Consider the following 144,179-nt stretch of genomic DNA (forward strand, 5'->3'; position numbering starts at 1 on the left):
CATAGTCTCAACCTCGCCTGAATAAAGGCATATTATTGTTATTGTAAAGGCTTTTCACTTCCTCAAAACTTGTGAGTAGGGCAGAACAGAGTCGCTAGAAGCCTCACAACTTATTTCGTTTCCTAAAGATATTTAGCATAAAACTTAAACTTTGCTCGACTGTTGATTCCATTTTTTTCCTTGACAAGGTCGGCCAAGGGGGGGTTTATAATAACTTACGTCCTTCCATAGCTTAGAAAGCGATCAGATTGGTCTTGCAACAATGATTAGAGTCCATTCCTCCTATCACAAGTAGTTTGATCCCACTCCAACCAATTGGGGTGGCACGGGTTATTCAATTGCATCACTTTCAGAATTCACCCTGTATGTTATGTAACTGCTTGCATAACATAACCCTATATAAGCATGCGTAAGGTGAACTGATCAATCATATCCTCACCATACGTTGGCATCTGGGAGACCGGACCCTAGGCGACGAGAGAGTGACTCTTTGTTGTGTTTTGTTAAAATGACCATTGGAAGTGTTGACTCACTCTGTAAAGAAGACTAGCAGTGGCCATCATGAGATCTTATTCTATCTCCATCTGGCGTGCAATTGCACGGATATTTCAATGAAATTAGAATAGGGGCTATTTCACCATCTTGCATGTATTCGTTCTAGCACTTTATCGCTTTGCACGATGTTATTTTGACAGCGCCTTAGTAAATTCATCAGTTTGTGCAATTATGTGCACGGTGTAAAATGGCCGTTAACGGGAGAAATGCCTTTTAATGTACCTATATGTTTTTTTCCAACTGCCGCCGCCTTCGATCATAGCATTTAATCAGAAAATTCCTAGAGTTAGGTAAAACCCTAATGCAGATAAATTTATTGTTACTTTGGCTTCACTAGGTCCTATTTATCCGCCGAAACTAAGTACTAGTGATTTACAGCCCATAGCGCATTTTCTTGGTGAAATTATTCAATTAATCTAATCGTTCCTCCTACAATTCGTCCACATCCGACTCTTATCACTCCATCTCGTCCCGATTTGCTTTCGAACCGCCGCCGAGACCGCAGTTAGTTCCATATTTCCCCTAGTGGTAGCGCCACCGCGCGCCAGAGTTTCTCTGGAGGGGTTTGAAGGGTGGGAGCGTCAGTCAAGGCAACAACATTGAGCCGAAGATTAGTAACCAGTACATAAGGGCCTTTGCCTTGTCTACACTACACACTTAACTTAAGTGACTTCACTTAAATATAATCTTAAATGTGGTGCGGTAGCTACACTTGAGCTTTAAGTCGACTTCAGCACCGTGATTGTCTATATCGGGAAACAGTTATGTTGACAGATGAAGGTCTAGGAGAGCAATAGGGTAGTTTCCTTCATCAAAGAAAACAAAAGGCATTGATGGCGATTCGTTACCCACCATTAGTGTATTCATAATACACAAATTATTTGGTTTTTGAAATACCGGTTTAGACGAATGGCAAGGGTCAAATTTTATCCTCATTTGAAAAAGGCCAGATTGGCGCCCATGCGATTCCACTCCACGTGACGTCACAGGGACCTAGTTTCTACACGAGAGGATAGGAGTTATGCATCGTCAGAGGCTACCAATGCATGTATGAGTCACAGAGCTCAGGGAAACATGTCTTAATAATCACCTATTAAAACTGGCTAAGGTCGGAAAGTTTTCTTCGCTTGATAAGGTATTAATAAACCTTTTTTAAGCCATGCGCTACCAGACAGGAAGGTACTCAGCTACCCGTTAGCATCCTGCGTCCTATCAGCGCTCAGAGCCTCGATCAAGGTCACCTACCAGGCGGGAGGGGGAACCAGAAATGCGTCGTACGGACTTTTTCCCTTCATTCCTACTTACGCGTCGCGTTTTCGCGCGCTTGAAATTTTTCACTTTTCATTTGATCGCGAAAAATAGATATCGTCATTTAAAAATCTAAAAGCGTGAAATACGTACTCCAGGAGTAATAATCTTTCGATTAAGGCAATAAAAAAATAATAGGAAACCACCCTATTAGTGATTCTTCGATCCAAAGCGACTGTTATTTGAAATAAACTTCCAAACTCCGTGAATTAACCATTTTGGATTCAGAAGGTTAAAAGGAAAGACCGATTTCAGTTCCTGAGGGAACGCTATATGGCGAGAGTTGATGGAGCCAGAGGAATTAAGAATAGGGAACTTGCATATATTTCAGATATAATCAATAGCCCCAAAATTATATAAAAATATATGTTTGCATACCTCGGTGAAAGTTTTTTTTTATTATTTTATGATGTGGTTTGCGATATTTAATGCATCAAAGTTCACGAGAATTTTCAAATGCAAGTGAGAAGCGAAAACGCCCGATGATTGGCTGGTAGAAAAGTGACGTCATAGTTCAGTACGAGGAGGCACGGCGGACGGCGGCACGGCCACAGCAGAGGTTGCATACTTGAATACATGCGACGGCGTGGTTATGATTCATTTATTGGAGTGCAGACGTATCGGAGTTGTTCATTGTGACTTCAGGGCTATTATTTGATCTATTTCTCCTCCATTGAAAGCGTTAGATTGCGTAAAGATGAAGGAATACGGTTATTCTTAGGCTGATCCTAGCAAGCTTCCTGTTACTGATTCCATCATGATAACAGGGTATTTTAATGAAACTGTGGACTTCGTCGGCGCGGAAAGTCGATGCCGAGAAATGGAAAGGTAGCTGATGTGCATCTGAAATGTTTTATAGTTCATAACAAAGTGAGACTTGCGTATAATATTGGCGAAAGCGTATACTCATGTGAAATGTGTATTCTTTTGGCAGTCCGGTAGTGCCTTACGGTGAACTTATTTCCACCTCGAAGCTGTCGATGATACTTTCAACTTAAAAATACCTTGCTTGGAGGGCAACAGGAAGCTCTTAGGAAGCCAGACTATTAATGTTTCAATTTAGTAGCGATAATATAGACGAACTTCCAACACAATTGTGTAACACAAGATTAATCTACCATCTTGTGACTAAAAACCCCGAAGCCACTTCCTATTCTGCAGAAAGAATCGGTCAATCGCACTTCGATAAATATAATAAACACAACGTCTTCAGGTGTTAATAAGTTACTTTTGTTATGAAATCCTTCCTAAATTAGCATTAAAATGTGAATATTTTCCAAACAGAGTCTTTAATACATTTTGGGAGCTTTTCTCACGATATATCTGAAACCTACTCTAAAGGCGAGCTCATCGTCATTGCGATCGGTTGTCACTTAAAAATTCCGTATCGGAAATCCTAGAGGGATGACCCTCGACGATGACCATGATCACCTGCACTCTCATTATCACTGGAACCCGTGGTGAAAATATCATCCCAATCCAATTTCTATTTGGTTTTAACTGGGGAAAGAGCAGCATAGAACTGCACATTCTTTGGGCAACTTTGGGTTTGACTTTCCCTCAAACACCCCATTTCCCCTGTGGTGCACATCAGGATCCTATCTTTATACGATGTCCTAACAACCTTTAAATGGATCCTTGGTTTATCCTGACAACCAACTAAATGGAAATTGCTGATCCACACGTCTTCCTCTATCTCCACAGTTTCCAAATCAAGGACCGCGGAACATTCCTCTTGTGACTCAACTTTTTCTGAAAAGCAAGCAACGGCATAGAATAAAATCAAATAATGCTGCATTTCATTTTTTGTGACCACCTCTGGATTCCATTCTTTTTCCATCTACAACTTCCTTTATCTTTCGGGGTAAACAATGGGACAAGATAATGTTTAAATATTTTCATTAATTTATTATAACAAAATATAAGTTCTAAAAATACCCAAAAGTCATTTTATTAATCCGCACTGATGAGTGTAAATTAATGTGGAAGACGAATGCTGTAGACGTAGTAGTTTTCCCTGGGTTTAGTTGCAAAGTTCATGAAGTTCACAAAACGGCTAATTTTTCGGTGCGCGGAGTCATTTATTGCACTGGCCGTGTCTACATTTTTGAAATTTTTTGTAATAAAATAAATCAGATTTTAGGATAAAATTTCATTTAAAATGACGAATAGTTCATTATTATACCATGCAGTGAAGCCAGGATATAAATTTGCAAAGTACAGCGGCACATCATTTTGACGCCGAGAGTAGAAGAAAACGCTGTCTTCTTGGCTGGCACTCGAATGCATGAGGATCAACGTTGCTCTATATTTTCATATTTCCTCCCTTGATTTTAAACATCATGGAATTTTCTATGTCCTTCCGTAACTGAAATTAAACAAGTGCCTTAATAATTTGAGTCCATCGTAACCATCGAGAAACACCTATCTCGATTTTTGTTCGGAAGTTGAGTTTTTATTCTACGGCGGCCGAATTATCGAAAAATCTCAGTTTCAAGTTATTCAGTCAATGAAATATGGAAATATTATTTATATTAAATTTATCTTCGCTCACATAGCACAAGGGTTTATCATTCCGTTTATTATACTCTTATTTTTCCGTAACGCTCATCCCGACAGACGGCATGCATCGAGGCTTTTCTTCTAATTTCCTCCGTGGGAATGCACACGAAAATTTTTTCTGGGGTGTTATTGCACAGAGGAACAATGCACCACTTGTAATTTTTCCTTATTCCACCCATGTTCTCCTTTAAACGCAACGTGGCTCTTCCAAACCTGCAGTTACTGGGCTTGGATCTTGGACTCGTACTGAACTATGACGTCACAGCCAAAGATTAGTGGGGGCGGTATTTTTTAGCCCGCGAAATTCGGGCGACTTTTGGGAGTCATTTTCTAGGGTATAAACTGAATTTTAAGCGGAAAAAAGTATATTGCGGCACTAAGTGTTTACTGTAGTATATCAGCATACTGTTTATAAAAAGTATGCAATTTCCCTATTACTGAGCGTGACTTCGTGGAATGACATATTCATAACGTAAACAAAAACACTTATTGCTAGTCAAATTCCACTGCTTTATTAAAACCATTGATGTTAAATTTCAACCATTAATTAAACCATTAATTCCTCCCACGTCCAATGAAATCGCCACATCTCGGCATCCCTAGGACTAACATTAAAGTCCTATGCAATAGTTTCAATAACAGTGTGTGGGAAGTTACTGAGTGCATTCGTTTACGTTATTTTCGATTATGACACCATGGAAAATAAACTGTTTTACCGGATCCTCTGCCGTCGTCTCATTGCCAGTCTTAAAATTCCTTAAAACGTTTCTTCGAGTTTCACCGTGAGCAACAGGCATATAGCAACATAGCAATTAGTTTTCACGGAAATAAAACCAACAATAAGATGAGAAACACCACAAAGTAAATTCGTCGAATTAATAACCCCAACACTAGAAATTAACTAACGAAATAGAACGCTCAATAACCACATCATAGAATACAGCACAACTTAGAACATAATCAACGGGATGATTCAGGAGTGAGATGGGTATTATGTGCCATTTACAACACTTGAAGAGCTTCAACGGTGCGGAAACAGTTGCCAACGCAATTTAAGTTGGGTTCTAAGATGACTTAAGTGGAGGTGTACTTAAATGAAGCTGGTGACACCTACACTACCAACTTAAGTACAGAGCCAACTTAAGTAGTCACTTAAGTTACTAGTGTAGACCCGGCACTTGGGAGTAACATTTGAAAATCCGCCGCGTACCGTGCTGCCAACTTGTGCCTAAAGTTTAGCAACACGTGCCGCGTATACCCATGCGTTTATCCGTGGAGTGTCTAGTTACTTCCGATCCTTCCGATACATTCCCTGGTTCAGTGGGGAAGGGATGCGCGCGCATCACTGTCCTCACCCCGAGATCCCGCCATCACTAGTGATGGGCAAAGTCGATCATTTTAGTGATTCAATCATTTTGACTCGAGTCACATAAGTGATTCAATCAATTGATTCAATCACTATGATCGAAAAGACTCAAATCAAGATTCAATCACTATGATCGAAAAGACTCAAATCAAGATTCAATCACTATGATCGAAAAGACTCAAAGGAGTCATGATTGAAAAGACTCAAAAGGAATCATGATCGAAAAGACTCAAAAGGAATCAAGATCGAAAAGACTCAATCAATGGATGTAATAAATCACTTTGAATAATCGAATAAATACTGCCTCATCTGCTAAGAGCATTGGTAACGCTGATTGCTATCCATTTTATCATTTCATATACTATTTTAATTGTGAATTCCTAGATGAGTAAATTAGATTGCAAAAATGAAGGAAGCAGTGTCATGAAAATATTTGGGAAGGCGAAACTGCCACAGTTTCTTAACACTAATAAAATAATTTCTAACTATAGTTGATCAAAATATAACACAAAATACACCACACACTATGCATGAATCTGATCTGCAGGATAATTTTATGAACGGCACAATAAAATATAACCAGCTTTAACTTCTACTTCTTAACGTTCTCCTACAGGAGTCATCTTAATATTTTCCTTTTACGTGTATTGGTGTTATTAATTCTGATAACTGCTGGAAAACATTTAAGAAAAAGATTACACAAGTATTCAGTTCTTCATAACATAGTATTTAATTTTATCACAACTATTTCTGCCCTGACGAAAAGAGATTAAGCATCGGTCGTTCCAAATTTTGAATCAAACCGGAAACCGAGATGATTGATATGAAACCGGAAGTCGGAGTGATTGATGATTGATGATCGACTTGTTTAACGAAATGAATCATGAGTCATTTGATTCACCTAGTGATTCAATCTTTTTGATCGAATCGTTCATGATCGACCCATCACTAGCCATCACTCAAGTGACGACGGAAATGTGCAAGACAGTGCAAGTGTTCTGAATTGCGTTTGGGCCGTGTATGTATTAAATTTTACATATTGTATTAGCAATTGTCAATGTAGTTGGTTTTTGGCACTTCGTCGCCAGTTTCACTTCTTAGCTGGATAGTCCTGGATGTTTTCATCATCATTTGAATGATTTGGCATCCCTTCATGTGGTATCTTGGCATACTTGAAGCTTTGTATTTATGTGACAACAGTGCGAACATAAGGCGTCTTTGAAAGGATTAATTAGAGAAAAGTCACCTTTTCACTACTTTAAGTGGACGTGTATCTACTGATTTTTTTTCGAATTTTTACCTGTCAATGCAGTTATATTGACGCAATCTTCCGCGACCACATGTGTGCAATGCGTAGTAGTGTATTTATTGTGTCTAAGCGCGGTGTCATGGTCTGTTCATTGGGCCACAATGTTCAGTACGTTTTTCTCTCCAATTTTAGGATTGTTGCAGATGTTACAGACGTGGTTATATAATCCTCCCCAGACATTCTGAGGGTCGTCGGAATGTGACACGCCAATTTTGTCAGTGGTGATAAAGGCGACGGGTGGGATGTACACCTGTCTCCAATGAAGTTATAATTTGGTAAGTATTTATTGGGTGCGGATTTTATTGTTGGATTGGTTAATGAAGTTGATTTGTATGTTTCGAGTAACCTGTAGATAAATTTCGTACTATATCGTATGATTGCCCGCCTTAATTGTATTGTCTTCGTACGTATGTGTGTCCGCACCTCTATTTTGTTTCTTGTCTTCCTTAGTGTGTTTTAATGTTTGCGATCGTTGCTTGGTGTGAATTTGACATTTCTAAGAATGCTAGTTAGTTTATGTTACATAGTTTATTTTGTGACCCAAGGTGACTAATATATCGCTGTGTATTTAGCTACTGTGCAATGTCGGTGTGTCATTGATCCTTAATTTTGAAATTCCTTTCTTCCCTCATTTTAGGAGTTATGTGGATTTTTGTGGTATGGTTTAACTGGGTTTGCTGACAAGCGAAAGTTACATTCCGCCAATTGAGCAAGTTGTTTCTCGTGGCACCAAGCATCGCGATTTGCCTAGGGCAGAGTTGCCAGCTAGGTACTAATCTTTTATACATGACTTTGATGACGGTTTATTCTTGGATTTGACAATTAGCTTCTGGGTCGTATTTAATCAGTAGTTTTAGCATCTCACATTCCTTCTCGTTTTTCATGAGTTGGCTCCTCTGCAATGGTATTGAAGAATCAACTTGAAATTATGAAAGTAAACTTGTTTATTTTAGTTGCTGTATAATATCAAGGATATAAATTTGTTGATTTAATCTTGCTATTAACTGTAAAAAATAGAATACTGAAACAATTGGTCAAAACTTTAAATCCCTCTGGGTCATTCCATGTCAAATCAACCAATATTTTGACCAAATGACACCCACCGACTCGGATTTTCATGAAACTTACCATGGTCATACATTTTGGTATGATTAGAAATTGTGTTCAATTTTATCCTCCAATTGTCATTTGGTAATGCAATATGAGCAATTGAAATTTGGGCGTGACCCCTAAAGTGCCGCAACGTGCAACACATGGTGATTTTTATTTTCATCCATAACTCCATTCCTGTGAGATGAAAAGCCATGATTTTTTTTCCTAATGCTAAGTGGTCCACAATGATCCCACTATAATCATTAAATATTCACTGCATGAAGTAATTCAGCTGCAAAAAAATAAAGTTTACAAAAAAATCTCCCTTGCACTATTTTTCATTATCAGCATCCACAGGGAAAGGCCATGCGAATACAGACTCATGGTTTAGTTTAAAGTAATCACTAATGTATGAGCAAAGATCCTGATGAAAAAAAATCCTGAGTCCGGCGTTCCTTTTAGTAAAAAAAATACTCGTTCATGTTCACGTGAAAAAATGGCTCTTTTTCAAGGCACCTAGAATTTACACAATTTAGAGGACATATAAGCTAGTACTCATGATTAAACAATATTAGATCATGCATTATCTCACTATAGTGTATGCTACTGGTTCTTAGAGTAGGAGACACAAAGGCGATCATGTGAATGTACTCCCCCACTTACTGCTAATTTCGTGCTATCAGGACTATTCGAGCAGAGGGAGTTAAAAAAAAACTGCATGATTCATTGTACACTATTACATTCTACATATCTTTTAATCTGAGTCCAAAGACCAAATACATTTCATATCCAGATGTATTGACATCACAGGAATGTACATTATCAAATGTCAAAGTGACCCATCGGGTCATTCCACGTCAAATCACCCAGAAATTTTCAAAATGACACCCACCGCCTCGGATTTTTATGAAATTTTTGTCACTAGCTACTATCACCTATCTAATGACCCATGTAAAATATTTCCTCTCTCACTCTCATAGTTTGCAAGATATGAGGAGTCAAAGTTTGAGATGTTTGCTCAGAAGTGGCGCTAGTGGGAGTCAAATTCCAGAGTGCAGGGCACAGGGTAAAAAGTCATAACTCAGAAACCACATAATATATTTGAATGAAATTTTGACCCCTTGTCTATCCAAGTGCATAGCTTCCTTAGTAATGTCTTTTATTCCCCTTGCATTGTTATGTTAGCCAAAATGATGTCAACAGTTGTTAATTAACCGATTTTTTTAGCTCAAAAACATTACTTCATATTTTCAGAATTATCACCAAAAGGCAGAGCAGTTAACTCATCCAATTTTTTTTTTAATTGAAGGTTAATATGTGCTCCAATATACTGTGAAATAAAAATGGTGGTGTTTTGACTGCCACTATGAGTATTTCAGGTTTTACTTTTTTTTCTGCCCCCGTGAGAGGGATTTTGGACACGTACTGTAAGACAATATGTATAAGAGTATCCATACCTTCATGAGGATATATTTGAAATATTGGTCAGTAAATCTAAGACCAAACATGTAGCCTAGTGAATGTGGCTCTTGTTCATACAATTTTTTTAATAACAATACTTGGCTTGTGGCAGCTGAGGGGAAAAGAGTCAAAATGGCTCAGAAATGTGAAATGATGCTTTTTCCTGGATTTTACCCATTTTTCAAGTGTTTAGCATACGGACAAATTGGTATCAACATACATTAGACTCTTACTGTGCATTAAGAGGATAAATTTAAATACTAATTTAAATAAAATTATTTAAATAATACACTTCAATGTGTTTAAGGCATCTCCTGAACATCTCTGGAGAATTTTTTTTTTTATTTGTTATAAAAAAAATTATTTTTTAAAATGTATATTTTCTAAATATTTTGTATAAAGTAACAAATAAAAATTTACTTTTTATTTGTTATTTTATATAAAATTTTGAGAATTTTTTTCAACAACAAAGCAAGCAAAAAGCCATGAATTTTATTTTTGCAGGTGGTGGGTCATACCTTAAGGAATATTAGAAAAAATAATTTAAATAATTTAGCTTGATTCAGATATTGCCTCAGGTCAAAATTTGATGTTTCATAGAACCATGTTTTTGACGCAAAATTTTCTAAAATCTTATGAAACAGACGAGTTTAGAGAATTTCCAATTTTCCTTAGGATATTTTTCAATAAGTTTTTGGAATTCTCATGACTTCTTTAGTACACCTGCAAATTTTCATAAGAATCGGATGAAAACTATGGCTGAGACAAATTATTTCCCTCTGGAGGTACAAGTGCCTCTGGAGACCGCATTCATTGAAAAACTGCAGTTTCACCCAAACTTCAAATGGTCGTGAAAAAAAAACTATTAGAGATAGCCAAGAAATATTTTACACTGTTTCATTCCTGCATGGAAGGACGAAAATTGGCAAGTGTCATCAAAATCCGAGTCGGTGGGTGTCATGCCTGGATGAAATGACATGGAATGACCCAGCTAGCGGAGTTTATGAATGATAAATCATTTTAATTTGAAGTCCTCCGAGTCATTAGCAGCTACGTGAAACTGTCTTTAAATGCCTTGAAACCTGACCCAGGTTTTCCTTCCCTGAAAATGAATGAACGAGAATGCATTATTTTCCAAAAGAACACCGTCTCGTCAACTCTAAAAACTAGTCGAGGGGGAAAGGAGCCACTTTCAATCACAGCTTGGAGTTCATCAGAAAATGTTGCGGTGACTGTGCTATCAACACTTGCAGATTCACCTGATATCGCCGCACTGAAAATACCTGCTTGCCGTTTAAATTCTGGAACCAACCGGAGCTTTCACTAAATGTCTCGGAGTGATCAACACCCTCGTCTCGTTTCCTCGTCTTTTTGTACAGATTCACAATGCACTTTCCGTATGTGTTGACCGCTTGGTTGAAGTTGGTGCGGCTGAGGTCACTGATGTTTTAACTTCGTCTTTTTTCAGAATAAGGCATCGTGCATTTAAACTTCCGCGCAATATCGCTTTTCAAGAGTTGGCTCCTATGCAAAAGCATCTTTGGGATAAGTGTGTTTTACTTTTCATGGTAACTTTGTAGCCCATGTTGGCATGTGTGAGATGAATGACTTTGATGAATGATTACAACTGCTTACATTGTTATTTTTTATGCTTCAATTTTCCGTGGCTCTTGCATGTTTGTATTGAGTGAGAACGGATAGTGATTGTCTGTAGCAATAACGTGTCGGTGATATTATTGAGTAACTGGAGCCAACATTTTTCCTCTTATTTAAGGATCGTTGCAAATTCATTGGATGGTGGCTCAAGGCGGAGTGGAGGAGGTACTTCACCCTTCTGTGGGCCTGCCTGTACATCGAGTGTTCGGTTTCATCATGGTCATCATACTTTCTGGAGACAAAGTTGCAGAGTGACCCAAAGTTTCCACATTACTTTTGACGCTGGTGAGTGTAACGTTTAATCGCTGGCTTAATTTCTCTCTGGCCGCAATTGCATGCAGTGATATGAATTGAGCCGATCACAGTACGACTGCTTATACATGTAGGCAGTTGATGCCTTCCTTGATCAGCTTTATGTACCCAACGGCATGGCATTTACTCATGAATTAGGCATTTTCTCCAAACAAATTGCAGAATAAAATTGAGGTATACACCTTTAACGTCACAGGGTGTCCAGTGGCTGGGAAAATTTGGATTATCTGGAATTATGGGTGAAATTTCCTGGAATTATTTATTATTTTTGTATTTCAAATTCCTTTAACATAAAATTTTCCCAATTTTACCTGTACCCTTTTTCTGTTTTATCTACGTGTATGTTTTATGATATATTGATTACATTTGAAATTGCACGTCGTGAAAGCACACTATTACCTATACAGCTTATAAGTATGAAGAATGTGTTGAGGTGCCAAGGGACATTCATGAATTAAGTTTTAAAATTTCTATTTCCAATTGGGTCTTTAAATGAGAAACTTTAAATAATTCAGAAATATTATACTTCACAGTATTGAGTAATTTTGAGTATTTTTAAACTCGTATCGATTGCAGTAATCACGTGAGATAAACCTGGAATTTGGTGAAATTTCCCTGGAGAACCATAAATAGGGTAGTTCCCTTCATAAAAAAAATTAAAGGCATTGATTGCAATTAGTTACCCACCATTAGTGTGTTAATGATATAAAAATTAGAAATCCCAGATTAGACGAATGTTAGTGGTCAATTTTAACCCTTTCACTGCTGTTCAATCTCTGAAAACCTTCTCCTCACATGCGGTGAAAAGGTTAAAATGCATTTCGTTCGGCCATGGAGCAGGTAGTCACAAGATGGGCGTGGCACACCCTCTGAATGGTCGTTAATCCGATATCCTATCCTCGACGAGCTTACCCTCGCTGGCCCATGTCTTGGACCCTCTGAGCCTCCTAACATTTCATTCTATTCCTATTTTGTTAACTTTTCTAAAAACCTGGCTGCAGACCAGCGGAAAATGGCCATTTTACCAAAATTAAGGTATTGCCTTTGAGAATCGGAGTTACAGTTGAATATCTGGGAGCTCTGCTCTTATTGGGTAATATTTTAACACATATACATATAAAGAAGACAAAATATTTACACATAGTCCGTGCATTTAGCTGAAATCGTAGTCAAATATCACGCTTTTGGGCTAATTAGCTGTAGAATTATTTGACAACTGTAGAGGACTTTGTGTTTGCGACACTGTTTCGCAATCTATGGGTACAGCAACGGTGACATTTCTATCAACGTTGTTCATGATTGGCTGCGTCGAACAGGGCTGCTGTTGACTACTGCTGTTGTGAGAGTGGGAAGTAGTCTGATGTCCACTGTATTGAGAGTAGGGATTAGCTGGCCAGAACGTTTGATTAAGCTGTCCATACGTGTTGTTATAAGGATGTGTTTGATGGTGGAAGGTGTTTGAATGTTGTGGACGGAGCTCTCGCAGTGTTGCATTTGAAATAATGGACATAAATATTAATAACAAAATCTTTATTTTTCATCGCAGAAACACGGTTCAAAGGCACACTTGATTGACTGGGGTGCGATGTAAACAATCATTTTTTGATGATCGGATTGATTGATAGATTTTCAAAATGCAGTTTGTGCTGTCACTTTTGGGGAGGAAGGCCCCCCCCACTCGGAGGGTCGTCGAAGATAGGGCCCAGCAAGGGTGAGCTAATCGAGGATAGGGTCCTGGATTAGGGACCCTTCGAAGTTCTTTTGCAAAAGTGCATGGCAGGGGGAAGAAAAAGTACATTCACAGCAGTGAAAGGGTTAACCTCATTTAAAAAAGGCCAGATTGGCACCCATGCGATGCCACTCTACGTGACGTCACAGGAGCCCAGATGTTATATGAGTAGGCAGGAGTTATACATTGTCTGAGTTTACCAATGCATGCATGTTGCACAAAGCTCAGGGAAACATCTCTTAATAATCAATGATAAAAATTACCTAAGGTCGGAAAGTTTCCTTTGTTTGATAGGGTATTAATAATTGTGGCGGGCGTTCGAATCGCAGCGCGCCACTGCCGGAAGGCAGCACCGCCTGGAGGGAGACAGGCGGAAGGCCCTTGGCGCCGTCAGGGTAACGGGACCCTGGGGGATTTGGCGCCCTGGCAGGAGAGTAGCGTCCCGACAGCTTGAGGAGAGAGACCTGCTGATCCCGCGACCGTGATTTTCAATCAGCGAGCATCCGTGCACAACAATCGCACTTGCGCATGTAATTTTATCCCGAAAATAAACAGGTTAGTTCCTAAATTATAGAGGTCTTAGTTATTTCGCCGCCTGCCGAGATAACCCTTAAAGACATCTAAAGTGGTGACCACGCCGACGTGATCGTATTAGGACCACGTGAGTGATAATTCTAGCGATTGTGTAGGGTATTTATGCGATTGTGTTTTATAATATTTGTGTGTTGTGTTCGCGATGGCTGACGGTGATAACCGCGTCGAGCGCATTTCAATACGCGTGCCTCCGTTTGGGCCCGAAGACCCCGCAGTGTGGTTACCTGCTAGATTGGTACTCTCTTATCTGCTAGCAGCCTGCATTGTAGCGGCGCTCATAGCGTAGCACCTATTCTGTGCTAACCATTTTTTAGAGAAAATTCCCTGCGGCTAGACTTTTTGGCAAAAAATTGTATATTTTTATTATTATTTAAACTGTGTGATCTTATGATTTGTGATGCTGGGTACATGTTTTCACACTTTTTTTTCCTACGGGAACCCTTTATTTGTAAAAAATTTTATATTAAAACTTTATTAGTATCCTGCCAGGCTTGTGATACCTTCCCGCAGCGCACGTACATGTTACCGATATTTCTTTGCTCTTTGTCATTACTGGAGCGAAAGCCTGTTCAGACTTTATCACCCTCTGGAAAAAACCAATGAAAATAATAATGCAGCTAATAATAATTTTTTAATCTGGAAATGATACATTTAAATACATATTTAAATGTTTTATTGCACTAAAGTAAATATTGCGAGTACTACCAATATTTCCTGCAAAAGTGTGTTCCCCATGATGGAAAATGTGACTGAACGATGTGATATCCTCTGGAAAAGTTTTTATCACAGAGACCAATAGGGTCTCAAGACAGCCGGCATTTACCGCATTCCATGCGAATGTGGTAAAGTGTATATTGGAGAGACGGAGAGGACCATTGAGACGAGGGTGAAGGAGCATCGACGCCACCTTCGACTCGGACAGTTTGAAAAATCGGCCATTGCTGAACACTATGTCCAGGAAAATCACAATATCCACTGGGAAGAAACTGCCTAACTTGGAAGAACACGGGGCTATTGGGACCGTATAACTAAAGAAGCCGTGGAGATCCATCTTCACCCCAACAATATCAATAGAGATCGAGGACTGCAGCTAAGTAGCGCTTGGAACCTGGCATTAAATAGGACGAGGAAGGAGGAAAAATCCCAGACCAATCAGAGACCACCTAGGTGATGGAGGAGGGTATATATATCGAAACACCGTGACAACGGCATCATCAGCCCTGAGGATGTTGGGAAAGTCTCCCAACGAAACGTCGGCCTACACCATGCAGACCCTGACCCGGTTGGAAACCCGAGAAGCTTTCATCCACGCTATTCACCGGGAAAAGCTCAGATTCTTCATTACTTCCACTTGTTCGCGTATCATTTTACCTTCCTCATCTTCAACCTTTCATATTCTTGCTTTTCCTCTCCTTCCCTCCCATGTAATATCCTTTACCTTCTTATACATTAAATCATATTGGCTTTTTTCTCTCTAATTCTTCCACAACTTCACATTCACTTGATAACCATTTCTATTTCGCCTTCTGTGTTTCCCTTTTCAGCTCATTGTTTAATTTCTATGATTCGATCAATGGATTTTTCTTCCTCATAGGAAAATCCACTAGGATTGGTAGAATATTAATAGCTCACGCTTGGTTTCGCTAATTTGTAGGGCCCCTTTCGCTTCAATAGCATTGGGGTGTTTTTCCCTCATCCCGTCCCTTCCGCTCCTATCCTACCCCAGAGGCGTCGACGGGCTCCCATCGCGGCGGCGCCTCTATCCTTTTTCCCTCCTCTCCAGCCCCTCCCCGGACGATCGGGCGTATAAGCCACTGGCTTGGTTCCCGTCCCCGGTGTGTTGTATCCTTCGAAGGGTCCGCCTTGGACCCTCAAACTCTTTGTTTAATTTCCTGTACGTAGCACAAGCATACTCTCTGGTCTTATTCTTATATGTCCTCCTCTCTTTCAATTTAGCTAACATTCCTTCTGTCACCCATGCTTTCTTTGGTCTTCTTCCTTCATAATATCTTACTTCTTCTATAGTTGTCTTCAACATACCGTTCTTTATTCTTTCCCATGTCATAGCGCTGTTTTCATCCTGGACTTTTCCTTCTGTTATTGCTTGTGAAAACTTACAACCTATACACCCATGTCTCGTATAGTGCAAGGGATGCGTTCCTTGGGGTCTTTGCGCTATACGAATTTGCGTTATACGAGAGCGTTTTAACATTGAGAAGATAGGGATGCGTTCCTGGTAGCATAGGTCTTTGGTATTGAATTTCCTCTAAAACTTATATATTCCCGTAAATAGCCTTAGAAAACATTAATTATATAAATGATTAGTTTAAAACATCTTTAAAGATAGTATGCACGCATTTGAAGACTTTTATTCACGTTAAAAAAAATTCTTACGTGCTTTTGAAATTCCCTCCTGTCGTGCGGGTGGGCTAACATCTGCTATCTCAGGGGTTCGTAATGCATTGCCGGCAGTTGACAATTTTTCAAACCAGTCTAAAAACATCTATTGTGTCACCCAGGCCCTTTTGTCGCTCATCGAAATGACAGGCAAATGCTACTTTGAATGCCATTTCATAGCTAGCGGAGTTTAAGAATGATAAATCATTTTAATTTGAAGTCCTCCGAGTCATTAGCAGCTACGTGAAACAGTCTTTAAATGCCTTGAAACCTGACCCAGGTTTTCCTTCCCTGAAAATGAATGAACGAGAATGCATTCTTTTCCCAAAGAATATCGTCTCGTCAACACTAAAAACTAGTTGAGGGGGAAAGGAGCCACTTTCAATCACAGCTTGGAGTTCATCAGAAAATGTTGTGGTGACTGCGCTATCAACACTTGCAGATTCACCTGATATCGCCGCACTGAAAATACCTGCTTGCCGTTTAAATTCTGGAACCAACCGGAGCTTTCACTAAATGTCTCGGAGCGATTACCACTCTCGTCTTTTTGTACTGATTCACTATGAACTTTCCGTATGTGTAGACCGCTTGGTTGAAGTTGATGCGGCTGAGGTCACAGATGTTTTAACTTCGTCTTTATTCAGAATAAGGCATCGTGCGTTTAAACTTCCGCGCAATATCGCTTTGATGTTCTCCATTTTCAAAGCAATTGACCTATATCAATTTCTCTTCTGGGTTTATTGTTTTTCTTGATAAATTCTTGATTTTTCTACCCGAATTCCTATTTTTTGCCATTTTATCTTGGTTTTTACTCTGCATGGCTCTATCGACATCACCTTCTACTGCTGAACTGTATTCTTGAGACGCAGAGGGCCTACGACTGCGGGGAGGGAACGAAGCTATTGTGTTTGAGACTCTACAGCGGACCCTCTTATATGTTGATGCTATTCATGCGCAACTCGGCCACCGCTCCATTTCTCCCCCGTGAATACCGATGACCTTGAAGGCTTTAGCGTAGACTCTCTACCTGGAAGTCAATCGCCCGATAACCTATGACGGCAAAAATTACGTCTCAACCAGTGTTGCTTAAAAAAACTCATTTCCACTAGCCCCACGCTTAATTAATGATCTAAATTAACTCATTCTGTTAAGGAGACGAGATAAATTACTTTGGTAGGCCGGCTATCTGGACCCAATGACGAGTAATACTTTTGGCCATTGCACAGCAATGGATTTCGATTAATATATAAACAAAAAAGAAGATTTGAGGCAAGCAATAATATTATTATGCGTAAAATGAAAGAAATTTCGTGTGCACTTAGCGCAAGTTCACGTTTTATCACGAGAGCGTTTAAGATTTTTGATTAGGCTACACTGCGTTGCAATGTTTCCCCGAGGAACGACTTTGCGCTATATCGAAATTGCGCTAATCGAAATTGCGCTATACGAGACATGGGTGTAGTTTCCCGTTTTTCTTTCACCCTTTCCATATTCCACTTCTTAACCCTTATTGCGTCTATCATGTACAGTTTTTTTTCGACAATTCCTAAACATTATTAGGAACCTCTGGTTTTTCGGCCCCGTGAACTTCGTAATAATGAGTCTTCTGTAATGTCCACAATTAAACTCATTTCCTTTTATCCTGTTGCCTAGACTTCTTTAGAAGTCCATCTTTGATACACATTTCAATTATGCAACAATCATGGGAGTAAATCCTTCGTAAGTAAGTGAAAAGAAAATGTCTGCTGTATATTACGTAAATATTTTGAGGGCATTAGGTGGCTTACTGGAAATATATTTTTTTGCTAAGACAATTGGCGAATTCAACCACACACTATCATTCACGGAATATTGGAAATTCGGCCAGAAAATGAAGATGTCGCAATAAATGGTAGTTCACGTAATTACAAGGATAAAATTTCTTCATTGATAGGTAAAGGTAATGAGCAACTCATTATTTATTTGTCACATTTTGGTTAGTAAGTCTTCTGACCATATAGCGACAATAATTTATATCGTATAAGGGAATTTAAAAAAAATAGTATGCAAATTAACATAATTGTCTTACAACCGCATTTCTGATGCGAAATTACCTCGAATAATTGATCGTGAGGTCTATACTATTCATAAACTAATGTTGAGTGCTAAAAGTATTGAAAAGTTCAAAGTAGGAACTAAATAAACAGCGGAAAACGCAAACAGACCAATATTTCTATGAATTCGAAATGACATTAGTTCCATGATAATGATGAAATATTTTTAAAATGTATGCGTAATGCTCATTTTGTTGGAGAATTTAAGTGTAAGTCTAACCTCTGTTAACCTAACCATTTGCTCAATGTTTCTGATGAAATACATACTCACAACCTTTCTCTGTTCAGCAAAGGGCCTGCATATATGGGATGCAAATTGTTTAACAATTTACCAGATGGAATAAAAAATGTGCAAAGACTAGAATGTTTTAAACATAAATTAAAAGAATATTTACTTGACAATTGTTTTTACAATGTAAAAGAATACTTGTATAAAGACATGTAATATTGCTGTATTTTGTTTAAATTTCTTTATATATGTACTGTCACTTTATTGACGGGGCCTATATATGTCACCACATATCAACGGGACCAATAAAATATTTATTTATTTATTATTATTTATTTACATATGCAGATGCCCAAAATTTCCCGATTGAGAACTACTGAGTTGGGGCGGATCGATGTTCTGCCTTCGCTCAGCTCTGCAGAATTTCCTTTGGAATTTTTCCTTGAAATGTGGGAGGCGTGGTAGGCCGTGACACATTGCACATATAGCTAATGGTTAGGGGCCTTGAAGCTAGGTTGGACGACGCAGAAATGGTAGTCAAAATTCGCTCCACAGTCAAATGCCCAAATGGTTATACAATATATTAGTTGAATTTCAACAAATAAATAAGTGCGTAAGAATTCAATAGTCATGCAACATTCCATGGGCCTTGTGATAGGCATTGCGAAGTTTTAAGATCAGAAAAATGTTTAAAGTGTGTGTGTGTGCAGAATCAAGTCATCCGTTACTGGGACTTGATCTGTGGAACCTCAGATTCGTAGCATGACACTTTACCCACTACACCACCGGAAAGCTTGAGTTCTTAGGCAATATCAATGCCCAATATGTCGGCTGTGCCCACTTATGTCCCGACGAGAGAAGATTCCATTGTAGGTGAGTCGAGGGTGAAGCATACTTCGGAGAATATGGCGAAGAATTCGTAGCTGGATCTTTTGCGCCTTGTCATAATGCGACGGGCATGATTATTTCCCTGGTATTAGGGAAATATTGTTTTTAAAAATCCCCTTGTTGTATGAACTAAAAACTTGTTGTATGAGAGCATTATGAAGGCAAAATTTTGGAGGCCAAGTAGTTCCTGAACTGGCCGCTCTAAGGCGCCAACGAGCTTTGCATTAATTTTTTCTGCCACTCTACATCCCTGTTTTTTTTGCTGGGCTGGATGATGATTGGCAAAGAAGGATTTGGGGTGGGAGATCAGCTTGCCTCTTCTGGGGTTTTAATTTTCTTAATCGCGGTGGATTGACACAGTGACATTTCTTAACTGCTTGGAAGAGTAAGTGACATCCATTAACCCTTAGGCTGCTGGAGTCACAGTTTAAGCTCGGTTTAGCAATCTTTATGGTTAGTGAAAGTGCCCCAGTGCAAGACATCTAAGGTCTGTTCACTTTATCTTTGCGGGTGAGCTGGTGTGGCTTAACCGAGTTGGGGTGAGAGGAGGGAAAGTTCATCTACACGTGACTTTCCCTCTCCCAATCAGCAGACAGTAGGCTGGCCTAGCACTTCGGAATTTCAGTCGCTCTCAGACCTCCGTCGTGTCAACTTCGTGAATGTGCTAGCTGTGTTGCCAAATCTCGCGCGTTCTCTTGGTGCTCTTCGATCCTTCCATTTAAATCCAACTTATAACTTACTGTTCCTTATTCTTCCACTTCAATCCTTTTCCATCACCTTTCCAGAAAATTTTTATTCACCTTTTGCATTCCCATCAGCACCGACTCCCTCCCTCCACCTATTCCCTCTCAGTGCTTTTCCGATCCCTTTATTACCAAACCCTAACCCTTTTCCTTAACTCCGTATTTACTTTTGGGTATTACAACCTATATAGTTTTGTATACCTCTGATTTAAAAGAGTAACATCCGAGCGTGGTTATTGAAGGCTCCAAAAGTGACTCCGAAAATATGGACACTGATGGGAGGGAAGACGAGGAGGTTGATTTATTAACCACACCACTCCAGCAATAAGTTACAAAATAAATTATTTAATAAAATACCTGTCGTGCTACTTTTCTCCATTCTTTTTGCGTCCTCATCCTCATGAATTCCCTTGCAATCCCCGTTTATCAGAATGTTACACTTACGTATGCCTTTCACCAGCGGTCTCGCATTTAGCGGACAATATCCTGGCTTCTGAGATGGGATTATCCTCAATCCCCTCTAATTAAGTAGAATTAAGTAGCTATACATTGCATGCATTGTTTCGCCGCCGGGCCCAAAATATCTGTGGCCACGTATGAGTCACACCTTTTCAGTGGGACACCTGGGCGCCTGTGTACATTTGGCAACGTTAAGGTCGCTCCTGCTCTCTCTCTCTCGGTACTACCCCTTCCCCTTCAGCGAGGCCCCTCCCCCTTCAGCGAGGCCCTCCGATAGTGTCCGGGATCTGACGAAAGCTGACCCGCAGAGATAAAATGAACAGATAATAGGTAGCAATGAAAAGTTTGCAGCCAGCTTGCAAAACATGTGAGAATGTACCAGCACTCCTAAGGGTTAATTACATGAGGAATTTAGGAGGGAGAAGGGGTCAAGTCGAACGTAATAGAATATACATTTTAAAATCAATAAAATGATTTTACAAAAATAAAAACTGGAGATATGGTTCAAAAACTAAAACTGGTGATTTAATTTTTTGTTAAATGTCAATTTCCATTGTAAAGACCTGAAACTTTGGGGAAACACATAATTTTTTATGCACTTAGAGTGTAAATTTTATATTTTTAAAAATATCTGGGGCACTTTTCTCCGTCTTAACCTGCTAGACCATTTGCATTTTCTTTAAACACTGGTCTGGCAGCAGGCACTCTAGAGCTTCCAAACTAGTGAAGAGCGAAATCACAAGCAAGAAAAAGCAGAAGAAATGTGTGCGGAACAGTTATTGCTATGTTCGTCAATTCTACATGTGATGAATAGAGTGGGGACCCCTTGCAGTTCGAACACCCTTCCTCTCCTTCTAACGGTGTCTCTATTGTCTCATGTTTGCAATCAATTGCCCCCAAAAACCTTAGGAATCCGTCCAATGCACAATATCGAAAGATGAAATTGAAACATTTAAAGCTCTATTTATCAGTTTCATTCTCAAGGGCTTAAGGTTAGGTAGCTGTTAAAAATTTAACATCAACATAAAATGATCATCATTTCCTTGATTTGTGGATGGCAATTGTCCTTAAAGCGTAGACTTACTGAAGATTACACTACTGCCAAAAAAAATGTCTAGCCCTACGTTTCTTTCATGTCATCTCCTTTCCCAGCGGGGAAAAGTTTGTTCAAAAGATATTTAAAGAATATTCTCTAGTACAGCATCTTTAGTGCAAAGAATGTTCTTTATGAAAGTCCAAAGAATCAATTAATGGCCCTCTATCTGAGTTTAAAGAACATTTTCCTTAAGTAGTGCAAAGGATGTTGATAGGATATTCATCTTGTACTACCGTTGGCCGCATCATGCTGTAAAGGTTCAAAGTTTATTCATAGTATGTGCATGTTGGTGGACCTTCATCAGACATTTATTTTGCATGTTCTTTGGATATTCATCGTGCACTACCTCCAGTTAGATCATGCAGAAAGACAGTTCAAAGTTTATTCATTGGATATGCATGGTGGTGGACCTTTACCTGACGTGGTAGTTTGGGCTTAAATTGAATAGGCATCATGCACTACCTGACAATCTTATTTGAGTACCAACTTGGAGCGTTCATAATAACTATTCTACATTTCTAGAATGATATTAACAAAAATTTTGAAAGAACTACCACACTAATAATCATCGTCTGACATTTCATTCTCTTATATTTCACCAGGTTATTTTTTATTTTTTTATATTATTCCCAAACCTCCGAATACAGCTCTCATAGGCCATTTTAAATTGGGGTATTCAACAAATTCAACAGTGAAACGTACACGAACAGCCATGCCCCGGATAAGGGAAACTTACCCAGGCGGGACTCGAACTCGCGACCTCATGTTTGGCAGGCGAGGATTTTACCCCGCCACCGCCGAGGCCGGCAAGTTAGACCAAGTAGTGCGAATAGGGTAGTTTCCTTCATCAAAGAAAACGAAAGGCATTGATTTCGATTCGTTACCCCCCATTAGTGTATTCATTATACACAAATTATTTGGTATTTGAAATACCGGTTTAGACGAATGGCAAGGGTCAAATTTTATCCTCATTTGAAAAAGGCCAGATTGGCGCCCATGCAATTCCACTCCACTTGACATCACAGGGACCTAGTTTCTACACGAGAGGATATGAGTTATACATCGTCTGAGGTTACCAATGCATGCATGAGGCACAGAGCTAAGGGAAACATGTCTTAATAATCACCTATTAAAACTGGCTAAGTTCAGAAAGTTTTCTTCGTTTGATAAGGTATTAATAAACCTTTTTTAAGCCAAGCGCCACCATCCAGCAAGGTACACAGCTATCCGCTAGCATCCTGCGACGTATCAGCGCTAAGCCTTGCCTCGAGGTCACCTCACCGGGCGGGAGGGGGAACCAGAAATACGACGTACGGAGATATTTCCCGGCATTCATACTTAAGCGTCGCGTTTTCGCACGCTTGAAAATTTTCACTTTTCATTTAATCGCGAAAAATAGATGTTGGCATTTAAAAATCTAAAAGCGTGAAATACGTACTCCAGGAGTAATAATCTTTCGATTAAAGCAATAAAAAAATATTAGGAAACCACCCTATTGAAATCGAAAAGCTACATTGTGAAAGACTGTACTTTGAGTAGGAGTAGCGGGTGTTCTTAACACTTTGAGTGCCGGCTTCTAAATTTAAAACCATACTGAAAAATCCAGCCATTTTTTACTATATTCGTACATTTTTTAAAACATTAGCATAAAAAATATATTTATATCGATGTGCATTTCAATAAAAATGGACTTTGCTCTTCTTTATGAATGAGTTGCATAACATTTATTGCTAATTTTTAAGCATATAATTTAACAATGAAAACCTACTGCTTTTGAAAAATAAAAAAGTTGCAACATATGATGTATCGCCATAACATGCATAATAATTTTTTTAATACGCTCAATTTGAACTATTTAAAGCATGGAAATCATAAAAAAGCATTGTTCCAAGCAAAGCATTATAAATCCTGGATGACGAAAAGGGTCAATGCACCCTCAACGAACGGTCCATTGGCCCAAAGAATTTTCACACCAAGTGGCCTAAGATGAGGATGCCAGTAGCTACAGAGGAATTACATCCTCAAGACATAAAGTGAACTCTTTTTCCATCGAGCTGTTGATTTTTGAAATAAAACAGGACCTCTAACAAGGAGACTTTGCCTAACTGATGTGAAGAAAGAAGATGAAACCTTTTTTATTTCAAAGTAGACACTTAGATAGGAATACTGTTGAAGGATTTTGTCCAAATACGCCCGGGTTTGAGAGAAAAAAGAATTTGAAAATTTAAAAATATGGTTACCTAGAATATAATATTAAATTTTTCGCTAATTGTTCAAGACCGATTTGGCCGAGTGGTAGCGAGTCGAGCTTCTATTATGAAAGACCAGGGTTTGATACTCGGAGAGAGTGAATTTTTTCACCACTGCCACCTCCTCCATTTTTTGTATATGTTTTATATAATGTTTTCTTGTTTTTAAATTACGTGAATAGGATTTTCATTGGCTATGTGTTAATTTACCTATCTCGAGCAAGGAAGAAATGGAAGAGACTCTCTTTTATGTGGTGTATCATATATCATGAGTGATAGGAGGAGACCCTATTTTTTTAAGTATGTTGGTTAATATTGATGTATTCATGTTTAATTTCTGCTGTTATGCCATATATACTCATGTATAGAATTTATTCAGAGGAAGGCTAATGTTTGAAGGTGTTGGGGCCGCGACAGTACTCATTTTGAAGGCTTTAAAATAATTCCTTTCATGTAATTCCAAGTCATTATTTAATGGGACAAATGTAACACCTAATTTTGAGTGGTTTGTTTTGGTTTTTTGTGTGACGTAATACTATCAATAATAAGTAGCAGAGGTGGAGTGAGGTAATTGTTGTGATTGTTGACGGCGCGGGAGGAAGTGAAAAGAGGGGAGTCGGATTGTGATAGTTATGGCGGACGGGTGTTCCCTTGCTCCCGAGTTTGTTTTATCAATAAAATATTTGTAAGTGAAGTGAAACTAAGAGAAATTAATTAAAATGTTACACTTCATTTTACGATTGTAGAACAACGGTTGAAAGATTAAAAGAAAAATGGATATTTCGATCATATTTCAAGGTCAGTCACGCGCAGACATGGCCACGGATTTATCTGCACACGTATATTCAAAGCACTATTATTGGTCCGTGTGCCATGAGGACACATTGGCCTTTAGCCCGTTACAAAGCCGGAAGACTGGTAACCAAAGTGTTCATTAACACTTGCAAAAATTCAGACACTTCTTAACTTCCCTGGCACCCTGGTCCCTCCATTTTCCCACTCACAACCTTTCGCCGGAGCTGAATTTGGCAAACGATATGTGACGTTAGGAGAGATAGCACTTTCATTTAACTTATCCAAAAAGGTTTTTTCCCTCTCAAAATCAGGCCATTAGGACAATGCTTCTCCTCCTCCTCCGTGCCCCTGGCAGGCCTTTATTTGAGAACCATTCCATCCTCACACTCCTGTCCTTGTACATAATTGGCTATACCTTATTTGTCGGACAAAAACACCTAATATTCTCCTCTCACCATGATCAGGGTTCCCACTCAACTGTAAAAACCTTAAAACCGTGAATAAGCCGTGAATTTAGTCTACCATGAAAAAACCTGGAAATAGCCGTGAATTTCGTCTCAAAACCTTAGAAATCTCTCAAACTTGATTGTAGATCTACGATAGACAGATTAAAAGAAAAATTCATGCTTCAATCATGTTTGAAGGCCGAGTCACGTGCAGTTACTGCTCACTCATTTTTCTGCAGACGTGTATTCGAAGCGCATTTATTAATAGGGTGGTTTCCTATTATTTTTTTATTGCCTAAATCGAAAGATTATTACTCCTGGAGTACGTATTTCGCGCTTTTAGATTTTTAAATGACGATATCTATTTTTCGCGATTAAATGAAAAGTGAAAAATTTCAAGCGCGCGAAAACGCGACGCGTAAGTAGGAAAGTCCGTGCGCCGCATTTCTGGTTCCCCCTCTCTCCTTGTGAAGTGACCTTGATCGAGGCTCTGAGCGCTGATAGGACGGAGGATGCTAGCGGATAGCTGAGTACCTTCCTGTCTGGTAGCGCATGGCTTAAAAAAGGTTTATTAATACTTTATCAAGCGAAGAAAACTTTCCGACCTTAGCCAGTTTTAATAGGTGATTATTAAGACATGTTTCCCTGAGCTCTGTGCCTCATGCATGCATTGGTAACCTCAGACGATGTATAACTCCTATCCTCTCGTGTAGAAACTAGGTCCCTGTGACGTCACGTGGAGTGGCATCTCAAGGGCGCCAATCTGTCCTTTTTCAAATGAGGATAAATATTGACCATTGCCATTCGTCTAAACCGGTATTTCAAAAACCAAATAATTTGTGTATTATGAATACACTAATGGTGGGCAACGAATCGCAATCAATGCCTATCGTTTTCTTTGATGAAGGAAACTACCCTATTGGTCCGTGCGCCATGACAGCACATTGACCTTAAGCCTGCGATTGACATTAGACATTAACCCTGGCAAAAAATCAGGCACTTCTTCACTTCCCTGACACCCTGCTCTGTTCATTTTCCCACTCACAACCTTTCGCTGGAGCTGAATTTTGCGAACGATATGTGACGTCAGAAGAGATAACACTTTGATTGCTGCGTTGGCATTCACGGGGTCTGTCGCGTTTTTTAAATTTTTAGTTAACCTGCGGCCGATGATCGTTACGCGATCATTATTTCTGCCTAAAATGGTTTACCTTTAAATCATGAATTTGACGACATTTTGACCGTGAAAACCTGGAATTAACCGTGAATTTTATAATTTAGACTGAGTGGGAACCCTGATCACGTAGTCACGGGGTATCTCGTTGGTATGATAAGTGGAGGTTTTACGATATAAAGAGGTTCACTACAAAGAGGTTTGCCTATAGGGTCATTCCACGTCAAATCACCCAGAAATTTTCAAAATGACACCCACCGACTCGGATTTTGATGAAATTTTTGTCACTAGCTACTATCACCTATCTAATGACCCATGTAAAATATTTCTTCTCTCACTCTCATAGTTTGCAAGATATGAGGAGTCAAAGTTTGAGATGTTTGCTCAGAAGTGGCGCTAGTGGGAGTCAAATTCCAGAGTGCAGGGCACAGGGTAAAAATTCATAACTCAGAAACCACATAATATATTTGAATGAAATTTTGACCCCTTGTCTATCCAAGTTCATAGCTTCCATAGTAATGTCTTTTATTCCCCTTGCATTGTTATGTTGGCCAAAATGATGTCAACAGTTGTTAATTAACCGATTTTTTTTAGCTCAAAAACATTACTTCATATTTTCAGAATTATCACCAAAAGGCAGAGCAGTTAACTCATCCAATTTTTTTTTAAATTGAAGGTTAATATGTGCTCCAATATACTGTGAAATAAAAATGGTGGTGTTTTGACTGCCACTATGAGTATTTCAGGTTTTACTTTTTTTTCTGCCCCCGTGAGAGGGATTTTGGACACGTACTGTAAGATAATAAGTATAAGTGTATCCATACCTTCATGAGGATATATTTGAAATATTGGTCAGTAAATCTAAGACCAAACATGTAGTCTAGTGAATGTGGCTCTTGTTCATACAATTTTTTTTAATAGCAATACTTTGCTTGTGGCAGCTGAGGGTAAAAAGATCCAAATGGCTCAGAAATGTGAAATGATGCTTTTTTCCTGGAATTTACCCATTTTTCAAGTGTTTAGTTTATGGAAAAATTAGTATCAAAATACATTAGGCTCTTACTGTGCATTAGAGGATAAATGGAAATACTAATTTAAATAAAATTATTTAAATAATACACTTCAATGTGTTTAAGGCATCTACTGAACATCTCTGGAGGCTTTCTCGGGCAACTAAATGCTTTACAATACCACCAATTCCATCACATGGGAATATTCCATGGCTTGTAGCAAAGAATGTCCATGATGCCATTAAGGAGAAATCCTGGTAATGCTCTCAAAGATTGAGAAATATTTTGCAGTTCTTGTACCGTCCTGCACAACCATCACTAAAGTAACTCAATTTTTTGACTAAAGTAAAATTTTCCTTAACAAAGCAAAATATTATTCTTTGGGTTTCATAAACAAAAGCTACATCATGCTCCAAATCATCTGACAAGATGCATAAACTGGAAATAATAAGCTGTTTAGTCAGGTGATCTAGAGTATAAATCACAACAGGGTGTACCGTACAACTATCACTTGTCCTGTGATTCCCTTGTGCCTCATCCTGGATAACATATGAGTAGTTCTCACTGAAGTCAAAGAGAACAGCTGCTTCATGGGGTCCAGGATTTTCTTTCATTTTCTTAAGGTAGTTTGCCTGTACCTTCGTAATAAATCAATGGGGCACCAGTTTTTCCACTCTTTCAATTTAAGTTGATAGGTACTCATCAAATGTCACCGTGAAGTTCACCAGTTGATATCTGTCACTGGAAACCCACTGACTGTATGAAACTTCATCTCCGGGGTCACATTCTTCAAACTTTTTCAGCAGTAAGCTTTTCAATTTTTCACGTGAAGGACACTGAGAGCAATGTCGCAGTATACAGTCCCTATTATTTCTAGAGCACATGAAATAACCAATTAGATCCTGGCTTGTTTCCTCTATATTACAGGCACTAAGCAGTAGGTTGACATTTTAATGAATTGTGCAAAAACACTGAATGTGTTCCCGGACATCCTGCTACCACAAACCATTTTGGACCTAGGTTGCAGAATTTAGAAAAGCCAATTTTAATTCTGGGGAAGTCAAATTTAGAAGTGGAATACAATTCCTTCAAGTTAGCAAGTAATAATCTCTTCTGAACATGTACATTTTTGGAGATACTTATGGAATCTTTCTTTCCAGGCATCATTCTTGAGTACTCATCACTTTCATAGAAAGTCCTAACTAATTGTAATACAGTGGAACCTCGTTAAAGCGAGTACGGGCTATAGCGACACCCCCGCTATAACGAGATATAGCCGATGCACCGTCAATTGACCCTATAATAAGCGTGTTAAAAAATTCGTTTCTACGAGACCCTTTCGGTGTTGGCTTTCGCCAAAGCGAGGGTTTCATCGCCGGAAGACTTTCATCAAGACTCCTTAACCTCTGTAATTGCTAGCGATCTGTTAGAAATGAAGTTAATGGAGTGCTCAGTCTCAAATTTATGTGGTAAACTGTCGTTCGATAAATATAATGAATTACGAAACAATGCTTTGCATTATTTTTATTCAGTGCGGCGCTTATAAATTGTTTGAATAGTTAGTCGTTATTTGAGTAAGGAAATTTAGTGATGCAAAAAAACATAGCCTTTCGTCTGGATTTATGCTTACGTTTATCGGAGAGATGTTTATCTGTCGCCGCACCACTCCTGTTCCTGTATATCTGTTCGCAACAGGTATATTGGCTATTATTTGCTCCACCTCCGGTAAAGCGACAATTCGCTATAGCGAGTGTTTATTAGTGTACCGTGGGATGTCGTTATATCGAGGTTGCACTGTATTTTATTTTTGCCTTCCCTTTTCTCTATTCAGGTGCAGCTAATTTTCCATTGTCTCTGAAAAGTTCTCTTGCTTGGCGGGCAGTGTACTCACTCACATGAAACTCTTCCATTACTTTCTTCCTGCTCCATAAAGTTGGTACCAATGATAACAGATGTACCTTTCCTTGATGGGTGCTTGATGTGTCAACTTTTTGTTTGATTAACCCGTCAGCGTCCAAAGTTTTTTTTAAATTCACACATATTTCACTTTTAAAAAATATGATACATATGAACTTCACACAAAGAACACAATTCAAACTGACTGAATAATGGAGGAAACCTTCTACTAAGTATGTGCACCGACGTGTATGCTAAAATTCACATATTAAATACATTGCCGGAGCATTGGCTCAGCACTGCACTGGGTGCCCTATGGCACCCGTGGGCGTTGACGGGTTAAGTCTACGAGCACATCTATATCATGAACTTTCTGAAGTAGTTCTTTTGGCAGTTTTGGGTCATCCTTTTCTGGAGATAGTTCTTTATCAAGAACTCTTTTAACTTTCCTTTTAAAATTGCTGCATGCTGACTCTACTTTCCTTTTAGCGTAGGTTGACCTTCTGTGAGATGATATGCCATGAAATTTTAAAGGTGACTCCTCTATATCTTGCAGCGTTCTGTTAAGTAGCTCAGTTGATTTTTCTTGGGATACTGTTGTTTTAAAATTCAAAATACTATCATTGCTGTCACTATCTACTGCTTCAACATCAGAAAGCTCATTTCCAAACCTGGAGTGTTGCTGTACTTCCTCCCTACATGGCTGGCATACTTTCATTCCTGGCACTAAATTCCGAAGAGTTGGGATTTTACAGGCCTTTTCTGCAAATTCAAGACTTACATTTCTCAGTGATTTTGATATTTTCTTCTTGTGGCTCTTAAAAGGATCAAGACAATATATTTGGTAGGTTTCATACTTTTTCAAATAGTATATTCTGTGATGTTCGCAGACATTGGATAGGACTTCCCCAGGTGCACCACTTCTGAGAGATAACAGCTGTTTTTCAAGCATACTCATGATCTCAATTTTGTTCAGTTGCACCACTGGTGTGTAGCTTTATTGAGGCAATCAGATGCAGTTACTTTTCCAATGCTGCACAGTTCAACAATTTGCTCATTTTGAAGCATAGTGGAGACACTAACCTTTTTTAATGTCGACGTTCACAATGAGCAGCTTTGCCTAACTCATAGCACACACAATTAATGTACAGGTAAAAATACACTGATCGTACACACAGAATAAACTTGGACACCCATGGAGCATCTTTACACAAGAAGACTTGGCAGAAGACTAAAAGTAGTACCCTAGAATCTATTTTGATTTATCATGCCCTCACTGTGATACATTGTAACACTTTATTCTTCCTAGAGGTTGCACTTAATTCTCTTATTCCTTGGGGAGATGAAATAACAATGAAAAGTGAGGCTGAATAGGTGGGATTGTATTACCTTCTCAAGTTTGTCATGTAATACAATCATATGTGAGGCAGGGGAGAAAACAATGTGGCACATAATGTCAGCATTATCTCTCCCAGTGAAATAGAAATTTAATACTCCAGTTGCCATCAAGGAATGTGGATATTGGTGACAACCTGCTGCATATCTATAAGTAATACCATTTGCTCTGCCAGCTCTTCAATCACTAAGGGTTTGGAAGACCGTACTTCTTCTGTGAATGTGAGGCTAACTTGGCACAACTCAAGTTCAGCGGGACTCATTTAATCACTTTTTCACAGATCTTAACAAACTTGTACATTGCATGTGCTTATGATGACCACTGGTTTTTTGGATTAGTGATTTCTAAACACGAGGAAGAACATGATGTGAAAGTGAAATTTATGCACCCATATCGAAAATCCCCATGTGATGAAATTGGTGGTATTGTAAAGCATTTAGTTGCCCGAGAGAGCCTCCAGAGATGTTCGGGAGATGCCTTAAACACATTGAAGTGTATTATTTAAATAATTTTATTTAAATTAGTATTTCCATTTATCCTCTAATGCACAGTAAGAGCCTAATGTATTTTGATACTAATTTTTCCATGAACTAAACACTTGAAAAATGGGTAAATTCCAGGAAAAAAGCATCATTTCACATTTCTGAGCCATTTGGATTTTTTTACCCTCAGCTGCCACAAGCAAAGTATTGCTATTAAAAAAAATTGTATGAACAAGAGCCACATTCACTAGGCTACATGTTTGGTCTTAGATTTACTGACCAATATTTCAAAAATATCCTCATGAAGGTATGGATACACTTATACTTATTGTCTTACAGTACGTGTCCAAAATCCCTCTCACGGGGGCAGAAAAAAAAGTAAAACCTGAAATACTCATAGTGGCAGTCAAAACACCACCATTTTTATTTCACAGTATATTGGAGCACATATTAACCTTCAATTTAAAAAAAATTGGATGAGTTAACTGCTCTGCCTTTTGGTGATAATTCTGAAAATATGAAGTAATGTTTTTGAGCTAAAAAAATCGGTTAATTAACAACTGTTGACATCATTTTGGCTAACATAACAATGCAAGGGGAATAAAAGACATTACTAAGGAAGCTATGCACTTGGATAGACAAGGGGTCAAAATTTCATTCAAATATATTATGTGGTTTCTGAGTTATGACTTTTTACCCTGTGCCCTGCACTCTGGAATTTGACTCCCACTAGCGCCACTTCTGAGCAAACATCTCAAACTTTGACTCCTCATATCTTGCAAACTATGAGAGTGAGAGAGGAAATATTTTACATGGGTCATTAGATAGGTGATAGTAGCTAGTGATAAAAATTTCATTAAAATCCGAGTCGGTGGGTGCCATGCCTGGGTGAACTGACATGGAATGACCCTATCATCAAATCATTTGAATTGAGAAATTTCTCAGGTACTTCATCCTAATGCACCTAGAAATTCTATTGCTCTTATCTTGGTCACACAGTTGTATCTAGTGACCACGTCATGCTTTTTAAGGAAGGTGACCACGTCATGCATTTTTTCAAGGAAGCTGTACGTCACCATCCCTTTCATTGCTAGAACATCAGAAAGGATCGCCAGAATATTAAAAAAGCATGACGTGGTCACTAGATACAACTGTGTGACCAAGATAAGAGACTTCCTCCCCGGGCCCAAGGACATCATTCCTCAGGAACTGTACGAAGGGGTATACAAGGTGCCTTGCTCCTGCGGGAAATCCTACATAGGGGAAACTTGCCGCTCCATGCATGTGAGGATCAAAGAACATCAAAGGGCGACCAAAAACAAACAATTTCAGCTCTCAGCCATCGCCGAACATGCATGGTCGGAACCTGGCCACGACATCAAATTTGAAGAAAAGAAACTTTTAGCTAAGGAGTGCCGATACTTCCCAAGGCAAATCAGGGAAGCAATAGAAATTCAAAAAAACACCATTGAATTTCAATAGAGAAGATGGATACTTCCTTCACAGCGCGTGGAAAAGAGTAATCCAAGAGACAGCCAATCAGATAGAAGCGCCCAGTCAAACAGCCAATCACAATGCAGCTCCCATCCAGCCTACGGTATATAAGCGAGGCAGAAACCAACAGCCGACACCTTCGACCTGAAGACGCTGGCAGGATAGCCAGCGAAACTGTTGTCTACGAACAATCTGACGTGGAAGGAAACCCGGAAGAAATGCAGAGATCAAACCATCGCCGCGGAAACCTACGTTCTAACAAGAAGGAGCGATTTCCACAATTTTAAATTTATTGGTACAACGGGTTTAGCTTTACAGCATCATCAGGTAGCAGATGATGCTGTAAAGCAAAACCGGTAGTACCAATAAATTTAAAATTGTGGAAATTGCTCCTGCTTCTTCATTATTATCACACAAGTCAACAGTGATGAAATAGGAATATTGCACAGCAGGGCAATTGATTTTCTGTCCACTTCTGGTAGTTCCTTGAAATAAAAAGTTTGGGTTCTTTTTGTGACATTCAGAACTGTGTTCTTTGCCAACACTGCACAATGCTATCTCTGACATGGCATGACAGACCTCAATGTGAAAAAGAGATGTTACAATGTAAGCCTAGCTATCAGTCACACTAACATGAGTTACTTAGTCTGAAATTCAACCAGGATATCACTAAGACAGCACCACATGAATGAGAAGCTAATTAACTTCACGTAGACTGAAATTGGAAAACTTTCTGATGGCTCTCTTCTGGCTTTACATTTTATACCATACTATTCAGTTACCCATTACTCATAGAAGATACAGCTTAATAGGAATAGTCCTGAAAGAACGAAATTAGCAGTACGTTGGGGAGTACATTCACATGATTGCCTTTGTGTTTCCTACTCTAAGAACCAGTAGCATACACTATAGTGAGATAATGCATGATCTAATATTGTTTAATCATGAGTACTAGCTTATATGTCCTCTAAATTGTGTAATTTCTAGGTGCCTTGAAAAAGAGCCTTTTTTTTCCCGTGAACATGAACGAGTATTTTTTTTACTAAAAGGAACGCCGGACTCACGATTTTTTTTCATCAGGATCTTTGCTCATACATTAGTGATTACTTTAAACTAAACCATGAGTCTGTATTCGCATGGCCTTTCCCTGTGGATGCTGATAATGAAAAATAGTGCAAGGGAGATTTTTTTGTAAACTTTATTTTTTTGCAGCTGAATTACTTCATGCAGTGAATATTTAATGATTATAGTGGGATCATTGTGGACCACTTAGCATTAGGAAAAAAAATCATGGCTTTTCATCTCACAGGAATGGAGTTATGGATGAAAATAAAAATCACCATGTGTTGCACGTTGCGGCACTTTAGGGGTCACGCCCAAATTTCAATTGCTCATATTGCATTAACAAATGACAATTGGAGGATAAAATTGAACACAATTTCTAATCATACCAAAATGTATGACCATGGTAAGTTTCATGAAAATCCGAGTCGGTGGGCGTCATGGCCTGGTTGATTTGAAATGGAATGACCCCTCTGTCTTGTAGGCGAGTGGATAATCCAGGCATCATTGGATTAAGTGTGTTTTCCTTTCCATGGCAACTTTGTCGCCCATGTTGGCGTGTGTGAGATGAATGATTACAACTGCTTACATTGTTATTATTAATGCTTCAATTTTCCGTTGCTCTTGCGTGTTTGTATTGAGTGAGAACGGATAGTGATTGGCTGTATAGTAATGACGTGTTGGTGTTGTTATTGAGTAACTGAAGCCAACATTTCATTTCAATTTCCCAATTTTTCCTTCCCTGAAAATAAATAAACGAGAATGCATTCTTTTCCAAAAAAACATCATCTCGTCAACACTAAGAACTAGTCGATGGGGAAAGGAGCCACTTTCAATCACAGCTTGGAGTTCATCAGAAAATGTTGCGGTGACTGTTATATCAACACTTGCAGATTCACCTGATATCGCCGCACTGAAAATACCTGCTCGCCGTTTAAAATCTGGAACCAACCGGAGCTTTCACTAAATGTCTCGGAGTGATCAACACCCTCGTCTTTTTGTACAGATTCACAATGCACTTTCCATATGTGTCGACCGCTTGGTTGAAGTTGGTGCGGCTGAGGTCACTGATGTTTTAACTTAGTATTTTTTCAGAATAAGGCATCGTGCGTTTAAACTTCCGCGCAATATCGCTTTTAAAGAGTTGGCTCCTATGAAATGGTATCTTTGGGATAAGTGTGTTTTCCTTTCCATGGCAACTATGTCCCCCATGTTGGCGTGTTTGAGATGAATGACTTTGATGAATGATTACAACTGCTTACATTGTTATTTTTTATGCTTCAATTTTCCGTGGCTCTTGCATGTTTGTATTGAGTGAGAACGGATAGTGATTGTCTGTAGCAATAACGTGGTGGTGATATTGTTGAGTAACTGGAGCCAACATTTTTCCTCTTTATTTAAGGATCGTTGCAAATTCATTGGATGGTGGCTCAAGGCGGAGTGGAGGAGGTACTTCACCCTTCTGTGGGCCTACCTGTACATCGAGTGTTCGGTTTCATCATGGTCATCATACTTTCTGGAGACTAAGTTGCAGAGTGACCCGAAGTTTCCACATTACTCTTGACGCTGGTGAGTGTAACGTTTAATCGCTGGCTTATTTTCTCTCTGGCCGCAATTGCATGTAGTGATATGAATTGAGCCGATCACAGTACGACTGCTTATACATGTAGGCAGTTGATGACTTCCTTGATCAGCTTTATGTACCCAACGGCATGGCATTTACTCATGAATTGGGCATTTTCTCCAGACAAATTGCAGAATAAAATTGAGGTATACACCTTTAACGTCACAGGGTGTCCAGTGGCTGGGAAAATTTGGATTATCTGGAATTATGGGTGAAATTTCCTGGAATTATTTATTATTTTTGTATTTCAAGTGCTAAAAGTATTGAAAAGTTCAAAGAAGGAACTAAATAAACAGCGGAAAACGTAAACAGACCAATATTTCTATGAATTCGAAATGACATTAGTTCCATGATAATGATGAAATATTTTTAAAATGTATGCGTAATGCTCATTTTGTTGGAGAATTTAAGCGGGAGTCTAACCTCTGTTAACCTAATCATTTGCTCAATGTTTCTGATGAAATACTTTGGGGCGGATCGATGTTCTGCCTTCGCTCAGCTCTGCAGAATTTCCTTTGGAATTTTCCCTTGAAATGTGGGAGGCGTGGTAGGCCGTGACACATTGCACATATAGCTAATGGTTAGGGGCCTTGAAGCTGGGTTGGACAACGTAGAAATGGTACTCAAAATTCACTCCACAGTCAAATGCCCAAATGGTTATGCAATATAGTACAGTGGAACCTCGTTAAAGCGAGTACGGGCTATAGCGACACCCCCGCTATTACGAGAGATAGCCGATGCACCGTCAATTGACCCTATGATAAGCGTGTTAAAAAAAATTCGTTTTTACGAGACCCTTTCGGTGTTGGCTCTCGCCATAGCGAGGGTTTCATCGCCGGAAGACTTTCATCAAGACTCCTTAACCTCTGTAATTGCTAGCGATCTGTTAGAAATGAAGTTAATGGAGTGCTCAGTCTCAAATTTATGTGGTAAACTGTCGTTCGATAAATATAATGATTGACAAACCAATGCTTTGCATGATTTTTATTCAGTGCGGCGCTTATAAATTGTTTGAATAGTTGGTCGTTATTTGAGTAAGGAAATTTAGTGATGCAAAAAAACATCGCCTTTCGCCTGGATTTATGCTTACGTTTATCGGAAAGATGTTTATCTGTCGCCGCACCAATCCTGCTCCTGTATTTCTGTTCACAACAGGTATATTGGCTATTATTTGCTCCACCTACGGTAAAGCGACAATTCGCTATAGCGAGTGTTTATTAGTGCACCGTGGGGTGTCGTTATATCGAGGTTGCACTGTAGTTGAATTTCAACAAATAAATAAGTGCGTAAGAATTCAATAGTCATGCAACATTCCATGGGCCTTGTGATAGGCATTGCGAAGTTTTAAGATCAGAAAAATGTTTAAAGTGTGTGTGTGCAGAATCAAGTCATCCGTTACTGGGATTTGATCTGTGGAACCTCAGATTCGTAGCATGACACTTTACCCACTACACCACCGGAAAGCTTGAGTTCTAAGGCAATATCAATGCCCAATATGTCGACTGTGCCCACTTATGTCCCGACGAGAGTAGATTCCATTGTAGGTGAGTCGAGGGTGAAGCATACTTCGGAGAATATGGCGAAGAATTCGTAGCTGGATCTTTTGTGCCTTGTCATAATGCGACGGGCATGATTATTTCCCTGGTATTAGGGAAATATTGTTTTTAAAAATCCCCTTGTTGTATGAACTAAAAACTTGTTGTATGAGAGCATTACGAAGGCAAAATTTTGGAGGACAAGTAGTTCCTGAACTGGCCGCTCTCAGATGCGAAAGAGCTTTGCGTTAATTTTTTCCGCCACTGTACTTAAATCATTATAAAAACTTTTCCAGAGGATATCATATGGTTCAGTCACATTTTCCATCATAGGGAACACACTTTTGCAGGAAATATTGGTAGTACTCGCAATATTTACTTAAGTGCAATAATACATTTAAATGTGTATTAAAATGTATCATTTCCAGATTAAAAAATTAATATTAGCTGCATTATTATGTTCATTAGTTTTTTTCCAGAAGGTGATAAAGTCTGAACAGGTTTTCGCTCCAGTACTGACAAAGACCAAAGTAATATCACAAACATTTAGGTGCGTTGCGGGAAGGTATCACAAGCCTGACAGGATTCCAATAAAGTTTTAATTTTAAAATTATTTACAAATAAAGGGTTCCCTTCAGAAAATAAGTGTGAAAACATGTACCCAGCATCACAAATCATAAGATCACACAGTTTAAATAATAATAAAAATATACAATTTTTTGCCAAAAAGTCTAGCCACAGGGAATTATCTCTAAAAAACTGTTAGCACAGAATAGGTGCTAGGCTATGAGCGCCGCCACGAAGCACGCTGCTTGCAGATAAGAGAGTACCAATCTAGCAGGTAGAGCTTGACTTAAATAAGGATTATTAATACCCTATCAAACAAAGGAAACTTTCTGACCTTAGGTAATTTTAATCGATGATTATTAAGAGATGTTTCCCTGAGCTCTGTGTTACATGCATGCATTGGTAATCTCAGACGATGTTTAACTCCTGACTACTCTTATAGAAACTAGGTCCCTGTGACGTCATGTGGAGTGGCATCGCATGGGCGCCAATCTGGCCTTTTTCAAATGAGGATAAAATTGACCATTCCCATTCGTCTAAACCTAATGTTAATAATTCGTCTAATGGGAGCATTATGAAGGCAAAATTTTGGAGGCCAAGTAGTTCCTGAACTGGCCGCTCTCAGGTGCCAACGAGCTTTGCATTAATTTTTTCCGCCACTGTACATCCCTGTTTTTTTTTTGCTCGGCTGGATGACGATTGGCAAAGAAGGATTTGGGGTGGGAGATCAGCTTGGCTCATGTTGGGTTTTAATTTTCTTAATCACAGTGGATTGACACAGTGACATTTCTTGACTGCTTGGAAGATTAAGTGGCATCCATTAACCCTTAGGCTGCTGGAGTCACAGTTTAAGCTCCATTTAGCAATCTTTATGGTTAGTGAAAGTGCCCCAGTGCAAGACATCTAAGGTCTGTTCACTTTATCTTTGCGGGTGAGCTGGTGTGACTTAACCGAGTTGGGGTGAGAGGAGGGAAAGTTCATCTACACGTGACTTTCCCTCTCCCAATCAGCAGACAGTAGGCTGGCCTAGCACTTCGGAATTTCAGTCGCTCTCAGACCTCCGTCGTGTCAACTTCGTGAATCTGCTAGCTGTGTTGCCAAATCTCGCGCGTTCTCTTGGTGCTCTTCGATCCTTCCATTTAAATCCAACTTATAACTTACTGTTCCTTATTCTTCCACTTCAATCCTTTTCCATCACCTTTCCAGAAAATTTTTATTCACCTTTTGCATTCCCATCAGCACTGACTCCCTCCCTCCACCTATTCCTTCTAAGTACTTTTCCGATCCCTTTATTACCAAACCCTAACCCTTTTCCTCAACTCCGTATTTACTTTTGGGTATTACAATCTATATAGTTTTGTATACCTCTGATTTAAAAGAGTAACATCCGAGCGTGGTTATTGAAGGCTCCAAAAGTAACTCCGAAAATATGGACACTGACGGGAGGGAAGACGAGGAGGTTGATTTATTAACCACACCACTCCAGCAATAAGTTACAAAATAAATTATTTAATAAAATACCTGTCGTGCTACTTTTCTCCATTCTTTTTGCGTCCTCATCCTCATGAATTCCCTTGCAATCCCCGTTTATCAGAATGTTACACTTACGTATGCCTTTCACCAGCGGTCTCGCATTTAGCGGACAATATCCTGGCTTCTGAGATGGGATTATCCTCAATCCCCTCTAATTAAGTAGAATTAAGTAGCTATACATTGCATGCATTGTTTCGCCGCCGGGCCCAAAATATCTGTGGCCACGTATGAGTCACACCTTTTCAGTGGGACACTTGGGCACCTGTGTACATTTGGCAACGTTAAGGTCGCTCCTGCTCTCTCTCTCTCGGTACTACCCCTTCCCCTTCAGCGAGGCCCCTCCCCCTTCAGCGAGGCCCTCCGATAGTGTCCGGGATCTCACGAAAGCTGACCCGCAGAGATAAAATGAACAGATAATAGCCGGCCAATTTCACTGTCTTAAGCCTTCTTCAGAGGCCATTCACCTTTTATAAACCACTGTTTTGACTATTCCTCAGTCTCTGGAGTGTGAAGTAGTGTGACTATATTTTGCCAAGAATAATGTATCACTTTTTAGGAGTCCAAAAGGAACCTCAAAATCTTGCAGCTAGCCATGATATATTTTTGTATGTCCCACAGTGGTCACATTGGTGGATGTCACTTATGTCCTTGTGACTTCACAGTCAACATTCAGATAATCTCTTTTTGGTATTCATGGGATGTCCTAAAAAGGTCCTGTGGGTATGTCTCCACGACGTCATATTTATAGAACATTTCGTTATCCGTGGGATATCCCATTCTGGTCAGTGGGAAATTGAGTCCATCCCAGGGACGTCACAATATCCTGGTGGGATATACCAGAGATGTCCGTAGGATGTCATTTTACTGTGTGGATTGACACTTGGCTATCCCTATGACGTACATGCCAAGTCATGGGATGTCCTAAAAAGGTCCTGTGGGTATGTCTCCACGACGTCATATTTATAGAACATTTCGTTATCCCTGGAATATCCCATTCCGGTCAGTGGGAAATTGAGTCCATCCCAGGGACGTCACAATATCCCGGTGGGATATACCAGGGATGTCCACAGGATGTCATTGTGCTGTGTGGGATATGATATATCACGTTTTTAAAACACATTTTAAATTAAGTTGTCCGTTAAATTAAAAAGAAATATATTTTATTTTTCCTGAAATTCATAGCCAACCTTTAAGTAAGCCGATAAGTTCCACTGATAGTGTCCGGGATCTCACGAAAGCTGACCCACAGAGATAAAATGTACAGATAATAGGTAGCAATGAAAAGTTTGGGCAAATGCTGCAGCCAGCTTGCAAAACATGTGAGAATGTACCAGCACTCCTAAGGGTTAATTACATGAGGAATTTAGGAGGGAGAAGGGGTCAAGTCGAACGTAATAGAATATACATTTTAAAATCAAGAAAATGATTTTACAAAAATAAAAACTGGAGATATGGTTCAAAAACTAAAACTGGTGATTTAATTTTTTGTTAAATGTCAATTTCCATTGTAAAGACCTGAAACTTTGGGGAAACACATAATTTTTTATGCACTTAGAGTGTAAATTTTATATTTTTCAAAATATCTGGGGCACTTTTCTCCGTCTTAACCTGCTAGACCATTTGCATTTTCTTTAAACGCTGGTCTGGCAGCAGGAACTCTAGAGCTTCCAAACTAGTGAAGAGCGAAATCACAAGCAAGAAAAAGCAGAAGAAATGTGTGCGGAACAGTTATTGCTATGTTCGTCAATTCTACATGTGATGAATAGAGTGGGGACCCCTTGCAGTTCGAACACCCTTCCTCTCCTTCCAACGGTGTCTCTATTGTCTCATGTGTGCAATCAATTGCCCCCAAAAACCTTAGGGATCCATCCAATGCACAATATTGAAAGATGAAATTGAAACATAAGCTCTATTTATCAGTTTCATTCTCAGAGGCTTAAGTTTAGGAAGCTGTTAAAAATTTAACATCAATATAAAATGATCATCATTTCCTTGATTTGTGGATGGCAATTGTCCTTAAAGCGTAGACTTAAGCCGTGTCCCAACTCGTTAGCCATTAGGCATCATGTATTTAGCCAGCCAGATTCTGGGCAGCCAACCACAAGGGAGCATGAATTGGGACATCCTTACGCAGGTGCTGCCATCTACTGGGCACTAGGCCAATGCAAAACAAGAGATAATCGGAATGATTTGAACAAATGATGAACAAAACCCACCCTAAATTGTTAAAATGTGATGTGTCAAGTGATTTTGAGTATTAGATGTCGGAGAAGAGTATTTAATCATAATTTTAGTATCTTAGACAAACTTTTTGTAATAGTAAAGTAGGGGTATACTTTCAAATTCGTATTTTTAGTTCCGTATTGTTTTGTTAAAGAGGTTTTAGCTAAGTTTGTGGCGAAATGTTGGCGTATATTCCTTTTAATTGGTTTGTAATATTTCAATCGTCTCTCAACCAAGTACTTTTTCGAATACCTTATATTTTAGCAATTTAATTTCTAGTTTTGTATTATTAAGAACAGGTCTATTTAGTCTATTCAAACGGTTACCGTCTTACTTGGGAATTATTTTCAAAATTTATTTAAAGTATGGTTTACGTACATAAATCAGGTTTCGGTATCATATCTAATAATCACTAAAGATTTTAAATGTTGTTACTTATTCCGATTCCAATTTCGGGACTTTGTCCAATAACATATAATAATAATTGTTTATTCTTACGGGTGTTAACCTAATGTACAAAAAGTGTTAAATAAGAATTTAGACATAGTGTTACATAATGAAGCATTATTTAACACGTTAAAAAAGTAAACGGTAGCAAAAGATAACATGTGATCGGTATAAAAAGTTATAAAATAACACATACATTCATAAGAAGCATACTAACATTAATTAGCATTAAAATTAACGCCGCCTTCTCATTAACTAATTTCTCCGTAATTCTTACACTTCCATTAACGCAATTTCATTATTATAAACAAAATAAAAATTAATAATTATTCGAACAAGTCTCAAAATATCAACACTACTTGCAAACAAGTACTATCCCTTGTTGACAGCCATGATGCCCTTTCTCCTGAAGACGCTTTGCACGCTTTGAATCATGGGAAAAGTCGGGCGAAGGATGCACTCCTCGATGCCTAAATCTGGCGGCCGCGTTAGCTGCCTAAATTCCCTCCCTTATGCTGGCTAACGAGTTGGGACATCCTTCCAAGATGGCATCATGGCTAAATCCTGGAATTGGCATAGCCAAATGGCCAATTGGGACACGGCTTTACTGAAGATTACACTACTGCCAAAAAAAATGTCTAGCCCTACGTTTCTTTCATGTCATCTCCTTTCCCAGCGGGGAAAAGTTTGTTCAAAAGATATTTAAAGAATATTCTCTAGTACAGCATCTTTAGTGCAAAGAATGTTCTTCATGAAAGTCCAAAGAATCAATTAATGGCCCTCTATCTGAGTTTAAAGAACATTTTCCTTAAGTAGTGCAAAGGATGTTGATAGGATATTCATCTTGTACTACCGTTGGCCGCATCATGCTGTAAAGGTTCAAAGTTTATTCATAGTATGTGCATGTTGGTGGACCTTCATCAGACATTTATTTTGCATGTTCTTTGGATATTCATCGTGCACTACCTCCAGTTAGATCATGCAGAAAGACAGTTCAAAGTTTATTCATTGGATATGCATGGTGGTGGACCTTTACCTGACGTGGTAGTTTGGGCTTAAATTGAATAGGCATCATGCACTACCTGACAATCTTATTTGAGTACCAACTTGGAGCGTTCATAATAACTATTCTACATTTCTAGCATGATATTAACAAAAATTTTGAAAGAACTACCACACTAATAATCATCGTCTGACATTTCATTCTCTTATATTTCACCAGGTTATTTTTTATTTTTTTAATATTATTCCCAAACCTCCGAATACAGCTCTCATAGGCCATTTTAAATTGGGGTATTCAACAAATTCAACAGTGAAACGTACACGAACAGCCATGCCCCGGATAAGGGAAACTTACCCAGGCGGGACTCGAACTCGCGACCTCATGTTTGGCAGGCGAGGATTTTACCCCGCCACCACCGAGGCCGGCAAGTTAGACCAAGTAGTGCGAATAGGGTAGTTTCCTTCATCAAAGAAAACGAAAGGCATTGATTTCGATTCGTTACCCACCATTAGTGTATTCATAATACACAAATTATTTGGTTTTTGAAATACCGGTTTAGACGAATGGCAAGGGTCAAATTTTATCCTCATTTGAAAAAGGCCAGATTGGCGCCCATGCAATTCCACTCCACTTGACATCACAGGGACCTAGTTTCTACACGAGAGGATATGAGTTATACATCGTCTGAGGTTACCAATGCATGCATGAGGCACAGAGCTAAGGGAAACATGTCTTAATAATCACCTATTAAAACTGGCTAAGTTCAGAAATTTTCTTCGTTTGATAAGGTATTAATAAACCTTTTTTAAGCCAAGCGCCACCATCCAGCAAGGTACACAGCTATCCGCTAGCATCCTGCGACGTATCAGCGCTAAGCCTCGCCTCGAGGTCACCTCACCGGGCGGGAGGGGGAACCAGAAATACGACGTAAGGAGATATTTCCCGGCATTCATACTTAAGCGTCGCGTTTTCGCGCGCTTGAAAATTTTCACTTTTCATTTAATCGCGAAAAATAGATGTTGGCATTTAAAAATCTAAAAGCGTGAAATACGTACTCCAGGAGTAATAATCTTTCGATTAAAGCAATAAAAAAATATTAGGAAACCACCCTATTGAAATCGAAAAGCTACATTGTGAAAGACTGTACGACTGTACTTTGAGTAGGAGTAGCGGGTGTTCTTAACACTTTGAGTGCCGGCTTCTAAATTTAAAACCATACTGAAAAATCCAGCCATTTTTTACTATATTCGTACATTTTTTAAAACATTAGCATAAAAAATATATTTATATCGATGTGCATTTCAATAAAAATGGACTTTGCTCTTCTTTATGAATGAGTTGCATAACATTTATTGCTAATTTTTAAGCATATAATTTAACAATGAAAACCTACTGCTTTTGAAAAATAAAAAAGTTGCAACATATGATGTATCGCCATAACATGCATAATAATTTTTTTAATACGCTCAATTTGAACTATTTAAAGCATGGAAATCATAAAAAAGCATTGTTCCAAGCAAAGCATTATAAATCCTGGATGACGAAAAGGGTCAATGCACCCTCAACGAACGGTCCATTGGCCCAAAGAATTTTCACACTAAGTGGCCTAAGATGAGGATGCCAGTAGCTACAGAGGAATTACATCCTCAAGACATAAAGTGAACTCTTTTTCCATCGAGCTGTTGATTTTTGAAATAAAACAGGACCTCTAACAAGGAGACTTTGCCTAACTGATGTGAAGAAAGAAGATGAAACCTTTTTTATTTCAAAGTAGACACTTAGATAGGAATACTGTTGAAGGATTTTGTCCAAATACGCCCGGGTTTGAGAGAAAAAAGAATTTGAAAATTTAAAAATATGGTTACCTAGAATATAATATTAAATTTTTCGCTAATTGTTCAAGGCCGATTTGGCCGAGTGGTAGCGAGTCGAGCTTCTATTATGAAAGACCAGGGTTCGATACTCGGAGAGAGTGAATTTTTTCACCACTGCCACCTCCTCCATTTTTTGTATATGTTTTATATAATGTTTTCTTGTTTTTAAATTACGTGAATAGGATTTTCATTGGTTATGCATTAATTTACCTATCTCGAGCAAGGAAGAAACGGAAGAGACTCTCTTTTATGTGGTGTATCATATATCATGAGTGATAGGAGGAGACCCTATTTTTTTAAGTATGTTGGTTAATATTGATGTACAGGCGGTCCTCGACTTTCGTACAATTCGCACTTTCGTACATTCAAAATTGACACCTTTTACTCGACTTTCGTACGCTAAATTCGGACTTTTGGACGTTGGTCTGTAATTTTTTTAAAATTCCCGCGGTGTTTATTGCGCATCCCAACATTCAATTGTTTCAAATGTCAGTATCGGCAGTATATACGAACAATACGAACGTATATAATGAAGGGAATTGTTGGTAATTCACTCTAATCTAGGTGATTTATTTGGGAGAGAGACTGCCTGCTATAGGCTCCTTTATCAAGAGAAGAAGAAAGCCTTCATTGAAGATATTTTTCAAAAGAAGTTGACTAGACATCATCGAATAGCTTTCAATAAAACTAGTAAGACCTTTCTAATTGTGTTTTTTCGTTTGAGTGCTGTTTAATTCGTGTAAACCTTCAGCAACGATATTGCACGAAATATCACCCGAATTCCGTTTGTCTTTTGTCTTTTTTGAATAACATGCGGACCATGCAGAATATACGCGATCACGAATGTCACCTGCCAAATATCGAATTTTGGTGTAAAAATTAAAAGGTATCCAGAGTGCGGGTTCAACAAATACATTTTGTTATGCTTCTTGATATGTCCTTTTATTTATAGTGGACGTAATAAGTGGAATGTCAACTTAAACGCCAAGAGGAAGTTTCACTCGATAGCCAACGGAGTTCTTGTTTTTTAAACTTTAATTTGCACTTTCTGCCTATTTTCGAAAGAAATTAGATGATTTGAGGAGTTTTATTAACATATTATTAAAATTAAGTCAATTGAAATGAATTCCGTGAAAAAAAAAGTTTTAGTAGTACGTATATTCCGCTCTTTTGGAACGTAACCCCTAATTAGTATGGAAGTCAATGGTTCGACTTTCGTACATTCGACTTTCGTACAAGTTTTCGGGAACGCATTGTGTACGAAAGTCGGGGACCGCCTGTATTCATGTTTAATTTCTGCTGTAATGCCGTATATACTCATGTATAGAATTTATTCAGAGGAAGGCTAAAGTTTGAAGGTGTTGGGGCCGCGACAGTACTCATTTTGAAGGCTTTAAAATAATTCCTTTCATGTAATTCCAAGTCATTATTTAATGGGACAAATGTAACACCTAATTTTGAGTGGTTTGTTTTGGTTTTTTGTGTGACGTAATACTATCAATAATAAGTAGCAGAGGTGGAGTGAGGTAATTGTTGTGATTGTTGACGGCGCGGGAGGAAGTGAAAAGAGGGGAGTCGGATTGTGATAGTTATGGCGGACGGGTGTTCCCTTGCTCCCGAGTTTGTTTTATCAATAAAATATTTGTAAGTGAAGTGAAACTAAGAGAAATTAATTAAAATGTTACACTTCATTTTACGATTGTAGAACAACGGTTGAAAGATTAAAAGAAAAATGGATATTTCGATCATATTTCAAGGTCAGTCACGCGCAGACATGGCCACGGATTTATCTGCACACGTATATTCAAAGCACTATTATTGGTCCGTGTGCCATGAGGACACATTGGCCTTTAGCCCGTTCCAAAGCCGGAAGACTGGTAACCAAAGTGTTCATTAACACTTGTAAAAATTCAGACACTTCTTAACTTCCCTGGCACCCTGGTCCCTCCATTTTCCCACTCACAACCTTTCGCCGGAGCTGAATTTGGCAAACGATATGTGACGTTAGGAGAGATAGCACTTTCATTTAACTTATCCAAAAAGGTTTTTTCCCTCTCAAAATCAGGCCATTAGGGCAATGCTTCTCCTCCTCCTCCGTGCCCCTGGCAGGCCTTTATTTGAGAACCATTCCATCCTCACACTCCTGTCCTTGTACATAATTGGCTATACCTTATTTGTCGGACAAAAACACCTAATATTCTCCTCTCACCATGATCAGGGTTCCCACTCAACTGTAAAAACCTTAAAACCGTGAATAAGCCGTGAATTTCGTCTTTCGTGAAAAAACCTGGAAATAGCCGTGAATTTCGTCATAAAACCTTAGAAATCTCTCAAACTTGATTGTAGATCTACGATAGACAGATTAAAAGAAAAATTCATGCTTCAATCATGTTTGAAGGCCGAGTCACGTGCAGTTACTGCTCACTCATTTTTCTGCAGACGTGTATTCGAAGCGCATTTATTAATAGGGTGGTTTCCTATTATTTTTTTATTGCCTAAATCGAAAGATTATTACTCCTGGAGTACGTATTTTGCGCTTTTAGATTTTTAAATGACGATATCTATTTTTCGCGATTAAATGAAAAGTGAAAAATTTCAAGCGCGCGAAAACGCGACGCGTAAGTAGGAAAGTCCGTGCGCCGCATTTCTGGTTCCCCCTCTCTCCTTGTGAAGTGACCTTGATCGAGGCTCTGAGCGCTGATAGGACGGAGGATGCTAGCGGATAGCTGAGTACCTTCCTGTCTGGTAGCGCATGGCTTAAAAAAGGTTTATTAATACTTTATCAAGCGAAGAAAACTTTCCGACCTTAGCCAGTTTTAATAGGTGATTATTAAGACATGTTTCCCTGAGCTCTGTGCCTCATGCATGCATTGGTAACCTCAGACGATGTATAACTCCTATCCTCTCGTGTAGAAACTAGGTCCCTGTGACGTCACGTGGAGTGGCATCTCAAGGGCGCCAATCTGTCCTTTTTCAAATGAGGATAAAATTTGACCCTTGCCATTCGTCTAAACCGGTATTTCAAAAACCAAATAATTTGTGTATTATGAATACACTAATGGTGGGCAACGAATCGCAATCAATGCCTATCGTTTTCTTTGATGAAGGAAACTACCCTATTGGTCCGTGCGCCATGACAGCACATTGACCTTAAGCCTGCGATTGACATTAGACATTAACCCTGGCAAAAAATCAGGCACTTCTTCACTTCCCTGCCACCCTGGTCCCACCATTTTCTCACTCGCAACCTTTCGCCGGAGCTGAATTTTGCGAACGATATGTGACGTCAGAAGAGATAACACTTTGATTGCTGCGTTTGCATTCACGGGGTCTGTCGCGTTTTTTAAATTTTTAGTTAACCTGCGGCCGATGATCGTTACGCGATCATTATTTCTGCCTAAAATGGTTTACCTTTAAATCATGAATTTGACGACATTTTGACCGTGAAAACCTGGAATTAACCGTGAATTTTATAATTTAGACTGAGTGGGAACCCTGATCACGTAGTCACGGGGTATCTCGTTGGTATGATAAGTGGAGGTTTTACGATATAAAGAGGTTCACTACAGAGGTTTGCCTATAGGGTCATTCCACGTCAAATCACCCAGAAATTTTCAAAATGACACCCACCGACTCGGATTTTGATGAAATTTTTGTCACTAGCTACTATCACCTATCTAATGACCCATGTAAAATATTTCTTCTCTCACTCTCATAGTTTGCAAGATATGAGGAGTCAAAGTTTGAGATGTTTGCTCAGAAGTGGCGCTAGTGGGAGTCAAATTCCAGAGTGCAGGGCACAGGGTAAAAATTCATAACTCAGAAACCACATAATATATTTGAATGAAATTTTTACCCCTTGTCTATCCAAGTGCATAGCTTCCATAGTAATGTCTTTTATTCCCCTTGCATTGTTATGTTGGCCAAAATGATGTCAACAGTTGTTAATTAACCGATTTTTTTAGCTCAAAAACATTACTTCATATTTTCAGAATTATCACCAAAAGGCAGAGCAGTTAACTCATCCAATTTTTTTTTAAATTGAAGGTTAATATGTGCTCCAATATACTGTGAAATAAAAATGGTGGTGTTTTGACTGCCACTATGAGTATTTCAGGTTTTACTTTTTTTCTGCCCCTGTGAGAGGGATTTTGGACACGTACTGTAAGATAATAAGTATAAGTGTATCCATACCTTCATGAGGATATATTTGAAATATTGGTCAGTAAATCTAAGACCAAACATGTAGTCTAGTGAATGTGGCTCTTGTTCATACAATTTTTTTTAATAGCAATACTTTGCTTGTGGCAGCTGAGGGTAAAAAAATCCAAATGGCTCAGAAATGTGAAATGATGCTTTTTTCCTGGAATTTACCCATTTTTCAAGTGTTTAGTTTATGGAAAAATTAGTATCAAAATACATTAGGCTCTTACTGTGCATTAGAGGATAAATGGAAATACTAATTTAAATAAAATTATTTAAATAATACACTTTAATGTGTTTAAGGCATCTCCTGAACATCTCTGGAGGCTTTCTCGGGCAACTAAATGCTTTACAATACCACCAATTCCATCACATGGGGATTTACATGGCTTATAGCAAAGAATGTCCATGATGACATTAAGGAGAAATCCTGGTAATGCTTGCAAAGATTGAGAAATTTTTTGCAGTTCTTGTACCGTCCTGCACAACCATCACTAAAGTAACTCAATTTTTTGACTAAAGTAAAATTTTCCTTAACAAAGCAAAATATTATTCTTTGGGTTTCATAAACAAAAGCTACATCATGCTCCAAATAATCTGACAAGATGCATAAACTGGAAATAATAAGCTGTTTAGTCAGGTGATCTAGAGTATAAATCACAACAGGGTGTACCGTACAACTATCACTTGTCCTGTGATTCCCTTGTGCCTCATCCTGGATAACATATGAGTAGTTCTCACTGAAGTCAAAGAGAACAGCTGCTTCATGGGGTCCAGGATTTTCTTTCATTTTCTTAAGGTAGTTTGCCTGTACCTTCGTAATAAATCAATGGGGCGCCAGTTTTTCCACTCTTTCAATTTAAGTTGATAGGTACTCATCAAATGTCACCGTGAAGTTCACCAGTTGATATCTGTCACTGGAAACCCACTGACTGTATGAAACTTCATCTCCGGGGTCACATTCTTCAAACTTTTTCAGCAGTAAGCTTTTCAATTTTTCACGTGAAGGACACTGAGAGCAATGTCGCAGTGTACAGTCCCTATTATTTCTAGAGCACATGAAATAACCAATTAGATCCTGGCTTGTTTCCTCTATATTACAGGCACTAAGCAGTAGGTTGACATTTTAATGAATTGTGCAAAAACACTGAATGCGTTCCAGGACATCCTGCTACCACAAACCATTTTGGACCTAGGTTGCAGAATTTAGAAAAGCCAATTTTAATTCTGGGGAAGTCAAATTTAAAAGTGGAATACAATTCCTTCAAGTTAGCAAGTAATAATCTCTTCTGAACATGTACATTTTTGGAGATACTTATGGAATCTTTCTTTCCAGGCATCATTCTTGAGTACTCATCACTTTCATAGAAAGTCCTAACTAATTGTAATATTTTATTTTTGCCTTCCCTTTTCTCAATTCAGGTGCAGCTAATTTTCCATTGTCTCTGAAAAGTTCTCTTGCTTGGCGGGCAGTGTACTCACTCACATGAAACTCTTCCATTACTTTCTTCCTGCTCCATAAAGTTGGTACCAATGATAACAGATGTACCTTTCCTTGATGGGTGCTTGATGTGTCAACTTTTTGTTTGATTAACCCGTCAGCGTCCAAAGTTTTTTTTAAATTCACACATATTTCACTTTTAAAAAATATGATACATATGAACTTCACACAAAGAACACAATTCAAACTGACTGAATAATGGAGGAAACCTTCTACTAAGTATGTGCACCGACGTGTATGCTAAAATTCACATATTAAATACATTGCCGGAGCATTGGCTCAGCACTGCACTGGGTGCCCTATGGCACCCGTGGGCGTTGACGGGTTAAGTCTATGAGCACATCTATATCATGAACTTTCTGAAGTAGTTCTTTTGGCAGTTTTGGGTCATCCTTTTCTGGAGATAGTTCTTTATCAAGAACTCTTTTAACTTTCCTTTTAAAATTACTGCATGCTGACTCTACTTTCCTTTTAGCGTAGGTTGACCTTCTGTGAGATGATATGCCATGAAATTTTAAAGGTGACTCCTCTATATCTTGCAGCGTTCTGTCAAGTAGCTCAGTTGATTTTTCTTGGGATACTGTTGTTTCAAAATTCAAAATACTATCATTGCTGTCACTATCTACTGCTTCAACATCAGAAAGCTCATTTCCAAACCTGGAGTGTTTCTGTACTTCCTCCCTACATGGCTGGCATACTTTCATTCCTGGCACTAAATTCCGAAGAGTTGGGATTTTACAGGCCTTTTCTGCAAATTCAAGACTTAAATTTCTCAGTGATTTTGATATTTTCTTCTTGTGGCTCTTAAAAGGATCAAGACAATATATTTGGTAGGTTTCATACTTTTTCAAATAGTATATTCTGCGATGTTCGCAGACATTGGATAGGACTTCCCCAGGTACACCACTTCTGAGAGATAACAGCTGTTTTTCAAGCATACTCATGATCTCAATTTTGTTCAGTTGCACCACTGGTGTGTAGCTCTTTTTGAGGCAATCAGATGCAGTTACTTTTCCAATGCTGCACAGTTCAACAATTTGCTCATTTTGAAGCATAGTGGAGACACTAACCTTTTTTAATGTCGAAGTTCACAATGAGCAGCTTTGCCTAACTCATAGCACACACAATTAATGTACAGGTAAAAATACACTGATCGTACACACAGAATAAACTTGGACACCCATGGAGCATCTTTACACAAGAAGACTTGGCAAAAGACTAAAAGTGGTACCCTAGAATCTATTTTGATTTATCATGCCCTCACTGTGATACATTGTAACACTTTATTCTTCCTAGAGGTTGGACTTAATTCTCTTATTCCTTGGGGAGATGGAATAACATTGAAAAGTGAGGCTGAATAGGTGGGATTGTATTACCTTCTCAAGTTTGTCATGTAATACAATCATATGTGAGGCAGGGGAGAAAACAATGTGGCACATAATGTCAGCATTATCTCTCCCAGTGAAATAGAAATTTAATACTCCAGTTGCCATCAAGGAATGTGGATATTGGTGACAACCTGCTGCATATCTATAAGTAATACCATTTGCTCTGCCAGCTCTTCAATCACTAAGAGTTTGGAAGACCGTACTTCTTCTGTGAATGTGAGGCTAACTTGGTACAACTCAAGTTCAGTGGGACTCATTTAATCACTTTTTCACAGATCTTAACTAACTTGTACATTGCATGTGCTTATGATGACCACTGGTTTTTTGGATTAGTGATTTCTAAACACGAGGAAGAACATGATGTGAAAGTGAAATTTATGCACCCATATCGAAAATCCCCATGTGATGAAATTGGTGGTATTGTAAAGCATTTAGTTGCCCGAGAGAGCCTCCAGAGATGTTCGGGAGATGCCTTAAACACATTGAAGTGTATTATTTAAATAATTTTATTTAAATTAGTATTTCCATTTATCCTCTAATGCACAGTAAGAGCCTAATGTATTTTGATACTAATTTTTCCATGAACTAAACACATGAAAAATGGGTAAATTCCAGGAAAAAAGCATCATTTCACATTTCTGAGCCATTTGGATTTTTTTACCCTCAGCTGCCACAAGCAAAGTATTGCTATTAAAAACAATTGTATGAACAAGAGCCACATTCACTAGACTACATGTTTGGTCTTAGATTTACTGACCAATATTTCAAATATATCCTCATGAAGGTATGGATACACTTATACTTATTATCTTACAGTACGTGTCCAAAATCCCTCTCACAGGGGCAGAAAAAAAGTAAAACCTGAAATACTCATAGTGGCAGTCAAAACACCACCATTTTTATTTCACAGTATATTGGAGCACATATTAACCTTCAATTTAAAAAAAAATTGGATGAGTTAACTGCTCTGCCTTTTGGTGATAATTCTGAAAATATGAAGTAATGTTTTTGAGCTAAAAAAATCGGTTAATTAACAACTGTTGACATCATTTTGGCTAACATAACAATGCAAGGGGAATAAAAGACATTACTAAGGAAGCTATGCACTTGGATAGACAAGGGGTCAAAATTTCATTCAAATATATTATGTGGTTTCTGAGTTATGACTTTTTACCCCGTGCCCTGCACTCTGGAATTTGACTCCCACTAGCGCCACTTCTGAGCAAACATCTCAAACTTTGACTCCTCATATCTTGCAAACTATGGGAGTGAGAGAGGAAATATTTTACATGGGTCATAAGATAGGTGATAGTAGCTAGTGACAAAAATTTCATTAGAATCCGAGTCGGTGGGTGTCATGCCTGGGTGAACTGACATGGAATGACCCTATAAATTTACATGTAAATCAGACGGGACCGTAGGGGTGGTATGATGCATGGAGGTTTATGATGTAAAGAGGTTCACTACATAGAGGTTTTACTGTAATTTTAACTATAGTAGCTGATCGTCAATTTGGAATTATGAACTAAGGAATATCTATCACAAACAGAAATTTTTCTAGAATTTTTCCAAGTGACCATCCATTCCATTTCTAGATGTTTTCCTTTACCCAGTGAAATAATGTCCAAATGATCCGTTAAAAATCCTCGAGATCAAAATTTAGGCTTCTGAGGTCATCCAAAAAAATATCATGTTTTCAGTATGGACGTAAGTCAATGGTGAATCAACACGATGGCAAAAATAGCATGTGTGGTCTCATTCCGTGGCCTAATCCCACATCTGCGGGACGAATTGAGCCGGGAGAAGTTGCTTATGCGGCGTGCAAATCAAAACTAACCCAACTTGTATCTCAGTGGGTTTAAATGAATCATTGTTGTACCTTGAATAGCTATTAGCTAAACTCTGCCTGGTGGCAGGCATTTATTTTTAACTGAACAGGAGCTAATGTAAATACCCTCGAAGAATAACTCACGTCAGTCGTCACATAATCATTAAAGCCAAATTCAAAACATGAAAGATAAGGCAGTTCCTTTTGACTCAGGAATGGCTTCTAACCATTATATCGAAGTAAAAAAAGTGTCCAGTGTTGTTATCAGAAATGGGAAAGTAAATAATTCTGTGAAGACAAATCACGTGGCTTGTGAGTTGAAGTTCCCATCGCTGAATTTACTGAAGAATGACGACAGAGAAGCTATGCCCGGTAGATTCAACCTACTATTGCTAAAATTTCATGGGGAAATTCTTTTTTAGTTCGTAAACATTATAGAGAGGGGAGATTTTTCCAGGCTCTTAATCTATTTTTGTTCACTCATCACTGACGACAGGTGCGCAGTTAAAAGAAGTGATCTAAGCACCGGAAATATCTTAGTTACAGAACTTAGGCTGGGGGCGGCTCCCCCGAGACAACGGGTATTCCCAGGGAAAAAAATGGCATGCCTGTAAATATATTTTACATCATTTTGGCACTTAGAATTTAACTTAAAGCAGATGCTGCATATCAAAACTAGACAATTGTTTTAAATACACCCATGCCTCGTATAACGCAAGGCATGCGTTCACTGGGGTCTTTACGCAATATGAATTTGCGTTATACGAGAGCGTTTTAACATTGGGGAGATAGGGATGCATTCCTGGTAGCATAGGTGTTGGGTATCGAATTTCCTGTAAACCATTTATATTCCCATGAATAGCCTTAGAAAACCTTATTTATATAAATGTTTATAGTTTAAAATATCTTGAAAGATAGTAGGCACGCATTCAAAGACTTTTATTCACGTTAAAAAAAATTTGTCTGTGCTTTTGAAATTTCCTCCTGTCGTGCGGGTGGGCTAAAATCTGCTATCTCAAGCCTTCGTAGTGCATTGCCGGCAGTTGATGATTTTTCAAACCTGTCTTAAAGCAATTATTGTGTTACCCAGGCCCTTATTTTGCTCATCGAAATGACAGGCAAATGCTACTTCGAATGCCATTTCATAGCTAGCGGAGTTTATGAATGATAAATCATTTTAATTTGAAGTCCTCCGAGGCATTAGCAGCTACGTGAAACAGTCTTTAAAAGCCTTGAAACCTGACCCAGGTTTTCCTTCCCTGAAAATGAATGAATGAGAATGCATAATTCTTTTCCAAAACAATGTCATCTGGTCAACACTAGTTGAGAGGGAAAGGAGCCACTTTCAATCACAGTTTAGAGTTCATCAGAAAATGTTTCGGTGACTGCGTCTTCAACACTTGCAGATTCATCTGATATCGCCGCACTGAAAATACCTGCTCGCCATTTAAATTCTGGAACTAACCGGAGCTTTCACTAAATGTCTCGGAGTGATCAACACCCTCGTCCTTTTGTACAGATTCACAATGAACTTTCCGTATGTGTTGACCACTCGGTTGAAGATTGTGCGGCTGAGGATGCTGATGTTTTAACTTCGTCTCTATTCAGAATTAGGCATCGTGAGTTTAAACTTCCGCACAATATCTCTTTGACGCTCTCCATCTTCAAAGCAATCAACCTCTTTCAATTTCTCTTCTAGGTTTATGGTTTTCCTTGATAACTCCTTGATTTTTCTACCTGCATTCCTATTTTTTGCCACTTTTCCCTTGGTTTTTACTTGATTGGATACTTTCCAGCTCTATCGAAATCACCGTCTACTGTTGCACTGTATTCCTGTGACGCAGAGGGCCTAAGACTGCCGGGAGGGAATGAAGCCATTGTGTTTGAGATTCTATAGCGGACCCTTTTCTGTGTTGATGCTATTCATTCGCAACTCAGCCACCGCTCCATTTCTCCCCCGTGAATACCGATGACCTCGAAGGCTTTAGCGTAGACCCTCTACCTGGAAGTCAATCGCCCGATAACCTATGACAGCAAAAATTACTTCTCAGCCAGTATTGCTTAACCCCTCAAGCGCGGCGGGCATTTAATTAAATCCCATCTCAGCGGCCGGATGAGATTTAAATGACTTCGCCTTTTTGGCATTGTATCATTCAATAATTTATATCTTTCATAATATACGATCAGAATCATTGAAAATTTTAGTAAACTTGCGTAATATAATGCGCTACTATATAATAATTTTTCGAGCGATTTGAAAAAATATTTATTGTTTTAAGTATTTCCTTTTATGAACTAATGAATAAATTCTCAATTTTGAAAGATTTTAATTTGTTTTCGAATAAGCTACGAGATCTCTAACATTCCATGCATTTAAAAAAAATGCAATTACATGATATAATTTAGTTATTTGGGGTTGAAAATGTCATAACAGATTGGATACTTTCGATAGGATTACCCGTTTCGCCGACTTGAAAATTTACCACTCCCCCCACTTCTCTGACTTTGTTCCATTATTAACGTATCATTTCATTTAGGTAATCACGTGCTAATGTTTCAAACGTCAATATGTGAAAAATCAAATAATTTACCTTAGAAAATCTGCTTTGTGTGACATGATTTGAAGCAATCCAAACATTATCCCACTGCACATTTTTCACACCAGTACACGCAGTCTCCTCATTTCCCATATTAGGCACAAACTGCACACCTCCTTTGAGACTTTGATTTCTTCCCAGCTGCAGGAATTGTCTTTAGGAAATGTATTTCTGTAAGTCTTGGTACTAAATTGTGTAATGAGTGATGGCCATGTCCAAACAGTTCGTATGACGTTGGATATTTCAAAAATATTACCTCGACCAATGGCACGCGAAATGATAAGTCAAATTTTTATACGTGTTTTTCCTATGATCAACATATGAATTTAGGACTGGCGCATTCAATAGTGTCCTAAATAACTTCATACACCACTTGTTATGGCGTTTTATTTCCATTAGTTACGAATGCAATAACAGGTCCTTGATATTCACCCCACCAATGAATTTACTATTACCTAGCACACAAACAGACTTCCGAGTCTCTATTTTGCCTTTCAATACTATTCCCATTTTGTAGGATCCCCAATTACAAAAAAATACCACTCACAGGAAGTACACCCTATGAGAATTTCAACACACTGCCTGAAAGAACACCACACAGCATGAATGACTCTAGTGGACTGAAGCTTGTGGTTTAGAAGCTCCCTCAAGAGACGAGAAAATATCTCGAAGGGGCCCTGGTATATGCTGACTGTTTAGATGGAATCTTATCTTCGTTGATTACAGTCCAGAAAAAAATATAAAAAAATAAATGCAGAGCGAAGCACATGGCCCCTTCGCCTAGGACGCTAAGGACTAACGAGGCGGGCCAAACACACTTGGGGCTCGAGGTGACGACAAACAAGGAGAAGTCGGAGAGAAGGCATTCAGCCTAGAAGATACCATATCTCAAGCTAAAGTAGCTGACCCTTCTTGACGTCTCCCAAGCAGAATAGGCGGATTTTTTCATGATAGAACAGTTGAAGGAAGGCGTTGAGTTTTTGGACCGCAGTCGTCAACGCGCTGGTTTAAAACGGAATTTTATCGGAGCATTTTAAAAACATCTTGAAGGTATAAAGCCGTTATGAATATTTTATTGGAGAGGAAAAACATTTCTTCAAATGATAGAGTAATTAGTTTTAATTTAACATGCAATATGTGGCGGAGAAAAAATATTATATACAGTAGGTCCGGAAGCGTACTGGGTACGCATGACGGCGGCATATGAAATTTAAAGGGTGCGTACTGGGTACGGATGACGGCGTTGAGGGGTTAAAAAAAACTCATTTCCACTAGCACCATGCTTCATTAATGATCTAAATTAACTATTGTCATTTTGTTATGGAGACGAGATAAATTACTTCGGTAGGCCGGCTATCTGGACCCAATGACAAGTAATACTTTTGGCCATTGCACAGCAATGGATTTCGATTAATACATAAACAGAAAAGAAGATTTGAGGCAAGCAATAATATTAATATGCGTAAAATGATAGAAATTTCGTGTGTACTTAGCGCAAGTTCACGTTTTATCACGAGAGCGTTTAAGATATTTGATTAGGCTACACTGCGTTGCAGTGTTTCCCCGAGGAACGAATTTGCGCTATCGAAATTGCGCTATACGAGGCATGGGTGTATTTCTAACTTTTTAACTACAAGCAATCCCTAAGTTCATCCTCTATCTCTATTCACAATGTATGTAACAACTTCTATTGAAACTTGGAAATATATTACAAAAATATCATCATCATATGCAAAAGGATTACATGTATCCCCAATCCTCCTCCTTTCTAGATGAAATTCACATCTTTTTTTATATATCTAGCCAATTCCAGTTGCATCTGCATGTAACCCCTTGCAATATTCTTATATTTCTTGAAACAATCGCTATATGATCAATGACACTTCATAAATTTCTTTTATAACTCCATAGGTGTGCATCGTCATTTTTATGGCCCGTGTTATGATGGCCTCCTAGGCAGGTCATAATATACGGCCTTTAAGCCTTAGCCTACCGCTTCACTCATGGCCTTTCGCTCAGAGGAGAATTGCTCAAAACCATAGGTATGTCTGGAGGCCGTAGTTACTGTCGATTTTGACTAATTTTTGAGGCAAGCAATACTATTAATATGCGTAAAATGAAAGCAATATCGTGTGTACTTAGCGCAAGTTCACCTTTTATCATGAAAGCTTTAAAGTGTTTGATTAGGCTACACTGCGTTGCAATGTTTCTGGCCATATGATTTGTGGAGTAACCTATCTGAAACACCTATTCCACACAAAAATCTAATGCCACACTTCATGCAGCATCTTATTCAGGGGTAAAGAAAACTTCCCCCAAAAGGTTTTTTTCCCTCCAAAATCAGGCCATTAGAACAATGCTTCTCCTCCTCCTCTGTGCCCTTGGCAGGCCTTTATTTGGGAACCATTCCATGCTCACACTCCTGCCCTTGTACAGTCGGATTCAAAAGTATTGCAACAAATTGAGCGGCGCCACTTTCGCCGCAGTTTGGAAATCAAGTTTTGGTATTTTCTATTGTACTAGTGGGAGGGAAATTTGAGCGACATTCCCACCTCCAGCAGTATTTTTATAACAACATTAAAGGGAAATGTATGAGGGATATGTGCAATGTTTAACACCACATATATTGTGCAGCTCGTGCTACATAATAAATCTATGTCCAGAACGTCAATTTACTTTCTCACGTGAAGTTTGGCCATCGAAGTATATTGTCTTACAATTAAGGCTGAAGCAATCAACGATAGCGAACATAACGTACATATAAAATATCCACTGCATTATAACAGCAACTAATGCAACTGAGTGTTTAAATTCAGTTTGATTTAGTGACACTAGAAGACTGGTTCATTCCCTTGTATGACAAACCTCGTCATGAATCCAGTTTGGAGACAACAAATGAGATGGACTAGTGCAGGTTAAGGAGAAGACTTACCACAGTGGCAATCTGAAGTCGGTGATTCAAACCTCTCCAGACTAATTGTTTTTTCAGTTATATAGTATGGCAGTAACATTTTTTATCCACTTTAACGCATATTACCGTATAAGCGCGTGTAAGAAGCGCACCTTTTTTCCCAGAAATTGCCGCTGAAAATGGGGGTGCGCCTCTTACACAAATGTCTTATCTTCCCCCCCTCCCCTTCCCCGGTTGCAAGTACAAGGGGAACTCAGTGGCCTTGGTTTTCAGCGTGAGTCAGTCATATGAAACCCTGGGTCAAAAACAAGCGGCAGGCAGGGGAGTTTCTCCCTTAGTGACCTGTTTTTAAAATGCTCCTGTTTGCTTTTCTTGTAAGCATCGTGCCGTCACGTTGGTACCCCAGAGGTGAACACGGAAAATATCGCTTGGGGTTTTTTGCTCCGGAGGGCGCGCTAAATTTACTGCCACGAGTGGGCATCCCGCGGCATTTATACTGCATATAGTAATCACTTATCAAACATAGAGAAACGCATAGATTTGAAGGACATACCAGGTTAATAGTCAACATCTGCCGAGCAATTTCCATTATGCTGAGGACCTGATTTTTCAATAATCATCTTCAGACGCTAATGTGAGAATTTTGCGACTGAAAATTATATTGGTGTCAAAACCTGCTGTTTAAAAAATTCTAACGAGTGTGTTCATTGTTGGACTAAATGGTGGATAAAAGAAATCGGAAATGCTTATAAGTGAAGAGGGCTGAAGGAGTGGTCGAGGGGAAGGAGCACACTCCCTCCCCTCCGTATTTCAAGCTACCAGGCTATGAGCGAAGGAGCAAGGGATGAACACGTCCGATCTTGCATGTGACGTCGTTGCCTTTAAAGCGAAGGGGCGACGGCGCAGTAATGTGATGTACGCAGTCTGCATTGCCTGAAGTTTCTAGTCCGTCTTGTGCGTCTTGTTTGAATGCGCTTATACTACGCTTGTTTCTTCTGAAATTGTGCTGTTTGGACTATGTTGAATATTAGTAGCCTTATTTTAACTATAAATCTTTGTGTCAATCAATTAGATCTCAAAAAACTTAAATGCTGTCAGATATACGTTGCGTTAGGTCTCATTCTTTTTAGAACCTCGTGCGTGTCATACAATTGCTGAAAGATATCGAGATATCTTTGAGCTCAGTAGGTGACTCACCTAGCATTTGACCTCCAGAAACTAGGAGAATTGAACCTGGTAGACCGAAAAAGGTTAGTTGGTGAGATGGGGTAGGGATGAAATATGTTTCCATTGTTCCCTCGCAACTTGATATTTTCCTATTTTCGTGTGGGGCCTCGGAAAGGAAAAAAACGGCAGAGGCATTGGCTGATGGAGGACAGTGTATGGCTCCCTTAAATCTACGACGTGGTTTTTATCCTATGGCATTGAGATTGCCCCAATTGTTGTCCAATCTCTTGGGAAGGTTCATGCTATGTGCCTGTCGTGTTTTGCCTTAAAATTTTCCACGGCTGCAATTCTTCTGCAATACTCCTGCGAGAGCTTGTAAACAAAATTGTTTGTTAGTAGGACAAGCATCGTAGAGCTACGGAACATGCGAAGAGAGGGTTGGAACTCTTTTTACTCCCTCTTATGCCGCTAATACCGCCGCAGTTATCAAAAATTCCTCTTTCAATTAGCATTGACATGGCAATTATTATTATTATTATTTGAGTTTATGCACTTTCTCAGCTGATTAAGTGGGCGTGGTTGAAGGTGGAAAACGAGTTCAATATGATTGTGGGAGTTACAAATGTATTGTTAACATTTTTTTGATATCATGCTTTTGTCACGCATTTTGGTTGATTTGAGCGAATAACTCCTGTAAAACGGAGCAGTTTGACATTCTAACAAAATATTTCCTCGACTGGGAAATGTGGGAAATTTGTTTATTATGAGTACACTAATGGCGGGTAACGAATTGTAATCCATGCCTTTCGTTTTCTTTTTGAAGGAAACTACCCTGTTGATTGTCACTTGTTTCTCTATTTGTTTGCAGGCTCCCATGTCTTCTGTTGCTTCAAGTGTGCCAGTATCAACTGTCAGTGCCCAGGGCTCAGTGGCATTGCCCTCGTCTTCCTCTCGCTTTGTGGGCATTGGAACAGTAGGGGTGGCAACGGCCAGCTGGCAGGTGGATCAGTTGGGTTGATGGCCCCAGGAATGACTGCACCTGAGTCGCAGGAGTGGAAGGATGAGGGGACGAAGGCAAACCCTAGACGTCCGAGGCACTTAGCACGTTGGCTAAAAGGTGAGGTCGTTGTATAGAATGCATTTGGTGCCCCTCTGCTCGGCTCTAGGCAGAGCTGGGCTCATTATTCACGCGTAACACTTGTTGAATATTGTTATGTTAGTGAATCCAGTTGCTGATGATGGCAGTACCATCTTCAGCAGGGAGATGATAGAGTGAACGCATCAATCTAACATCATAGATGGATTTCGAGGGATGGAATGTATAGTATACATGTTACGTACACTTCCAGTTAACTTTGCATGTCAAAACATTTTTTTTTTTTCATTTTTGACATTTTAAATTGCGAGCGTGCTGCGCCTGCTCTTTTCAATGCAGGTCCACAGAGGGATAGGCGCGTTTCTAATTTTAAAAATGTAGAAAAAAGAGGCAGGGTCTTATGTACAAATTTAATTGGAATGTTCATGTATAAATTGAGGTCAGAGGACCTCTTTATACACAACATTGGAAGTAATTACACTATCCTCTTTTAAACGCACATGATGACTCATACTTACGTATCAACAGGAGACTTGAATGTGGAATCAGCCGCATTTTGATAAAAGTTATTTAATGAATGTAAGATATTGTTGCAAACGAACAAATGTATCAGTTTTTGCACCGTAAACGTCAGCAATATTTATAGTTTTTTTAATTATTTAAAAGCAAATTTTAGGAAATAAAGCAATATTTAGGAAGTTAGATATGCCGCCGCATATTCTCTGATAAATTCAGTGCATTTTGGTACCTCATTTGTAGAGTTTGGTTGCATATAAGTTGAGAAAAAGGTATCTATACAGTAGAAATAATAAAGAAGATTGTAGATAAAAGGTTTAATATAGATGATTGGGCATGATAATCAATCCAAACTACCACTATCGTTTGTAAAGTAATCAATTCATGAATACATTGATGTAAACAATGTTCTGTCATTAGTTTTTGCTTTTAATCTTGTTTGTAAGGAGGTGGCCCATTGAGATTTTTGGCTGGTTCCATTGTTGAGGTAAAGTAGGAATATTAATATTTGAGAGAGCAATATTTCTGGGCTCACACTCAGCAGTGAAAAACTTAAAACCGTGAATAAGCCGTGGATTTAGTCTACCGTGAAAAAACCTGGAAACAGCCGTGAATTTCCCCATGAAACCTTAGAAATCTCTCCTAATTAGTTGTAGAACTAGGATTGACAGATGAAAAGAAAAATCGTTGTTTGGGTTTCAAGGCGGAGTCATGTGTAGACACTGTCCACGCATTTATCTACACACGTGTATTTGGAGAGCAGTTATTGGTCCATGTACCAAGATGACACATTGGCCTGTGACCGGAAGACTGGTAACGGGTAAAGTGTTCATTAACCCTTGCAAAAAATCAGACACTCCTTCACTTCCCTGCCACCACACACTCATTTTCCATTTTCACACTCACGACCTTTGAGCCGATGTCCCGCAATCAAATTTGCATCAAAATATTTGGACAAAAATTTTGATGCAAATATTTTGATGCAACTGGACGGGTGTCCCACGATGCATCTCATTTTGATCAAAAACAAACGAAAGACGATAATTATGCAAACAAACATAAATACTCTAGTAATATAAACTCTATGCAAACAAATTGGGAAACTTGTGGAGGTGAAGGATTCTGTCTATTTTAGCGGGCGAAATTGTCTGAACAGGCCTCTTGAGCATTAAAGAGGCGAAAAAAAGAAAACAGAAGGAATGCTGAACTTGGCCTTGGCTGGAAAGGGGGTATGAAAGCGTTGGAATAAGCATGCTAAACATGTTGGCGAAGGAGTTGGTCGCCGATATTCCCGATGTTATCGATAATAATTGACGATAAGTGATGATATTTTCATGTCCCTTATCAGCAAGGTTGAGGGCAGAGTAAAACGCCAGGATACAAACGTGAGGCAGTTTATTCCCGCGACGAAAATGTTATTAATAAATGATGGACATTGTGGTTAAGAAAATGTTATGAATAGTGCTGTAAGCATGCATTTAAATCACATTTTTTCTCTCATAATCTAGCAGTTGGTAACATAAGGTCCTGTCGCGTTTTTTTTAAATTTGTAGTTAATCTGCGGCCGATTATTGTTACGTGATCAATATTTCTACCTAAAATGGCGTATCAACAGACCGTGAATTTGAGGACATTCAGACCCTGAAAACCGGGAAAAAACTGTGAATTTTATAATGTAGTGAGAGTGGGAACCCTGCTTGCAACCTTGCCCCGAACTAGACCCTCCTAACTGTCACCAAACAACTTTTGGCACCCGGACTTTCGGTTTATCAACCTACAAACTAGGTCACGGAATGCATCTAGTTCGTATATCGATGACTTACTGTACTCAGGAAGAATGAACCATCAATTGCGTCATGCCACATTCTTCTATTGAGAAATTGAAACGAATTTTCTTGCTTTCATATATTTTCACGTAATTTAATCGCGGATATTATATTGCAAATAAAGACAGGGTTCCCACTCAACCGTGAAAACCTTAAAACTGTGAATAAGCCGTGAATTTCTTCTTCCGTGAAAAAACCTGGAAAAAGCCGTGAATTTCATCATAAAACCTTAAAAATCTCTCAAACTTGATTGAAGAACAACGATAGACTGGTCAAAAGAAAAATAAACGATATTTCAATCATGTTTCAAGGTCATTCACGTGTAGGCAATGTCCACACATTTATCTGCACACGTGTATTCGAAAGCGAAACTATTAATTGGTCCGTGTGTGCCATGACAGCACATTGACCTTAAGCCTGCGGTTGGAAGACATTAATCCTGGCAAAAAATCAGGCACCTCTTCACTTCTCTGCCACCCTGCTCTCTTCATTTTCCCACTCACACCCTTTAGCTGGACATGAATTTTGCAATTTTGCTAACTATGGGGGTCATCATGAGAGATAGCACTTTCATTGCTGCGTTTTCATTCAAGGCATCTGTCACGTTTGTTACATTTTTAGTTAACATGCGGCCGATGATTGTTACTTGATCAATATTTCTGCCTAAAATGCCTTATCTATAAACCGTGAATTTGATGACATTTAGACCGTGGAAACCGGGAAAAAACCGTGAATTTTATAATTTAGTTAGAGTGGGAACCCTGAAAGAAATGAAACTTTGTAAGGTTTACTGTTATTTAATTATGGGCACGACCCGGGTTTCGTAACTTGGTTACATCGTCAGATGACTTATCTTGCATGCATCATACATTTATACACAAAGTACACAAGTAACAGTGAGGACATCTATCGGAAAGTAAAAGGACTGGTTGAAAGGGCGGGGATGAGGGTTAAACACGGAATGGAATAGGGAGAGGGGGGGGGGGTAAGGGGGAAAGGGGCAGCCTTGATTTGGGACGAGGATTTTTCCTGTGAGGGTAGGTATCTGACCAGCCAGGGGAGGGCGGGGTTAAAGTGGGTGAGGAGACGAGAGCTAAAGAAGGTGGCGGTGTTGGGGAAGAAAGAGAGGAATAGCGGGGTACATTGAGTTTTCTAGATCAAAATAGTCTATGGAAGGTCGTTGAGTCCGGCTGTGGAAGGTGCTGGTATGGGTTAATGATTTCCCCGAAGGACATGGGTCACTGGGGAAATTTTTAGTGAAAGCACTGCGTAGTATTCGTTCTTGGAAATAAAAACGGCACACAGGTGGATAGGCACTTGAAATTTAAAGGTCACTATATTATATGCTATTTTTTTTACGATTCACAAAAGAAACGTTCATATGAACTTCGTGCGAAAATTCCACAGATTGTGCATTGCGGGTGACTCCCGTAAAGTTATCACCGTGGCTAGTCCTGGTAGACTTAAATTCATATGAACTTCGTTATTATGAACCTGTGCTTTTTCGGTCCTGTGAACTTTACAACAACGAGAGTCTTCTGTATTGATGAATAATCATCTCCTTAGTCTTCTGAGTGTTCCACTTGGCTTGATTGAAGCTGCATAGTTTTTTTTAAAGTTGCAGTTAATCTGCGGCCGATTATTGTTACGTGATCAATATTTCTACCTAAAATGGCATATCAACAGGCCGTGAATTTGACAACATTCAGACCGTGAAAACCAGGAATATCTCTTGGGAAGGTTCATGCTATGTGCCTTACTTGTTTTGCCTTAAAATTTTCCACAGCTGCAATTCTATTGCAATACCCCTGCGAGAGCTTTTAAACAAAATTGTTCGTCAGAAGGACAAGCATCGTAGAGCAACGGCGGCTGCGAAGAGAGGATCGGAACTCTTTCTACTCCCTCTTATGCCGCTATTACCGCCGCAGTTATCAAAATTTCCTCTTTCAATTGATACTCGGCAATTTTATAAGGGGTCATTGCCCACTTTAAAAAGTGGTCAGGGAGAGTGCGAATGACAACCTTGGATGATTCAGACCTCAAATCTTCCTCTCACCTACGGAATGGGTTACTGAAAATCATCTAGTTCTGAAAGAGGAAATTTCAATAACTGTCGAAATTCCAGGCATACGTCTGCAACACCGCATGATAGAATAAAAAAATGCGGCCAAATTTTTTTTCTGTATAGCTTAAATCCTCTAAATAGGGGTGTGCCTCTTACACGTGTGCACCTCTTATACACGCTTATACGGTATTTCACCCACATGTCACATGAAATGGAGTGTACACTCATTGCGATGTCTGTGAACAAAGCTGACATTTTTGACATTGAAACTAGGTTGAGTGGATTGGTCAACAGGGAAGAGGTTGGGGGAAAGAAGTTCTCTTCTCTATTGACCAATCCACTCAACCTAGCTACCTTCCTGCCTCCCTCTCCTAGCCTGGTATAAAAGGATGTGATGGACCTCTGTAGAGTTCACCTGATGATGTCGTATAACATTGAAACCATGGTCGTAAATTTGTGAATAAATATTAATGTGAAAGCACAAAGTTCTTCTTTTTAATGTTAATTATGAATCGCTTTCACCAAGTTACGCCTCAAACAATCAATTTTAATTGAATAAACATTACTTATGGAATATTGTAAACATAAATAAAAACCCCTCAGAAATCCATACATTTCACCATTTAAGACTATTTATCATTAAAAAAATTCTGGGGGAGAGCACCCACAGCTCCCGTTTACCCTGGTGGGTATTACACATCCCCTAGGCTCCCCAGTGTTAGACGTACCTAAAACCCCAGTAGCCTTAATTCCTAGCTGCGTGCTTGACAGGTATTACAACTAAATTCTTCATTTTGTTTAACTTAACTATTCATCTGAGGACATCCACTTTATTTGTATAAAAAAATTCTTCTTCATTCTTGCCTACTTCCCTGGCAGGTTTTAATTCCTGGAAACAATCTTATAATAGTGGATGATTTTTCGGTGCTTGAATTAATTCACCTTGTCTTATTGTGATTAAACTGTTACATACTTTAAGCATTCTGCCGACTTCAATCCCGCAGTATTCTCTTTTACAGGATCAGGCTGTTTATTCTGTTGATCCTTAATTTAATGATTTTCCATCCCATGCTTTCTATAATAGCATCAAAACTATCCAATAGGGTAGTTTCCTTCATAAAAGAAAATTAAACACATTGATTGCGATTCCTTACCCAACATTAGTTCATTCATAATATAAAAATTATTTGGTTTTAGAAATCCCAGTTTAGACGAATGTTAATGGTCAATTTTAACCTAATTTGGAAAAGGCCAGAGTGGCGCCCATGCAATGCCACTCCACGTGACATCACAGGGACCTAGTGTCTATGCAAGTAGGTAGGAGTTTTACATCGTCTGAGATTACCAATGCATGCATGAGGCACAGAGCTCAGGGAAACATGTCTTAATAATCGGCTTCTAAAGCAGCCTAAGGTCGGAGAGTCCACCGTCCACCAGCCCGTGCCTCTGTTGTTTTTTTCTTTTTTTTGTTTCCAAAATCACACAGGCCATAAATCATTGTCCTCTAAGGAAAATATCAAATTATACGAGAATAATTGAAGCGTATTTCATCCCTACCCCGTCTCACCAACTGACCTTTTTTGTCCTTCCTACTTAAATTCTCCATTTCTAGACGACAAACGCTAGGTGAGTGACTTTCTGGGCCCGAAGATGTCTCGATAGCTTCGACAATTAGATGACATGCGCGAGATTTAAAAAAGAATTAGACCAAACGTGATGCATTCCTGAATATATATCTGTTTATTTTTCAGCTCTCATTGGTTGCCACTAAGTTCAGTAAGTCCTCGTTCTACGTCACCCCGTTTAACGTCATTTCGCGATAACGTCACCAAAATTTTGAGACCGTCATTCGTTTATCTTCGCACCTATTTATTCGTTATTCGCACCTATGCTTCACGATAACGTCAAGTCATTTAAATTTCGCGCAAAAAAAGATGCGAAATGGCGGGCGTTTCAGGTTGTTCGTTTTGTGGGCGGTAATACAGTCAGTCTAAGCAAAGTGTAAAACGGTGTTTTTACTCTTAATTGCGATTACGGTTTTAGCAAAAATTTCTGCTAAATGAATTCTTGTGTAGGTGCGCAAGGTTTTACTTGACATAATGGTTTTCAGGAACCTAAAAAGTGATTTCAAGGCATTTTTCTGTGTAGAACTCGGAGTTTTTGTTGTCACTTTTTCGCTGAGTTCACAATAATTTTGGTTCCTGTAACTGCGACGATGTTTCAGCGATGATGATGCCTAGGCGACGCTCACCCGGGCGACCACTATAGCGAAGCCGAAAAGCAAATGCTGGAAGATACAAAAATGGAGATGGATTTACGTCACTGCTGCTATTGACGTCGATGAAGACAGGAACTCGTATTTATGCGATAGTTTGGCATTCCCACCGTAAAAAATGCCCCAGATATGATACGCTAACATCTTTTTCGCGCAGGAATTGTGAGATCTAGAAGCCGATATTCACTTTTTATATTGTTTCTTATGGGATCTTATGCTTTGATTAATGTCATTTCGTTTATCGTCACATTTTTCAGGAACGGTAAGTGACGTTAAACGAGGACTCACTGTTTTCTGTTTACAATTAGACTATACTAATATGCAACATTGCCCAAACAGCACAATTTTCAAAGAAACAAGCACAGCATTAACCTGTCAAACAAGTAGAGATGGATTGGAAACGCCAACTGCATATGTCACAAAGCACGCCCAGCTTCGCTTTGAAGTCAACGACATCACTGAGGCAAGATCTGACTTGTTCATCCTGGACTCCTTCATTTGTAGCTTCGTTGCTTGAAATATGGAGGGAGCATTCTGCTTCCCCTCCACCTCTCCTTTACACGCTTCTGCTGCCCACCCCTTCCTCATGCTGAGCGGTCTAGCACCTCGTCGCTATTGACGTTAATGCTGTTTTTTTATATACTGTAAATTGTGTTGCTGATCGTGCAGTTGCAATTGAATTTAATGATATATTGATAAAATGTCTTTCATGGTGTAGAAACATTTCTATTGAGATATAGAGAACCAATGTGTGCACTGTGGCGGGAAATTATTGCGAGGAAGTGCTAAATCCACCTCACCATACTAAAGCATTTTTGGGTGATACAGATATTGGTATGCGATGAGAAAGTGACAAGATTCGGGGGAAACGTGCGTGAGGAAAATTTGAATTCAGTTGATGCCAGTGGGGTAGCCAGGAACTTCGTTAGGGGATCCAAAACCAGGGGGGAAATTTTTTAAACAATAGGGTACCAAGGGGAGGGTTTCAAACTAATTTTAACACCCTTCACAATCGAAAAAAACTTCATTTTTCAAAGAAACCTATTGTAAATTCATGATTTTTCAATGTTTTGTTTCCTTTCATGAAGGGAAGTAATTGTGTTTTTATATTTCAGGGGGTCAAGACCCCCCGGACTTCCCCCTCATTCTATGCCATTGGTTTGAGGTTAATCCGAAGATTTTACCTATTTTCATTTCCAAACCCAAGCGTTACACTTTAGGTCCTGAGCATGTAAAGAGGTTTTTTAAAAACAACTTGAAAGCCTATAAAGATGAATTTTAATTTATATAAATATTAAAATGTGCATGAAAATCTAAAAAGCATTCCATTGATTGTATTTACCCAGAGTTAACTTGAATAATTACCTTGTTAAATAGCAGGAATTTGAAAATTCATTTGGATCCGAAAATATCCGATCCAAAAGATCCATCTCCAAAAAAAAGACTCCGTCTCCGTCTGGCGAAAAATCTAACTCTTTGTCACTCCCTACACACCTGCTCCCTCCGTTTTCCCACAAACAACCGTTAGCCGGCCTTGAATTTTGCTAACAATTAGTAGGTGACGTCATAAGAGATGGCACTTTCATTGCAGCGTTTGCTTTCAGAGCGTCTGCGGCGTTTGATAAATTTTTAGTTAACGTGCGGGCGGTGATTTGAACGTCATCAATATTTCTGCCTAAAATGGCCTATCAACAGAACGGGAATTTGACGACATTTTGACCGTGAAAACCTGGAAAAAAACGTGAATTTTATAATTTAGTTTGTAATAATATAATTTAGTTTGAGTGGGAACCCTGTCTTAGGTCTCTGTATTCTTATGGACAAAATATTATGGGCCAAGATCACCAAGATACCAAGATCCGTTACTCTAACATGCTCTCCGAGATACAGTGGAAGCCCAATTTTGCGAGTACGGGATTTTACAAGAATCGCATTTTTGCGAGTGATAGTCTTTGTACCGCCAAATGGCCTACGTTTAACATGTAAAATAAATCGGATTTAGCGAGGTCAAAAAGTTCCTTCCACTGTGTACGCTCGGTTTTACAACAGATATTTCTTGAGGACAATGCACGGCTGAGCAAGCATCGGCTTTTATGCTTTGTGTTATCTGTTTATTAAACTAAAAATATAAGATGCGTGTCAGATCTAGAACACCTAAAGCCAGTTTTGTCCAAGCCATGGTCCTTATATACTGGTTGCTAATATCCCAACATATTCCGGCTCGGGAGTGTTCCCTGAGATTCCGTTTTCACCCCTCAAACCCCTCACACGCCTCTCCTCAAACACAACTCTGGGCACAGTGCGCTGTCACTAGGGGAAATATGGAGCTAACTGTGCTTTCGAAAGCATATACTGCCGCTGACAGCACAGTTAGTTCCATATTTCCCCTAGTGACAGCGCACTGTGCCCAGAGTTGTTTGAGGGGAGGCGTTTGAAGGGTGAAAGCAGAATCTCAGGCAACAATCCCGAGCCGGAGATTAGCAACCAGTATATTGTAAGGGGTGCAAGTTCTTGCCCTTGGTGTCGGGAAGCGAATAATCACACACAAGCATTTGAAGTTTTTAACCCAAAGTTTATTTCCTTTTAAAATCCCAGTTTCCCAATCAATTCAATAAATATACATAAAGTAATAATGAATTTGTGCATCTAGAATAGCCAAAATTTAGAATATTACCAATGTCTCGGGAAGAAGAGGAGCTGCTGGTGATGGCACGGGTGGATACCGAGGCGCTTCGGTCCCACGAGCCATACGGCCCACGCTTCGACTGCAACTGATGGCTACATTGCTGACTGACCACTGACGAGTGCCCAGTGACTGAGTATGAGTTACTGAGTGAGTCCGTGAGGGCGTCCTGAGTGCGTGAGTGCCTGAGTGCCAATAGCATCTCCACCGTGCCATTATATAGGGAAGTGGAACCAGGATGTTTTCGTCCAAGAGGAAGGGGAGAGGAAGATTAGGCGTTCTTGAAAGTGAAAAGGTGCAAATCCCGAGGCATAGTTTGTCATAGCTGGCTATTCTTAGACGTCACACAACAACATATTTTGGAAATGGAAATCTTCCATTTCCGGATCACTACAATATAAGGGCCATGGTCCAAGCATTTTAGTGATTTACGGCCTTGAGTACGCTCAATGCGCTCCCATTTTACATTCCTCTCATGTTACGCCCAGCTATCAATGGGAGGGGAATGGGAGAAAGAAGACAGCTGAAGAGGGAGTTACTTCCCCATCCTCTTTGGCTGGCTTCTTCGCTATAATACTATAGGCTTCGTCTTAAGCATGGGAACTTACATTGTAGTGAAACCACCTCCATCTTTTCCCATGTCAGGTTTGGAAGCTGAAAGCGCATTGTTGTAGTTAGATTTGCACCCTTACATTGACTTTCGACTTATGGAAAGCTAGAGCAACGTTACATGTCGCTGCATGATGTCCGGCGATGTATATTGCGATGTTTCATTTATGTATAGGAATGTAGTTCGATGAAAACATCATCAGCTATTGCCACATAGGATAATCACAATTTCCGTATTTCTCCGAATATAGTCACCCTCTGAATGTAGTCCCCCCCCCTAATTTTGAGGCTTCAGTTTCGGGAAAAGTTAAATAAATGCGTTTGAATATAGTCCCCCCCTTTACTTTTACCTTGGGCATTTTTGGAAAAAAAGAGAAGACTGTATTCAGACATATACGGTATTACCAAGATGGTAGAATAACAATCAAGCATAGGTTAGGGAGCGAGGAGCTCAGAAATCAATTGTAAACAATTTTTTTTTTCAGCAGAATTACTCTGCTGATAGCAGAAATCCAAAAAACCCTTAGACTACAGTATCTATTGCTGCCCCAACAACGGATTTCACTCGAGAACGAATTGTCTAAACAAATGAAGGCTGAAATAATTAGACTGTTTCAAATTTATTATGGTGAATTTTAATCTCAAGTCCTTCGTATTTATCTTCAATAATAATCAGAAACCCTTGAGAAAAAAATGTGAGATGTTGATATCTATGACGCGAGGCTAAAGGTATCAAAATGACACGAAACGAAACCGACAGCAACCAAAACAGGTTTCTCACGGTTCAACCGGCTTATCAGAGCAACAGAGTCCAAAGATTAGTAGAGGACCGGTAGAGACTGCCTTAAAGCTTCAACGCCATGCGCTTCCGGTAAAGTTACAGAATGAAAAGGAATCAAAGATTGTTCTCCGAGATTAAGACTAATGTGTATGAATTCATGAAATAATTATTTAATTTTAGCTTTATTATTTGTGTCACATATGTTTTAATAGAGTCTCACCGTTAAATTTAAGACTTTGTCACAACATCACTATGTCCCCCCCTCAGCCAATCAACACGCTGACCCCACTGACCAATGAGAATAACACGTCGAAAAATCATCGATTGAACAAATAAAATCGACAGCGACCACATATCAATCTATAGTCGTCGAATCGACGAAGATTCGACGTAGATTCGATGATTCATTTCTCACTGGGTCCTCACACCCTCGCCTAGTCATACAAGGTTGTCACATGCATGTGGAGCTAATAAACAAGCCTGAAACACCAAAACAATCCCTTTCTTCGAATCACGAAAACCAGGGATTGCTCTTTTGGGTCCATCAAGGTCATCATCCCTTCCGGCTCCTTTCTTCGCAGAAGAATTTTGTTTATGTGCATGTAACGTGGGTGTTTCCCTTTCTTACCTGGCAACCTTACCCCCTACCCGGAACAATTATCTGCGGCCAGACTGTATAGTGGGGTGAACTCAATGCCCCCGATCCTTTAAGCACGATCCAAGGCAGAGGGCTGATGGGGCCTCAGCATTCAGCAGAAGAGAGCGATTTTCAACCACTTCTACCATCCCTTCGACTTCAAGCACCCAATCATACGGCAAGGGAGAGTTGGGATGTGCGTGGAGGGGCGGAGTGTACTCAGTCTCAGGGGCGTGGAAGTATTGGGTGGTTTGAACGAGTGCATCATTATGGGGAAACATAAATATTTGGGCATTAAAATTATAGACGAGTGCGAAAGTAGCTGGACTTGAAAGACTGATATCCGGAGGCGTGTCGGTATCTCGTAATTTACGTAATTCATAGTTCATATTAAAGAAATATACAATTTGTGCTGTAGTGACCGAACAAGGAAGAGTTAGCAGCCAAAAATATTTGTGGCAAGGGGAACATCCACAAATGGAATCTGCACTATTCAAGTGGCGTTGTCAATAAAGGTCTGCAGGACAGCCCATAAACGGTGTGATGTTGAAGACAAAAGCTGAATATATTTCCAATGAAGAGAAGTGTCTTTCCAAGATATATCTTCGACCACCGAGTAATGACGTATTTCAGCGAATCTTTTGGCCAATTTTCTCAACTGACTGATGTATTGGTTAAACTTTCGAAAACTCGACAAAACTGATATTGTCGGCATGATGTACAGTGGAACTTGGTTAGTACGTTCCTCCTTAGTACGTTTTCCTCCTTAGTACGGCGATTTCCCTCGGTCCCGGTACCATCCGAACAAAATACAGGTAAAAGAATTTGGTTAGTACGTTTGAAAAAATTGCGCTTTCCTGGTTAGTACGCTCAATTGCTTGCCGTGACGCAACCCGCAATTCGTTCTCTAGTGTCTTCTTAAGGGTCGCAAACGTCTGAATTCATGATTTAATTTATTATTATTAGCCATTAACATTCTTCCATTCATTCCACATCTCTTTCTTCTACCGTAATTTATCCAAATGCATTTCTGAATTCTTGTGACGTGCTGAATAATAAAATGCGGCCATTTTTCGGGAATGTCTGACTATGAAAGACTACAGCCAATAAGAAGCCCCAATTTTCCCCACCCAGAGCTCCTCACCTTCTGTTGCCTTTGGAGCGCTTGGGAGTGCCCACTGCTGCGCACGAAGTTCGAGTGGGAATTTGTTGCTATTGCACGAGTTATCATGATGAAGAAATGAGTCTTAACGGTATTAGACAATTCCCACATTATCTAAAGCAGTACTTCTCCATAAACTCGACGTCGTACGTATTTACTTGACTACTGTTGCGGGAGCAGACGATCCTCTGGATCTCCACGCGAAGCTTAGCTTAAAAATACTTGATCTCGGAACGAAAGCAGACGACATTAGACAAATTTTGAGTGTAAATTTCAACTGTTTAATATAAAATTTTCTTGTAATTACGTCGTAATCTAATAATCTTGCGTGTCATCAGTCGATATATCGATCGATTTTACAATCGAAATGGTATCATTCCAGAAGCGAATGTCTACGGCTGTTGCCGTAATTTGAAAGTCAATATAATTTTGCCCAATTTTTATGATGTTTAAAAAACCAGTTGACTTACTCCGGGTTGTTGTTATATTCTCCGAGTACGCTGTGAGAAAGAAAAATGACTTGTCTTCGCTTGTCTGAGCTTCACTCGTCCTCGTTCTGTAAATATATATAAATCACGGGAGATAGACGCGGTAATCATGAAATCGTCTCCGGGATGTCCATGAAAAATTGCTATTTTTATTCAGAAAAGGGTTTGTTTTTCATGGTAGCGCTCATTTTCTTGATTTTAAATGTGAAAAGAGTTCAGGTAGGCGATCCTATGAGAACTACCGATAGTAATTGTAATTATGACGACTTTTCCACAGATTGCAATAACCCGGACTGCTATTATTTACTTTCCTCGTTAGTACGTTTTCCTGGTCAGTACGTTCATTTTTCGTGGTCCCTTCAGAAACGTACTAACCAAGTTCCACTGTATTTGCAAAACTATCCAAAAACTTCCACTGCCCACCTAGCATATTGATTCGGACTAGTTATGCTGTTATTAGAGCATTCGTCAGCGATAAAAAATACAAGAATGGGAATAAAATCACCGAAACTGGGTAATTAATTTTTCATTGAATTTAAAATCCCCCGTTTCTTTCTTAAAATATGTTGATACTCAACTAGATTGTGCCTGATAATGACTCTTACTTCGTTAAATACCGCAGAAGAAAAAGAAAATTGTAAATACGAACGATAATGAGACTTGGGTGGATTTATTCAAAACCTTAGGATAGAATGAGCGCTCGGTTTTGCGAGTAATTTCCGAGGGATTATGAGCACTCGTAAAACAAGTGCTCCCCTCCCACTCCCCTCTCTTTTCCATCCCCGTCAATTTTCTCCTACAGTGACAACCTTTAAATTTTCAAGTGCCTATTCACCTGTGTGCCGTTAAAATTTCCATTATGCAGTGCTTTTACCAAAATTCCCCTAGTGACCCATGTCCTTCGGGGAAATCATTAACCCATACCAGCACCATCCACAGCCGGACTCAAGGACCTTCCATAGACTATTGTGATTTAGGAAACTGAATGTACCCTGCTAATCCTCTCTTCTTCCCCAACACCGCCACCTTCTTTAGCTCTCGTCTCCTCACCCACTTTAACCCCGCCCTCCCCTCGCTGGTCAGATACCTACCCTCACAGGAAAAACCCTCGTCCCAAATCAAGGCTGCCCCTTTCCCCCTTACCTCCCCCCCTCTCCCTATTCCATTCCGTGTTTAACCCTCATCCCCGCCCTTTCAACCAGTCCTTTTACTTTCCGATAGATGTCCTCACTGTCACTTGTGTACTTTCTGTATAAATATTCATGGTGAAACAAAAACACAGTACTACAGTGAAACCTCGATATAACGACACCCCACGGTGCACTAATAAACACTCGCTATAGCGAATTGTCGCTTTACCGGAGGTGGAGCAAATAATAGCCAATATACCTGTTGCAAACAGATATACAGGAACAGGAGTGGTGCGGCGACAGATAAACATCTATCCGATAAACGTAAGCATAAATCCAGACGAAAGGCGATGTTTTTTTGCATCACTAAATTTCTTTACTCAAATAACGACTAACTATTCAAACAATTTATAAGCGCCGCACCGAATAAAAATCATGCAAAGCATTGTTTCGTCAATCATTATATTTATCGAACGACAGTTTACCACATAAATTTGAGACTGAGCACTCCATTAACTTCATTTCTAACAGATCGCTAGCAATTACAGAGGTAAAGGAGTCTTCATGATAGTCTTCCGGCGGTGAAACCCTCGCTATGGCGAGAGCCAACACCGACAGGGTCTCGTAAAAACGAATTTTTAACACTCTTATTATAGGGTCAATTGACGGTGCATCGGCTATCTCTCGTAATAGCGGGGGTCTCGCTATAGCCCGTACTCGCTTTAACGAGGTTCCACTGTATTCTACAAAATTTATTTAAGCTGTCTGCTACTTTGTTTCACCATGAATATTTCATCGTTCCACCAAGTAACGCCCAAATCAGTTGATTTTATTCTGTATAAATGTATGATGCATGCAAGATCAGTCACATGACGATGTAACCAAGTTACGAAACCCGGGTCGTGCCCATAATTAAATAACAGTGAACCTTACAAAGTTTTATTTCCTTACTTCCCTACTCTAAGGTCTGACATGCCTCAAATACATGGATTGCTAACATCTCCACTCAATGTTGTTTCTTTCTGCACCACTCGTTGAAGCAAAAACTTCCTCCAATCATCTTCCTCAAAACAGTCACTCCTCAATTCCAATTCATGAATCTCAAACCAGCCCCTATTTATTTTCACATTAAACAGGTTATTTCTTTCCATCCCGTGAAGAGAATCCCAACCTCGTTGCCAGAAAAGTGGGTCCAATGTCTTTGTCCATTACGTCAGATGATGGTTTTTTCCAAAAAAAAAAGAAACCTCTTCATTTATTTCAAATTACATGCGGTCCTACACTCGACTTTCGTACAATTCACACTTTCCTCTGTTATAAATTGATGCCTTTTACTTAACTTTCATACACTGAATTCGGGCTTTCGAACCTTTGTGAGTAATATTTTTTGAAATTCCTGCAGTGTTTACTGCGTATTCCAACATTTAACTGTTCCGTATATAAGTACATGTGGACAATACGTACGGGCATATACGATTGCAGGGTTGAATTTAATCGAGGGGTTTTTTCTTTTAGAGAGACATTGCTTGCTATTGGCTCCTATATCAAGAGAAGGAGAAAGCTGTAGTTCAGCCTTCAATGGAGAGATTTTTCATAAAAGTTGACTTGACGCCATCACTCGGCTTTCGATAAAATTAACGAATAAAAGTGCTTCTTTTTAATAGTGTTTTACAGTTTGAGTGCTGTTTCATTCATGTGCAACATTTAAACTTTCAGCAACGATATTGTACAAAATATCCAAATTCTGAATGTCTCTCTTTTTTTTTTATAACATGCAAAATGTACGCAATCCCGAGATACGCTGTGCTGAGATGTCACCTGCCAAGATTTTTTTGTGTAAAAATTTAAAGGTATCAAGAGTGCGAGCATCTTATAATAGGGTGGTTTCCTATTATATTTTTATTGCCTAAATCGAAAGATTGTTACTCCTGGAGTACGTATTTCTCGCATTTAGATTTTTAAATGGCAATATTTATTTTTTGCGATTAAATGAAAAGTGAAAATTCTCAAGCATGCGAAAACGCGATGTCGTTCTGGTTCCCACTGCCGCAAGTGAGGTGACCTTGGGGCGAGGCTTTGAGCGATGATACGACTCAGGATGCTAGCAGGTAGCAGAGTACCCCGCTAGATGGTAGTGCTTGGCTTAAATAAGGATTATTAAACCTTATCAAACGGACCTTATCTATATAGGACCTTATCAAACGAGGAAAACTTTCCGACCTAAGCCAGTTTTAATAGGTGATTATTAAGACATGTTTCCCTGAGCTCTGTGCCTCATGCATGCATTGGTAATCTAGACGATGTATACCTAACTCCTATCTACTCGTATAGAAACTAGGTCCCTGTGATGTCACGTGAGGAGGAATCGCATGGGCGCCAATCTGGCTTTATTTCAAATGAGGATAAAATTAAGCATTGCCATTCGTCTAAACCGGTATTTTTAAATTCAAATAATTTATATATTATAATTACACTAATGGTGGGTTACGAATCGCAATCAATGCCTTTTGTTTTCTTTGATGAAGGAAACTACCCTATTCCATTTTGCTATGCTACATGTTGTCTTTTTATTTATGATGGGCGTTATTAGTAGAATTTCAACTTAACACAAAAAGGAAGTTGCAATTGGTACCCACAACTGAGTTCTTTTTTTTTATTTTTTTTTTACTTTTTCTGAGTAATTCTGAAAGGCATTATATAATGTGAGGAATTTTATTATTTTATTATGAAGCATTAGTTAATTAAAATAAGATCTTTGCAGAAAATAAGGTTTTTGTATACATAATACATTCTTTTGGAACGCAACCCCTAATTAGTGGTAGATCAATGTTTTTACTTTCGTAGCACGCTTTCAGGAACGCAGTGTGTGCGAAAGTCGGTGACCGGCTGTATATTTTTTCCATGGTCTCATTCCCAGCTAGCACATTATAAAAGAATTAGAGTTTAGAGTCGCCACCTGAATAAAAGAATTAGAGTATAGCAGCTGCTGGCAATCACAAAATGATTCATTTCTCCCTGCAATACACCTGATAAACTCGTAGCATACGTGTGAATTTGCAAAGGAGTGCAGTGCAAAGTCACAATGATGCTGAAATTCTATGCAAAGTTTGCATTTGAGGTAATTCATCTAGAGAGAAAGGAAAAAAAGATTGGATGTTCTAGACGAATATTGTATAGTACAGTCTCATAAAATTTATTTATTAAATGGCTAACTTTTTGAAAACCATCCACGTCTCCTCAGCATTCCATTCTCAAATAAAGATAATACATCCCCAGACCGTTACCTTCCGTAAAAGTGTCCAATATCAGACACATCTCGACGGTGGCAACCTTGTGCCTCATTTACTTGGAGTGTACCTATAGTAGTGCTTTACACAGCCTGTGGGACAAGAAGTTTTATCTTTTGATAAGTGCTATTCAACTCTACAGCGGCAACTTCTGTGCAGCCAACGTGCCTTGCAGTGATGCCATGGCATCTTCTTCCGAAGACGATGACAACACATACACTGACGACAACGTCGAGCGTCTCTTCTCGCCGCCGTCAACTGATGGCATCGACACCGGTGCCTCATCCAGCGACAGAGCCAACCGTGTTCCGGACAAGTCAGTAAGTCACAGTGTGGCTCTCTCCCCTCCCCATGACAACGTAGTTCTTAACAGAAAGCTAGTGACGATTTCTGTACCAGAAAGAATAATATAATAACGCCCAAAAGCAGGCATAGGAGAACCAATTTGCTATCGAAATACCTAAAATCCACGCGCGGAGAAAGCTACCTTCCTCGGAGTCATTTTGGATCAACGAATGCAATGGAAGCAGCATATAACATTCGTCACTGGAAAAACTATTGCAGCTGCTTCTTCCCTTGGCCCCCTGCTGCACCGGAAATCAAAATTGTCTCTGAAAATGAAGCTGCTCTTATATAAATCCATGATACTCTTCTGTCCTACGTGTCACCCGTTTGACTCATAGCTGCTAAAACGCACCTAAACCAAATTCAGACGATGGGAAACAAGATAATCAGAAAGCTAGCAGGAGCTCCTTGGTTTCTCTGTAACAAAGACTGTAACAAAGGAAAGATCTCCAAATCGTTCCAATATTAACGGATTTAAAAGCGTACCAACCCCAGCATGTGGTATACACCGGCCTCCCACAGGGTGTATAGGAGAGACGGGCGATACCTCGGACCCCCACTTCATTGACCTGAAGAAGCCCGCTGCAATGCCGGCGAAACTGTTGTCTGCAGAGACCAATCTACGCGGTGCTAACCCCGAAAACCTCCACCCTGAATCTCCGCCACACCGCGAAAGCCTACACAAGGACGTAAGCAGGAGTTGCGGGGGACCATCCTCTAGAAAAATTTTAAGATTAATGTTTGAAAATGACTAGTTTCACCGCTATATGAGAGATATTTTATAAATCCTAACACTATTCTATTAGTAATAAGACTTACTGATCCAAATAAGTAAAATGGATTAAACTTAAAAATTCCTCTGAGCACTGGGGTACGGGTTTATCCCCCAAAACTCCCCCTCGCTGCACCAATGCATGCAGTAATTTAATTGTTCACGGGAATATCTGAATTTTATGGAGACACAATGGGCATATATACAGTAGATTCTGTGTAATGGGTCCACCGGTTACTTGGGGCAGCCGCTTAATTGGGGCAGATCTTGAAGAACAGAACCCAATAGTGGAATATCCCAGAGTATTCTCCACTTAATTGGGACAGCATGAAAGGATGAAAATGACACTTACGTGTTGAAACCATGGTCGGTTGCTGAGTTGTGACATTAAAAGTGGAAATTACCATTTCGTTTTTCTTTTTATCATGGATATAAAGAACTTCCACAAAATCGAGCCGGATACGATTTTATAAATTATGTAAACTTGCTGATTTATTAATCAAATCAATAGTTTCTTCAAATCAACTTATGTTGCATTATAGACATTCTTTAGTCTTCTTTCTATCATTTGAATGTTTGTTTATGCCCATATGCAGAATAGTTTGCCTAATTGGGGCAGCCGCTTAGTTGGGGCAGAGTGCAAAAGTCCCGATATGTCCCACTTGTCTACTGTACTTGGTTCGACTAGTATATCTTTCAATAATCTCAAGGAACACTGCACCATGCTAAAAAACATGTGCTCGCCGTCTCTGCATTTAAACTGCCACGGCAGATTCGGCAGTCTTATTTCGACCATTTCCAATCGCCAAAATTCAACTTCATGCTTAAATGCGCATGCTTTGCATCAAAACTTGTACACACCAAAAGTGTTTTCCGAAATGTGTTGCAGCCTGTTTTCTCGACGGAGTTCAGAGGACGAATTGTGCCTGTGGGGGACAAACCCTTTCTAGTGTAGTTTTCCATTTTCCACGCGGTTCGGAATAAGATTGCTACAACACCTAAAAGCCATTACGACGATGAAAAGTTTTTCCTCTGCTTGCTGCAATTTAAATTATATAGGGTTTGTCCCAAAAGTAATGAGCTTCATTTTTTTTGTCACGCGACTGTACAACGCCACCTGTGCGACCGATTGGAAGTGGTGGAAGGGACTCTAAGCTTGTCAGCAACGCCTCTTTCAGTTGCATACGAGCTTTCAGAACGGTAGGACTTCATTTTTAGTAAACCTCCGCGCAGTGCCTCGTCGTGGTTAGGATAGGGAGAACTTCGGAGCAACGCTATGCGATAAATTTTTGCGTCAAACTTCAAATGACGGCGAAGGAAACATTTTATTCGCTCACTGAGGCCTTTAAGGATGATTGTTTGTCGTACTCACCGGTCCAAAAGTGGCACAGGTCGTTCAAGGAAGGCCGGGAAGAAGTGGCCGATGAGGCCCGTTCTGGGCGTCCATCAACATCGCGAACGGACGATAATGTCACTCGTGTGCGAGATTTGCTGAACAAAGACCACCGAATGAGTGTTTGTTTGATGGTAGAACAATTAAATTTGCCGAAAACAGATGTTCATCGAATTGTTCACAGAGTTACCCGCGTCCGGCCAGAGATCCGGTCGTCATGGAGACTCCACCATGACAACGCGCCGAGTCACACCGCCTTCGTAGTCAACTCCTATCTGACCCGGATCGGTGTTTTAACGGTGCCACAGCCCCCCTATAACCCTGGCAGACTTCTTCTTGTTTCCTAGGGTAAAAAGGGAGCTGAAAGGAAAGCATCTGGAGACCCTAGACAACATTTAAAAAACCACGACGAGGTACCTTAACAGCATTCCGCAAAGCGAGTTCCATAGGGCCTACAATGCATGGAAAACACGTTGGCAAAGGCGTATAGACGCGGGAGGAGACTATTTTGAAGTGTATTAAGTTATATTATATGTTTGATCAATATATCTATTTTTTTGAAAAAAGGCTCATTACTTTTGGGACAAACCCTGTATGTGTTGAAGACTGACAAAAATGATCAATTTGAAGATGAAAAAATATATTGCTCTCATGCAGGGGTGCAGCTAGGAATTAACCCAGTATTAACCCAGACTGTATTCAGGGCTTTTAACTTCGGCTGTTTCGCATTTTCCGAATTATTTTGGCCAAATTAAGATGAATTTTTGGAATAAAAATATTTTCGTCATAGTATATGATTTTCATAAGGCTGCATTACACAACGCTAGGAAAACTCTGGTAAATAGATACAAAAAAATTCTGCTGATTTTTCCGGGTATTCTTCCCCGTTTATTCATTTTGAAGGACGATATTTCGCCAACGTTCCAGTTGGCTTCCTCAGGTCCACTGAAGTGTTGATGCAGAAAGTTGTTCATCTTATATACACCCTTTGTTTGCTGCCTTTTTTTGTGGAGGTGTGCCCTGATTGGTCAGGATCTTTGAAGACCCTTTTCCACACGCTGGCGAGATTATAGCCGTCTTCACGGTTGAAGTTGTCGCGGGTTCAGCGACCTCCGGAGGTGGTAGGGAGACCCACCCCGGTACACGGGATCGGGTAAGCATCTTGGAAGGAAAATACGTTCAAAGTAGTTTAAAACACCCCGAGGGTGTGTTTATTGATTACTTTCTCCTACAAGATTGAGTGCAAAGGTGGGTGGCGAGGTCCGCGGCGCGGCTACTGCTTCCGCGGGGCTTGGGATGGATCGGTCCGGAACGGCCTCTCTGGGGATCGCCGGGGATCCACGACAGCTCTGGCGTGGGTTCCGGCGTTGGCGGCGGGTCCACGAGCCGCAGGCGGGATGGCGGCGTCAGTGGTCACCGGCCAAGTGCTCCGTCTCAGCTCCGATCCTCTGACTCCGCGGGCGGCTTCCGGCAGGAAGGAAGGCCGACGAGGGTGTCAAATCGGCTGCTTCCGTACGGTTCCGTTAAAAAGGGAAGAGGACCGACGAGGGTGTCAAATCGGCTCTTGCCCTAGGGTTTCGTTCACAAGGAAGGAAGGCCGACGAGGGTGTCAAATCGGCTACTTCCGTACGGTTCCGTTAAGAAGGGAAGAGGACCGACGAGGGTGTCAAATCGGCTCTTGCCCTAGGGTTTCGTTCACAAGGAAGGAAGGCCGACGAGGGTGTCAAATCGGCTACTTCCGTACGGTTCCGTTAAGAAGGGAAGAGGACCGACGAGGGTGTCAAATCGGCTCTTGCCCTAGGGTTTCGTTCACAAGGAAGGAAGGCCGACGAGGGTGTCAAATCGGCTACTTCCGTACGGTTCCGTTAAGAAGGGAAGAGGACCGACGAGGGTGTCAAATCGGCTCTTGCCCTAGTGTTTCGTTCACAAGGAAGGAAGGCCGACGAGGGTGTCAAATCGGCTACTTCCGTACGGTTCCGTTAAGAAGGGAAGAGGACCGACGAGGGTGTCAAATCGGCTCTTGCCCTAGGGTTCCGTTCACAAGGAAGGAAGGCCGACGAGGGTGTCAAATCGGCTTCCGTTTCCTAAGGCTCCCGTCTCCGTACTGCCTTCCCTGGTCTCGGGCTCCTCCTTATATACCCCTGCCTGGCCGCCCTCCGTCCAATGAGGGTGCTCCGCTGGGACACGTGGTGACGCGTTCGATGAGGAGGTGGTGTGAGGGCAGGTGCGCGTTTAGACGCGGGAGTGGGGGAATCGCGTGGTGTGAGAGCAGCTGCGCCAGTAGATGCGGGAGTGGGGGAAGCGCGTGGTGTAAGGGGAAGGCAGCGGGCCGGAGTGGGGAAGGTGTGAGAGGAGATGAGGGGAAGATGTGTGGTGTGAGGGGAGGTCACGTGGTGCCGTGTTCTTCGCTGTGGCGCGTGCTTTAAGTGGGTTTTGCCCATGTTCTAATGCAGCACAACAATCCACCCCTCCCCTGATGGCGCAAAACCCGCGAGAAGAAACACTGTGGGGGGATTGTGGCCGTATGGTGTCGGTCCATATAATATCCCTTTCTGTAGCACTTTCCACTTGGCCGTATGGTGTCGGTCCAAACGATATCACATTGTTCATTTGTGTCACTTTAGCACTTGTTATCACCTCTGAGGTTGAAGTCTTATCCCTTGGTGGTGGTGGTGGGTTTGGTGGTGATCGTGACGGGGGGGCGGGTCGTAGGTCATCGGCGTGGACTTTTTGGCGACGTCCCCCTTTTAGTCGCACCCAGTAGATGTTTGCGCTGATCACTTCGTCAATTGTACCAGGGCCTTCCCATTTTGGAGCAAATCCGGCATGGAATCGGCGCGTGGCATCGGAGAGCGGGTGTGTCCGGATGAGTACTTGGTTGCCGAGGCGGAATTCCGGAACGGGTTCTCGTTTGGCGACGTACTTTTGCTGGTATTTTTCCTGGTTTCCCCGTACTATTTCGGCGCGTTCTTCGGCTTCAGGTGGGATCGTGGTGTCCTCCGCTGTTTTATCTGTTAAAGGTGCGAAGGCCCATTCCCCTGGACCCTTTATATTTTTACCGAACAGCACTTCTGCTGGTGAGAACTTCGTTGCAGCATTTTGTCTTCGTCTCATTGAGAATAGAATAGCCGGAACATGTTTGTCCCATTCTGTGTGCTTGTCTTCCAAATGTAGCCGTAATCCACGTTTTATCTCCTGGTTTCTTCTCTCCGTCGGATTTGCCTGTGGATGGTAGGTGGGGGTTGTCCACGGCTTTGCTCCCCATCGGTCGCAGGTATCCTTCCACAGGCGGCTTGTGAATTGCCGTCCGTTGTCAGTGAGGATGTGAGCCGGATATCCCCAACGCGTAAAAACTTCATTCTCTAATGTTTTAATGATTACCGGTGTCTCGGCGTTGCCAATGGGGAATGCTTCCGTCCACCTTGAAAACAGGTCTGTAGCTACTAACAGATTAACTTTTCCTCTCGCGGTGCGTGGGTAAGGGCCCATTAGGTCTACAGCGATGTTTTCCCATGGTCTCTGTGGTTTGTGGGCCATGAGTCCGCTTGTCTTTCCTCCCTGTCCTCCTTTCTTGCAAGCACACTTTATGCAGCTTTTTACGTGATTGCGGACGTCAGAGAGTGCTGCGCGCCAATGATATCCTCTAGTTAGGGCCGTGTAGGTGGCCTTTATTCCCGGGTGTCCTTCCAATGGCATGTCGTGGTAGCGTTGGAGAATTTCTTCTCGTAAGGCGAGTGGTACCAACAGCCTCCAAGGTCCTTTTTGGCCTGGTCGGGACCACAGGTACCCGGTGTCTTCCTTGTATTTCTTCAGGAATTGCTTCTGGGTTTTTGTCTTCGAGGTGGTTTCCTGGGCCTTAAGTAGCTTCTGCCTTATATCGGCAACCTCTGGATCTTGTTGTTGCGCTTGTTGGACTCGTTCATACAGATCTGCTTGTTGTGTGACGGCATGGATAGAAGGTGGCACCATCCGATCCATATCCGGAGTTAGAGCGTCTTCTGTTCCAACTGGAGTGCGGGAGAGGGCGTCGGGTAATTCATTCTTGCTGCCAGGACAGTGTTCAACTGTAAATGTGTATTCTTGCAACAAGAGAGACCACCGTGTCAGCTTGGCGCGATCGTCCCGCATGCGTTCCAACCAGGTCAATGCCCGACTATCAGTGCGCAGTAAGAACGGTTTATCGGAGAGGTATTGGTGATACTTCTTGATGGCCCAAATGACGGCGAGACATTCTTGTTCGTTGGCGTGGTATTTTGTTTCAGCGCTCTTGAGTTTAGTGCTGGAGTAGGCAATGATTCTCCGCTCTTGATCTGAATCCTGTTGATATAATACGGCTCCCAATCCAGTACTGGATGCGTCGGTCTGCAGGATAAATGATTTTGTGCAGTCTGGGCGAGCCAAGGGGCGGATATTCCTGAAGGCTTCTTTGAGTTTATTAAAGGCAGCCTCTTGTTCCGATCCCCAGTTCCATCGTTTCGCGGGGCTGAGTAACGCCGTGATTGGTGAGAGGATTTCGGCCATGTGCGGGACGAAATCTCGGAGCCAGTTGCACAAACCTATAAATTGGCGTGTCTGCTTTCTTGTGGTTGGTGGCATGGCTTCCAGCACCGCACGGACACTCTCCGGTCGCGGTTCGTTTCCCTCGATGGTGATTTGATGACCGAGATATTCCAGACTTCGTTTTCCAAAATGGCATTTCTCAGTGGCACAGGTCAGTCGATGAGTGCGAAGCCTCTCCAATACCTTCCGTAGTTGACAAAGGTGTTCCTCGTAAGTTTGTGAGTAGATAATAATATCGTCTAGGTACGCTATACAGAATTCCCCAATATATCCGCGGAGTACTTCCTGGGCCATGAGTCGCTGGAACGTGCTCGGAGCGTTTTTGAGACCAAACGGCATGACTCGAAATTGGTATGTGGCGCCATCAGGTGTACTGAATGCCGTCAGTGGTCTGGAATCTGGGTCCATAGGTATCTGCCAGTATCCTGTCTTCAGATCCAACGTTGAGAAAATTGTTGCGGGTCCAAGATCCCTGAGAGCGTCATGAATGTTCACCATTGGTTGTATTACCTCCTCTGTGACTTGATTTAGTCGACGGTAATCTACACAGAACCGAGGTGAATTGTCTTTCTTTCTCACGATCACTACAGGTGACGCGTAGGCGGAGATACTGGGTTCGATGATCCCTCCCCTAAGCATTTCCTTTACTTGTTCTTGGATGACTCTCCGCTTTTCTTCACTATATCTGTAACTGGGAGGACATTTTGGCAGGTTATTTTTGAGCTTAATACGGTGTGTTACCGTTCGCGTCTTCCCGGGTGCCATGTTCGAGGAGAATACTTCTTTGTGGTTACAAAGGATCTCCTGGAATTTTTTCTGGTGGATTGGTGGGAACTGCTGTTGGAAATGACTTGGTAGTTGCCATTCTACTGTTGTTTCTCTCCCTTTTGTCCAGGCGGCAGTGACTCGGTCCGTAGTGCCGAAAGAGATTGTTCCCTGTGAGTAATCTATGACGGCTTCGGCGCTTATTAGCCAGGGGTGTCCCAGGATGAGGTCCTCCTCCATATCCCGTGTGATGTGCAACGTTACTGGAAGGTGCAGTTTTTGGACGGTGACAATGGTTTGTAGACTCCCCGTTGTTTGGAACGTGTCTCCCTTTACCGTTCGTAGAGTAGTGGGTTCTCCTTGGACTAGTTTCTGGAAACTTGATGTCAGGCAACGTTCAGCAATTAGGTTTACTCCCGCTCCTGAATCGATGACGGCTGGGAGTATTTCGCCGCCGAGTTCCACCTGGATTCTGGGAGTGGATTCCGTTTGTTCCTCAGGTTTTGTGGCCCCTATAGGCGGTTGGGCGGGCCGGAAGGGGTCTTGTGATTGTCCGCCCGAGCGTTTCCCGCCCGAGCATTTCCCGCCTGATTTTCTGGACAGTCTCGGTGCAGGTGGTATCCTGGACAGAGCTTGCATTTTGGATGTCCAGAAGGTCGGGTGTGATTGACGTCTTCAGCTTGGTCGGCTTCAATGGCGCTGGCTAACCATATGAGCTCTTCAGTGTTCCGTGGTGGACAGGCTCGCAGCATTTGTTTGATTCTTGGGAGGAGTTGTTCTGTCAGCGTGGGTAAGATGGTTTCTTTATCTCCATCCGGGAAAAGTCTTCGAAACAGCTGGATCTTCCGAAGGATGAAAATCTCTGCGCTTTCCTTCTGTGTCTGCATGCTCCCATAGAGTTTCGCTTGTATCTGGGCCCTCCGTGCAGGTGTGTCGAATCTTCCTTTCAGCTTACGCTTGAATTCGTCCCACGTGAACGAGAATTCCCGGTACGGTGTCCACCACCTTCTTGCTTCCTCCTGGAGTTGTTGCTCCGCTCTGGGGACCCACCACGAGGTAGGTATCTGGTCCTCGTGGAACCTCGTCTCCATACCTCGCAGGAACATCTCTGGATCTTCCGCTTCCCCTCCGAAAAACTCCGGCCACGGGGGACGGTAAGCTGGCTCCGGCAAGGCCCGAGGACTGATGTTCTGAGGTTGACGTTGGCTGCATCTTCCGCATATGAACTGTAGTCCTTCAATGTTCCTGGCTTCGTCCCTCCAGCCAAGGCAGAGGTGATGAAACCATCGTTGGCAGCTGGCACAGGAAATTAGGTGCTCCCCTACTCTGGTGCAGGTTGTAGCCTCGCATTGATCCCTTGTGCGGGTGCGAGATGGGTTGGGCGCCACCGAGTTTTGTTGAGGCTCTCTCGGAAGAGCAATGTTAGGTGTAGCGGGCGCTCCATCGACGGGTTGAATATCCATGGTGGAGGCGTTGTTTTGCCAGGCGTTGTCAGTCGGAGGGCCCTGTGGGTCCCGGCTGCTATCCATGCTGCCGGTTGATGTCCCCGTAAGTTGGGCGCCAATTGTCGCGGGTTCAGCGACCTCCGGAGGTGGTAGGGAGACCCACCCCGGTACACGGGATCGGGTAAGCATCTTGGAAGGAAAATACGTTCAAAGTAGTTTAAAACACCCCGAGGGTGTGTTTATTGATTACTTTCTCCTACAAGATTGAGTGCAAAGGTGGGTGGCGAGGTCCGCGGCGCGGCTACTGCTTCCGCGGGGCTTGGGATGGATCGGTCCGGAACGGCCTCTCTGGGGATCGCCGGGGATCCACGACAGCTCTGGCGTGGGTTCCGGCGTTGGCGGCGGGTCCACGAGCCGCAGGCGGGATGGCGGCGTCAGTGGTCACCGGCCAAGTGCTCCGTCTCAGCTCCGATCCTCTGACTCCGCGGGCGGCTTCCGGCAGGAAGGAAGGCCGACGAGGGTGTCAAATCGGCTGCTTCCGTACGGTTCCGTTAAAAAGGGAAGAGGACCGACGAGGGTGTCAAATCGGCTCTTGCCCTAGGGTTTCGTTCACAAGGAAGGAAGGCCGACGAGGGTGTCAAATCGGCTACTTCCGTACGGTTCCGTTAAGAAGGGAAGAGGACCGACGAGGGTGTCAAATCGGCTCTTGCCCTAGGGTTTCGTTCACAAGGAAGGAAGGCCGACGAGGGTGTCAAATCGGCTACTTCCGTACGGTTCCGTTAAGAAGGGAAGAGGACCGACGAGGGTGTCAAATCGGCTCTTGCCCTAGGGTTTCGTTCACAAGGAAGGAAGGCCGACGAGGGTGTCAAATCGGCTACTTCCGTACGGTTCCGTTAAGAAGGGAAGAGGACCGACGAGGGTGTCAAATCGGCTCTTGCCCTAGTGTTTCGTTCACAAGGAAGGAAGGCCGACGAGGGTGTCAAATCGGCTACTTCCGTACGGTTCCGTTAAGAAGGGAAGAGGACCGACGAGGGTGTCAAATCGGCTCTTGCCCTAGGGTTCCGTTCACAAGGAAGGAAGGCCGACGAGGGTGTCAAATCGGCTTCCGTTTCCTAAGGCTCCCGTCTCCGTACTGCCTTCCCTGGTCTCGGGCTCCTCCTTATATACCCCTGCCTGGCCGCCCTCCGTCCAATGAGGGTGCTCCGCTGGGACACGTGGTGACGCGTTCGATGAGGAGGTGGTGTGAGGGCAGGTGCGCGTTTAGACGCGGGAGTGGGGGAATCGCGTGGTGTGAGAGCAGCTGCGCCAGTAGATGCGGGAGTGGGGGAAGCGCGTGGTGTAAGGGGAAGGCAGCGGGCCGGAGTGGGGAAGGTGTGAGAGGAGATGAGGGGAAGATGTGTGGTGTGAGGGGAGGTCACGTGGTGCCGTGTTCTTCGCTGTGGCGCGTGCTTTAAGTGGGTTTTGCCCATGTTCTAATGCAGCACAACAAAGTTTTTTGTCGTTTTGGCGATTTCAATTGTCAATCTCGCCAGAGCGCGTGGAAAAGGGTCTTCAAAGATCCTGACCAATCAGGGCACACCTCCACAAAAAAAGACGGCAAACGTATATAAGATGAACAAATTTCTGCACACTTCAGTGGACCTGAAGAAGCCATATATTAGATGAACAAATTTCAGCATCGACACTTCAGTGGACCTGAGGAAGCCAACTGGAACGTTGGCGAAATATAGTCCTACAAAATGGATAAACGGAGAAGAATACCCGGAGAAATCAGCAGAATTCATCATAATCTCCGCGGAAGCCTACTAGGAAACTTTAGATACAAAAAAAGTAATTTTTAAAACTTGAGTTACATCTCAGTATTTCTTTGGAGGAGAAGCCCCATTCTGCCTTAACAGACATCCCGGGGTATGTCATTTTTCCTCGGGTGTCTTGTATGTGCGCATCGATTTTTATGCCAAACGCTATCAGTCATAAAAATATAATTATACGAATGAAAATGTTAGTGGAAATGACAAAATTAGAACTAGAGATACTTTAAAAAGCCAGTAAGTCGAAGCAAAAATTATTCTGAAGTAGAAACATATTCTGAGAATTAGGATTCAATGATGTTGGGTTAACGCAACGCTGGGGATTAATGTGTTAAGGCGGGTTACTATTTTAAGTATACCCCCCCCCTTTAAGTAACCCCTCCCTCAAAGGGGGGGGTTATAGGTGCAACTAATACCTGGGTGTGTGGGGGTGTAGAATACCCACCAGGATAAGCGGTAGGTGCGAGATTTATAAAAAGATAAATGTTTCAAAATGGTGAGTTTTACGGCTTTCTGAGGGACATTTTATAAATACTTACACTATTCTGTTAGTAATATCAATCTAATTAAGTAAACTGGATGAAACTTTAAAATTTCTCTCAGCTCTGGGGGGTTTTATCCCCCAAAATCCCCCCCTCGCTGCACCATTGCCTCTATGGATTGTTCGTGCAATTTGTGCATTGTAATTGACTCTGAAAAGTTATCACCATGGCTAGTCCCGGTATACTTAAAATAGTCAAGAGGGAACACCACTTTGGGTTCAAAGTTCGAGCTTTGCTCTCTGGCTGCGGTGCCGTGCACACGTTTTGTTCTGCTTGTGACATCATATGCTCAGCAATGTAATGTTTATGCTCTTGGAGTATAGGTCATGATAAATTAAACTCACATTTGGCCAACGTTTCGGAGATTTATTTAATTCATCGAAATTAAAATTGTTTAGTATAATTTAGATACCATTTGTTAACAAATGAATCAATATTTATAAGTAACCATGATTAGCCTAGTAACGAAACTTTTCTATCACAGGTATGTTGTTTAATTCTGTACACAATTTTTTAATTCACCAATGAATTTGTACTGCACAATTGTATTCAAATTTTTGTAACCACTTAATTAATTTATTTTCTTTATTTTCTTTGTAAACATTCATTATAATTAAGAGCCCTGAGGAAGGAGAATAAATCTCCGAAACGTTGGCCAAATGTGAGTTTAATTTATCATGACCTATACTCCAAGAGCATAAACATTACATTGTTGTTATAATAAGGAAGGTCAGGAGAAGAAACTTTATTCATATGCTCAGCAGTCCATGCCACCTTGTCTGGTATAATATTTAAATTTCCACAGGGAGGAATGACGCCTCAGTAGCTTAACTGGCTAAAGCACTCGGCCGGAAATCAAGGATCCAGGTTCGAATCCCAGTCAAGGCATACAATTTTTCCTCTGTGGATTTTTAGCACAATCTGTTATTAGCTGTGTGTTTGGGAAGCAAATACAATACAGTGGGTCCTCGTTTAACGTCACTTACTGTTCCTGAAAAATGTGATGATAAACGAAATTACGTTAATCGAAGCATACTATCCCATAAGAAACAATGTAAAAATTGAATATCGGCTCCTAGACCTCGCAATTCCTACACGAAAAAAATTTTAGCATATCATATCTGGGGCATTTTTTACGGAGGGAATGCCAAACTATCGCATAAATACGAGTTCATGTCTTCATTGACGTCGGTAGCAGCAGTGACGTAAATCCTTCTCTATTTTTGTATCTTCCAGCATTTGCTTTTCGGCTTCGCTACAGTGGTCGCCCGGGTGAGCATCACCTGGGCATCATCATCGCTGAAACATCGTCGCAGTTACAGGAACCAAAATTATTGTGAACTCGGCGAAAAAGTGACGACAAAAACTCCGAGTTCTACACGGAAAAATGCCTTGAAATCACTTTTTAGGTTCCTGAAAACCATTTTGTCAAGTAAAACCTTGCGCACCTACGCAAGAATTCATTTTGCAGAAATTTTGGCTAAAACCGTAATCGAAATTAAGAATAAACACACCGTTTTACACTTTGCGTAGACTGACTGTATTACCGCCTACAAAACGAACATCCTGCAATGCCCGCCGCTTCGCCTTTTTTCGCGCGAAATTTAAAAGACTTGACGTTATCGCGAAGCGTAGGTGCGATAAACGAAAGACGGTCTCAAAATTTTCGTGACGTTATCGCGAAATGACGTTAAACTGGGTGATGTAGAACATGGACTCACTGTAAACTTCCAAGTATCCGGGCTACTGACGGGGAGAGATGGCGCGAGTAATCGGAAAACGCGGATAACCCAAACTTTCACTTAAATGTCTTGTAATGTTCATAATTTACTTGAACCAAACAATCCTCTATATTATTTCTACTGTATAGATACCTTTTCCTCAACTTATAAGCAACCAAACTCTACAAATGAGGTACCAAAATGCACAGAATTTATCAGAGAATATGAAACGGCATATCTAACTTTCTAAATATTGCTATTGTTTCCTAAAATTGGTTTTTAAAAATAAAAAAAATAATCGATTCCGGCAAGATTGTCCTCATCCCAAGAATACAGTTAATGCCGTCGGATCCCACCATGCCTTTTAATTTGACTAGCAGACAATTTCCCATTAAGGTTTCCCAAGTGATGACTATTAACAAGGCTCAGGGTCAGACTTTTCAAAGAGCTGGTTTATTCCTGCCTGACCCTGTATTCTCTCATGGCCCAACTTCATGTAGCATTCTGTAGGGTAAGATCTTTTCGAAAAATTTTTGTAAATATTAAGGAAAACGCTAAACAAGTATTAACAGAGGATAGTGTAATTACTTCCAATGTTGTGTTTAAAGAGGTCCTCTGACCTCAATTTGTGCATGAACATTCCAATTAAATTTGTCAATAAGACCCTGCCTTTTTTTTCTACATTTTAAAATTAGAAACGTGCCTATCCTTCTGTAGACCTGCATTGAAAAGAGTGGGGGAAGCCCGCTGAGAGCTGGCGCATCACGCTCGTATATTATTATTTATGCAGTTATTTTGTTATTTAAGAGTGCTTTCAGGACTCAATGAGAGCTTTCTTCGCCAGTTCACAATCTTTTTAGCGGCAATAACATGGTTGTACTCAGTGGCGCCGACTCCATCGGGCCTGAGGGGGCCCGAGCCCCCTCAAAAATTCGTTATGGATGTGAGGAAAAAATATGCCAGGCTTGTCGATTTTCCCCGGAGTGTCCAGATCTCGATGTTCGAGTTATCAGGTTTCTGATGTTGATCATATGACTCTTCTAAAATGCTTAAAAAACTTAAAACTGACTAATTATAAAATTTCCTGGGGCAAGATCCCCGGTTTGGGCCCCCCAAATATTTTTTGTAAGTCATCGTCCCTGGTTGTACTCGTATCATTTATGCTCCTTTTAAGACCTCGTTTCGAAAACCACACATCCGTGGCGTGATCACGGATATAGAAAAGTGGTTTCCACGAATGCTTCAAAACCGCTGCTCAACGTCGGAAACTACACTGGTAGGCACCACTCCACATAATGTTCTCATAAACCGAGAATTTTCAAAATACATGCCCCTTGTGCCGGACAAATTCAATAACATGTGTGACAGTGAGACAACAGGTAAAGTACCCCACTAGGAGTACAGTAAACTCCAGATTATCCGGGATAATGATGGGGAGGGGGTGCACCAATAATCAAATAACACAAACTTTCACTCAAATGTCTTGCAGTGTTCATAATTTATGGGAACCAAACAATATATTTATTACTTATGCAGTTATTCTGTTAGAGTGCTTCCCGGACTCTATGAGAGCTTTCTCTGCCAGTTCGCCATCTTTTTAGCGGCAATAACATGGTTGTACTCGTATTATTAATGCTCCATGTAAGGCCTGGTTTCGAAAACCACACATCCGTGGCGTGATCACGTACATAGAAAAGTGGTTTGCACAAATGCTTTAAAACCACCGCTCAACGTTGGAAACTACCCTGACAGGCACCACGCCACGCAGTCGCGTCTCGCAGAAGTTGCCCGGCTTGCAACTGCTGCGGGACGTGTATCCGTGATCATGGAACGAGGTCTCGTACTTCGAGGCTTGGAAAACAGGAACACGGTGCTCCCGTGAATACAGCTAGCTCATCATCGCTTCTGTTTCATGAAGGGGATTTCAACGGAAACAATGAGCTCAGTGTATCCTAGAATTAATGCAGTAATTCCCATGATTTTGCATCCGATTTTTTTTATAAACATGGGGGAAAAAATTGAGCGAGAATGAAAATCATGCCCGGATAATTCGCAACCCGGATAAACCGCAGCCGGATAATGCGGAGTCTACTATAATCAAATATGTATGCACTCAAGTGACTGTCTAGCTGTCTTTGATGGGAATTGATAGCTGACAAGGGGATACCACATACCTTGCCCTGCCTTTTCCAATGTCGTATTTTTTATGACCTTCGGAATGGTGAACACATCTCTGAACTAGTAGTGGTTCCGTTGAATGGGCCTTAGTTTGGCTGTAATTAATTAATTTTCATGTTGTATTTTTCACTGACCATGTATAATTCCAAAATTTTGCACTGCTTAGCAGACAGGTCAGGTGGGGTAGTCGTAGCGTGTATGATTTCCACCCAGGGGCCCAGGTTTCGCGGCTTCATCAAGCCCCAAACCCTGGCCCCTACCCAGGGGCCAGGGTTTGGGGCTTGATGAAGCCGCGAACCCTGGCCCCCTGGGTAGGAATAATGAACGCTACCACTACCCCACCTACCCTGTCTACTGAGTAGTGAGATATTTTTAAATTATGTACGGCTTGTGAAAAATACCGCTTGAAAATTAATTAATTACAGCCAAACTAAGGCCCATTCAACGGAACCACTACTAGTTCAGAGATGTGTTCACCATTCCGAAGGTCATAAAAAATACGACATTGAAAAAGGCGGAGCAAGGTACATAGTCTCCCCTTGTGAGTAACTTCTCAAGAGTAACAGTAGCTAGTGGTGAAAATAACAACAAATACGAATCGGCTTCAAGTAACTAGAGAGCATTTACTACAGAGTGAAAATATTAGCGTCTGTATAGGGAGAGGGGTAAGATTGTAGCGAGGGGAAGAGATGCTCGCATATCAAGAAGTGCGAACTTGACAATAAAAATGTTTGACAGCTGGTGATAACTTCTTCCTACTGGTTAAGATTGTGTTAGTTGTATCACCACAGTTCTCCAGGGTGTCCAAGCAAATGGGTGAATGGGGAATTGTGCGTGAATTTTTGCTCCAACTGGAAATTTTGATGTATCTTCTTTCGAATTCATTTCACATAAAATTTTGCCAGTTCAACACCTGTTTTCGGGCTTGAAATGAGTGTGTCGCAATTGTAACACGTAGCGTGTGGGCTACCACTACCATCAGGGATGTCATCCTGCCTCTCATTTCTCAATTGGCCAGCAAGTCAGCAAGGCGAGTTCCTCTACCTCCTCCGATATAGAGGCTACTGGCATGCCCACTATACTCTGCCCCTACAAGTTTTCATGTAAGAACAGCATAATTTATATTGGATCTTCCTTCTTTAAGTACTGGCTACAAATTGAATGATATTAACTGTTAACTAGGTAATAGTAACCCTCAACGGGCATAATTGTTTAATTGTTCATATCTCTATCGCAGATTATTAGCAGTGATCTACGCCAAATATCACAGGCCTCTTGAGTCCCACATAATCAAGATCTTGTTACTTATTGTCTCTGATTTCCAATTACATAATTCAAGTGCATTCCATTAATACACTTCTTTTCATAATTAACAGAATGTCTTGAGATAAATACAGCTTCTCATCTAATGACCTGGGTGAAAATGCCTGTTAATGAGCAGGAATGTAGTGATTTCATGCAGAAGTTCCTTGCAATGAGGGAATGTCCTGGGGTTATGGGCTGCATTCATCAATATCCCCATAAAGAATCCAGGGGAGAACTTGCCAAGGTATTCGGGAATCACAAAGGGTGGTTCTCCTTGAATATCCAAGTAAGTGTTTTAATGCTCAGCTGTACTTGATACTGGGTTGTAATTAGGCCTATACAGTAAAACCTCTGTACATGGTAATGGAGGGGACCAAAATTTGGGCAATTTGATGCATGGAGGTTAACTATGGAGAGGTTTTATTGATCGGCACCATTTTTTCATATCCTTCGGGAATGAAAGGCAATACTTTCTTTTAAACCATTATATTTATGTGTTTAAACAAATATTCATGAATTAGTGAACATATATTTATAATTTAATAATACATAACAGAAAGCTAGTGCCGTTGCATGATTTTTACCATGATTCGAGAGAAAATGATGTGATTTCTTTTATTTCAACAGTCACTTAAAATGATTAGGATAGTTGGATACCTTTTATCTTATTAACTGTTAGGTATGCTTTCAAATGGAACAAAATGGCCGCAAGTAATGATTAACATGAAAATTACAGCATATTAAAGGTGTGTAAGAAGAAAAATAAGGGAGAAACATTTATCGCTGAAAATTCCATTCCATGTACGTAATTGCGGCCGCATCAATTATCTCTTGTTGTCTTGGTACAATTTTCAGAGGTAGTTAGGCCATATTGGGCCCAGCTCCTTGGTATGATAAGTGGAGGTTTTACAAGATAAAGAGGTTCACTAAAAAGAGGTTTGCCTATAAATTTACATGTAAATCTGACGGGACTTTAAGGGTAGCATGAAGTATGGAGGTTAACGATGTAAAGAGGCTCTATATGGAGGTTTTAACATAATTTTGAAAAATATATTCCTTTCACCAAACTTTCTGGTCACTAAAACATTTTTCTCTTACGTTACTTCCAAGTATTTATGGTAGTCAGTGGCTCTGTGGATTTATTGACAACGTCGTCGGCTGCCTTCTTGGTCTTCTGCCTGCCTGCTGCCTGCCTGCTCTACAGTACCTAGGCACCAGTGTTCTTCTTTAGTGTTGAAGTGCGTCAAGTGTACTTCACTTGTGCGACAATAATCGTGCCGCGTCAACTGGCTGTCGCCTTAGCTTGTGCTGGACGGTGCCATGGATCCTCGGCAAGAGTCCTTGGCCTTGCCAGATGACGACCCAGCAGCATTCGAGTGATTCGCGGCCCTCACTGAGAAGCTGCCTGAAGCTGCCCGCAAGGCCCTTAAAAGAACCATTCCAAAGGCCACTCGAGCAATACAACAGCAAGACTCTTCGCCAACCACTGGAGATCCTGCCAGCAGTGTGACTACCAACCCTGCCACGACTCCTGCTGCCGCCGCCACCGCCCCTAGCTGCCGCCACGCCATAGGTTGCTGCCACGCCACCGGTTGCCACCAAGCCGCCCGCTGCCATCCAGCCTGCGGCAGCCAAGGACCACACAGCCCCGGTCCCGAGTACGGTAGGCCATACTCACTTAGCCAGCCAGTCTTTGCATGCGCCTGCCCCGTGTTCGAGCCTGGACACAGAGTTTTCACCAGTAATTGGCCGTAGGAGAAATAGGGTCACCTCGGTTTAACCTTTATTTGCCACTGCCAATAAATTTGCCCCTCTGGCTTGTACCGAAAGTGACAACGGTGACATTACCTCATCCAGTGAGGCCCTTAAGAGTGCCTCACCGGATGTTACCCCCCAACCCTCTGCCATCCCACCCGCTCCCAAACCTAGAATTCCTCCTATCCATGTTGCCGACATTACCAACTAGCCAACCCTTCATTCCCACCTCCTTAAATCATGTAAAACCCCTCCCATTTCACATGCCACGTCACGCTCTGCAGCCATTATCAAATGCTCATGAGTTGACAATTTTAATACAGCTAAATCTATTTTGAGTGACTTAAAAATTGCTTAGAACACTTATTGTTTGCCTGGAAATAGACGCCGGGAGTTCGCCTTGCGAGGAGCACTAACTTCTGTGTCGGACGAGCAAATTTTTGACGAATTAATTTCCCAAGGTTTCCCGGTAATTTCTTGCAAAAGAATTTATTCCACTCGGCCGTGTGCCTTCCAACGAGATCGCAGGGAAACTTCTGTTCCCAGTTATCCGACCAACGTAATACACGTTATTACGGAAAACTCCATCGACCCAGCCAAATTTATGGCAACATCGTTTATGGGTTTGAAAATTAAAATTGATATTCCCAAAAAATCAGCGTTGCCGGTTAAGTGCCACATATGCCAGGCCATCGGGCACACAAAAAATCATTGCTTTTTACAGCACCGGTGTGTTCGTTGCACCCGCAATCATCCTTCCTCCGAATGTGAAAAGTCCAGGGAAGAACCGGCTACTTGCGCAATCTGAAGGAAAATTATCCGGCCAGTTACCGCGCTGCAAAAGCCACCATGGCCACATGCAGATCAGCAACCTGTACTGATAATACACAGGCTCCACAACCTCCCCCGCTTATTCGCTCGTTCGCCGCTGCAACAAACCCTGACTTCCCTCCTATTAACCCTTCAATTCCTGCTCCCACAGAACCCAACACTGATGCTAGTGAACTATTAACCTGGTTCACTGGCATCAGCTCCCGCCTTTCTTCTCTCCATTCTGTAACCAAAAGGAAGATTTTCCTTCTCCAACAACTGCTGCTACTTCAGCCTGAACAATGAACACACACACCATAGGGAAACACTTTCTAAACGTCATTTCCTGGAATTGCAACGGCGTACTGGCTAAAAAAAATGAACTCTTCCAGTACGCCTTGGACAACAACATTGACGTAATTTTATTGCAAGAATCATTTTTAACACCAAATAAATTTTTTTACTCTCCACATTACACACGGCGGAGGAGTAGCAATTCTTATCCGCAATAACCTTCCCCATTCCTTAACTAACTCTCCCGATCCCGCATTCCTTGAAGCTCTTGGTATCTCAGTCCACACATATGATGGTCCTCTCAACATCTACACAGTTTACCGCAAACCCGGAAAAACATTGAAAGCGGACCATTTAGATTGCATTTTTTCTTCTTCGCCTAATGGTATATTTATCGGAGATTGGAACGCTAAACATCCTTCGTGGAACAGCAACAGGACGGACAAAAACGGTAAAGTTTTACACTCATTTGTAAATGACAATAACATCAATGTTTTGGCTCCACTTTTTCCAACTCACTATGCCGCAAAAATATGCAGATCAGCAACCCGTACTGCTAACAATCAACAACAAAACACTCTGATTCCTCAACCTCCCCCACTTCTTTGCTCGTTCGCCGCTGCAACCAACCCTGACTTCCCTCTTATAATAATAATAATAATATGTTTTATTTGCCCAAAAGACCAAGGTATATTTGAAGCTCTTGGTATCTCGGTGCATACAAAAGACGGTCCTCTCAACATTTACTCAGTTTACTGTAAACCCAAACATAAAATTACAGTGGACAATCTAGATAGTCTTTTTTCCTCGCCTAATGGAATTTATTTCGGCGACTGGAATGCAAAACATCCGATGTGGAACAGCAACAGGACTGATAAAAATGGTAAAGTATTAAACTCATTTGTTACCGATCGCAATATTCACGTTTTGGCTCCGCTTTTCCCAACCCACTATGCTGCAAAATCTTGTGACATAATCGATTTCGGTCTTTCCCACAACCTACCCATCTCGTGCACGCCCACTGTAATTTACTCGTTCACCTCAGATCACCTCCCGCTATGCTTTACCTTACCCTTAAGCAATAAACCACTTTTGTCATCAGAATTCCAAGTCACGGACTGGGAAAAATATGTAACTTGTCTAAAGAATTCCCTTTCTGATATCAATCCCATCCAAAACCCAACTCCTGCACTTATTGACCAACAAACCAAACTCATAACTTCCGCTCTACATGAAGCTAAAAAATGTGCTTCACGCTCCTTCATTGCCAAACCCAAAAATCATGAAAAACTCCCACAATTCCTTGTTGACTTAATTAAATGCCGCAATGCCGCACGCAGATTGTGGCAAGCTTATAGAAATTCTCAGGATAAAACAAATTACAATTGCCTTTCCAACCAAGTAAAAAAAGAAATTCAGTCCCTCAGTAATAGAAATTGAGAAAACCATATTAGGAAATTAACTTTTGAAAACCCAGTCCCTCCCGACGCCAAATCTATTTGGAAAACAAATAAGGTCCCTCAAAAACACTGACAATTTTTTTTCCCATCCTCTTTCAATTAATTCAGTACTAATTTTTGATCTGATTGAAAAAGTCAAAATCCAAGCCGACCATCTGCAATCCACCATGTCCTCAGATACTTCCTTTTCTCCAATAGAAAATTCAGTAAACAAAATTTTGATAACCTCAAAGCCACACCTTCTTCCACTGCTATCTCCTCCCCGTCTGATATCGAAAAAATTCTAAACTCTCTCTCCATAAGAAAAGCACCCGGCCTAGATAACATTAGCAGCACACAGTTGCGATTTGCCAGTAAATGCCCAAAATTTCCTTTTCTTCTCTCTAATCTCTTCAATGCCTGTTACTCTCTTCCGCACTTCCCGGATGCTTGGAAACAAGCAAAAGTTATTCTTCTTCCGAGACCTGGTAAAGACCCTAAGGTCCCCGGCAATTCCCGACCTATCTCACTCCTATCAAATCTTTCCAAAATTCTTGAATCCCTAGTCCTTCGCCGTCTCGAATCCTTCTCCACTGCATTCAAAATCATTCGGCCTGAACAAGTCGGTTTTAGATGAAACATGTCTGCCCTCCACCAAATCCTTCGTCTGGTAGAAACAATTAGCCACAGTTTTAATCACCGTAAATCAACGGACGCAGTATTCCTTGACGTTGCCCGTGGCTTCGACAGAGTATGGCACAAAGGTTTAATTTACAAACTGCAGCAGTTAAAATTCCCACGTTCTGATATTCTCTCCATAAAAGAATATCTCTCTCAGAGACAATTCTGTGTTACGGAAGCCAAAACAATCTCTTCTTTGCATCCAATGGAAGCAGGCGTTCCGCAGGGTTCGATTCTAAGTCCGCTGTTATTCACACTTTTTTAAACCACACACCACAAACACCACATTGCATATGTACGCTGATGACACAGCTATTACTGCAATGTCATTTTGTGGAGACACTAGCACTAACAAACTCAACAAACACCTAAACCTCATCTCCAAATGGACACCAATATGGAAAATACGCATCAACGCAGACAAAAGCACACACATACACTTCTCACGCAGAACCAAATTTGCAGCACAAACTCAACCAACCATAAACAAAATCCGGATACCAAGAGCGAAAAATCATAAATTCCTCGGCGTTTTGTTAGATGACAAATTAACCTTCAACGAACACCTTAAATATTGCACAAGGAAAGCAATGTTAATCAGGCAAGCATTAAGTTCATTGTCCTCCCGTACTTCTCCATTATCCCACAGCTGCAGATCCAAACGCTAATCCACAATCATTTGTCCCGCACTACTCCACGGCTGTGAAATCTTTGCAAATTCAAGATTTATCAGGGAAAAATTGGAAACATTCCAGAATAAAGCCGATGACACCACAATCCTATCTCAGAGTTCTAACCCAGAACATGCAGCCGACAAACTTCAAGACCATCTCGACGACTACGAGGATTGGGCAAAACTATCTGTCCGTCAATGCAACTAAATGTACTCATATTGTTTTCTCCAGACGTCCCAAAGCTGGCGAGGGCCCTTCATTGTTCTTCGGAAAAACAAAAATTCCGAAACAGCAAATAGTTAAATATCTCGGCGTCCACGTGGACAAAAAGTTAACCGGGACACATCACATAAAAACCCAAATAGGCAAAGCAAAAGGAGTAAGAATAAGCTTACTACCACTTATAAAAGCTTCTTCCCCGCTCTCGCTCAAGACAAAACTTTTACTTTACTCCAGTACCATCAAGCCTTCACTCACTTATGCATCTCCAGTTTGGCTCCACGCTGCAGCTTCCCACTTAAAACGTCTACAAACCACTGAAAATGTCATCATCCGAAGAATCGTCGGCCCTCCGTGGTTCATCAGCAACTGGAACCTACGAAAGGACCTGAAGATCACTCCATTGCTGCACTGTCTAAAGAGCTTACTTCATAAATTTGCTAAGTCGCTGCCATTAACCAACAACGAACTAATCGTTCATCTTTGGGATTACAACCTTCCTGACAAAACTAAACATAAACTACCTAAAACCACCTCCCTCTCATATCCGTTCCCCCTAATTAACCAATTTAAGGAACTGCCATGACTCACATCTAGCCGGAAACCAAAAAAATTGAAACAAGTAGTAGACAGCCTTTGGCTGGGAACTACTGATACCACAAGGAGAGTGAAATACGTTGCGTGCGTCTGCCAATCCCTGAACCTTCCCTACCTCACCCGAATGTCAGACGTCCTCGCCGCACATAGACTTCCAACGGTGAATCACTTCATAAATAAGCTCGTTTGCAATTTTAAGTCCAGGCTCGGGGCAACCAAAAACCCACTGCTAACACATATCTGGAATTACGACCCTACAATATTAACAACATACAAACTGCCTCAACAAATAACTCGTCTATGAGTCTTTCCTTTGTCTTTTCCTTCCTGTAGTCTTAGTTAATTTTTGTCAGGGATTTTTATCAAAATTTTTGTTGTGAAAAAAAAACAATTTAATAATCTTTTTGAAAAATAATTAATAATCTGAGGAAGAAAAAAAATAATAATCGCTACTTGCAAAATTAAAAAAATAAATAATAAAAAAATAATGCAAAAATGAAAAGCAAGTACTGAAAAAATAATAAAATATAAAAATATAAAAAATAATAATAAAAACTTCAAAAAAGGAATTTATTTGCTTATGTCATATAAATTGTGTAGATGTAAGTTTCCGTTCAAACATACCCAGCACTACACCAACAACACATTCAAAGGTGCAAAATATTTAATCCACTGTGAACTGGCTGGTTAAGTTGATATGGTTTACTGATACAGCAGAATTCGCGCCTGCGGCACGTCAATTAATGACATTGATAATTATAATTGACGAAGTAATTCAAATCGCACTTTCCTTGAAGAGTGATGGCTAACCATCGGGCCGGCCAATTACAGATTCTCCACTGGAATGTTTGTGGACTCCATGATTAACAAGAAGAATTGCGTGAACTCCTCAAAATTCACTTCATTGATGCCAAACTAATCTAGGAATCTTGGCTTAATCCGAAAAAATCTGTATACATGCTTTCCGGGCTTCACCCAATACCAGTTGGACTGAGAAGATGCAAAAAGCAGTGGTATTGTCCTACTAATAAAATCATCAATTCCTCCATCTCAATTACCAAACATGGATAATTCATCCATTGAAGCTGTCAGCGCCAAAGGAAGGACGACTCTTGGTTATTTCCATCGTTGGTCAGCCTATGGGCCACCAAAACCGCCAAAAAAAAAAGACTTTGAGCATCTAAACTCTATTTTGAAAGCACGTTCAATCATCGCCAGTGATTTAAATGCAAAAAATTTGAGCTGGGGCTGCAATGCCAATAATAAAGCAGGAAATATGCTCCTTAATTTGCAGAGATGTTATAATTTAGACATTATTGGTCCAGATTCTCCATCACATTTTTCTTACCGTGCCTCTTCTGATATTCTGGACTTTGCACTCTCATTAAATGTTTGCCCAATTGGCCATTCATCTGCAATAGACTACCAGCTTTCAGATCATCTGCCTCACAACTTCACCATCAGCAGTCTTCCTGAATGCAAATCCAGCATCTTCAAATGCGCAAGAGCCCAAGATCCGATCATCCGAAACCTCTACAAAACTCTGAGAAACCGAGTCACGTCCGCCATACGTGCCCATCGTCAAAAGTTATGGGATGAGAAAATTGCTTCTCTATCCCACAAAGACCACTCAGTCTGGCAACTCGCCAGATCACTCCATTGCCACAAAACTCCTACCCCTCCAGTGGACTTAAACGGCACCCAGGCAATCAAAAGGCCAACATGTTCGCCGAACAGCTGGCGGAAACATTTCGAGACGCAGGAAACTCTGACGCCGTGGAAGAATGCGCAGAAACAAATTCTGCCATCACACTCTGCCCAAGTCCATCATTCCCTCATCCAGTCCATCATCCAGTTACCCAAGAAGAAAGCCCCAGGACTGGACAACTTCACCAACCATCTCACCAAGCAGCTTCCTCCGAATTTCCTGCTATACTCTACGCCATCTATTCAACCCCTGTTACAAAATGTCCTTCTTCCCAAAAAGCATGGAAATCGGACAAAGTAATCCATATCCCGAAACCAAGGAAATCACAACTAGACCCTAATAATTGTAAACCAATCAGCCTACTTTCCATCTTCGGCAAACTGCTTGAAAAAAAATCCTAAATCGACTTCTTCCGGAACTGAGAGAACACCAACTGATTCGAGACGAGCAAGCAGGATTCCGCTCCAGTCACTTCACAACGCATCAAATCGCAAGGCTCGTCGAAACTATCCAGCTTAGCTTTAATATCAAAAAGTACGTTGTAGGTGTCTTCCTGGATCAGTCCAAGGCCTTCAACCGTGTCTGGCATCAAGGCCTCATTCACAAACTCTACTCCACACCCATTTCCATGTACCTAATCAAATTCATTCAGTCCTACCTATCCGAACGCACCTTCTATTCCTCCGTCAATCTAGCACGATCCCCGTTACAACCAATTACCTCTGGAGTCCCACAAGGCTCCATCCTCTCCCCATTCCTATTCAACGTACACATCAACGACCTACCTTCTCACCCAAACACAGAAACCTTCATGTATGTTGATGATTCGCAATTATATCGAAATCATTCGACCCAGACACGGCCGCGGACCCAATCCAGGAGCACCTCGACGACATTGAGGACTGGATGTCTAAATGGAAGCTGAAATTGAACCCTGCCAAAAGTCAAGTCATGCAGTTTGCCAGGAAGAGGAAAGAATCACTCTCAACTCCCATCTACTACAGGAATAGCTGAATTAACAGAAGCAAAACCTCAAAGTTCCTGGGCGTCATTTTGGACGAGAAGCTCACATAGAGTGCCAATACGACAGCAGCAGTACAGAAGGCGAAAACTGCATCTGCAGCCATTTTTCCCCTCCTAAAAAGTCTCCGCTTGGGGCTACACACTAAGAAGATTTTGTGATCGGCCATGATTAGGCCAATACTCACATATGGTTACCCGGCATCCATAGCTAAAAAGCACTTGCACACACTTAAAGTTCTACAAAATAAAACACTAAGGACAATCACGGGAGCCCCCTGGTTCGTCCGAAACACTTACATACACGAAAACTTAAAAATAAAAACAATGACACAATGCCTCAATGACATGGCACAGTCATTCCAACTATCACTCGACAAAACCCAAAACACTACTGACTCCACTATGGAACTACACAGACAATTCATACTTCAAATACCCAAGATCCAAAGCAGCAATCACACGCCCAAAACAATAAAACAAAAAATATAGCCACTTAACACAATAACGCCACACACAACAAAAAACGCCAATGCGTCGATTACCAGCAACGGCTGAACATCGAGTGAATAACTGCTAAGCAGTTACCTAACACAGTGTAGCGTGGCGTAGCAAGACACTGCCAATGATGCATCTTACCAAATCCCTCCAAAATCACTTCCCGACACACTTCCTGCAGAAATAATCGATTTAATTCAACGCAGAAATTTGGCCAAGAAGATTTGGCAGCATTCTAGGCTTGTGAAGGACACATCTGTTGGGTCACTTGGTCAAAAACTTGCCGTGCTTGCCATACGCTGGCTGTACTTGCCACACACCTAGCATCGAGCCAGACAGGCCAACACAGCCTGCCCTCGCAGCAACTGCGTCAAGAGGATGCCGTTCACAGTGAGCCGCGTCAAGAAGACACCGCTATTTCCCAGTCGCTACGGATGCCCAGGGGGGGATACTAACTAAGCACCTCCTTCTCATCCCTGGGTGGTGCCTGCACCTGTGACTTTCCCTTGTCGTCTCGGCTGCTACCCCGGGAATTCTGGACCGTAAGAATCATCCATAGCACACCCAGGGGACACGGCCGGGTCCACTAATTAGGGATCCCAAACTGCCCTCCCTACCCTCCCCAACGCTACAAGAAGGCGGCTATGGACAGCATGGCAGCCCCAGATGCCAGCGCCACAGAAGAGGACTACGCCAGCGGCGAGGACAATAGCACCGCAGAGCAAATGATGTACACTGATGAAGAAGTAGAGCACCTATTTTCATTTGCGTCACAAAAGTCATATGCAGAACATGTAAACATCACTAAAAGCAATGCCATTAGCCAATATTCAGAAACCACAACCCAAAACAAAACCAATCTGCCACGATTTTCAAGCACTTCCGTACCAAATAGAAAATTGATCATTATTACGGTGCCTGAGGAATCAACTCACAATCCCAGATTCCGCAATTTTACGGCCTACCTATACTGATAAGTGCAGAAAAAGCCTCGGAAGCTGAAAGGCCCTCTTTAGATCCGGATGATAATCAGCCCTATTTAGGTCCTTCCAAGCGCAGAAGCATCAGAAACATGCCTTCGCCACCTTCTCCAGCTCCTATTCCCCTCCAGAACAACTTTTCATCATTAACCATGGACCAAACTCCAGCCCCTGCAAGGCCACCAACGTCACCCCCAGCTGCAAGACTGCCCCGCTCAATTCCTCAGAATTAATCTTCAGTTCCGCCGATCTTGAGAGAACCAATGGGTTGGTCAATAAAAAGCCGAGCCATCAAAGCTGTATGTGAATACCCTCCAGTTTCCATTCAACCGGCTCCTGAGTTAAAATTCAACCAACCTCATCATCAGATTTTAGTGCTTTAGTGTGTCTATTTACGGAAAAACAACGGGGATCAACCAGGGGGCCACGGTTGGCCGAGTTTGTTCCTAATTTCAAGCTCGGTCACTGCGGTTCTCACCCTCGGGTGTCGTCCCCTGCTGCATGGTAACCATCCCCAGTTGCTCTCGGCCGCTACCCTGGGCATTCTGAGCTGTTAGAATCGCTCATTGCACTGCCCGGGGGAAACGGCCGGGTCCCCACGCTAGGGTAATAGGCTCCCTCCCTGCCCTCCCTCCATCGATATGGCCGCTATGGCGGCCAACACCGTCATCGCAGACTCCCTGATGGAGACGAAAGCAGCCAGCCAGCCCTCGTCCGAGGACGAATCAGCGCCTGCAAGGACCACGTCCAAGACATCGGCGCCCTGCCCGGTCATCCATGCACACACCACCACTCAATTCACTCCGTCACTTACAGAAGCAAATTCTCCTACATTTCTTAGGACTAACCAAAAAAAAGTCAAGTCCATTAAGCCAATTATGTCATCCAAACCCGTCCAATCCGCCGTCCAGCCGCAACCTGCATCAGCCACTGCGCTGCCACCTGCCCCTGCTGACAGCCAGATGCCATCCTGCTCTGCAGACTCGGTGTGTCCAACCCTCCCTGCCAGTCAGACTGAAAGTGCACATGCCCAAAATGCCAGCCTGGGCAAATTTAAAGATGTCAATAGTCGTAAAGCTGCATCGCAATCTAAAAAACAGGTACAATCAGGTGAAAAAATTATTCCTCTCAATAACCAGTATGCTATTCTTACTCCTAGTGAAAGTCAATCTTACGAGTGTGCAATTAATGATTCTGAGCCTTCAGCTACTGATAAAAAATACAAAATTTCTCCTCTCTGTGTTGCCGATACGGCCCAATGGCCAACAATCCATCAAAATTTGTTAAAAGCGTGTTCTTCGCCTCCAGTCTTGCATGCAACTAGCACCACCACGGCTATAATCAAATGCTCTAATGTGTCTGACTTCACTGCTGCAAAGTCTGTACTCAATGACCTGAAAGTTCCTTATACTACGCACCAATTGCCAGAAAACCGTCGCCGAGAATTTGCCCTTCGGGGTACTCTACCGTCTGTGTCAGATGATCTCATCCTCAAGGACCTTCAGTCCAAAGGTTATCCGTTATGCGTATTTTTTCAACGCGTCCTACTCAACGACAGCGAGACAATGGCAACAATTCTGTACCTTCTTATCCAATGCCAGTTTGTCACGTAACAACAGATCCGTCCATAGAAGTTCAATCATTTCTTAATGTAGATTCAGTTCTTGGCTTGGACATAGTCATCTCTCCATTCAAAAAACAGCCGGTTCCGGTACAATGCCACCGCTGCCAAAAGATAGGGCATACAAAAAATCATTGTACACTTACCCCACAATGTGTTCGTTGCGGGCAAAACCATCTTAGCTCAGAGTGTACTAAACCGAGAGAAGAACCAGCTAAATGCGCTTTGTGCAACAATGCTCACCCGGCTTACTACGGTGGTTGCTCAGTCCATAAAGAAGCCAAGAAAGCTATGATTGACAGACGAAATGCAAATAAACCTGTATCAGCGCCTCCCCCCCCCCCCCCCCCCTCCGTTAATGAGAACATTCGCCGCAGCCACAGCTTCCGATTTTCCTCACCTTCCCAACGCTCCTATTCCTCAATCTTCCTCTCCTCCTTCCAACGACAACCGAGAATTGCCGTCGTGGTTCTCCGGAATTTCCGCCCATCTGTCCACTCTACAAACTGTCGTTGCGAAAAAAAAACTTTCTCCTTGAGCAGCTGCTACTCCTCCAAACCGAACCATGAACAAACACCTCACATCCAAGAACACGCTTCACGTCATATCTTGGAACTGCAATGGCATATCGACTAGAAAACACGAACTCTTTCAATATGCCGTAGACAATCACACAGACATCATCCTTTTGCAAGAAACCCATTTATCTCCTCTCCAATCATTCTCCAACCCACTCTTCCACACTTACAGACTGGACGGCATCACAAGGGGCGGTGGAGTAGCAGTTCTCGTCCGTAAAAACCTTCCCCACTCTCTCCTTAACTCACCAAACCCCGAAGCATTCGAAGCTCTTGGTATCCAAATACACACTAAAGTCGGTCCCGTGAACTTCTTCTCTATTTACCACAAACTCCGCGAGCGACTTAGCAAAGAGCGTTTGGATCGCCTGTTCTCCGACTACTCCAATGGTCTATTCTTCGGGTACTGGAATTGCAAACATCCTTGCTGAAACAGCAATTCCATTAATGCGGACGGTAGGAAACTGCACTCTTATATCAAAAATAAACAATTCACTGTATTAGCCCCGATTCAAGCAACGCTTTACGCGCCAAGATCATGCGATGTTCTCGACTTTGGCCTTTCTCTGAATCTTCCTTTCTTTTTCACTCCCTCCTTAGTCTATTCCTTCACCTCCGATCACTTTCCTCTTAGCTTTTCTCTCCCAATCTCTTCATCAATCACTCTCCCCCCATCTATTACAGTCACTGATTGGGAAAAATTCTCCATTTTTTTAGAACAATCCTTAGCATCCATCCCAGCTATTGAAAACCCTTCTGCAGAATCTATTGACAATCGAACCGAGTTAATTACAAAGGCGCTTCACTCCGCTAAAGAACAAACGACTAAATCTTTTCCTCCGCGCCACAAAAAAGCTTTTCACTTTCCCTTTCTTCTTACTTCATTAATCAAGCGCCGCAATAGTGCTCGCCGTGTTTGGCAAAATTCCAGATGCAAATCAGATAAATCTGCATACAACAAACTCGCTAATTCTGTTAAAAAAGAAATATTTAAGCTCAGCCGGGAAAAATGGGAAAATCACATCGCAAATTTAACTTTTGACAATCAGCAATTAAATTCCCCATTTACTTCCAATACTCTATAGTATTCATAGGTAGCATATGTTCTGTAAATAATTAAAGAGTACGCGTGTCTTGTTTGTCTGAGGATTACCGGAAACCATAATAAGCACTCCCATTATATACTCGTTAGATGTTGTGAAGATATCTAAGAGACTTTGCAATATGGACCTCCATGTCCACTCGTCAACATCTCTGAAACGTTGTTTGACGTCCTTTGGATATTTAACAGATATCCATCCAACGCTATTTAGATTAATATAGATATTGCACGGAAACCACATAGTAACGCCAAAAGCGTTGTCTGGATTTTGTTGGGATATTGATTGCTGCTATGGTAATAATAATAATTTCAGGAATATAATATACTAATATTATAATATGTTTATAATGTATACTAATATTATTATATATCTTAATATACTATGGAAAACAATTAAAGCTTTAAAAAATAAAACAAAAAATTTTCCCATTCCTTTAACTTTCGATACCGGCCTCATCTTTAATCCTTCTAACAAAGTCGAAATCCAAGACTTTTTAGAAAAAACCATGTCTTTGGATCTTACTCCTTCACCTAACGATAGAGTAATTAACTCCTTCTTCTAAAATCTCCCCCCCAATCCAACTCCTACTCGTATTTCAACTCCTCCATCTATTTGCAATATGCTCGTGTCTCTCCCTGCGAAAAAAAAGCTCCCGGGCTTGACAAAGTTTCCAACTTTCAATTGAAATTTGCCAGTCGCAGTCCATCCTTTAACTTTCTTCTCTCTGATCTTTTTAATCACTCTTACTCTTTACCTCACTTTCCGACGACATGGAAACGGGCCAAAATTATTTTAATTCCCAAACCGGGCAAAGACCCAAAAATTCCCGGCAATTCACGCCCGATTTCACTTCTCTCAAACCTTTCCAAAGTCCTTGAAGCCATAATTCTTTCCCGTATTGAATTCTTTGTTACTTCCCATAAGATAATTAGACCAGATCAACTTGCGAAAGATCCACAGAGAAAAAATCATTCGCCTTGACCGGGATTCGAACCCGGATCCCCCGATTTCCGGTCGAGTGCTTTTAGCCAGTTAAGCTACCGAGGCGTCATTCTTCCCTGTGGATATTTTCGGACACTACCGGACAAGATGTTGCTGGACTAAAAGCACTCGACCGGAAATCGGGGGATCCGGGTTCGAATCCCGGTCAAGGCGAATGATTTTTTCTCTGTGGATCTTTCGCACGATTGTGCATTGCGGGTGACTCCCGTAAAAAGTTATCACCGCGGCTAGTCCCGGTATACTTTAAAAAACCAGATCAACTTGGTTTAAGACGTAAAATGTCAGCAATTCATCAAATCCTCCGCTTAGCCGAAAAAATATGTCACTCTTTCAGTAGCCGCGAGACAACTGATGCAGTTTTCCTTGATGTTGCCCACGATTTTGATCGCGTGTGGCACAAAGGCCTTATGTACAAACTTCACGTATTAAATTTCCCCCCATCAGATACTCATTTTCTCATTTCCTACCTTCAAAACCGCCAATTCTGCGTCGCCGAAGGATCCACCTTATCATCACTCAGACCGATGGAGGCAGGCGTTCCACAGGGTTCCTTGATAAGTCCGCTACTTTTTACTCTTTATGTTAATGACATTCCAAGGACTCCACTCACTACACTTTACATGTATGCAGACGACACGGCCATTGCTGCCACTTCAGGCTCAGGTGACACTAACATAAACAAACTAAATACTCATCTAAAACGCCTACATAAATGGACACAAATCTGGAAAATCCAGATTAATCCATCCAAAAGTACACACATACATTTTTCTCAACGTAGAAAATTCTTTCCACTTACATCTCCACACTTCTACAAGAAAAAGATACCAAGAGCCACAACTCACAAATTTCTCGGTGTCGTCCTTGACGGTAAATTGACGTACAAGCCTCATTTAAAGTACTGCCTCGGGAAAGGCTTCGCGACACGACAAGCTGTTTCGTGTCTGTCAACGTCTTACAGTCCCCTGTCCCATTCCGCTAGAATCCGTCTTTATAAAACCATTATCCGTCCGGTGGTGCTATATGCTTGTGAGATCTTTGCAAAAGATATTTCCATCAGGAAAAAGCTAAGCCAATTTGAAAATAAAACAATAAGTTCCCTACTCAACTTAGGAAAATTAACCAATCTTAACCATGTCCGTGCTGCACACAAACTCCCCTCAATCAATGATTTCATTAATCATCTCATTAGTAATTTCAAGTCCAGGCTGAAGGGCACAGGTAATACACTGCTTACAGATTTATGGGACTACGACCAAAGTTTCCCAACTACATACACACTGCCTCATCAAATCACTCGTGTATGAGTCTTTTCTATGTCTTTCCTTCTTCATCCAATGACTAAAAATTGTATTGAAATCTATAGTTTTATTTTCTTGTCAATTTTGCAAATACCTAAAAAAATAAATCTTATAAAATCCATTGCAAAACTTAACAAAAAGATTATAAACTGACAAAAAAAATATAAATAATAATAAAAAGATATAATCAAAAAGTATCTTTAAAAAAAATATAAATATTATAATCAAAACAGGATAAAAAAAATTATGTCAATTTACAATATCATGTATTTAGTTTTGCGCCATTGGCGCTGTCACCATGGCCAGCCCGACTCCAGTGCCTCCTGAGGTCACGTGGATAATTGACGCGGCAAGACAGCAATGCCATCTGGCCATCACTCCACCAACCACGGCAACTGCCGTCACCACGGAGACTATCGGCCCGCTACCATGCCAACTGGCCAACCCAGCAGTCCAGCCGGACATTCCAGCAGTGACCACCGCCACCCCTGTTGCCACCCCTGACACCCCTGCTGCCAGGACGTCCGCCACGGCACCGCCGGTCATCCCATTTCCGATGCCGCCATCGCCAGCCGCCTCAGCAGCCGCCAAGTACGCCCACCAGGCAGCCAAGGACCCGAGAAGGGCCAAAACCACCTCTTTGGCAGTAAGTACTGCCCCCCTCTCGCACTATCATTGCCGCATGACAATACGCAAACCGCGCATGTCCAAGGAGACGATGGCTTCACTGTCGTGTCAGGGAAAAAGGCAGCTAGCGAGCGGAACCGAGTGGCACCGGTTTCGCCAGTCCCTACTGCCAACTCGTATGATCCGCTAGTTTAAAATAGTGTGCCGGAGTCCCGTACGGACGTTCCTAGCCAGCCCAAATCGCAAAAAATGCCTAACACAACTGTATACGGAGTCTCTGAGTGGGTTCCACTGTACGCTGCACTGGAGGCAACTGATATGCTGGCTCTGCGTACCCTTCACCATACTCATTCCTGGGAGAGCGACTGAGCCCCACGAGTGCCCACTCCCGTAGTATACCGGTTGGGCCAAGATGGCCGACCCCGGCATATCACGGAGGCACGGCCTGCGAGGGCTGGTCGGCCGGATTGAGCGAAAATGGTACCCAGAGCCAGGTCACTCAGTGTGACTCACCTTCTTTTATTAAAATATCAAAGTACAATGGTATCAATTCTGGGCACAATCTGAAAATCATTCCTTTACCTTTAGACAATGAGTATAGAGCAGTTGTATTGTCCGCATACATATTAATTTGAACATTTACCAATTCTAGAGCATTAATTAAATCAAGGGCTTTCTGTAAACCAGTAAGTGCTGCATAGGCTTCACAAGCATTAATAGAACTCATATGGGAAGGAATTACAAATGATTGGCTTAATTCCCATTCAGGAATGGCAACACCTCCTGTAGTGAGCGTAGCGTCAGTGTACACATCTATTTCAGCGGTTGGATTGGGTAATTTCACTTCTTTTGCAAAGAATTCGGTATTGGACAATTGTGACCACCATTGGATATTTCTTTGTGATAGGTGGTGCCGCCGAAATGCTCGCTGAGGGGCCCCAACACCGTGGTCATCTCAACATCGTCTCCGCGTGACTACCGTGAGGCCAGGAAGGTGCTGACTGACAGGAAGCTGGAGTTCCATTCTTACCAGGCCGCGGAGGACAAGTTGGTGGAATACTGCATTCCCGATATTCAGCGCAACACACCGGTGGAAGCAGTGATGGCAGCCCTAGAGAAAAAAGGATTCAAGCCGAAGTCAGTTGTCCAATTGACAACTACGGAACAAACAGGTATTTGCAACTTTTCAACTACATTTTGAGTGTTTTTTTCCACTTTTCAAGCAACTTATGGACCCAATAATTGAATACATGTGACACAAATATGTTCCCACCCCCCTCCAAAACCCGCTTGATGATATAAGACACGGTCTCAGGTGTTATTCTGTGGAATTGTTTCATTGTTGAATGAAATAAAATAACTTTGTTATATTCCACACTTTATTTTAAATAGTACTACCTGGGTTTCAACATGTAGTGAGAACACTAGATGTTGAAACACGGGTCGTACTATTTAAAATAAAGTGTGGAATACAACAAAGTTATTTTATTTCATTCCACTTGATGAATTCAAGCGCCAATCGACTTTTTATATTTGTACTTCTTTTTTTCCATATATTATATATGATAGGGACAAAATGATATTTGCAACTTGTCATACTAGCGTTTCCTAATGAGGCATATACCCTGGTCAATTTGATTTTTTTTGTGTAAAATAGGCCTAAAATACTGTATATGTCTGAATACAGTCCCCCCTTTTTTCCAAAAATGCCTGTGGTAAAAGTATAGGGGGGACTATATTCAAACACATTTTTTTTTTATTTTCCTGAAACTGAAGCCACAAAATTGGGGGGGGACTATATTCGGAGAAATACTGTATTATTCTATGAAAATGCATGCCATTTACCTTAACTTAATTCGATTTATGTAATTGCTGAGTATGACGTTGCATTGCTACGAAGTGTAAACTCCATAGAAGCAATTCAGAGTGGTTTTCCCAGTTATTAAGTTGAATAATAAACAGCTTTTATTTGTGGAATTATTTGAAGATATTCAAGGTTTAATAGGGTATTAACATGTGTAAATTCTGTTTATAATACATCAATATGCCTTATGTTGATTCTTCAAAATACTTATTAGTAAAGTTGCCTCCACTACTACACCCAGTCATTGGCACTAACAATAGTGTCATCACTGAAGGATAATGAAGCTTAACGATTCATTTTCAGGGTGTGTTCAGTTTCTGATTTAGCCAAATGAAAATGATGGTGAATGAAGACATCACTCACAGGAGCCCCAATGCAATGTTGTCACTCAATATCTGCGTTATGTATGAGAAAATTTTGTGTATTTTAGGATATGTCTGGCAGTTTTCCTTTTTTTTTAATCTGCTATTATTTTTATTATAACTGTCAGTCTTCTGATGCAATTAGCCTTTAATGAAATAATATACAGTGGAACCGCATTTAATAATAATAATAATAATAATACTCTTTATTTGCCTCGAGATCATTTTACAGAACAGTGAGTTATGTACTATCATTTGCAAAAGTCTTGCAACAAATCGAGCGGCGCCACTTTCGCTCCACAAAGATTGTGCCCGGAAATTGTATGGTTTTCGGGGTGTATGCAACAATCCAATACTAGTCTTCATGGTTCAATGCATGGAGAACGGGTCATTGGGTGGTTGAGGTATTTTGTCATCCTTTTCAGTCTCGGGATTTGACCGCTTCCATTTAAGTGAAATTAATGTTCATGATATTCCCCCAAACACATTGTAGCAATTAATGCAGTAGGAAAGTTCGAAGGTAATTCCTCGGAGAGATTTTAAAAAGTTGGTAGCTTGGCTCTTTTTGAGTGATCTCAGCTCTTTTCAGAGAGCTGGAAATCACGAGTCGTTCACTGTGAACATGGTAGACTTTTGTTTACAACTATCGACTCGGGTTGATGTTTTAATACAATATCTACGACATATGATACGAGGCAGCTTTGAAATTCCCAGTGTTTCATCATATAAATATCTGAGCAAACACGTAAAATATGAATTAGTTAAGCTAATCGGCATTAATCGTTGCGTAAGTAATAACAGAGTTCTCCGACGTCCGTCAATCGGTAAAGATGTATTCCTTTCCACTTATTCAAAGTATGACGAGGAAAACTTAATGCCAGCTAAAAGTCCCTTTTTTAATGATTGTCGGATTTCAACAGGTATTGTTTGGTAATATGTTCTACTGCTGAATTAGTGTGAATGCGAATAATAACTCTAAGCTGCTATATCGTTGATGATTAAGTTATCTTATTTAGATGCAATCATTTACATATACACTGATGAATTCGGGATAATGTAGGATACTTACTTAGCATTATTAATTGAATTATCTACTTGAATTAAGTAGGTTACATTGTATTAGGAAATGTGTTTGTTGGCCATACGTTTTATGTTTAAGGCATCAGTGGAACTGCAGCTCATTTCATTAAACCTTTCAAGTCGAGTAAGAAGGACGTAAGCAAATCCCAGAATTTCTGTTTGTAATGAATGTATACGCTTGCTTCATTAGAAATACAAGTACCGAGTTTGAAACCGTTGAAACATAATAACAAATAATAATAACTTAAAAAGACGACACCATACCGAAGTCGCAGGCGACAACATCATTATATTCCTAATGTATATACTAACCAGCCGAAACATAGACTATGCGAAAGCCTCCGTGCTCAAGTTATAATCATATAATCGAATAAAAGACTAATATACCGAGAAAGTGATTATTTTGATCAAATTCGTTCAAGTGAGAAGCCGTAGGAGAAGCACATGAAGGAGCTCAGTGTTACAATAATAACAAATAATCAAAATTACGACTCGATGACCTTGAGCTAGTAATAGCTCAGTGGATAAACAATTGGGCTGGCGATAGGAGGGGCCCGCGTTCGAGTCTTTCCGGTGGCCGAAATTTTTTATCCTCCGCAAAGCCGTATTTTAAAGTTTTTTTATTTTTGAAATTTATGTTAAGAGGGTACCAGCTGTTGAATTTGAGCATTTTTTGCGACAATTTCTAATTTAAATGACCGTGCGACGGGAATCATGCGTAGTTAGCGCGGTAGGACGAATCAATTGCGTTTTCTTGAAGGAACTCCAATCAGAATCACTGGTGAATGTAATTCCTAGTGCTATATGGTTTCCTTTACAGGTCCGTAACTGCTCAACATTATTAACCTTTGGAATGAGAACTATCGTAATAATCTAAGGTTCCATATACGTAATTTCTTAAATAGATCAATTTTATCTGATTAAAAAGAAAATTATGAATGATATTTTGCAGCGATTATGCTGCCCGCCTATGTTGTATGCTGCCTATTTGTCATCAACTTGTCGCCATTTCCTACCAAGTTAATTTCTCCAGTAAAGTTTTTAAGAACAATTTTACCCTTTTTCGTTTCGTAAATGAGCAGTGACGGAAACTTTTCTTAGAGATAGAAAAAGATATAAATTAAGTGAAGAATTTTACTTTTAAACTTTAGGCTTCAGTATTCTACAATCAGTGTTTTTTTAATACAGTAATTTTGTTGGAAAGGGACAGAATGTGAGACCAGCTGATCTACTAAGTACAATCCTAGGAATAACCTATGAAATGGTAATCCTTAATCGTGCACGCACCACGGCCCTTATTTTTAAATATAGGAAAGGCTTATCTTGAGGTGTTTATCAACTATTTTTCTAGTGCGTATTTTCTTCAAGCAAATTGTGGCATCAACATGTATATATTGTGACGGGTGGTCACGATATTTTTTCTTTTCGTCCCATGTCAGCGCGCCTCACGCGGCTACGATCTTCCCCGTGGAAGATTACGTGGATCGGGCGAAGTGACTCTGACCTTCATGTAGTATAAGACGGTAAAATACCATGGTTTTAGTTCCCATTCAATTGTACCCATAGGATGTAAGGCGATCACGCCACTTGTGCAGTGACGTGATTGGCTAAAATTCAAAGTGAGTGACGTGTGTCAGCTTTCCGTAACGGAAAAATCGGGAATAGCGAGGTTACGTGGTAGGAGGAGAAGTGGGGATGAAGTCAGTTGGTGAACGGACACGGTACTGGTCTGTTGGTTGAGAGGGAGACAAGCCTGTCTCGAGGTACCAGCAGAGAGAGAGCACATAATTGGGAGCTGGCAGTCAATGCTCAGCTGTGAGAGGGAAGGAGACCCAAGAAAGGCAACGGCTGTGATTGCAGAGGTGTGTGATGGAGAGCGACCGGGGGAAGTGGAAGCAGTTTCTGATTCCGGAGCACGGATAAAGGTGCTGGCCCAGGCGTTTGAGAAGGCGACATCTGTGCCGAAAGTGAGGCCGTCGCTGCGCTTGTGGGCCGTTTTCATCCGGAGCAGCCAAAAAGCTCCCCGAATCGCTGGCGACGGAGTCGTCGGGAACCACAGACTGCCATGCCCATAAGTATCAATCTCCAGTAATTATTCCCGTATTATCACATTCCCAAGTGCTTCAAGCAGTACCAAGAGGGTAAAGATTACCACTCTAAAGTCCGTCTACTTCATCCAAATACCGGTGATTCATGTAAAGACCAATCAAGTCACTTTCGCAAGAGTTCATGCGAGACTGCAAAAAGTCAATAACTGCACCGAGTTTTTAAATAGTTAATTGAACAGAAAAGGACTATTGATTGCACGTCTTACGCCCGTAAATAAGGGCAATTTAATGTATCATAATTTCCCGTCTTTCCAGGAGGCAGACGAGGAACATGTAATGGCTTTTCAATTCTTATTTCTTTGTGTCATCAAGGGTATTTCATCTTTTTGCTTGTGTTCATTCATCCATCATTAGTTTGTAGATTAGGCTTAGTATTGTTCAAGGGTGATTTTTCATCAGTGCGTTGATGGTTTTTCGTTGTTTTCGCCAAAGTCTCAATAATAAATGGTGATTTTTGTGCATAATGTAAAAGGTCAGTGTTCATTCGTCGGATCCTCAAACCCTTGTCCGTGCGTGAGTCAAACAACCAGTGTCCGCATTGTCATATTGTCCACCCGTATTAACAATTATTTAATCCTGGGAGTTTGGAACGTCCTTGCTTCTACCGGCAAAGCTAGTTCGTGGGCCGCGGTTTTGGGTGGCGCCCTAATAAACGATCTAAGATCGTATTCTTCTGCAATATTTTTCCCAAAATCACATTCTACCGAAACCAGATTTCGGAGTGGCGAGCTGTCGGGGAAGGAAAGAAGGAGGGGGTAACACTCGGGGGCGTGAGGGCTGAGACGGGTCGACGGGCTGGCAGGGAAACGGGCCTGTTCCGTCACAATATGATAGGGCTACAAATTGGCCCTATTTTCACTATTTTGGAAGTACGTGAGAATCACTTACGGCCTGCAAGTTTTACTCCAGGTAACCTACTTCCTCATCCCTGGCTGATAAAGTTGGGATGAAGATGTAGGGCAAGACGAGGTGCAGGACCTATTAGCTGACGTAAAGAACTATTTAATGCCAATCAATTAAATATGGTGGAGACGACAGATTCGTGTTTTTTTTTCGGAAAATTGCCAGTTAATTTTTTTCATTTATTAATTCTTCTATATCGAACAAATATTTCAACAACTTAATATAAAGTCTCCTGAACGACGTTGAATCCCTAAAAAAAGGGTTACGAGCGAGTTGATTTCCGTGTTCCTAATGGCGAAATCGTGCCCCCAGCCGGCCTTTTGGGGTTTACCATTGGAAGCCAGGCGTCATAGGTAACTCTCACCACTCTTTTAACGGGTAAATATTTTCAATTATCTACTCCAGTCAACTACGGGTACAAAAATAATCTCAAACGCCGCGACGACTTAATAACATCTACGCTCGTTTACTCAACTGAACATCGTAATGATTTCCTACGTCTCACTCCCGTGTCACGATGACCCGTTCGTGAGTCGTTCCCGAGCTACCATGAAGATTCATACCTAGATAGTGATCATTCAATCTTAATGGTGGCCAGAAATCGACAATGGAGCGAAAGTGGCGCCGCTCGATTTGTTGCAAGACTTTTGCAAATGATAGTACATGACACAAGGCACGTCAATTATTACCAGGGATTACATATTACAATCACTAAGGTTAAACATAGGACATATAAAACAGGAGAGAAACATAAGCTAAGATTGAACTCGATCAGGAAACAAATTTTGAGTTCATATACTCCTTGATAGAATAAAACTGATTGTTTTTTAGAAACATCAACAATTTCCTTTTGAACATCATTGTGTTCTCTTGATTTTTGATGTCAGGAGGGAGCCTGTTGAAAATCAACAGGCCCATATGTTAAGGACCTTGAGCAGTATTTAAGGTCCTGATAAAAGATTGGTGTAGATCTCTACAGGTCCTAGTTTGATAACAGTGGAAATTGTCATTGGTCATGTACTGGTTTATGTTTCTCAATGTAAATAGACTTAGAACATAGATATAGACACAAGGTGTGGTCAGAATACTAAGTTTTTTGAAGAGAGAGAGGCAGGGTGCATGATAGGGAGCATTACAAATTAGTCGTATTACACGTTTTTGCGTGTAAAAAATTGAATCACAGTGAGGAGAGGAACCCCAGAACAAGATACTGTAGCAGGGTTCCCACTCAACCGTGAAAACCTTAAAACCGTGAATAAGCCGTGAATTTAGTCTACCGTGAAAAAACCTGGAAATAGCCGTGAATTTCGTCGTAAAACCTTAGAAATCTCTCAAACTTGATTGTAGAACTACGATAGACAGATTAAAAGAAAAATCGATATTTAGATCATGTTTCAAGTCCGAGTCACGTGCAGATACTGTACACGCATTTATCTGCATGTGTGCACTCGAAGCGCAATTATTAATTGGTCCGTGTGCCATGACAGCACATTCACCTTAAGCCTGAGATTGGAAGACATTAACCCTGGCAAAGAAATCAGGCACTTCTTCACCTCCCTGCCACCCTGCTCTCTCCATTTTCCTACTCACACCCTTAAGCCTTACCTGAATTTTATTAAATAATAATAATAATAATAATTTTTTATTGTTCCTAGAGATCACATGTTCCGGTGACATTGGAAGTCGTCAAAATAAAGTAAATAATTAAAGTAATAGTTACAAATAAATGAAGTGATATAACATTTACAATTTTTACAGATAAAAGAAAAAAAGTTACAATTTTAGTGGTTGATGGGCAAAGATTACTCCGAGCCCAGCATAAAATCCTTTAGGCTATAATAGTTATTTTCCATTAAATATTTCTTCAAAGCATTCTCGAATGGTGTAGGTGGAAGACATTTAATATCATACGGTACCCTGTTGTATATTTTTGATAGGGAGAAAAGGGGTCCTTTTTGGCAGAAAGTGCTATGGTAGTCTTTGAGGTGAATGTCATTGGTGGTTCTGGTAGCGTGATTATGGAGAGAACTATTTTTTGGAAAGTATTCAGGGTTATTCTTGACAAAAGAGGCACAGTTGAGTATGTACAGTGATGGGAATGTTAGTATTTTCAGATCTTTGTAAAGAGGTAAGCCAGGTGATCGCATAGAAACTCTGGCCATGGCTTTCACTGCACGTTTCTGCATAGAGAAAACTTTGTGGCAGCAGCTAGCATTACCCCAAAAGATGATGCCATAAGTTAGGTGAGGATATATTTTGGCATAATATATCATCTTCAGAGTATCAATGGTAGTTACTTCAGCCAGCTTTCTTATAATAAATATGCCAGTGGATAGTTTATTCATTATTTAATCAATATGTGATGACCAGTCAAGGTTGTCAGTGAGGAGAACACCTAATAATTTTGTTGAATGTGCCCGGGAAATCACGTGAGGACCAACATTTAAGATCATACTTGGGGTACATGGAGACCGGTTGCCATGGAACTGAAGAAAAACTGTTTTGTCAATGTTGACTTGAAGGGCGTTATCATGGCACCATTCTGACATGCTGTTGATACTGCTTTGTGTGGTATTAACTAGGTCGCTCCTATTTACCTCACTTGAAATGATTGAGGCGTCATCTGCATATAGAATGACATTTTGGAGTTATGAAAGTATACCGGGACTAGCCACGGTGATAACTTTTTACGGAGTCACCCGCAATGCACAAATAGTGCGAAAAATCCACAGAGGAAAAATCATTCGCCTTGACCGGGATTCGAACCCGGATCCCTCGATTTCCGGCCGAGTGCTTTAGCCAGTTAAGCTACCGAGGCGTCAATCTCCTCTGTGGAAATTTGTGGACTATACCGGACAAGGTGGTATGGACTGCTGAGCATATGATGCGACTAGCAGTCCAGGTCGTGCGCATGGCGCCACAGCCGGAGAGCAAAGTCCGAACTTTGAACACTAGAGGTGTTCGCTCTGGACTTATGAAAGTATACCGGGACTAGCCACGGTGATAACTTTTTACGGAGTCACCCGCAATGCACAAATAGTGCGAAAAATCCACAGAGGAAAAATCATTCGCCTTGACCGGGATTCGAACCCGGATCCCTCGATTTCCGGCCGAGTGCTTTAGCCAGTTAAGCTACCGAGGCGTCAATCTCCTCTGTGGAAATTTGTGGACTATACCGGACAAGGTGGTATGGACTGCTGAGCATATGATGCGACTAGCAGTCCAGGTCGTGCGCATGGCGCCACAGCCGGAGAGCAAAGTCCGAACTTTGAACACTAGAGGTGTTCGCTCTGGACTTATGAAAGTATACCGGGACTAGCCACGGTGATAACTTTTTACGGAGTCACCCGCAATGCACAAATAGTGCGAAAAATCCACAGAGGAAAAATCATTCGCCTTGACCGGGATTCGAACCCGGATCCCTCGATTTCCGGCCGAGTGCTTTAGCCAGTTAAGCTACCGAGGCGTCAATCTCCTCTGTGGAAATTTGTGGACTATACCGGACAAGGTGGTATGGACTGCTGAGCATATGATGCGACTAGCAGTCCAGGTCGTGCGCATGGCGCCACAGCCGGAGAGCAAAGTCCGAACTTTGAACACTAGAGGTGTTCGCTCTGGACTTATGAAAGTATACCGGGACTAGCCACGGTGATAACTTTTTACGGAGTCACCCGCAATGCACAAATAGTGCGAAAAATCCACAGAGGAAAAATCATTCGCCTTGACCGGGATTCGAACCCGGATCCCTCGATTTCCGGCCGAGTGCTTTAGCCAGTTAAGCTACCGAGGCGTCAATCTCCTCTGTGGAAATTTGTGGACTATACCGGACAAGGTGGTATGGACTGCTGAGCATATGATGCGACTAGCAGTCCAGGTCGTGCGCATGGCGCCACAGCCGGAGAGCAAAGTCCGAACTTTGAACACTAGAGGTGTTCGCTCTGGACTTATGAAAGTATACCGGGACTAGCCACGGTGATAACTTTTTACGGAGTCACCCGCAATGCACAAATAGTGCGAAAAATCCACAGAGGAAAAATCATTCGCCTTGACCGGGATTCGAACCCGGATCCCTCGATTTCCGGCCGAGTGCTTTAGCCAGTTAAGCTACCGAGGCGTCAATCTCCTCTGTGGAAATTTGTGGACTATACCGGACAAGGTGGTATTATTTTCGCACTATTTGTGCATTGCGGGTGACTCCGTAAAAAGTTATCACCGTGGCTAGTCCCGGTATACTTTCATAAGTCCAGAGCGAACACCTCTAGTGTTCAAAGTTCGGACTTTGCTCTCCGGCTGTGGCGCCATGCGCACGACCTGGACTGCTAGTCGCATCATATGCTCAGCAGTCCATACCACCTTGTCCGGTATAGTCCACAAATTTCCACAGAGGAGATTGACGCCTCGGTAGCTTAACTGGCTAAAGCACTCGGCCGGAAATCGAGGGATCCGGGTTCGAATCCCGGTCAAGGCGAATGATTTTTTCCTCTGTGGATTTTTCGCACATTTTGGAGGAGGGGTTTGTCTGGCAAGTCATTAATGAAAATTAGGAATAGCAATGGCCCTAGTATAGAACCCTGTGGTACTCCTGCTTTCACAGTAAGGGGATTTGGCTTAACTACTGTAATGCTTTTTGCTGTTCTGGAGGTATATTTGACAAATTGCTGACGGTCAGTTAGGTATGATGACAACCAGGAGAGAGCTTTCCCCAAGATGCCCACTGACTGCAGTTTAGAGAGGAGAATTTCATGATTAATTCGATCAAAGGCTTTGCTTAGATCAAAGAAAACACCAGCTGCTAATTTGCGTTCCTGAAAAGCTGTGCATAGTTGGTTTAATAACTGAAAGATGGTTGTACTTGTGGATTTGGATTTGAAACTCAGCATGAATGCTGATAAATAATAACAATAATAAAATTTATTGTTCCGCTGGTCATGTGACATAGAACTCGTCAAATTGGAAACATGCATATTGTATACAATACTAATACAATGTACAAATTTACAATATATGCAATACACAAAAAATCAATAAGAGAATATCTTCCAGGTATTCAGTCAAGTTGTAATACCGTTTGTTATAAAGAATTTTACATAATCTGCTTTTGAAAATGGCCAGAGAAGAGACAGACTTTAAAGAACTTATTGCATATTTGGGAAGCTGGGTGGAAAGGACCTCGCCTAAAATAATCTAAATTGTGCCCAAATGCATGTATATTGCCTCTACCACGTGTATTGTATGAATGGTAGTCACTGTTTGGTGGGGATAGAGAAGGATTGTTTTTAACCAACATAGAGCATTGCAGAATATATACTCGCACGCTCCGCGCGCTCGTTAAGGGTCTCCGCCCCTTAAAACCCCGGTTCCGGCTTCGCCGTCTACATTTGTGGTCGTTCGGAGACTTTTGAAGTTCGAATAATCTCAACACGGCTAGGGGCCGGCTTCGCCGGCCAGGGGGTAGGGAGGTGCCCCACTCATTCCTCGGAACGGCTTCGCCGTTCCTCGCTGAAGGGCGGCTTCGCCGCCTGGGGGTTTAGTGTGCCAGAGGGCGAGGGCATTTCGAAACTGTTTCACGGTCATTCGTTTAAGGGGCGGCTTCGCCGCCCAGAGGTGGGGGGAGTCCACAGCGGTTGCGCCGCTTGAACATCGGGGCGGCTACGCCGCCCGGGGGTTGCTGAAGCTCCCCCTCGCCTACGCCAGTTCCTCGTTGTGGCGCGGCTTCGCCGCCTTGGGGTTGAGGAGCCCCCCCGCGGCTGCTCCGCCTACCCCTTATAAATGGTCTTCCCCACCGAGAGGGGTGCCCAGGGGGATTCGGGGATTTTAATGTGTTATGCATGCGGTGACCAAAAGTGCACAGTGATCATGTAGCGATGATTGTAAAAGGTAGTGCAATGCGGATTAATAGTGGCGACAAGTACCCATAAAATAAGACTTAATGGCAAGTTTTTCATTTTTTTTTCGGGGGGTTCCTACGGAATACCGGGGGTTTTATACTTGTGTTAAACCAGTGGTCACTAAAAGTTCTCATAAATTCCGTGCCGATAAGTCCTAGGGGACCGGAAGAGTGGTCTTACGATTCTTTTCCCTGGAGAGGCTATTTATTAGAAATTTTTTGGGAGGTTTCACGGGGTTATCGGGGGTTTTAATAAGTGGTAGGGGCACCGGTTAAATTGTGTCGAAAACTATTCGGAAAGGCGAGTTTAAATTTGTTTTATTTTTTTTTCGGCGATGTTCCAGGAGGTAATCGGGGGTGTTCTGGTATTTTTTCCCGTATGGTTTACGGCTGCTCGCCCTCACCAAATATTCCGGATCTTGAGCTCAGAGGGGACGGGTAGTGCGGCGTAATGTTTGCGAGTAGTTCCCAAATAGGAGACTAAATGACACATTTTACATTTGGGGGGGATTTCACAGGGATACCGGGGGTTTAAATGTGTGAACTCCTGGCGGTCACCATCCATTCACATAAATTTCGGGGGGATGAGTCGTTGGGGGCGGTGGAATAGTCACGAAAAGTACCGAAAAAGTAGACTTATTTGAAAATTTTTTTTGGGGGGGGGTTTACCGGGGGTTTATAGGTTTTTACTGCCAGCGGTCATCAATCGTCCACATCAATTCCGTAGCGATGAATGGTAAGGATTGGAAAAGCGGCGGAATTGTGACGAAAGGTACCCGACAAGGCTACTTATATTCTAATTTTAATTTTTTAGGGGGTTTTGGGGGGTTAAAAGATGACGGTACTATATGGTCACATTCATTTACTGTCATGTCTAAAAGAATTGTGCCCTATGACATCCATATTTCGAAAGTAATACAATAAAAAGCAAACCAGTCCCTGAAAAATGTTAGCAGTGCCCGCTATTTTTATTTTTTCGCGGTTAAATCCATTAAACTATTATTAAAATGTTTATGTTTTCTGAAAGACAATGCATAGCTGTATGTAACTACAAAGTTTGAAAGAAATCGGTTGAGTTAAAATTGACAAAACCTTGTGTTAATCCTTTGAAAATCGTAATTTTCGGTGATTTTCGGAATATTTTAATTTTATTCTCAGTAACCAAGGACGATGAAAGAAAAACGTTACCAACATTTCGTAGACTATGTTATGAGCATATATAATAATCATTTTCAATATCCTACACCTGTAATTACGACTAGGGGAGCGGAAGTTATGAAATATTTTTCGAAAACCCAATTTTTGGACACCATTTTGGCAGCAAATTTCTTAAAAAGAAACTTATAACATAAATTAATTACGTTACTACATTTACCAGCTTTCAAAAAATGCATTAACGATCCGTGTGGCATGCACGGTTCGCGCGCAGGGAAATAAAAACCGGAAGACGGTCACTGGAAAAAGCGCGATTTCGGCCATTTTGTCGTTCTAGCGACGACACGTGGCGGAAACTTCCGGTTTTCGGATTTTTCCTCCGAATCATTTCCGGTTCCCCGCACGCGTGCCAAATTTCAGCTCTCCAGCACTTCTAGAAGTGGTCGGGAATTTGTATCCATCAGTGAGTCAGTCACCACGAGGGCTGTATATAGGTAGGACTCGCCGCGCTGCGCGCTCGTTAGGGGGCTACGCCCCCTAAAACCCCCCCGCATCCGGCTTCGCCGGCTGCCCCCACCGGACGGCTTCGCCGTCCCACCCGCGGCTCCTCGGAACTGCTTCGCCGTTCCTCGCCCGGGGTCGGCTTAGCCGCCCAGATATCGAGGTAGCCCTGTGACGGAGACCCGCTAGTGCCTCGGAATGGCTCCGCCGTTCATCGTGGAAGGGCGGCTTTGCCGCCCAAGGGTTGCCCGAGTCCCCCCGAGGCGTCGACTCCTGGGAACGGCATCGCCCTTAACGTGATGGGGCGGCTTCGCCGCCCGAGGTTTACTGTGTCCCCCCGAGCCGTCGACTCCTCCTAACGGCTTCGCCGTTCCTCGTCTGTGGGCGGCTTCGCCGCCCATGGGTTATCCGAGTCCCCCCGAGGCGTCGACTCCTGGGAACGGCATCGCCCTTCCTTGTGATGGGGCGGCTTCGCCGCCCGAGGTTTACTGTGTCCCCCCGAGCCGTCGACTCCTCGGAACGGCTTCGCCGTTCCTCGTGTATGGGCGGCTTCGCCGCCCAAGGGTTATCGGCGTCCTCCCCCCTTAAGCCTCCTCGTGATGGGGCGGCTTCGCCGCCCAAGGTTGACATGTGTCCCCCCGGGAAGTCGACTCCTCTTTACTTTACTCTGTTTCCCCCCGAGCCATCGACTCCTCGGAACGGCTTCGCCGTTCCTCGCCTGTGGGCGGCTTCGCCGCCCAAGGGTTATCGGCGCCCTCCCCCCGTAAGCTTCCTCGTGATGGGGCGGCTTCGCCGCCCAAGGCTTACCAGTGTCCCCCCGAGACGTCGACTCCTCGGAACGGCTTCGCCGTTCCTCGACTGTGGGCGGCTTTGCCGCCCAAGGGGTATCGGCGCCCTCCCCCCTCGTAAGACACCCATTTGGCTGCTCCACGTGTTGGAGCGGCATTGCCGCCCGAGGGTTCTCGGAGGTTTTCCGCGCCTCTGACTCCTCGGAATGGTTCCGTCGTTCCTGGGGCGGGGGCAGCATCGCCGCCAAGGTTTTCACTCCTCACAGAGCAATGCGTACTACCAGCTATCCCCCATCGTTTACAAAGGCTACCGGGGGATAATGTGGCAGAATGTAGGCGCATGCTAGCCGTGATTGTGGCATTTTAGCTTATGACGATGTTTTGAAGGTGGTCCGGGGGGTTTACAGGGTTTTTTTATGAGTGTAGTGACAACGGTCACAATCATCCAAAAAAATTCCTTAGCGATGAGTCATAGGAGAAGGGAATTACTGGTAGAATATGCGAAAACACCGAAGAACATGCTATTTACAGAAAAAAAATATTTTTTTTCCCCGGTCTTATAGGAAGCCACGTGAAATTTCGAGGGGTTTTCTTGCATAAAAGGTCTTTGTTTACCTACAATAAAAATTCCAGCGATCTAGCTTTAGGGGAACAATGAATTTTCCCGTATTACTCACATTTATATTACCAATTCTGTGTTCTCCACATAGCGGTGCATAGGCGCTGTAATAAGGCATAACTCGTGTGAATTTAGTAGCCGTACCTTATGGGGAAGTGGTTTAAAAAAATCGCTTTTAGGTGTCCTTGTCCTGGAAGCCATTTTATACCTCTACTATTTTGTTAAGAAATGTACATTTAAAAATTTGAAGTTTTATTGCGGGTGTGTAATTGGGGCAGGATAATTGAACATGATGGGTAAATATAGCCGACACAATTCCCATTCGGAATCAATAAAAACGATACAACTGGGATGAATGGTACACGAAATATACGACTTATTAAGTAATTTTTATTTTTTTGGGGGGGGCACAGGGGGTTTTCGGGGGACCTAAAGTGCTTGTTCCGTATAACGCGGCATCGTTTACCTTGGATAAAAATTTCGGCTCTGTAGCTTTAGTGTAAGCATGCTTTTTCGACGGTGTCACCCCTTAAAATTAAATATTCTGCGTTCTCCTGGTAGCGGCGCGTAGGGGCACGAGAAAGACGTCAATCACCTGAATTTGGTGTCCGTACCACGTCGGGAAGTGGTAAAAAAAAATTCGGAAAAATTTAAAATCGTGTGTTGAGGGAATGCAAACTTCACGGCGGATGTGTTGTAAGTTACCAAACGTTGTAGGAGTCGCAATTTCAATGGAAATACATATTCGTTAATAACTCGAAATTCTTTCGTCCTTTGGATACATGAAGATAGCCGAAAAATTGAATAAAAAATCTATTATCTTGCATTTAAGTGAATTTGTCCTACGATTATTGCAAATTGGTGAAAAAAATTCCGAAATTCGGCCCATAAGAAAAGCAATGAAAATTTGAAAAAGTTAAAAAAAATACTTTAAATCAAAATATTGCAAAGTAAACGACACTAAAAAATCAACCGAAAAATCTAGTATCTCATACGTTAAGGACTTATTCCTACAACGATTTAAAGTTGGTTTAAAAAAAATCCAAAGATAGGCCCATAAGAAAAGCATTGGAAATTTAAAAAAATTATAAAAAATACTTACAATCAAAATATGGCAAAATGTTTCGCATCAAAAAATCGGCCAAAAAATCTTGTTTCCGTCAGTGAAATTTCATGTTCCCGTGACATTTTAAAGTAGGCAAATAATGGAATATGTTTTAATCCCATAAGGCTCCAATGTTAATTCGGATCGATATATCTCGAAAACTGATCGACTTTTTCGAGTTTTCGGACTTTTCCTCCCGATGAATATTTTTTCTCCTCCCACGGTGAAAATGTCGTCTTCCCAGGACGTCCGGAAGTGGTCGGGAATTTGTATACGTGAATGAGTGAGTGAGCTATCTGTCACACATCGGGTTGTATATATTATAGATACAAGGGAGTGTAAGAGTGCCAAGAGCTTCAAATATTTGCCTACCTGGAGTCCTAACGGACACACCTAAAATGACTTTGATAGCTTGTTTTTGTAATGAGAAAGCTTCAGCAGCTGCTGTGGTGCAACCACATTGTCTTCTCAAGATGTCCGAAAGCTGGCGAAGACCAACAACTGTACTTTGACAACAAAAGAATTCTGAAATGCCAAACTATGAAGCATCTAGGCGTTATTGTAGACAAGCATCTTACTTGGGCATGCCATATCTGATCATCAATTGAAAAATCGCAGGGAATCAACGCCACATTATTTCCATTAATGAAATCAGCGTCTCCTCTGGCTCTGAAAACAAAGTTACTGCTCTACAATTCTTCAATAAAACCACTCCTTACGTACGCCTTGCCTGTATGGCTGCATGTTCCTGCTACCCACCTCAAACAAATCAATCTTGCAAAAGCAAAATAGAAAGATTTGAGGTGCTCCATGGTTTAAGAGCAATCGACAAATCCGAAACGACCTGAAACTCACACCAATTCTAATTTCCCTTAAGGCCACATCAGCAAAATTTCATCATTCTTTTTCAAAAACCAATAATGAATTATTAAAGAATCTGTGGGACTACACAATTCCTAATAATCCTAAGCACAGAACTCCTAAAGGTGCCTTAATCCCTTCCCATATCCCTTTCCCCTCCTATTCCCTGCAATGCCATGACTGAAATCTGAAGAAAAGAAGGAAGCATAATATATGAATTAACCCAGTTCCAGAATCTCCATGAAGACAGCTGATTGGCTGGGAGCTCGGAACTAAAGGTACATATAAAGAAAACTCTGCTTGGCTGGGGATAGACATCAACCTCATGCCTTATATAGTGGATTTATGCCTACGAGGAAGTGATCATTCTGTGAATGACAATAATAATAATAATTTATTCTCCGCAGACCATACAAATGTAGATATCAGATTCGTCAGTATATAAAGTACAACATAATTATTTAAATACAAAGTACAAATGCATCACAGTATACATGGGTCATAAAGAAAATGATTCAATTTAACATTGTTTGTGATCATCACTAAAGAATTCCTTTACAGTATAATAACATTTCATTATCAGATACTCTTTTAAGAGTTTTTAAAATACTTTTGTCGATTTTGTACACTTCACACTGTCAGGTAGTAAGTTATAGATTTTAGTACCCATAACCATAGGATTATTTGAAGATATCTTCTTTTTGTATGAATATATATGATATCTTCTTTTTATTTTAAGATATCTCCTTTGCTTGCTTGGGGTACTGTACTTGGCTACGTCTTCGTGGAATCAGACGCGGCACGCCGCCATCGAGGGACCAGAGCGCCAACGAGGGAGACGCGGCAACCGGCGCCAACATGCCCAGGCCGTCGAGGACGCATCGTGCGTTTTCCCGACATCCCTCGGCAGTTGAGGACGCTCTGTGCGTTGTCCTGCCGCATCATCAGCGAAGGAGGCGTCAACTGCACAGGTCCCCCGGACTCAAAGAGGACCATTCCGAGACTTCTACTCTTCAATCGATCGCCACTCCCGGCGGTCGCTAAGAGGGCCATTTTGGAACTTGGACTGAGAACGCCAATTTCCTTCCTCACCATCAGGGATCAACCGGGGGGCTGCGGTTGGCCAAGTTTGTCCCTAAATTCAAGCTCTGTCACTCCGGTTCTCACCCTCGGGTGTCATCCCCTACTGCACGGTGACCATCCCCAGTCGCTCTCGGCTTCTACCCCAGGCATTCTGAGCCGTTAGTATCGCTCATTGCACCGCCCAGGGGAAACGGCCGGGTCCCCACGCTAGGGTAATAGGCTCCCTCCCTGCCCTCCCTTCACCGATAAGGCCGCTATGGTGGCCAACACCGTCGTTGCAGACTCCCTGACGGAGTGGGTGGCACCGGATGATAACGAGACGGCAAACCTCATCGCCGAACTCCAGAGGATTTCCGCCTAACTCGAAGTGAAGTCATCGAAGGCCGCCGAGGTCCTAAACAAGGCCATTCCTCGGCTGAAGAGATTCGCCGTCAGGGACGGGAAAGCAGCCAGCCAGCCCTCATCCGAGGATGAATCAGCGCCTGAAAGGACCACGTCCAAGACGCCGGCACCCTGCCCGGTCATCCATGCACACACCGTCACCCAATTTACTCCGTCCCTTACGGAAGCAAATTCTCCTACATTTCGTTGGACTAACCAAAAAAAAGTCAAGTCCATTGAGCCAATTATGTCATCCAAACCCGTCCAATCCGCCGTCCAGCCGCCACCTGCACCAGCCGACGCGCCGCCACCTGCCCCTGCTGACAGCCAGACGCCATCCTGCTCTGCAAACTCGGTGTGTCCAACCCTCCCTGCCAGTCAGACTGAAAGTGCGCCTGCCCAAAATGCCAGCCTGGGTGAATTTAAAGATGTCAATAGTCGTAAAGCTGCGTCGCAATCTAAAAAACAGGTACAATCAGGTGAAAAAATTATTCCTCTCAATAACCAGTATGCTATTCTTACTCATAGTGAAAGTCAATCTGACGAGTGTGCAATTAATGATTCTGAGCCTTCAGCTACTGTTAAAAAATACAAAATTCCTCCTCTCTGCGTTGCCGATACGGCCCAATGGCCAACAATCTATCAAAATTTAAAAGCGTGCTCTTCGCCTCCAGTTCCGCATGCAACTAGCACCACCACGGCTATAATCAAATGCTCTAATGTGTCTGACTTCACTGCTGCGAAGTCTGTGCTCAATAACCTGAAAGTTCCTTATACTACGCACCAATTGCCAGAAAACCGTCGCCGAGAATTTGCGCTTCGGGGTACTCTACCGTCTGTGTTAGATGATCTCATCCTTAAGGACCTTCAGTCCAAAGGTTTTCCCGTTTTATCCGTTAAGCGTATTTTTTCAACGCGTCCTACTCAACGACAACGAGACAATGGCAATAAATCAGTACCTTCTTAACCAACGCCAGTTTGTCACGTAACAACAGATCCGTCCGTAGAAGTTCAATCATTTCTTAATGTAGATTCAGTTCTTGGCTTGGACACAGTCATCTCTCCATTCAAAAAACAGCCGGTTCCGGTACAATGCCACCGCTGCTAAAAGATAGGGCATGCAAAAAATCATTGTACACTTACCCCACAATGTGTTCATTGCGGGCAAAACCATCTTAGCTCAGAGTGTACTAAACCGAGAGAAGAGCCAGCTAAATGCGCTTTGTGCAACAATGCTCACCCGGCTAACTACGGTGGTTGCTCAGTCCTTAAAGAAGCCAAGAAAGCTATGATTGACAGACGAAATGCAAATAAACCTGTATCAGCACCTCCCCCCCCCTCCATTAATGAGATCATTCGCCACAGCCACAGCTTCCTATTTTCCTCACCTTCCCAACGCTCCTATTCCTCAATCTTCCTCTCCTCCCTCCAACGACAACCGAGAATTGCTGTCGTGGTTCTCCGGAATTTCCGCCCATCTGTCTTCGCTACAAACTGTCGTTGCGAAAAAAAACCTTTCTCCTTGAGCAACTGCTACTCCTCCAAACCGAACCATGAACAAACACCTCACATCCAAGAACACGCGTCACGTCATATCTTGGAACTGCAATGGCATATCGACTAGAAAACACTAACTCTTTCAATATGCCATAGACAATCACACAGACATCATCCTTTTGCAAGAAACCCATTTATCTCCTCACCAATCATTCTCCAGCCCACACTCCCACACTGACAGACTGGACCCCATCACAAGGGGCGGTGGAGTAGCAGTTCTCGTCCGTAAAAACATTCCCCACTCTCTCGTTAACTCACTAAACCCCGAAGCATTCGAAGCTCTTGGTATCCAAATACACACTAAAGTCGGTCCTGTGAACATCTTCTCTATTTACCGCAAACTCCGCAAGCGACTTAGCAAAGAGCGTTTGGATCGCCTGTTCTCCGACTACTCCAATGGTCTATTCTTCGGGGACTGGAATTGCAAACATCCTTGCTGAAACAGCAATTCAATTAATGGGGACGGTAGGAAACTGTACTCTTATATCAAAAATAAACAATTCACTGTATTAGCCCCGATTCAAGCAACGCATTATGCGCCAAGATCATGCGATGTTCACGACTTTGGCCTTTCTCTGAATCTTCCTTTCTTTTTCACTCCCTCCTTAGTCTATTCCTTCACCTCCGATCACTTTCCTCTTAGCTTTTCTCTCCCAATCTCTTCATCAATCACTCTCTATCCTTAGCATCCATCCCAGCTATTGAAAACCCTTCTGCAGAATCTATTGACAATCGAACCGAATTAATTATAAAGGCGCTTCACTCCGCTAAAGAACAAACTACTAAATCTTTTCCTCCGCGCCACAAAAAAGCTTTTCACTTTCCCTTTCTTCTTATTTCATTAATCAAGCGCCGCAATAGTGTTTAGAAAATTCTTTCCACTTACATCTCCACACTTCAACAAGAAAAAGATACCAAGAGCCACAACTCTCAAATTTCTCGGCGTCGTCCTTGACGGTAAATTGACGTACAAGCCTCAATTAAAGTACTGCCTCGGGAAATGCTTCGCGACAGGACAAGCTGTTTTGTGTCTGTCAACGTCTTCCAGTCCTCTCTCCCATTCCACTAGAATCCGTCTTTATAAAACCATTATCCGTCCGGTGGTGCTATATGCTTGTGAGATCTTTGCAAAAGATATTTCCATCAGGAAAAAACTAAGCCTATTTGAAAATAAAACAATACATTCCCTACTCAACTTAGGAAAATTAACCAATCTTAACCATGTCTGTGCTGCACACAAACTCCCCTCAATCAATGATTTCATTAATCATCTCATTATTAATTTCAAGTCCAAGCTGAAGGGCACGGGTAATACACTGCTTACAGATTTATGGGACTACGACCCAAGTATCCCAACTACATACACACTGCCTCATCAAATCACTCGTCTATGAGTCTTTTCAATGTCTTTCCTTCTTCATCCAAAGACTCAAAAGTGTACTGTAATCTAGTTTTATTTTCTTGTGTCAATTTTGCAAATACCAAAAAAAAAATATAAAAAAATCTTATAAAATCCATTGCAAATCTTAACAAAAAAAAATATAAAAAGATTATAAACTCTCAAAAAAATATAAAAAATAATAATAATAATAAAAAATATAAATATTATAATCAAAACAGAATTTAAAAAAATAATGTCAAGTTACAATACCATGTATTTAGAAGTTTCTTCTTCACACAAACAACATTTCACACAACAACAGAACATATGCGCACGACACGGTTTTATTGTAATTTCTGTCTGACTGGTTGTGGTGAGGTTGGCTCACCGGTACAGTTTACTCACCTCAGATGCCGCCATCTCCAGCCGCCGCAGCAGCCGCCAAGTACGCCCGCCAGGCCGCAAAGGACCCGAGAAGGGCCAAAACCACCTCTTTGGCGGTAAGTACTGCCCCCCCTCTCGCACTATCATTGCTGCATGACAATATGCAATGTCCAAGGAGACGATGGCTTCACTGTAGTCTCAGGGAAAAAGGCAGCTAGCAAGCGGAACCGAGTGGCACCGGTTTCGCCAGTCCCTACAACCAACTCGTATGATCCGCTAGTTCAAAATAGTGTGACGGAGTCCCGTGCGGATGTTCCTAGCCAGCCCAAATCGCAAAAAATGCCTAACATAACTGTATACGGAGTCTCTGAGTGGGTTCCACTGCACTGCACTGCACTGGAGGCAACTGATATGCTGGCTCTGCATACCCTTCACCATATTCAATCCCGGGAGAGCGGCGGAGCTCCGCGAGCGCGCGCTCCCATAGTATACTGGTTGGGCCAAGATGGCCGACCCCGGCATATGGCGAGGGCTGGTCGGCCGGATTGAGCGAAAATGGTACCCAGAGCCAGGTCACTTGGTGTGACTCACCTTCTTTCATTAAAATATCAAAATACAATGTTATCAATTCTGGGACGCTCTCTGGGAGTTAATCAGTGCAATCACTTTGCACTGACAGCGACGGCTCAGCTCACTGCGGGCTCTTCAGTCGCGGGATTGCTGCTTTCTAAAATGAAAAATTTTTTCGAAAAATCTCCGGAGTGCCGTTTCCGCTATCGTACCATTTCGGAGACGGCACTCCGGAGGCGGAAATTATGAGTTTTCGCAAAATCACCGCCGTTCTCGCGCTGGTGGTAGGTCTTCTTCTTGACCCGTGCTCGCGCGCGGGCGCCGGTATCTGTCCCATGGCATGACGTGAAATGCGGCAATGTGCCGTATTTCGCCATGAGACGAATGCTGTAATCTGGAGTAGAAATCCTGCGCGCGAGCGCGGAAAACTTCCTCGAGCGGCGGCGTTTTCGCGATGATGTGGAGTGCTTCGTTGGTTGTGATGCAGCCGAGGCGAAGCGCAGAGCGGATACACTTCCTGTCGGCAACTTGTAGTGAATGTAGAGCGCCCTTGGTGGCAAGTCCGCTCCACGCTGGGGAAGCATAATCGATGATCGGGCGTAGAATCATTTTGTGGAGCAGCAATCGGCGATGAGTCGGCAGGCTGACGTTTCCGAGCATTGATGATAGTTGTCTCCTGCGGGCTAACATGACGGCGGCCTTGCGGCGCGAGTGTGGCTTCATGGAGAGGCGTCTGTCAAGACAAACGCCGAGGTAGTCGACAGTGTCTTTCCACGGCACTTCAGTCACGCCGACGAGAAGTTCGCCGGGACAGTCGCATTGTCCACATACATATTAACTTGAACATTTACCAATTTTAAAGCATTAATTAAATCTTCAAGCATTCTTCACAAGAATTAATAGAACTTATATGGGAAGGAATTACAAATGATTGGCTTAATTCCCATTCAGGAATGGCAACACCTCCTGTAGTGAGCGTTGCGTCAGTATACACATCTATTTCAGAGGTTGGATTGGGTAATTTCTAGAGATGTGCGAATAGTATCCGCGAATACTCGAATACCTCGAATATTAGAAAGTATTCGATATTCGAGGTTTCGAATAGTTATGCGAAAAGTACCGCCTCGAATACCTCGAATACTTTGAATTTCGCGTCATGCACTGTCGCACGCACGTCGTTGGTAGATGACTCGGAAAAATATAGAGAACTATAGTCGTTCAGTGCTCGCTGCGCCGTTTTACGCAAGTTGACGAATTACATCAAATTCGTGGATTTTAGCGGAGAAAAGAGTTCGACGAGGGGAACCGAAAATGGTCGGGTGAAAAAATCCGAAAATCCCCGATTCCCCCCACCAGGAGAACTTCAGTGCCGTGGGATAGCAACCTTAGGGCATTTCCCACGATCCGCTATCCCCCTCCATTCAGCACTTGCCTCACCCACTCTGACGCTTTCCTCTTCTCCGAAATCAAACAAAAGGTCCCAGCTCGCGCAGGGATCGCATTACGAAGACCCCTGCTTCGAAATAAATATCGAGTTACGAGAACAATAAAAACGTGTTTCACGCCCTCCCCCCTTTTCTCACCCACTGACCTTTTTCTGGCTACCTGCTTCGAAGTTCCCCATTTCTGGAGGTCAACAGCTGTGTGAGTACCGTGGGATACTTACATTAGCGCATTTCCCAAGATCCGGTATCCCTCTCCATTCAGCACTAGCCCCCCCTCTGAGGCTTTCCTCTTCTTCGAAATAAAAAAAAGGTCACAGCTCGCGCAGGGATCATATTACGAAGCCTTAGCTTCGAAAAAATACCAAGTTACACGAGAACAATAGAAACGTGTTTCGGGCCCTCCCTTTTCTCCCCCACTGACCTTTTTTTCCTACCAGCTTCGAAGTTCCCCATTTCTGTGGAGGTCAACCGCTGCATGAGTCATCTATTAGCACAAAAGGTGTCTAAGAATGACTTTCGTCAATTGATGTTACACCTTTATTGAATTGAAATATTAGTACTGTGCGCGTAATTTCAAAAAGAATAAGACCAAACACGACGTATTTCTGAGTTTATTTAAGCATTTTACGCAAAGAAATAAATGTCAAAATATGACAGAGACTTAGCATTCTGGCGAAACTCGATATGAGCAGCAGAGCTTCTCGGAAGTTGATGCGGTATTTTTTTCGGAAAACATATATCAAGTTACAATTTATGAGTGGTTCTATAAATCTTTATTGTTACAGTCCCAGACGAAGGGATATTTTCTCAGGATATTTGGTTTCTCCCTGATAGCAATTCCAATTCATCTTCTTATCTCGTGAGAACTCCCAAAGATGGACTGAAAATAATTGAAGAAAATCCGGTGGAAAAGAGCTTGTATTTTGCAAAATGCCTCAGATTGTCAGCTAGCACTTGGCAGCAGGAGTGGGGGTAAAGCGATGTTAGTTGAATTAATTATATCCCCAATTGTTTCCATAAAATTAAAATATTCATTAATCAGCTAAATTCCTGTTCGAATCATTTAAAGGAAATCAAAATTACTCCCCAAAATCTTGTGTTGCCTGCTGCATAGGCAACCTAGTCAAACATACCAGCATTCATCATTTAGTATTCGAGGTATTCGAAATTCGAGGTATTCGAATATTCGAGCAATGATTTAATATTCGAATTCGATATTCGAATTCGAGAAATCTGCTATTCGACCCATCTCTAGTAATTTCACTTCTTTTGCAAAGAATTCGGTGTTGGACAATTTGTGACCACCATTGGATATTTCTTTGTGATAGGTGGTGCCGCCGAAATGCTCACTGAGGGGCCCCAACACCGTGGTCATCTCAACATCGTCTCCGCGTGACTACCGTGAGGCCAGGAAGGTGCTGACTGGCAGGAAGCTGGAGTTCCATTCTAACCGGGCCGCGGAGGACAAGTTGGTGTAATACTGCATACGCGATATTCAGTGCAACACTCCGGTGGAAGCAGTGATGGCAGCTCTGGAGAAAAAAGGATTCAAGCCGAAGTCAGTTGTCCAATTGACAACTTCGGAACAAACTGGTATTTGCAACTTTTCAACTACATTTTGAGTGTTTTTTTTTTCGCTTTTTAAGCAACTTATGGACCCAATAATTGAACACACGTGGCACAAATATGTTCCCACCCCCCTCCAATACCTGCTTGATGATATATGACACGGTCTGAGGCGTTATTCTGTGGAATTGTTTCATTGTTGAATGAAATAAAATAACTTTGTTATATACCACACTTAATTTAAAATAGTACTACCCGAGTTTCAACATCTAGTGATAACACTAGATGACAACACTAGATGTTGAAACCCGGGTCGTACTATTTAAAATAAAGTGTGGAATATAACAAAGTTATTTTATTTCATTCCGCTTGATGAATTCAAGCGCCAATCGACTCTTTTTATATTTGTACTTCTTTTTTTCCATATGTTATATACAGTGCAACCTCGATATAACGACACCCCACGGTGCACTAATAAACACTCGCTATAGCGAATTGTCGCTTTACCGGAGGTGGAGCAAATAATAGCCAATATAGCTGTTGCGAACAGATATACAGGAACAGGAAATGTGCGGCGACAGATAAACATCTATCCGATAAACGTAAGCATAAATCCAGACGAAAGGCGATGTTTTTTTGCATCACTAAATTTCCTTACTCAAATTACGACTAACTATTCAAACAATTTATAAGTGCCGCACTGAATGAAAATTATGGAAAGCATTGTTTTGTCAATCATTATATTTATCGAACGACAGTTTACCACATAAATTTGAGACTGAGCACTCCATTAACTTCATTTCTAACAGATCGCTAGCAGTTACAGAGGTTAAGGAGTCTTGATGAAAGTCTTCCAGCGGCGAATCCCTCGCTATGGCGAGAGCCGACGCCGAAAGGGTCTCGTAAAAACGAATTTTTTAACACGCTTATTATAGGGTCAATTGACGGTGCTTCGGCTTTCTCTCGTAATAGCGGGGGTGTCGCTATAGCCCGTACTCGCTTTAACGAGGTTCCACTGTATGATAGTAACAAAATGGTATTTGCAACTTGTTGTCGTACTAGCGTTTCCTAATGAGGCATATACCCTGGTCAATTTGATTTTTTTGTGTAAAATAAGCCTAAAATACTGTATATGTCTGAATATAGTCCCCCCTTTTTTCCAAAAATGCCTGTGATAAAAGTAAAGGGGGGACTACATTCAAACACATTTTTTTAACTTTTCCTGAAACTGAAGCCTCAAAATTGGGGGTGGACTATATTCGGAGAAATACTGTATTATTCTATGAAAATGCATGCCATTTACCCTAACCTAAATCGATTTATGCAATTGATGAGTTTGATGTTGCATTGCTACGAAGTGTAAACTCTATAGAAGTAATTCAGAGTGGTTTTCCCAGTTATTAACTTGAATAATAAACTGCTTTTATTTGTGGAATTATTTAAAGATATTCAAGGTTTAATAGGATATTGACATGTGTAAATTCAAGTAAATAATACATTAATATGCCTTATGTTCATTCTTCGAAATACTTATTAGTAGGGACATACAAAAGTTGGGGTTACTTTTTAGCCAAAAGTGGTGTTATTTTACACGGAAATCGGTGTTATTTTAACGGCTAAATAATTGATGCTAATTGAGTACCATGCTTCTAGTGGGCCCATCCATTGCCCTGAATTTTGAATGCTCTTGACTAGGGATAATTTAAGGGGGTTCTATCCTAATTCAAAAATCCAAATTCAACCGTCGCAGGATTTTAGTTGCGAAGTCGGCCGCTACGGCCAGTGGAATGGGAAGCCTCCTTGGGTGGAGGGGAGGAGTCGCTGATCGAAGGAAAAAAAAAGGAAAGGAGGAGGGGTCGAGCTTCGCTCCGACCGAAAAAAACACCCGACGCTGTATCAAGTTTCATTGCGGAGGTGCGATATTGAGAGTGGTCGGGATTTGGAGGTTGATTTTTGCTCTCTAGGTGCATTAGTCCCATCTCAGCCACTCGGTTGACGTTTCTCGGAAGAATCCAAATACGCACGCTCTCGACGAGGCTGGGAAGTACGGTCGGCTTCTATGAAGAAAGGCGATTACTTGCATTGTTCTCTCCTTATTCGACTCTCCTCGAAGGGGAGAGCTAGTCAACGTTCACATCACAAAATTGTTAAGTGCTATTCAAAGCATGGTAAAAGTCAATTACGCTAACCGAAATGGGCGTACTTGGTGAAACTTTTTTTAACGTACAACTTTACATTTTTACGTTATTCCTCAGTATGAATGAAATAGTAATCACCCACGTTCATTTGAAAACGTGTATTCAATACAGTTACTTTCCGAAACATGTTTATTTAGGGAGAACACTAATGAGACAAATGACAATTAATGAATGAACGAAAATTGATTTTCTATCATCTTTAATATTTATTTATTTGATTTATATGGTAGCAACATCATAAATTGCATATTGCATCAGACATCACATACAGCTTTAATAAGGCCAATAACCCTGAATAGATCGCATCGGGTCATATTGACTTTTTCTTCGATGTTTTTTTAATAAAATGATGCCGTTCGAACTAGAGTTTTTCTGGTCTCTAATTTCTTGTAATTCTAACTCTAAGTAACATTTAATATTCAAAGTGTTCCCTAGTTTTGCTGCAACCGAAGTTTTGACCCGATGCGACCGAAAGTGTTACAATTTATTCTCGCTTCCGATCCATCGTGAAGACGATTAAAATTCATTCGCTCGCATTTGGCTTGATGAAATCGCCGATGACTCATCTTCCTGGAATACACCCATGTGCAAAAAGTGTGTGTGATGAATCATCAGCATTTCGCCTCTTTTTGCGCAGAATTATTAGATATAATTGTGAAAATCACAAATCTCTACTTTAATTCTGTTTCTGGAAATTATGCAAGAGATCGTGATACTAGGCAGTTGAGTGAAGATGATTAACTAGCTCTTATTAGTCTCCTTTTTCTCTCAGGTGCGTATAAAATTTCCCGTGTTGATATTAGGGAGATTTGGAGGAAAGAAGTCTATCAAATTTTTTACCGTACACTGGGCTATCGGATTTTTTTTCTACGGTGCATTAGTTTTTATGACCTTAGTACTAGACTACAAAGTAAGAAAATTGACTAGTAAGCCGCAGTTACTGAGTTCATTAATAAAATATCCAAAAAAATTTGAATTTACAAATACACCATCAGAGTACATCACGATCCTTGACCAACTTATACCATTTCGAGGCCGATGTCCTGTAATGCAGTATCTATCCAAAAGCAAAAGAAATATGGTATTGAAGTCATTGCTGTGGTGGATGCTAGGAAAATTTACCTAAAAATTGAAATTTATATGGGCACGTAGCCAGATGCCCTTTCAAAGAATCCAATTCACCTCATGAAATTGCCAAACGCTTAGCAGAGCACATTGAATGCAGAGGAAGAAATATTACCAGTGGCAATTGGTGTACCAGTATGCCTTTAACAGTAGAACATTATCAAAAAAAGATTGGCTACAGTAAGGACGATGAGTAAGAACAAAGCAGACGTTCCTCCTGAATTTCCCCCAAGAAAAAATAGAACCTTACTTCATAGGCGAGGGGCAGGGGAGGGCAGCTGCCCCCCCTCCAGAGGCAAAAATCGCAAAAGTCTTTCATCAAAATCAGTACTGAATTAAAACGAAAGTATTCAACAAATTTTCTTTAAAACCACGAAAAATGATATGCATTAGTTGGTATAAGATATGTAAGTAAAATAAAAATATTTTTTCTAGGAAATGATATCATAATCTAATAATGTGCTGTTATAATTTTCTTAAAATATTTGTTTCATTCACCTTTCCCATGCTAAAATGTCACAACTTGGCTTGCGCCCCCTTCTAGACTATGGCTTGCCCCCCCCCCCTAGTTATTGATGAAAATTATAGGGGGCCTTCCCCCAAAAAATGGTGGGTGATGGAGGAAAACGGATGTCATATTCGGATTCAGGTGGTCATTTTCTATTAGAATCAGCAGGAATGGTACCAGGGCTCGAGAAAAATTATTTTTTCCGTCCAGTGTTACAGTATCGGCCGAAGAACGAAAATGTGTCCCTTTCCATGGGATATTGTCTCCCTTTTCCGACGCAAAGCGACTGATACCCTTCCCGTATTAGGTTTAATTTCTTTGCGATTTCCCTCCACCTGTTGCAGTAGTTGCACAATAAATGATTTATGCACTCTATTACGGTATCAACTGCCCAGTCACTTAACGACCAACCCTGGTTTCGACACTTTGCGTCATTTTCAAGGTAATCCAACGTAAACTCTCTCAGTATACAGTGAGTCCTCGTTCTACATCACCCCATTTAACGTCATTTTGCAATAATGTCACGAAAATTTTGAGATCGTCATTCGTTTATCGCACATTCGCTTCGCGATAACGTCACGTCTTTTAAATTTCGCGCGGGAAAAAATGCGAAATGGCAGGCGTTGCAGGTTGTTCGTTTTGTGGGCGGTAATACGGTCAGTCTACACTAAGTGTAAAACGATGTGCATATTGTTAATTGCGATTACGGTTTTGGCAAATTTTAGCATCGGAGACGTTTCCACGAAAATGTCCAAGAGAACAATGTTCACAATAATTTTGGTTCCTGCTACTGCGACGATGTTTCAGCGATGATGATGCCCAGGCGACGCCCGCCCGCCTCAATTCGCAATTAAAACAATCTCTTCGATTTCATAATCCCAGTTTGCCCGCCCTCGTTCATTTCCGCAATTTTGATTTATTTTTGATGAAAGCAAATTTAGCGCGCGCTCCAGAGCGAAAAACCCCGCGCGATCTTTTCAGTGTTCACCTCTGGGGTACCGACGTGACGGCGCGATGCTTGCAAGAAATTCAAACAGGAGCATTTAAAAAATACGTCACTAAAGGATAAACTCCCCTACCTGCCGTTTGATTTTGACCCAGGGTTTCAGATGACTGACTCACGCTGAAAACCAAGGCCACTCAGTTCCCCTTGGACTTGCGACCGGTGAAGGGGAGGGGGAGAAGATAAGATGTTTGTGTAAGAGGCGCACCCCCATTTTCCGCTGCAATGTCTGGGAAAAAAGGTGCGCCTCTTACACGCGCTTATACGGTATATTTAGTAAATTAATTAATTTATGCATGTGCTCAGGCTCCTGTAATTGATATTTGATATAATAATAATAATATTTTATTGGTCACAGAAAAGATATGAATATACATATTGTGACAGAGCGCATCATCACACCCGTGATTTGGAGGGAGATAATCACGATCGTCTCGAGCATAGGAATACTGGAGTCAAACAAATCATCACTCACTCTTAAACATACAAAATATATTTTACCCTCCATGAATTGTTACATTTTTCACAAAACAAAACAAAAATAATAATACTCTAATGAGGATGATATGATTGAAATGATCCCACTTCGCAACAAAAACAAAATAATGACGATGATGAGAACGTGATGCTTCCCACCCTCCAAAATAGTACAAGTTACAAAACAAAAAAAAAAATCTAATGTGAATTATTTGGGCCACTATCAACTTGTATCCTTGGATAAAGTTTTTTTTGAACTTGGCTTTTCTGAGCACTTCTTAAAGTTATTTGAAAGGACGCGATGCACTATGGTCTTGGAGAAAACAATTTCTCTCTTCTGATTAGGGGAAATGAACGGTCGTCTGACCTTAAACAGATGATATAAGAATCGCGACTGCGACTTTCTTACAGTTTTCTGTTGAGGCTGGAACAGAGAAATGGTTTGTAGCACAAGAAGGTGAATCAGATGATCCACGGCACCGAGGTAACTCCTCTCGCACTGGGCGTGGGACACTGCCGTAACTCGTCGGGGCTGATGCCAGCGTTGGCCACCAAAAATACTCCGCTCTCAGCCATGATGGCGATCACGCACATCAATACTTTCCCCTAAGTCGTCCAGTCAATTATGCTCACGATGCCTTCCCTTCACGGGCATTTATACTCCTCGGGAGGGGAAAAATCACAGGTGGAATTGTTTGCGGGGAGGGAGGGTGAT

General features: G+C 41.4%; 1 protein-coding gene and 1 long non-coding RNA gene across 2 annotated transcripts; both read left to right on the forward strand.

Moving 5' to 3' along the window:
• The first annotated feature begins 6,742 nt into the window (after positions 1 to 6,742).
• Positions 6,743 to 79,061, forward strand: LOC124173374. The gene is made up of 5 exons (XR_006868534.1): positions 6,743 to 6,809; positions 7,233 to 7,375; positions 11,428 to 11,594; positions 61,123 to 61,371; positions 78,952 to 79,061. It is a non-coding gene; the product is annotated as an uncharacterized LOC124173374 (long non-coding RNA).
• Positions 79,062 to 106,971: 27,910 nt separating this feature from the next.
• LOC124173377 (vegetative cell wall protein gp1-like) lies at positions 106,972 to 113,754 on the forward strand. Its single transcript, XM_046552877.1, has 3 exons — positions 106,972 to 107,421; positions 112,201 to 112,572; positions 113,461 to 113,754. The coding sequence occupies exons 1-3, from the start codon at positions 106,972 to 106,974 to the stop codon at positions 113,752 to 113,754; spliced, it is 1,116 nt and encodes a 371-aa protein (XP_046408833.1).
• Positions 113,755 to 144,179: the final 30,425 nt, after the last annotated feature.

Source organism: Ischnura elegans, unplaced genomic scaffold (genome assembly GCF_921293095.1).
Source record: "Ischnura elegans unplaced genomic scaffold, ioIscEleg1.1, whole genome shotgun sequence".
Taxonomy (NCBI): Eukaryota; Metazoa; Arthropoda; class Insecta; order Odonata; family Coenagrionidae; genus Ischnura; species Ischnura elegans.

Excerpts from the sequence above, each read along its gene's own strand:
- LOC124173377 (XM_046552877.1), top strand. The coding sequence starts at position 106,972 with ATGGCGGCCAACACCGTCATCGCAGACTCCCTGATGGAGACGAAAGCA. Across the intron at positions 107,422-112,200 it reads CATCGCAATCTAAAAAACAG|TTTTGCGCCATTGGCGCTGT; the intron begins GTACAATCAGGT and ends TCATGTATTTAG. Across the intron at positions 112,573-113,460 it reads CCAAAACCACCTCTTTGGCA|GTGGTGCCGCCGAAATGCTC; the intron begins GTAAGTACTGCC and ends TCTTTGTGATAG.